The sequence below is a fragment of the Heptranchias perlo genome, chromosome 3, assembly GCF_035084215.1.
Source record: "Heptranchias perlo isolate sHepPer1 chromosome 3, sHepPer1.hap1, whole genome shotgun sequence".
Lineage (NCBI taxonomy): Eukaryota > Metazoa > Chordata > Chondrichthyes > Hexanchiformes > Hexanchidae > Heptranchias > Heptranchias perlo.
Window position 1 is genome coordinate 72,928,226 of NC_090327.1, and position 144,179 is coordinate 73,072,404.

General features: G+C 43.5%; 4 protein-coding genes and 2 non-coding genes across 10 annotated transcripts; 3 read left to right on the plus strand and 3 right to left on the minus strand.

Annotated features, from left to right (window-relative positions):
• Window positions 1-511: 511 nt before the first annotated feature.
• Window positions 512-28,836, plus strand: dnajc5b (DnaJ (Hsp40) homolog, subfamily C, member 5 beta). Its single transcript, XM_067975820.1, has 4 exons — window positions 512-618; window positions 12,488-12,701; window positions 18,012-18,186; window positions 28,742-28,836. Exons 1-4 carry the CDS (start codon window positions 512-514, stop codon window positions 28,834-28,836), a joined length of 591 nt encoding a protein of 196 aa, XP_067831921.1.
• Window positions 13,061-13,371, minus strand: LOC137306551 (metallothionein). Its single transcript, XM_067975831.1, has one exon. It carries the CDS (start codon window positions 13,325-13,327, stop codon window positions 13,121-13,123), a length of 207 nt encoding a protein of 68 aa, XP_067831932.1. The 5' UTR covers window positions 13,328-13,371; the 3' UTR covers window positions 13,061-13,120.
• Window positions 28,837-50,410: 21,574 nt separating the features above from the next.
• On the minus strand, window positions 50,411-50,483 carry trnar-acg (transfer RNA arginine (anticodon ACG)). The gene has a single exon. It is a non-coding gene; the product is annotated as a tRNA-Arg (tRNA).
• Window positions 50,484-61,184: 10,701 nt separating this feature from the next.
• On the plus strand, window positions 61,185-61,273 carry trnay-gua (transfer RNA tyrosine (anticodon GUA)). The gene is given in 2 exon segments: window positions 61,185-61,221; window positions 61,238-61,273. It is a non-coding gene; the product is annotated as a tRNA-Tyr (tRNA).
• Window positions 61,274-65,335: 4,062 nt separating this feature from the next.
• On the plus strand, window positions 65,336-115,742 carry trim55a (tripartite motif containing 55a). Of its 5 annotated transcripts, XM_067980218.1 has the most exons (11): window positions 65,336-65,879; window positions 74,945-75,117; window positions 85,823-86,000; window positions 89,599-89,694; window positions 91,368-91,601; window positions 93,243-93,265; window positions 93,380-93,504; window positions 95,856-96,073; window positions 107,799-108,089; window positions 114,731-114,794; window positions 115,045-115,742. In XM_067980218.1, the coding sequence occupies exons 1-11, from the start codon at window positions 65,712-65,714 to the stop codon at window positions 115,062-115,064; spliced, it is 1,590 nt and encodes a 529-aa protein (XP_067836319.1). In that variant the 5' UTR covers window positions 65,336-65,711; the 3' UTR covers window positions 115,065-115,742. The 5 variants fall into 5 exon arrangements, with proteins under 5 accessions (XP_067836319.1, XP_067836305.1, XP_067836326.1 ...); XM_067980204.1 differs by having other exon boundaries at window positions 65,340-65,879; window positions 114,731-115,742; XM_067980225.1 differs by lacking the exon at window positions 107,799-108,089 and having other exon boundaries at window positions 65,343-65,879.
• Window positions 115,743-115,803: 61 nt separating this feature from the next.
• LOC137306561 (corticoliberin) lies at window positions 115,804-116,295 on the minus strand. Its single transcript, XM_067975843.1, has one exon. It carries the CDS (start codon window positions 116,293-116,295, stop codon window positions 115,804-115,806), a length of 492 nt encoding a protein of 163 aa, XP_067831944.1.
• Between the last annotated feature and the right edge of the window lie 27,884 nt (window positions 116,296-144,179).

Here is a 144,179-nt window from a genome sequence, read left to right on the forward strand (position 1 = left end):
CTCCTGTCCAGCGATAGGGGAAGGGCCAGACAAATTGGTTTCTGTATATTTGTGAATAAAAGTGATGCTTATTTTTATTGTTGTTTGCTAGTGGTAGTTGTGAATATTGCATCCACGGCGTATAGCAACTGATAATTAATTCCCTGATCTACGAAAGAAAGACAAAAAGCACGCAGAGTATTTCACAAACGCAAAACAAGTTTTCAGGCTTTGCGTTTGTGGGCTTGCTGGAAGTTTTGCAGTCAATTTGACTTTTATTCAGGTTATTGTTCTAAATTGAAAGTGATGAGTTTGTGTTAAACAGTAAGGTAATTTGTATATAAAAACTTTCTACTTTGCATACTTCAGCCAGACAAATATGGATGCTATTGGCAAATTAGTCTAATAGTACATAAACAGCAATGTTTCATCCTTTTAATTTTTCTGCCATATGAAGTGTAGCTACATGAAATTGGCTTCATGAACTTAATTTTGTTTTTCAGAAGCCTGGTAAAAGCAGACTTGAGTTAAAATGGCTGAACAAAGACAACGTGCACTTTCTACATCTGGAGAAGCACTTTATCAAATTCTAGGCCTAGAGAAAGGAGCTTCACATGAGGAGATAAAAAAATCCTACAGGTACGTAGAGCCATGCAAGTTTCCAAGCAGTTCACCAAATCTCAAACCAAAGTACTATATAGGGATGAAAATACTGGGAACTAAATTTTAGATTGATGGTATCCTTGATCAGAACTGCCATGATCAAGCTGAAAAAGCCTCCCTTATAGACCAAGGACAAATCAGGATAGACAGAGGAGAGAACAATAGGTAATGGTTATGGGTTCAAATGGATAACTTTTACAAAGAGGCAACTACTTGGGGCAGTAGCATATTACATACATGTCAAATGTCAGTGTTTCCTGGTGACAGCATTTTGGGCGTCTGGTCAGTGTGCCAGCATTTGCTGACAAAAATCAGCATAAACTGGACCCCCTTCCACTCTCAGTGCTGCCTTCTCCTCCATTGATGCTTGTATCTGGGTGTGGCTGCTAATGCCCTCTCCTCTCTTCTTCTCTGCTAGTGCTGGATCTCGGTATACTATAGTCAGGAACTCCTGTTTCCCACCTACACAATACAAAGATCCAGCAATCCTTGCCTTAGCGCTAGCAGCTGTGCAGAGAGTGACTCTGGTCTGGTGCATTAGCAGCTTGATTCAGATAGGAGCAAGGAACATAGGAACAGGAGTAGGCCATTCAGCCCCTCGTACCTGCTCCGCCATTTGATAAGATCATGGCTGATCTGTGATCTAACTCCATTTACCTGCCTTTGGCCCATATCCCTTAATACCTTTGGTTGCCAAAAAGCTATCTATCTCAGATTTAAATTTAGCAATTGAGCTAGTATCAATTGCCGTTTGCGGAAGAGAGTTCCAAACTTCTACAACCCTTTGTGTGTAGAAATGTTTTCTAATCTCGCTCCTGAAAGGTCTGGCTCTAATTTTTAGACTGTGCCCCCTACTCCTAGAATCCCCAACCAGCGGAAATAGTTTCTCTCTATCCACCCTATCTGTTCCCCATTGCGGGGCAGAACTGAGCCAGAATGGAGAAGTGGATGGCAATGAAAGGGGGAACTGGATTGCAATTGAAGAGCAGAGAAATGGATGGTAATGAATGGGAGAGAGAAGGGCAGAGGTTAAGAGTGGGGGAAGAGGCGAGAAACTGGGCATTTTGGCATGAAGGAGAAAGGAGAGTACCAACATTAACTGAGAGGGAATGGGGAGGGATAGAGCCAGCATGAACTGAGGGGAAGGGCAGTGGCAGGGGCAGCATAAATTATGGTGGGAAGAGGAAAGAGTGCCAACTTGAACTGGACGAGTGCATGAAGAGTACCAGCTTAACGGATTTGGAGGGTAAGATGAATGCCAGGTTGAATTGATGGGGGAGAAGGAGAAGTGTTGATATCATCTGAGAGAGTTGGAGGAGAAGAGATTGAGGTGTTAGATGAGGTATAGTGTCTCCGTGAACTGGGTTTGCAGAGAGTAGAAGACTTTTGTGAACCGGAACAGTGAGGGGTAGATGTTGCAGCGTGACTGTTGAGGTCATTTTTGGGTATGTAATGGTCTGGTTGGTCTGCTGAAAATGCAAATTGTTTTTCCTTTCTTTAGGATTATAAATCCATTAATTATGAAAGTATAGAGTGGTTCAAATGAACCAAAATGCATATTCAAAATGAACCACCCATTTTGTGCCTTCAACATTTGAATTTCCCTTTTAGATTTTCATGAACTTATGTTTTTTCTAGTGCAAGTGAAGGACTGTCATTTCTCTTTTCATTTTAAGTTACAAAGCCCATGGAACTACTTGTATTCATATGTCAGGGCCGTTCTTAAGTTGATAGCTTTCTTGGGGGCTGTGGCTGCTTTTTCTAGTTCCTAGGTTGGCATGTAGGCTGTTAACAGATTTTAAAGTGAAGGAAAGAGATGTAAAATGCTGTAATATTTGAGAGACAGTGATTTTCTCAGTAGAGAATGGGCTTGGCTCATTTCAGATCAAATCTGAAGCATTGTCCTGAGTGTTTACTTCAAACTAATGTTCACTGGTTCTTTACTTCCTTCAACAGATAATAGGTTTTTATTTTTGTTGAGGATGAAATGCCTTTTATTTTTACGGTAATTTTTCATTTTTCCCTTTTACCCAGGTTTCCCACCTTTGCCCATGCATCATTCTCGGCTACCATCAGAAGCTGCCATGTTGTTTGGATGCTAGCAGCATGTATATGCTGGTGAAGTGGTCCCTAACCTTAAGGGAAGGTACCCTCGCCAGATACAAAGTCGTGAATCACACAGTTGATATTCTGTTCTCACGGCTGCTTGCTCAGACTGAGCTCACAGGTACGCAACATCTGTGTCCTGTGGCAATGAACTGAATTTCAAACCACACATCTGGTCAATCATTGCCTATGCCCAATTTTAGAACATTGCATGCCTTTACCTCATCCTGCTGCCGGATCCCTCATCTGCATCTTTGTCATCTCAAGTCTTAATTTCTCTAACACCTTCCTTGCTAACCTTCCCTGCACCAACCAACATAAACTCTAATTCTGCGAGAACTCTGTGGTCTATATCCTATCAAGCTCAAAGTCCACATACCCATCATTGCCGTCTTCACCAACCAATTTGCTTCCTGAATCCTGGCATAATGGGGGTTAAATTTGATAACCCCCAAATCCGGGCGTGGGGGACACGATGCGCGATTAACCTGCACCTGGTCGTTCCAATGCAGGCAGCACGTGAGATTCGTGCTGCCTGGTCATTTGCCTGATTCCAACGCAAGCAGCCAGGCCTAGCTGCGATGTTGAATGACTTCTCAACAATAGGAGGGCCTGATGTCGTGTGAGTGTCTTGCATCTCTTAAAGGCAGCCTACACTTCTTATTTGCAAAATATAAGATATGGGTCCACAAGGAGTGTAAACGGAGATCAGACATCACATGTGTAAAACACAGATGCAGGTCCCACCCTATGTTTACAAACTGATGAGTTATGTTAAAACGTTGAATGAAGGTTGCGCACCACTAAATCCCACGTCCTCCAATCTGTATGCCAGGCCTTACCAATCTGCCGATCTGAGTTTATACCAGGCCTGCGAGAGAGTGTGCACCAAGGTTATCTGCTGATGCACTAGAGGCCTTGGTGCAAGAGATGGACAGAAGGAGGGCCATCCTATATCAGCAGGGGGGTGCAAGAGGCCCTCCAAATGTATGCTCAAGAGGCAGTGGGAGGCAGTAGGGGACGCAGTCAATGCCAGGCGCATAACACCATGAACATGGATGCGGTGCGGGAAGAAGTTCAGTGCTTTGACACGAGTGGTCAAGGTGAGTGAGGTCAACTGTCAAGTGGTATCTCCTGCCAACTGCATCACTAGCCGCATCCACTGCTCCACACATTACACCCCCATCACCCACTCTCATCAAACTCTTTCAATCAGATACTTCCTCTCCCCCTCACACATTAGTGCTGCTGCAAGCCGGACACCCACAACTCAAAGGTCACACACACTGGCAGCTATTCAACCATGACAGGCACATCACCCAAACATTCTGCAGGACACTCACCGTCCCGCTTTCTTGCAGGAGAAGGGAGAAGGTGGTGCATAACAGGAGGTAGCAAGCGGCAGTGGCATTTAGCCCCTCGAGCCTGTTCCGCCATTCAATGAGATCATGGTTGATCTGTGACCTAACTCCATATACCAGTCTTAATCCCATATCCCTTAATACCCTTGGTTAACAAAAATCCAGCAATCTCAGATTTAAAATTAATAATTGAGCTAGCATCAACTGGCATTTGCAGAAGAGCATTCCAAACTTCTACCAACCTTTGCATGTAGAAGCATTTCCTAACTTCACTCCTGCAAGTCCTGGCTCTAAATTTTAGGCTTTGTCCCTTAGTCCTAGTACTGTAGGTCTCCTACTTGTATAGGAGACCTCCAAAAACAGGTACAAATGCATCAGCAGCCAGAAGCAATAATCTAGTAACAAACCTGTAAATCCTGCATAGTTCCTTTTAAATAACACTGGTGGGGGCGGAGGGGGGGGGTCTTCCAGGCCGTCTATGACATATTCAGCTGTTCGTGGTTAAGACAGTGCGTTGGCTGGAGTGTTGAGTGCCAAAATGGTATCTATCCCTTTAACTCAGAGTCGCACACTGATCTCACGCATAGTCTCCTTATTTTACATGGTACAGGCATTCATTACCTGCGCGTGCGCAAATGCCTTTACCAAGATGGCATCTGGCGCATGACTGCGTGCGTTCCGGACGCCATTTTGGGACCTTAAGAGGCCATGTAGCGCCTAAAAAACAGGTGCTACACGGCCCAATTTATAGCCCAAAATCTTAAATCCTTATTCGGGTATTCATATGTATCTAAGGCCTTTCTGTGCCCTCCACCCTAGTGCTCACCCTCCACTCTTCCGACTGCAGTCTACTGTGCATTTCTCCACACATCCCCCACCCGCAATCCAGGCCTCAAGCCCCTAGACTCTGCAGTTCCCTTCCTAAACCTCTTCACAATGCTATTTCTCTCCCCACCTTCAAATGCCTCCTCCAAATTTACTTCTTGACCATGCCTTTCGCCACCTCCCCTAAATTCTTTCTTGCTTCTTGTTTAGTGTCCAGTACTCCACCAATAAAATGTGTTGGAACATTTTGTTTCATGGAAAGCACTGTATAAATGTAAGTTGTTGTAATATAATGGAGCTTTTGTCAGCGGGAGCTGGGACAGGATTGTCACCAAAAGGTTAAGTGTAGTGGTACTGACTACTGCACTCTCACTATAGCAGATACCATATTACACCAATCCAAAGGGGGCTGGGAAAGGCAAATCTGCTTTATTACAGTGCTTGTAACAGCATCGTATTGTTTTCACAGTGCTGTGTTGGCTTTGGCACAGCAATGATTCCAATGTCTTGAGGCAAAATGGTGATAATACACTATCACTGTTTCTGTTTGCAACCATCTAGGCTTAAGCATCAGAACACCTGACATCCTTTTCATATTTGTAGTCAGATACAATCTATCTTGTAGCAGACGTCAACAGAACTGACGTAAGAAGATTTTTTTTCAAAGACAGCATAGTTTCCTCAAAGGTTCAAAAAAATGCAAGATAAAAATAATTATAGGGCAAAACTTATTATTTGGATACTTCCAGCTTAATTAAAATCCCAGAACCAGAGGAAAAAATATTTTAAAAAGCCAGCAGAAATAAAGCAGAAAATCATAGAATCATAGAAGTTACAACATGGAAACAGGCCCTTCGGCCCAACATGTCCATGTCGCCCAGTTTATACCACTAAGCTAGTCCCAATTGCCTGCACTTGGCCCATATCCCTCGATACCCATCTTCCCCATGTAACTGTCCAAATGCTTTTTAAAAGACAAAATTGTACCCGCCTCTACTACTGCCTCTGGCAGCTCGTTCCAGACACTCACCACCCTTTGAGTGAAAAAATTGCCCCTCTGGATCCTTTTGTATCTCTCCCCTCTCACCTTAAATCTGTGCCCCCTCGTTATAGACTCCCCTACCTTTGGGAAAAGATTTTGACTATCGACCTTATCTATGCCCCTCATTATTTTATAGACTTCTATAAGATCACCCCTTAACCTCCTACTCTCCAGGGAATAAAGTCCCAGTCTGTCTAACCTCTCCCTGTAAGTCAAACCATCAAGTCCCGGTAGCATCCTAGTAAATCTTTTCTGCACTCTTTCTAGTTTAATAATATCCTTTCTATAATAGGGTGACCAGAACTGTACACAGTACTCCAAGTGTGGCCTCACCAATGCCCTGTACAACTTCAACAAGACATCCCAACTCCTGTATTCAATGTTCTGACCAATGAAACCAAGCATGCTGAATGCCTTCTTCACCACCCTATCCACCTGTGACTCCACTTTCAAGGAGCTATGAATCTGTACTCCTAGATCTCTTTGTTCTATAACTCTCCCCAACGCCCTACCATTAACGGAGTAGGTCCTGGCCCGATTCGATCTACCAAAATGCATCACCTCACATTTATCTAAATTAAACTCCATCTGCCATTCATCGGCCCACTGGCCCAATTTATCAAGATCCCGTTGCAATCCTAGATAACCTTCTTCACTGTCCACAATGCCACCAATCTTGGTGTCATCTGCAAACTTACTAACCATGCCTCCTAAATTCTCATCCAAATCATTAATATAAATAACAAATAACAGCGGACCCAGCACCGATCCCTGAGGCACACCGCTGGACACAGGCATCCAGTTTGAAAAACAACCCTCGACAACCACCCTCTGTCTTCTGTCGTCAAGCCAATTTTGTATCCAATTGGCTACCTCACCTTGGATCCCATGAGATTTAACCTTATGTAACAACCTACCATGCGGTACCTTGTCAAATGCTTTGCTGAAGTCCATGTAGACCACGTCTACTGCACAGCCCATAAAATCTTAAATTCAATTGTTATTTCTGTTTAAGTGATTCAGTGAACATTTATTCATTAATACACTTCCCATTTGTGTTGTGATTCATTTCTTGTTCCTCACACCAGCTTGGTTTGTGTGCCTGCTTAGCACAACATGGCTGAGATCAGGTACTCAGTAGCAAGTGTAGATTGTGAATGAGAACTCATTTCCCATCACTCCATGATGCCAAATGTTGATGCATCATCTCACTGTGTCATCATATTTTCACAAGACAGAATCTATTATTTGATGTAAACTTCCTCCAATGCCTTAGTAGGTAAATCACTCTGTGACATAGTACTAAATCATACAGACCAGGAAAGGCACAAGTTCAATCGCTGATGTATGCTGAGTTTGTTTCTCTCAGCCAGGGGAGCAGCAATGGAAAAATCAGTCAGCGCTCCCACTCTTGATCCCTGTCTAATAACTCCTGTTGGAAAGTGTGCATGTGATTGAAAGTGGACAGCATCAGGGTCAGCTGGCAATCATTGTCTGGGCTCATACATGAAAAACGGCCACTAGGGCAAGGTACTGGAGGGTTGATAAAGACTATGGAACCATACCCCAACATACACTGGTATATAAATATAGTTATAATTAATTTTCCTGGTGCTTTGTAGATTATTTTGGTGTGGTGCCAAAAATTGCAAATTTTAGAATGTGTAATCCACAGTCAGCGAAAGGTAGTCTGTGTGGTGACTTGTTGTAGCTACCATTTGATTACAGTGACCAAGTAATATAAACCCTACTAATTTTGTATACATTAAGTGGCTGTTAGAATCATTGAATCAAACAGCAAAGAAGTAGGCCAGTTGGCCCATTGTGCCTGTGCCGACTCTTTGAAAGAACTATTCGATTAGTCCCACTCCCCTAAAAAATTTTCTTTTTCAAGTATTTATCCAATTCTCTTTTGAAAGTTACTATTAAATCTGCTTCCATCACCCTGTCAGGCAGTGCATTCCAGATCATAACGACTCGCTGCGTTAAGGAAAAATTCTCCTCATCTCCCCTCAACATACTTGATTTTGGATGGCTTAATTTATCAATGGCAGTTAAACAATGAAAAATAGTTGTGGGTGGGGGGGGGTTCTGGCTTGGCAGTAACTAGGTGGATTTATGACTCTAAGTAGGAAAATAGGGCTCCTATGGCTTAGATCAATGGTTTACATACCTTGAAATCCCTGGTCTATAATCCATAACAAAAGGTTAGGTGCTTTTCAAATCCATTGTCTGCATCGCATTTAAGGAATACAAATTGGAAGCCAAAACAAACCAATGATGTAAGCTTCAGCTGCTATCAAACTTGGTGTTGTAAAATTGTTTACAATTGTCAACCCCAGTCCATCACCGGCATCTCCACATCATATCAAATATGAATGAGAGACCAGCCAGGTTTGAGCACATACAGTGCAAAGATGAATACCTTTCCCAGAAAATTATTGCAATGGATACTGTAACAAACAGTGAGAAGAAAAAGGCTTGAAAAATGATGAACAGATACCATTTATCAGACTTTGTCAGACCAAGAGAAGACAACAGAACTGTCAACCTGGTTAAGTGGCAAGATATGACACAAAGCAGCCTCCTGTATTTAGAAATGTGATGGATGCCAATGACAACAATGCTGCAGATGATGGCAAATTTTCATGAAAATATCTGTTACTACTTTTAGGTACTTGCAAAGCAGTAGAAACTTATTGCAAAAATAACCCATGGCAATAACTGTTCCATGGAGAAAGGCAACAGATTCTACAACTTCACTTATGCTTATACTTTCTTGTGGCTTTTAAAAAAAAAGTCTTGCAACAGTATATTTGCTGCTTCTGTTACATAAATATTAATTTATCAGATGTAAATAAAACTTCATATTGCTAATAGATCTTATCTTTCTGATGCTTCCTAATTGACATCATGCATCTAATACCTTAAAATTATCTTTAATTAAGTTATCAAACAGGATGAATTGAGTTGTGTATCTGTTATAGGAACATAGGAAACATGACTTGAATTGTAAAATGGAGTTTACTTAACTAATTAATGCAATGAATTACTAATGTGTCACAGCTTTCAAATGACATGGGGACGAGCGCTGCTTGTGGAATATATGATTATCCACTCTGGAGAAATTGATCATACTGGTCACAACTGAAGGAACACTTATTATAAATATTAATTTCCTTTTCTCATAGAATCATAGAAAGTTGTGGCATAGAAGGAGGCCATTTGGCCCATCGTGTCCGTGCTGGCCGAAAAAGAGCTATCCAGCTTAATCCCACTTTCCAGCACTTGGTCCGTAGCTCTGTAGGTCACGGCACTTCAATTGCACATCCAAGTACATTTCAAATGAGTTGAGGGTTTCTGCCTCCACCACCCTTTCAGGCAGTGAGTTCCAGACCCCCACTACCCTCTGGGTGAAAAAGTTTCTCTTCAGCTTCCCTCTAATGCTTCTACCAATTACTTTAAATCTATGCCCCCTGGTCACTGACCCTCCTGCTAAGGGAAATAGGTCCTCCCTATCCACTCTATCTAGTCCCGTCATAATTTTATATACCTCAATTAAACCTCCCCTCAGCCTCCTTTGTTCCAAAAAAAACAACCCCTATCCAATCTTTTCTCATAGCTAAAATTCTCCAGCCCTGGCAACATCCTCGTAAATCTCCTCTGTACCCTCTCTAGTGCAATCACATCTTTCCTGTAATGTGATGACCACAACTATGCATAGTACTCAAGCTGTGGCCTAACCAATGTTTTATACAGTTCTAGCATAACCTCCCTGCTCTTATATTCTATGCCTTGGCTAATAAAGGAAAGTATCCTGTATGCCTTTTTAGCCACCTCATCTACCTGTCCTGCTACCTTCAGGGATCTGTGGACATGCACTCCTTTGTTCCTCTACACCTCTCAGTATCCTCCCATTTATTGTGTACTCCCTTGCCTTGTTTGCCCTCACCAAATGCATTACCTCACACTTCTCTGGATTGAATTCTACTTGCCACTTTTCTGCCCACCTGACCAGTCCATTGATATCTTCCTGCAGTCTACAGCTTTCCTCCTCACTATAAACCACATAGCCAACTTTTGTATCATCTGCCAACTTCTTGATCAAGCCCCCCCCATTCAAGTCCAAAATCATTAATATATACCACAAAAAGCAATGGACCTAGTACTGAGCCTTGCAGGACCCTACTGGAAACAGCCTTCCAGTCGCAAAAACACCCGTCAACCATTACCCTTTGCTTCCTGCCACTGAGCCAATTTTGGATCCAACTAGCCACTTTCCATTGGATCTCATGGGCTTTTACTTTTTTGACCAGTCTACCATGTGGGACCTTGTCAAAAGCCTTGCTAAAATCCTTGCACACTACATCAAACGCATTATCCCCATCGACCCAGCACCATGCCTGTAGCCAGGGAGGATCGGAAAATGATGGTCATAGCCTCCGCTCTTTCCTCCCTGGCTTCTCTTAGCATTTCATCCGGGCCTGGTGATTTAATTACTTTCAAAGATGCTAATCCTCTTAATACTTCCTCTTTCACTATGTTTATCCCATCCAATATTTCACACTCTTCCTCCTTAACTACAATCTCTGCATCGTCCCTCTCTTTTGTGAAGACAGACACAAAGTATTCATTAAGAACCATACCCATATCTTCCACCTCCACACATATGTTACTTTTTTGGTCTCTAATAGGTCCTACTCTTTCCTTAGTTATCCTCTTGCTTTTTATGTATTAATAAAATATTTTTGGGTTTTCCTTAATTTTACTTGCCAGTATTTTTTCATGCCCTCTCTTTTTTTTCCAAATATCCTTTTTAATTTAATCCCTGCACTTTCTATACTCCTCTAGGCTTTCTGCAGTATTGAGTGTCTGACATAAGCTTCCCTTTTTTGCCTTATCTTACCCTCAAGCTCCTTGTCATCCAGGGGGCTCCAGATTTGGCAGTGCCACCCTTTTTCTTTGTGGGAACATGTATACTCTGAACCCCTTGAATCTCCCCCTTGAATACCTCCCACTGATTTACCTTCAAGTAGCTGTTTCCAGTCCACTTTTGCTAAATCACTTCTCAGCTTAGTAAAATTGGTCTTTCCCCAATTTAGAACTTTTACTCCTGTTCTATCTTTGTCCTTTTCCATAACACATGAAAATCTATCAATCTCAGTCTTGGAAACTTCAACTGACCCAGCAAGCACAGCCTTTTCGGGAAGAGAATTCCAGATTTCCACTACCCTTTATGTGAAAAAGTGCTTCCTGCTTTTACTCCTGAATGGCCTAGCTCTATTTTTAAGATTGTATCCCCTTGTTCTCGATTCCACCAGCAGAGGAAATAGCTTCTCTGTATCTAATCCTTTTATCATTTAAAACACCTCAATTAGATTATCCCTCAACCTTCTCAACCCAAGGGAATACAAGCCAGGTTTATGCAATCTATCCTCATAATTTAACCTTTTAAGCCCTGGAATCATTCTGGCGAGTCTACGCTGTACCTGCTCCAAGCCCAATATATCCTTCCTAAGATGCGATGTCCAAAACGTAATGCAGTACTCCAGAAGGGGTCTGACCAAGGCTCTGTACAACTGAAGCATAACTTCCTCCCCTTTGTATTGCAGTCCCCTTGAGATAAAGACCAATATCCCATCAGCCTTTTTGATTACTTTTTGTACTTGTGCACTAGCTTTTAGTGATTTGTCATATCCCGCCAATCAGAGTACATTCCCTTTATCCTTACTGTCTGTCTCCTACCTCCCAACCAATTACCAACCTATGTCACAAAGTTACCTCCAATTCTGAGCGCTTTCATTTTTGGTAATCATCTCTTGTGCTGAACCCTATCAAATACCTCCTGAAAGTTTGTGAACTCCTCAAAAAAAATTAGCTAGATTATTCAGACATGACCTACCCTTCACAAATCCATGCTGACTCTCTTTGATCCGCTCATACTTATTCAAATGCTCAATCACTCTGTCCTCGATGATAGATTCCAGTAATTTCCCCACAAATTACATTAAATTAACAGATCTATAGTTTCCTGATTTCTCCCTCCCTCCTTTCTTAAGGAATGGAGTGACATTTGCAATTTTCCAATCCAAAGACACACTTCCTGAATCTAGAGAGCTTTGGAAAATTATAATTGGTTCTCTGAATTGTGTATTCGGGGTTTCCGCTGAAGTTACAGCATTCGATCAGGAGAAACCCCGAGGAGATTCTCAGCAATGTACAGGTTCACAGTTATGATTTTCCCAAATGTCTAGTTCCCATGGAGGGGTCAAGTGGGGGTCAAGTTTTTCTACACAGGGAGAAAGGGAAAAATTATTTATGGCTACATTCATACTAGCAACTAGCTTAATAGCAGTCAACTTGGCAGAAGTCTGTCCTCTTATAGTGTGTGGCATTGGCAAAATGTGCAAAATTACAAAAAAGATTTTGAATACTTTAAACTGCTAAGATACGCCCTGTTCAGCCAGTTTTTGGACACAGTTAAACCTCAATTACTCGTCACATTCCACAGAAAACTTGCTTTGAAACACCACCCAGACAAAAATCTTGACAACCCAGATGCGTCTGAAAAATTCAAAGAGATCAACAATGCTCATTCAATATTGTCGGATATAACAAAACGAAACATTTATGACAAATATGGCTCGCTGGGACTCTACGTAGCTGAACAGTTTGGTGAAGAGAATGTGAACACGTACTTCATGCTGTCTAGCTGGTGGGCGAAGGTAACTTTGTTTTTTTTTATCTTATTTATTTTAGTGTACAACAGTATTTTGTGGTGCTATAAGTTACATAAAAGCTGCAATCTGAAAATGTGCTTTCTACTGACACCTAGAGGATCAGAATTCAGAAAGAGGGAAACTGAAATTTTTATGATAAAGATTTAGTACTATCAATGTAACATGTTAGCAAGGTTCACTATTCTACATACAAGTTCAAAAGTTATACAGTGTCTTGCCTATCCTGAAATAGTTCTTCTATTTACTGCTACCAAACATAATACTTTCAAAAACAATTAATTCATTTTTCATTAGTTTATAAAAACACACATACTGATCAGGACACACATACTGAGAACATGCGGCTTGTTTAATACAGTACATATGGTCAATACTTTATATATTGTGATTGAAGGGCCAGTTGTTCAGGAGCAGCAGCTACATTTGTCGGAGGTTTTCCCTTTGCACACACAGCCATTGGCGCAGTTAGTGCATCCAGCAGGACAGCAAGAGCAGCAACTTTTCTGGCAGCGTCCAGCTTTGCTGGTGGGACATCGGCAGTCAGAGTACCTGCAGGTGTTTTCACAGGAGCAGGATCCATCCAGGCAGATACAGGCCTTAGAGTCAGACATTTCACTAACTTCCTCTTCAGTTTGGAGACGTCACCGAATCAGCGTTTCTATAAAAACAATCCTGCGTTATTTTAAATGACTCCAGATGGTTATTCTAATGGGAATTACCATAGGGGTTCTCCCACTCTCCTGCCATAATGTTGGCCGAAAATTGGCAGAAACTCTGAAGAAAGAGGGGGGCGGTTGGTGGGCAGATCGATCGAGGTGCAGGCCTGATGATCTCGGCAGAGGCTCAAGCCATTTTGATGGTCGGGCCACATTTGCATCTGATTTGCGAGCGGCAAGTGCTAAACCAGTGCTCCAAGGCAGCTCACGATTAGGGCGGGACAGTTGGGCTGTGGGCAGAAATTCCATCAAATCCTCCGCAAAGCCAAGCCGGACACTGGAGCTTGGGGGAGAAGCAATCTCAGGAGGGGGACTTGAAGGGAATGGTAGGGGTTGGGAAGGTTTTTGTGGGGCCAGGAGGATCATTCATAATCCTCCTGACCCCACAAAAATCAGTAGAAAGACAGAAACTTAAAATTTTTTGTGAGGCTTGCAGCACTCCTTTAAGGACTACTGGACCTAATACCAATGGGCAGAGCGTGCACCTCACATGCTCCAACCATTGGTACCTGAAAATTGTACTGGGGTCTTATGTACATCATACTTTAATGAGACGCTGCCCAGTTCCATGACTAATTGGAAATGGCAACATGCGGATCAGGAGCTGGAATGAGATGGTGAGTTCAGTTCTGCGATTTTCAGAATGCCACCACCCCATTCCCTCCGCCGGAGGCAATGAAAATCGTCCCCAGTGTAAATGGCCATTTTGCCATTTGTCCAGGGGTTTCCATCAAACTTACAATGGGAGAATTTCCTTAGAAATTCTACTGCCCAGTCTTTTTCCTCCTTCCACTATGGATGGCAGGGCTGAGATCAGAAAATCACTGCATAGAGAGCTATGAAAATGAACCTGCACCCAATAACTGTGTGCACATTCCGCAGGGGTACCGATGTCCTGTGCCATTGTGCAATTCCGAAATATTTAAAATATTTTATAACCTTCCCTGTATTGGGAGGGAAAACTGTATTCTACACATTGGAGCAGTTTGCATTACACACAAAACTACCAGCTCAGAACTTCCTTGCGTAACTGGGCACTTGCGGTGAACTTACGGCAGTAGAGCGGAGTAGGTCTGAGGAAGTTCACCCTGCTTGTCTTATTTCACACTTCCAGTTATGCAGAAGAGAAATAGAAGTTCAAAATATTCACCCAAAAATTGGCCTTTGCCTTGTGCTGCATTTACTTATTTTATTATAATATTTGTGAGAATACAACAAGACATACATCCCGGATTTATAGTTGGGCTATTTATTCCTGTTGGAAGATAGTAACCAGGAATGGTATCACCCCCTTCTACATTTTAAATAGTGCTAAAATCTAAGAGGTCCCTCAATCTACTTTATGCTCATCACACTAATTGTGAAGATTAGTGACAAGAATAACAGGTTGCTTTTGCCAATCATAAAAATTTAGGAGGAATAATTCATTTGCACCCATAAATGGGCCATAGGGAGCACAGGGAACAATCCCTGTGCATGAATAGACAGGCCCGAAGCGCACCTAATATTGGGCCTCGGACCTTATTACCATTGAACCGGTGATCTGTGGGACAGCTAATAGGCATCCCCAGGCAGCTCTTTGGAGAAGAAGCCTTGAAGATCGGCCTACTGCATCACTGGCAGCAGCCCTCAGTTAAGTCCATAAAGGAGACCGGGAGAGGGGTGCTATTGGGAGAGGGGGTGGCGTGTTTAACGCCTGTTTAAGGCGCAGGCCCTGGTCACCTATTTTTTCAACTATACCAATAAGGCGGGCGGCATTCACCTGACTCATAATGAGCATGCACTTTCTTCCTGCCATGTTGAAGTTGTGTTTGAGTGGGTGCAGATTGATTCTGGATTAACATCCTGCGCTTGAGTGGGTGCAGATTGATCTTGGAGTAACAGCCTGTGTGTGAGTGGGTGCAGATTGATCCTCGAGTAATAGCCCATGTTTGATTGGGTGCAGCTTGATCCTGAATTAACAGCTTGTGTTTGAATGGGTACAGTTTAATCCTGGATTAAGAGCCTGTGTTTGAGTGGGTGCAGTTTGATCCTGGAGTAACGACCTGTGTTTGAATGGGTGCAGATTGATTCTGGATTAACAGCCTCTGTTTGATTTGGTGCAATTTGATCTTGGAGTAACAGTGTATGTGTTTGAGTGGGTGCAGTTTGATCCTGGATTAACAGCCTCTGTTTGATTTGGTGCAATTTGATCTTGGAGTAACAGTGTATGTGTTTGAGTGGGTGCAGTTTGATCCTGGAGTAACAGCCTCTGTTTGATTTGGTGCAATTTGATCTTGGAGTAACAGTGTATGTGTTTGAGTGGGTGCAGTTTGATCCTGGAGTAACAGCCTGTGTTTGAGTGGGTGCAGTTTGATCCTGGAGTAACAGTGTATGTGTTTGAGTGGGTGCAGTTTGATCCTGGAATAACAGCCTGTGTTTGAGTGGGTGCAGTTTGATCCTGGAGTAACAGCCTGTGTTTGAGTGGGTGCAGTTTGATCCTGGAGTAACAGCCTGTGTTTGAGTGGGTGCAGTTTGATCCTGGAGTAACAGTGTATGTGTTTGAGTGGGTGCAGTTTGATCCTGGAGTAACAGCCTGTGTTTGAGTGGGTGCAGTTTGATCCTGGAGTAACAGCCTGTGTTTGAGTGGGTGCAGTTTGATCCTGGAGTAACAGCCTGTGTTTGAGTGGGTGCAGTGTTTACCCTGGGATGGGATGATCATTGAGTTGGAGGTTTAGGTGCCTGTTAAGCTCCCGAAAAATGGGCTCCATCGAATTTCTAGGACCTAATCTTCTCACTTACATTAGCCAGTACTCACTAAGGACCATATTTTCCTCTGTTCAAAACAAATATACAAAATGTGCATTCTTCTTATTTTAATTTGTTACTATGGAAATTGTGGGAATGATGTGCAGTTTTGAAAAAATATTCTGAGAATGCAATTTCGTTAGCAGCAATGAAAGGTATAAGCCAATCATAAGGGATCTGCAGCAATGATCTTTTAATGTGGATCCCTACAACCTGTCTATCATCCCATCTCTAGCCTCTCTGTCTTTTGAAGTTCCTTGAGCATGTCATCGCTGCCCAGCTTCGTGTCCATCTCTCCCAAAACTCCCTGTTTGAATCCCTCCAGTCCAATTTCCACCTATGTTGCAGCACTAAGTCTCTCTTGGCCAAAGTCACGAATGACATCCTTTGTGACTGTGACCATCATACATTATCATCCCTATCCTCCTTGACCTCTCCACAGCATATGACATGGTTGATCGAGCTGTCCTCCACCACCGTCTCTCCTCTGTTATCCAGCTCTGGGGGACTGCTGTTGCATGGTTCCACTCCTACCCATCCAAGGCAGCCAGAGCATCGCCTGCAATAGCTACCCTTGCTTTCCCTGCACCATCACCTCTCGAGCCCCCCAAAGATCTGTCCTTGGCTCCCTTCATTTCTTCATCTATATGCTGCCCCTCTCTGACATTATCCACAAGCATGGGGTTCGTTTTCATATATTTTTTTTTCGTTCATGGGATGTGGCCGTTGCTGGTGAGGCCAGGATTTATTGCCCATCCCTAATTGCACTTGAGAAAATGCTGATAACGGCCCAACCCTACCTCTTCGCCACTTCTCTCAACCCTATGACCACCTCACTACTGCAGGACTGCTTGTCTGATATCAAGTCATGGATGGGTCATAACTTCCTTTGGCTGAACATTGGAAAGAGTGAAGCCATCATTCTTCATGCCCACCAGAAACTCTGCTCCTTTACTACAGACTGCAAGATGGTAACCAATCTGAAGGATTTGAGCAGTGAGTGGTAGTACAGCACTAAAGTAACTTATAGAAAGCTAAAGACCTGGACTGATTTTTTATAAACAATGAGCCTGTGGCTAAATTAGCATTTCCTACAATTTTGTGCACCTGCTGGAATACCAAGCTTTTTGTTTGTTAAACCAATTGAAGGGTTATTTAATTACTTAAGAAGTGTGAAAGGAGCATTATTACTGGTGTGTTATTGCCCATTCTTCTGTTCAAATGGATTACAAATTTGACCACAATAGAATGACGACCACCCACTATTTTGATTGTAAAAGTATTGTCATTAACACTTTTTGAGAAAAAGGGAGCAAAGTATGCCCCTTGATGATTCTGGTTATGTTAGCATTAAAATAATTTATGTTAGATGCCACCTATGTGGGCAGTGAGGTGTAGTCAGGGATAGATTGGCTTCCCTGAAAGGGAGTAGGATTCTTTGGGATTCTCATATTCCCATATGGCCAGTCCACCCCTGGGTGTAGTCTAACTAAACACTTGAATCTGGAAGACTATGGTAGCATAGCTGATGCTATGTTTTTTTTAAAGAGAACCCAGTGCCTCGAATGACTAGTGAAGCAAGAAACTGGAGGTCGCACAGGAATGGCGTGCACAACATGGGCAATCACAAAGCCCGCTGTACACCCTTCCAACCACCAGAGCACTGCCAATGGAAAATCCAGCCCATAACTCTCAAAATCAGAGAGCTCAATAGTACAGCAGAACCAACTAAATTATATCTTCACTCCTGATTAGTTGCTTTTGTCTGATTTCTGATTTGCATTTTACCCAGGGCCTTTTTGTGTTCTGTGGGCTGATTACTGGCTGTTACTTCTGCTGCTGCCTCTGCTGCTGCTGTAACTGTTGCTTTGGTAAATGCAAACCCAAGCCCCCAGGAGGAGAAGAATACGAGTATTACGTCTCACCAGAGGACCTGGAAGAACAAATCCGCACAGACATGGAAAATGGTAAGTGTTTAAGGCAAGGTACTTTTTCTCCTTCAGCTTGAGCCTTCCACGCACGAGAAGCTCTTGGGTTAGTTCTGCAAGTGCTCAATTGACCAGAAAGTTTGTAAAATTTTGGCCCTCGATATTCCTCTCCCTAACGCCTTGGGAATGCTCAGTTCACTGGCGCAAAACGAGAGGAAAAAGAGGTGAGACCCGTGACACAAGGTCCCCACCCGCGGTATGCTGCCCTGAGATTTCGAGGGCTTCTCCCGGGAGGCAGAGACATGGCATGGAGTGCCTACGTCTACTACTGATGCAGGCATTCTAATTGCATGGCTATGAGGGGGAGGGGCCAAACAGCACCTCCTGTAACATTTTCCACTGGGAATGGGTGGTGAACACCCATTTTGAGGGCTGCCTGGTGAAGCTGCCACTAGCCAAAGGGTCTGAGAGGAGCACGCAGCAAAGGCCAGGATGCCTAAAAAGGTATGTGGTCTTTTCTTCTCAATGAGATTCATCAGATCCTTGGGGCTGGAGCCCTTCTGCCTGCAGCCAGAAGGCCCTTGTCTATTTCCTACTGAAGCATTCACTACCCTTTGTATGTAAACCCTGTTCTGATGATCATCAATAATTCTTTCTTCTGCTTCACCAGTAACAGATCGGGCTGTGTTAGTTTTTAGAGTACAGTCCTCATCTACGCTCACATGAATTATAATAATTAAGTGCCCAACGAGAATGTGAAGCAGGCTGGGCTGTGATGATCTAACAGTCGAATAGGCTGCTGACACACAAGGAACCCCAGATATGCAAATAACCACGTCCCTGGGATTTTGGATGGAGTCTCCAGGCTGGGGCAAGGGGAGGGGGTAGGTTCTGCTCCACTGCACTTACACCGGTGAAGTGGGCCGTCAGGAATTTCCAGGCCCATGTGTTAGATGGTGCAGTGGTGAGTATGCTGGCCTTACATCCCTGGGATTGGTCTAGAATCCAATCCAGTCTGGCACTGACTGCATTCAGAGCAACCCAATATTGCAAAGGGGGCCTCAGACAGGCCTTAGGCTCCTTATTTGAATATGCATAGGCCTAACGCCTGATTCAGGCGTGGGCCCTAGATACCTATTTTTTTGCCTACACCAATATGACGGGCAGCTTGCTCAACCTCTCTGCAGCCTTTGACACCGTCCTCCAATGCTTCTCCTCTGTCGTCGAGCTCAGTGGGACTGCCCTTGCTTGGTTTCACTCTTACCTATCCCGTCGTAGCCAGAGCATCTCCAGCAATGCCTTCCCTTCCCGCCCCTGCACTGTTACCTCTGGAGATCCCCAAAGATCATTCTGCCTCCTCTTCCTCAGCCACATGCTGCCTCTCGGCGACATCATCCGAAGATACAGGGGCATAAATTTCTCACCCAAGGACGCCGTTCATCAATGGCGCCCTCTTACTCCGCCGGCAAATCCAGGAAGCATGTTCGCGAATGCGCAAAACCTGGAAATCGCAAACTTGCTCCCATTGGTTCGCTGGCGGTTTGACAGTTCCAAATTAAAGGGCAGCACTACGCTACAATCAATGGAATCATTAACCATTCGTAAACTTGCCCAGCTGAAACGAAGATACTTATGCCACCAAAAGGTAAGCTGGAAAATACCAGCTCCAAACTACATTTTTAAAAGCTCGATGACTGTTAATGACTACGAAACAACAAAAAAATTTAATTTAAAAAATGTGGAATGTCATATTACTCTTATTTTAATATTTTTTGATCATTTTCTTCTTAACAGATTCTGTGGGCATGGCTTCCATCCCCACAGTCTCTATCAGATCCGAGTGAGCTTGCGCTGAAATCACAGCGCTGAACTTTAAAAAAAATTGAAGACGGAGCAAATGGACATTGGAGACCACGAGATAGGTTTTCTCATGGTGTTTGTCCGCAGGACGTGCGAACAACCTTGCCACGCCAGTCGAAGCAAGCTCCGGCCCACAGTGTCAGGTTCCACATGTCCCCTGATGATACCCAGCTCTACCTCTCCATGAACCCTCTCAACCCCTCCATTGCCTCTGTGTTGAAAGAATGCTTGTCCAACATCCAGGCTTAGATGAGCTGTGATATCCTCCAGTTAAACATTAGGATGACTGAAGCTGTCATCTTCAGCCCCCACCACAAACTTCGTACCCTAGCCACCAATTCCATCGCCCTCCCCTAATATTGTCTCAGGCTGAACCAGACTGTTCACAATCTCCGTGTCCTTTTCAACTCTGAACTGAGTTTCTGACCCCATATCACCTCTCCATCACAAAGACCACCTACATTTACCTCCGTAACATTGCCCATCTCCGACCCTTCCACAGCTCATCTGCTGCTAGAACCCCCAACCATGCCTTTGTCACCTCTAGACTCGACTATTCCAATGCTCTCCTGGTTGCCTCCCATCCTCCACCCTCTATAAACTGCAGTTCATTCAAAACTCTGCAGTCTGTATCCTATGCTGCATCAAGTCCCTCTCACCTGTCACTCCTGTCCTTGTTGTCCTACATTGGCTCCCAATCTCCCAATGCCTCCAGTTTGAAATTCTCATCCTCATATTTAAATCTCTTTAATGCCTTGCTCCACCCTAGCTCTGTAGCCAGGCCTACACTCCCCTCCTCAAAATGCTCCATTCCTCTGACTCTGGCCTCTTGTGCATCCATCCTCACTTCACCCCACCATTGGTGGCCAGGTCCCACGCTCTGAAATTTCTTCCCTAAACCTCTCCACCTCTCCACCTCCCTCTCTTCCTTTAAGACCGTCCTTAAAATCCACCATTTTGACCAAGCGTTTAGTCATCCCATCTAATATCTCCTTTGGCTTGATGTCAATTTCCGTCTGATTATGCCTCTGTGAAGTGCCTTGGGACCTTTTTCGACGTTAAGGTTGCTGTATAAATGCAAGCTGCTGTTAGAACATAAGAACATAAGAAATAGGAGCAGGAGTAGATACAGCCCCTCGAGCCTGCTCCACCATTGAATAAGATCATGGCTAATATTCGACCTCAACTCCACTTTCCCACCTGATCCCCATAGCCCTTGATTCTATCTACCTCAGCCTTGAATGTACTCAACGACTCAGCATCCACAGCCCTCTAGATAGAGAATTCCAAAGATTCACAATCCTCTGAGTGAAGAAATTCCTCCTCATCTCATTCTTAAATGGCCGACCCCTTATCCTGAGACTAAACCCCTCAGGGGAAACAACCTCTCAGCATCTACCCTGTCAAGCCCCCTCAGAATCTTATTTTGTCTCAATGAGATCACCTCTCATTCTAACCTCCAGAGAGTATAGGCCCATTCTACTCAAAGTTAAAGTTGTTGTTAAAGATAATGAAATTCTGCAGTGAATGTGATATGTGGGAATTCAAAGCATTTAGAATCTCCTCACCAGTGGATGCCTCGTGATAAACCCACTCTCCTGTTACTCATCGGTCACATCTTACTGTTGAATGGGAGACTGTCAGCTTATTTTTAGAAGTTAAGCTTTTGTACTTTATTTAGCTTCCATTTACAACTGGTTCATGGAATTACTCCTTAGGTTTTTTGAAGAATAGAAACGACTAACACTGCCAGGGCCAGAACTGTGAATGACAAGGTCTGATTTCTAGGAATGTAAAAAAGACTGTTTGGATAATTCTGTATAAAGGACAAGCATTGCTGACTTGTTGTTAACTAGCCATGTTTCTGGGCCTGGAAGAATCAGAAACATAGAAATAAGCTGGAATAGAGAAGATAAACGTCAAAGATCAGTGGTTTATTTAAGATAAATTGTGGACGGGCACCATATGCGTATGGCAACAGGAACACCATTAATTGTTTCATTTAAAATTAGTCTCTAATGTGTATTCTGTTTACAATATATTTAATTCTAAAAATCTTTAGAGATTTTAAATTAGGCAGCACCGAGCATTTTGTTCATTTTAGGCAAACTTCGTGCTGCAGATGCAGTGAAGGTACTTGGTGAAGGCACAAAAAGCAACCGGGAGGGGTGGGAAAAAAAAGTTTAAAATTCATTTAAACTTTTGAAACGATGTTCTAACAGTAGTATACTAACATAAAGTAAATGCACTGGGAAGAGGTAATTCACTGAAACATACTCGACCCCAATAGCTGAAAGGGAACAAAGTGGCTTGGTAGAGAAACAAATCACACAGCATAGACCACCAGGATAAATGAACTGTCACAACATCAATAAACCCATGGGCATCATCTGTACAGTGAGGGGGACATGCTGCTTTATGAAAGGTTTTGAAATACCTCAGTGCCACACTGCCGTTCTATTTTTAAATGTTGAAAAGAGATAACTATCACAGCATTTCCTTATAATCATCCTAAATTTCACTGGCATCAGAGGCCAATGAGCAGAGCTCCATGTACAAGTCTGAGTAAGTATGCACAGAGCTCTGCTTTCCCCCACTCAACAGCAACGAGAGTGAGTGGTGTAACTATGGCTGCCTTGTTTGCATGGCTTTTAAAGATGCCTCTGATCTTGCTGTCCTCAGTATGTAGAAGTGGGGCATTAGGATGAATAAGGCTATTGAGAATTTCTTTTGTTTATTCTTTCAGAATGATATTTGTGTCGATAGCTGACTATTTTTCTGAGTTGTATATTTTTTTCTTCAATTTTCTGGGTGTTTTTCCCCTTCACGTCCACTCTGGAAAGAGTGATTTGACTGAAGTACAATTTTACAGGAGCTGGCACTACCCCCCCCCGCCCCCCCCCCCATTCTCAGTATCTATTCTTCATATGTGAGCCTAAACAGTGTATTTCAGCAGGATATTCTAACATGGGGATATCACTGCCAAGCCCAACCATGTCATCACTCAACGTACAGCCAGTTTCCAGCAAGGGTTAGGGAACAGTGATCAGGAGCAGGAATTTCTTGTCAGAACAGATCAAACTTTGAACCTGGAAATTTGGTGGTCTGCATCTAATTGGATGGTGAATTTACTTGGTGAGCCACATGCGGGAGCCAAGTAATGTATTTTTAAAGAAGCACCATCTAAAGATAGTGACTACTGAGTGGAGCTTATCATATTCCTTCCACTGGAGACATGTATCATAGTGTGTAACTGATCATGTTTCACTTTCCTGAAAATCTACTTATATTTAAATTCTGTTTTCCTAATTCATTTTGTGTAGGTACCCTTTGAAAACAGTGCACTTGTTAATACTGACACAGCCCAATGCTACAATTGATTTTCATTTAATTTGAAACAGGTGGGCATTTCCAAAATAGGAAACAACATTCCATTCTACCATATGCAGTTCACTCAGCAGCTGATACCAGGGAATGTTTCTTCAGCTGCCTCTCTCTGCTATAATAATTTCTATCAATGATTTAGCAGTGGATCACCCCTTGAATACTTGCAGTACTATCTGCACTGTATATAATAATTCAAGTGCATAGTGAAAGCATGACTTTTCTTTTGATATACAATATATTTGGTAAATACTTGCAGCAGAAAGTAAGTCAAAGTTTATTTTCAAAGTTTTTTTTTGCAGACTGTGTAAAATACAACATTATAAGCCTAAGATAGATCAGCAGTGGCTGAAAAAGAAGAATTAATTGTAAACTTTCTGCAGGAAGTGATTCCACATGGAGTGTCTTTGGTAAAAGAGATGGATTTCCATTACGGTAAAACCTGGAGCCTACAGTTTGGAGTTATTTTTATCAAGGCAGCCTGGTGTGTGTTCAATGGCATGCATATACACTGTGCTGCAGATTGGTATGATGTAAGTTTGAGTCCAGGACCCTGCCTCACAGTGGATTCCTTATGGCAATCCAGGCTAGGGTGGGAGGCACTGTGAAGAAACAAGGCTTCTTTCTGACAAGTGGATACGAAAAATCTGATGACAAATCAACTCATGCAGCTCTTGTGGAAGGAAAATCGTGTTTTCAAGGGGTACCTACACAAAATGAATTAGGAAAACAGAATTTAAATACAAGTAGATTTTCAGGAGAGTGAAACATGATCAGTTACACACTACGATACATGTCTCCAGTGGAAGGCTGCAAATTAGGCGCACTGCCCTCCATGCCTGAATTCCAGTGTATTTCAGCAGGATATTCTGCCACATGAAGCTCTGCATCAGGGGAGCTAAATTGTACAATTTACCTTATCTGTAGCACAAAGCTGCAGTTTTGAAAATTGCTTCTTTTTGTGTTTTTGTCACACTCTGCTTTCTTGTCCATCAAATTCACCAAGGCCCATGCAAATTCTCCACCATCGATTCTGAAAATATTCAGCTACCATGCATTCTCCTTCCAATGTGTGGCTACTTAGCTCAGCTGTTTATAGAGTGCTACTAATAGCGGGAAGGATTTGGATGCAATCTCCATATGGGTCATGCAGACTTCAGAATGGCGTTAGTGTCCGACTACATATCAAAAGATTGCAGCTTCGACTCCTGCCTTATTTTCATTAGTATCGCACTGGTCTTTTCTAGCCCTGTACGTTCCTATATTCCTATTCTCCTTGAGGCTAGTTTGTAGTTTGAAAAATGCTTATTTTATTTATTTGCTTGAGGCCCATAGTTCTGTCTGCTGGTTGATCAGAAGGACTGGGTTTCCCTCAAACAATTTTGAAGCTCACAGTAAATAAATCAAAAATCGTTTCCTTAAACCTTTGTTTGCTTTAATGATATACATTTGTATACGCTTAAAATACTATGCACAGTTCTGGTCTCCATATTATAAAAAAGATATAGAGGCACTGGAGAAGGTGCAAAAAAGATTTACAAGGATGATACCTGAACCGAGAGGTTGGGCTCGATTTTTGGATGTCCGAGCCGGCGGGTTTGTGGCAGGGGGCTCCAACAATCGGGGATTGCCGGGGCGGGTCCAGAGCCTGGCTCCAAACCGCCCACTTCCGGGTTCCCCAGTGACGCGCTTAGATGCGCGCGCAGCCCTCACATGTGGGACTCTCGCCGGCAATTAAAGCCGGTGGGATCCCACTTAAAGCAATTAATGTGATAGTTCAGGTCGTTAGCAGACCTGATTTGTAGGATATTTTAGGAGGGGTGGGATTTTCAACTAAACCAGTAGAAATGGACGTGTTGCAGCCACCAGCCTGTGGCAGCTGCAAAGGTCCATTTGACAGGTGGTGGGGGGAGACCCTCACTCATTGCAGGAGGCCACTCTATCACTTTGGACAAAGTTTGGCCTCCACCACCCTCCTCTTAACAATAAAATCTCAACCTCAACCCCGGTGTGCAGACACATTTACCTACTTTGCGGACCCCCTCAAACGTACATCTTCCGGATGGGGGCCGCCGTAGCTGCAGTCATGACCTCCTAAGAGGATGAACAGCATCACCAGCCTCGCCGGCCATGGCGTCCACCTCCGACACGTGGAGCTCCACAACACAGTGCTGTGACACATCCACCTGCACAGCAGGAGGGAGGGCAACCACAGAGAGAGATGCGTCGCAGAAGGCAGTACACTTGCCACAGGGTCTACAGACCGAGGCTCAGCTTCCTGGACCTCTCTGAGCAGCAGTGCACACGGAGACTCAGAGTCACTCGACATGCAGTCGTGGACATCTGCAGCCTCCTTCATGCCGAGCTGCTCCCGGCTGGCCCGAGCACCATCTTCTTACCTGTCACTGTCAAAGCCACCACTGCCCTCAACAACTTCTCCTCAGCATCCTTTCAGTGTGCCACCGGGGAGATTGCCGGCATCGCTGTTGTCTGCACAAAAGAGCCCTGCAAATACACCTACACCCACTCTGCAGTAACACAATGGGTGGCATCAGGTGTGGGTCTTCATGGTGATCCTCAGGGCATTATTGCGCAAACCAGACAATATTTTCAAAGATGTGGCAATAGTGGTGATAACAATTTTTTATGACTTTTTGCAAAACAAAGGAAAATAAATCAAAAATATGACATTTTGTCTTACACCCTTGTGCATCCCCTTTGTGCTCACAAAACCTTTGCCTTACGTTTACGGGAACCCCTACGTGGTGCTACCCCTGTGGCTTCAGTAGAGGTAGTGGCAGGTTGCTCTTGTCCATGCCCTGACCGATGAGATGCTTTGCGTGGACGCCCTCTGGGTTTCAGTGCCCGTGAGGGCCCCTCCAAAGACTGCTCCACCTGCACCTGTGCAGGGGCAGACCCGGCCACCTGGAGAGGGGGCAGCATTGCGGGTACTGGTTGAGAGGAGGGCAATGGGTGAGACGTGGGAGCGCTTTGAGTGGCATCCCCACTTCCATGTCCCCTTTCACCATCATCCCTCTCCTGGCCCAGGCCCAAGTCACTCCTTCCACCCTGCTGGATGACAGTCTGGAGGACTTATGTGAAGCCTTGGAAGGTCAGTTGTAAGGTACCTGTCAGCCTGTTTAAGGTTGCAGAATGTTGCTCAGCCTGAATCCGAACGGCCGTTGTCAGGGCCTGAATGGACTCATTGTTGAACCGTGCTTGAAGCTCGATGGAGGCTAGCCTTTCCTCCATCGCAGACATTCCCGCACCTACCCGCGACACTATCTCAGAGATGCCTTCACGTCCCTGCGACACTATCTTGGAGATGCCCTCCTGTACCTGTGCCACCATTCCCCTCATGCAGGAGTTGGACTCCTCCATCCTCTGCGCGATTGTGGAGAGTGCGCGTGGCACCTGTTCCAGTACCTCGGCAATGTGCTGCTGCCCCTCGATCATTCTCCTTTTCAAGGCTGGCCCCCAGGGTTCAGCATCAGGGTCCAGCAGAGCCTGGAGAAGAGTGCTCCCACCGACGCGGACTCTCCACGGCTGCCCCTGCCACCAGGGTCTGCTCATGCTCACATGTGCGTGGTGACTCACCATGTGCAAGCCCAACTAAGTGAGGACGGGGATCCACCGAGGTGTATGTATCTGCGCTGGTGGATGGCTGGCTCAGATGTGACGATGGACCCTCAGAGGCCGGCAGATCCTCTGAGGCATCGCCCTCCGCAGTCACGGTGGTTGCAGATGGCCCTGTGGACAGATGTTGAGGTGCTGCAGATGCCAAGTGATGTTAAGATCGTTCGCTATCATGAGTGCTGAGTGTTAGATTTCTGTCACCAGCCGCTTGTGCAGTCCCAGTCTCGGCGTCCACCATGGACAGGCACTCCAGCGTCCGACTTATTTCGAGTGCCTGCTGCTCCGCATCTGTTAAGGCCACGTGGTGTGGCGGGCCCCCTCCGGTCCTTGCCCTCTCCCGGGCATTCTGGCATCTCTTCTCCTATCAAGGCAAAACACAGAGGCGTGATTGAGTGATGGTTGCATGGTGACCCGCTGCATGCATTGGTGTGGGTGGGGGAGAGTATGAGGGAGATGCATGGGAGGGTGCGTGTGAGACACAGCCTTGAGATTGTATGAGGATTGGGTTGCGTGATAGTGGTCGAATGGGAACTGGGGAGGTGAGTACGTGCAGGCAAGGTGAGGATGATAGTTGAGTGGCTGTGAGGAGTGGTGCGAGAGCGTTGTGGTGGCAGTGCAGAAGGAGTTGTGTGGTGGTGGAGGTGATGTGGAAGACGGAGTGTGCGAGAATGTGTAAGTATACTCACTGTGGCTGACCTGGTTAGGTCAATAAATCTCATCCTCCACTGCACCTAGGTTCTGGACACATTGCCGCTGCTGGTGATCTCCTCGGCCACCTCCAGCCAGGCCTTCTTAGTGGTGGAGGAAGGACACTTCCTCCCATCCGATGGGAAAAAAATGTCCCTCTTCCTCCTCACCCCATCGAGCAACATCTGGAGTGAGGAGTCAGAGAACCTTGCTTCTGGCCTGCTCCATGCTCCTAAATTGGTTCTTTGCTGCAAGAGGAGCACTGGAGGACTGCCCCTTTAAATCCTGCTGACAGCCTGTGATGCGGTTGCGCAGTGCGCCTGCTGCGCAGGTCTAGAACGGGAAACCCGGAAGCCAAGGTAAGTGCCTTCAATTAGACTGCGATCGCGTGCGGAGCACCCCGAATTCAATGGGCGCGTTACCCACGCGCCCAGTCGACTCCCCGCTGCCAACCCGCCTCCCTCCTAATATCGAGCCCGTTATCACTGTCATGAAGGACTGAACAGGCTGGGGCTCTTTTCTCTAGAAAAGAGAAGGCTGAGGGGTGACCTGATAGATGCCTTTAAAATTATGAAGGGGTTCGATAGGGTAGATGTAGAGAAGATGTTTCCACTTGTGGGGGAGTCCAAAACAAGGGGCCATAAATATAAGATAGTCACTAATAAATCCAATAAGGAATTCAGGAGAAACTTCTTTACTTAGATAGTGGTTAGAATGTGAAACTCGCTACTACACAGCGTTGTTGAGGTGAATAGCATAGATGCATTTAAAGGGAAGCTGAATAAGTACATGAGGGAGAAAGGAATAGTAAGTTATGTTGATAGGGTAAAATTAAATAAGGTGGGAGAAGGCTCATGTGGAGCATAAACACCGGCATAGACCTGTTGGGCCGAATGGTCTGTTTCTGTGCTGTCAATACTATGTAATACTATTATGTAATTGTTTTTTGGCTTCAGAACAGTATGTTGAGTTCTGTCCAAACAGCATTTTAATGCGCTGATTCCTTTTTGTTGCTTTGTTGTTGCAGATGGAGACACTCCGATCATGCTTCAGCCTACAAATGCAAATGAAAAAACTCAGCTTATTGGTGATGGCCGACGTTGCTACAACACAGATGGGTAGAGTTTGCGAGAGTAAGAAGTTGAGCTGAAATTCCAGGCAACCTTTACAATGTGGACATGCCATGGAAAGAGGTTGCATTTTTCATTTGGAAAATTAAGCCATCAACTACCGATCTTGACATTAATTAAAAGACCAACGTCAATTGTACCCATAACTGTAAAGCAGTTTGAAAACATATCTATAAGGAGAGTCCAATGTTGTGTTGCTCTAAACACTTCAAAATCAAATCCCTGGTTTTATGTTTTTTTTTCTCACTTAACCTCGTAGCATCATCTGGAAACAAGCATTCAATTATTTTAAACACTTCTGTGACTGTTGTGTTTAATATACTTTCCCCCCTCAAATATATTGTCAGATTTTTTATAGCATTTGACCAAATTGCACCTTTTTGGATAAGCAGGCCTATTTTATTAAATAGACTCCAACTAAAATTTGAGGCTGGGAATGAAAACGAACCCCCTCCTTTTCATTTTGCTCGCTATTCATCGCCCCAAAAGTAAAGTTAGAAATGAATCTTTCGCTACTGAACATTGTAGCAGTTCTGCTGCTTGCTACTGCATTCTTTGCGATTGGGATATTGGCATTGCACCTCTGAAAGTAATAGACTGACTGACCTGGTTACAACTGTAACACAAGGACTTAGTGATATATACAGGGAGGAGTAAGTCCAGCACTTCAATCGTTTATAGTTTGGAAGCTCTTTGTGAAGTACAAATAAGCTTTGCTAGAGGTTTTAGCAAGGTTCCTCAGGTCAAAAAAAAGTTTCATTAAAAGGATTTCAACACGTGCAGTATAGGCATTATTTGATGTGCCTTTGGAGCAGAGACTAATGTATTTCTGACCCTATCTCAACCGTAACCTCAGCTCATTCATCTACATTTCAGGTCTCTGATTACTTTCATAGCTTTCAAAGTATGCACATTTCTCAAATAACCTCTACTAATATGAATAAATTTCTATTTTTGAGTACAATAGGATTAGAGAAATGTTCAAAACCATAGAAAATGTTATAATTCCTTACATTCTTGGAGTAAATTTAGGAGCAAAACTGTAATTTTTTTTTGGTATTAACATCTTCGTTCAGTGCTCAGAGACTTAAAATGCACCTGCTTTTCACTCCTTCATGGATTAGATTTAAATATATTCATAATCTATTGAATTATCATACAATCCTACATCTCATAAAGAGATATTTCTGGGCTTACTTATCTCTTTTGATCACAACATATCTTGCTTTATAATTGATGGTTAAAAGGAGTCTTGAAGCAGATATTTAAGGAGTAATTTTCTGACTTGGTTTTCCTGGTGGGGAGCCTCACACTCCTGACCCCAAGAGCACATATCAGAAATTCCAGCATGCAATGTGTCCGATTTTACAACCACCTCAAGGATAAAGTTGTAGAATGACCTCTTTAGTGTAAAGCTTCCTGTCCTATGATGCAATGAAACTCTTCCAGTTGCACCCTATATTGAGGCAGTGATTCTGAGTGCTATTCGTCATTCTTGATGCCACTGGTACAGAAATTATGTCACAGTTCTGCACAAAAGCCTAAATTTTCCATGTACTACTGGCAGCAAGAAACCTCGCTCGCCACCAGCACATTCTGGAATTTCTGTCCATTGAAATTAAGCATTCAGAAAATTCAGCCTATGATGCCTGTTTCTGCATGAAAGCAGAATAACCATGGCAACCAAGTGCATTTCTCTCCCTTTAACATTTTGGATTGTTGGACAATTCTATTACTTCCTGTTTAAAAACATAAAAAGAATATTGTCTTCTATACCTTCTATCTTTCTCATGTAACTAAAGATTGTTAAAGAAACTAGATCTGTTAAATAGCAACATCAAATATGTTTTTTTTAATAAACTACTGGAAGGTTTTTTGAAGGCAAATAAATGATACAACTTGTTTGTAGATTTCATTTTTGAATATGAAACAGATTGATTTTGCACAAAGGGATGTTATCTTTGTCAATATTATTTTAAAAATGAACTGTTTAAAAATTAGCAATTGATTTGTGTAGTGTACTTGTTTTCCTTAAAATGTACTGTAAGTTGCTGTAGTTTATGCGTCGAGACATAATAGCCATCTGTGTGTGATGCTGCATGTATTTTGCATAACCTATCACTTGTAAAGACCAAAGCCCTGGTTAACCACATTCCTTCATTCAGTCCATTATGGGAATATTGTCTGCCATTGGAGTTAAATTAATTGTGAAGAAAGTGTGAATTTGAAGTTTTGGATATTTTAATACTAGAGCAATTCATATTGCAGGCAGCTTCAGGTGTTCTCTGTCGTAAGTTTCTATCTTTAGCCACTGTACTTACCTGGAACAGGCAGATACAGCATTCAGATTCCAAGATAATCTGGTTTCACCCTACCTTCCCAAACGTGAAATCAAGTGAAATTCTAGAATGTCTATGTAAGCTCACATCCTGCACTGTACTCAACTACTTTCCTTGGCACAGCATTTTCAAGGTTCCAGTGATCAGGAACTATTGCGTTCTATGCAGGCTTCAATCATCTCCATCAGTTCGGGCCCTTAAAACTCTCAATCCTGTTCCTAACCAGATATGAGGTGCCCTACAATTAATTGAGTCATTTCTGAGGCAATGATACGTGACTACTTAGGTAAATACCAAAGAAATGAAGTCATCACAAAGTAAAGTCATCACAAACAAATGAGATATAAGAAAACAATATTAATTTTCTGTCATGCAACATGAAAAATGTAAAGCACAGTTCTCAGAAATGCAAGCATACTACATAACTAAATATTTGTTAGTGGATAATAGTATGTTGTTACCATCTCATCCACTTCTTGCTTTGAATCTGGAGCATTAAAAAAGTGGGAGAGATTAGTGAGCTCTGTGAAAAAAGCATTCTAAGCTATATGCACTACACTCAAAACAGTTGAGGTTGACAAAGGACAAATCAACATTTCTTTTATCTTTGTATTTCATGTTTACCAAAAATTTTTCTTTCTGTTCTGTTTGACAAATGAATATAAACTCAAAACTGTGAGGAAAGAAAAAATACAGTATTTGAATGAGAAAACTACTTATGTATGGTTGCACTGGAACTAAACAAAATAAAAACTGGAGAAAGTGTTTGTAAAATGTCAGCAATCAGCAAAATGATTTAATATTTATGTTTTGTGTATACATTATCCTATGTGAAAGAATCAGTATGTTATTAAAAAGTGTACTGTTCTAAACAAAGGCCTACACTTGCTGAATGCTGATCTCCTTTTTCAATACATTGTAGAGTAGATTTTATGAATTTGCTTTCCCTGCTCAGATTTTCATGCAACAGGAGCACATATTGGGATTTGGATATGGAGGTCACTGGGCCCTGCAGGATTTTCTGACCCTTAACATTAATGGATGGAAAATTCTATAGATCCTGTTGACCTCCACCTCGAATTCCTAAAATGCGATCCTGAGGTACAAAGTTCTACAATGCAAATTTGTAAAATCTGCTTTTATGCCTCCTCTTATAAGTCATTTTTCACCACACACTGAGCAAACATTCCATTCTGCATGGAATGGGGAGTGGGGCTGGGCAATTGGGTGGAGATTCATATTGCTGGGCCCTTATCCATTTTGTTGACCTAATGTTTTCTCATACAAAATGTGTGAAGATTTTATTTTAATATTATGATATATGCTAATGTCTGCATGATGCACATAAGTACAATTTCCGATTTTCCTGCAGGGAATGCACTGTGAGCTCAGATCACCCATGTGAAATGGGTCAGCCTGGTTCAGGACTGGTAGGAAGTGACTCCTTCAAGGAGGACCAACTGTATTCTTTCCATGATGACTTCCTTAAAGTGGACTTAAAAGGGTATATTTTCCACTGAACATACGAAAATGATGGGCAAGAAAAGACCAACTGGTTCATCAAGCCTGCCCCACACTTGTAATGGCTGGAACATCATGACAAATGCACACTTCTGGTGTGCAAATTACCCTGTCACGAGCACGGCCTCGAAAATCTATCGTTCACGGTGGATTTCTGTAAGCCATATTTGGACAGTGTGGGTGATAAATTGGGCCGTGTAGTGCCTGTTGTTTCAGCGCCAGCTGCCACCTTGGTATAGGAGTTAGCACATGCGCAAATACCAAACACCGGAAGCATGTAAAGTAAGGAGAAAATGCATGCAATCAATGTGCAACGCTGATTTAAAGTAATAGACACTGTCTTAGAGTGCCTGGAGGACCCCCCCACCAGTGCTATTTAAAGGGACCATGCAGGATTTACAGGTTGGTTGCTGGTTTATTTCTTCTGGCTGCTGATGGAATAGGAAGTGTTTTTTGAAGCTCCCTCTACTTACTGAGGGTTCCTAGAGTACATTTGAGCGTGGTTTGGCAGGTACTGCCTTCCAGTTCGGAAAATTACAACCGTGGTTGAACAACATTCCTGGCAACCATGGGTTCCCGCTAGGCATTCAGCACGACTGGGAGAATGCAAAGAGGCCATGCATAGCAGGTCAAGCCGCGAGGAGAGTGCAGGGCACTGAGCAGGAGGCTGTATCCAATGAGGGCCTTCTGGGACCAATTCTCTGACCTCAACATGACAAGGAGGATTGAATCCGACACCTGAGGTTCACCAACGAAGCCGAGACTGAGATCTGTCAACTGGTACGGCCACAACTGCAGCCACAGAGCAGGGCGGGGACAGCATTGCCTGTGACTGTGAAGGTCACTGTGGCGCTAAATTTCTACGGCTCAGGATCATTTCTGGCTGATGGTCCACAGCGCCTCATGGATGCCCAGTTTTGAGCTGCTAGATCTGTTCTGAATCTATCCCATTTAGCACGGCGGTAGTGCCACACAACACGTTGGATGGTGTCCTCAGTGCAAAGATGGGACTTCATCTCCATGAGGACTGTGCGGTGGTCACTCCTACCAATACTGTCATGGACAGATGCATCTGCGACAGGTAGATTGGTGAGGACGAGGTCAAGTAAGTTTTTGCCTCGTGTTGATTCACTCACCACCTGCCGCAGGCCCAGTCCAGCAGCTATGTCCTTCAGGACTCGGCCAGCTCAGCCAGTAGGGTGATACCTGAGCCATTTAAGTCCCCCACCCAGAGTACATTCTGTGCCCTTGCTACCCTCAGTGCTTCCTCCAAGTAGTGTTCAACATGGAGGAGGATTGATTCATCGGCTGAGGGAGGGCGATAGGTAGTAATCAGCAGGAGGTTTCCCTGCCCATGTTTGACCTGATGCCATGAGATTTCATGGGGTCCGGAATCAATGTTGAGGACTCCCAGGGCCACTCCCTCCTGACTGTATATCACTGTACCACCACCTCTGGTGGGTCTGTCCTGCCGGTGGGACAGGACATACCCAGGGATGGTGATGGAAGAGTCTGGGACATTGTCTGAAAGGTATGATTCTGTGAGTATGGCTATGTCAGGCTGTTGCTTGACGAGTGTGTGGGACAGCTCTCCCAATTTTGGCACAAGTCCCCAGATGTTAGTGAGGAGGACTTTGCAGCGTCGACTTGGCTTGATTTGCCTTTGTCGTGTCCGGTGCCAACTGGTCCGTCCGGTTTTATTCTTATTGTGACTTTTTTTAGCGAGATTTTACAACTGAGTGGCTTGCTATGCCAATTCAGAATCAACCACATTGCTGTGGGTCTGGAGTCACATATAGGCCAGACCGGGTAAGGACGGCAGGTTTCCTTCCCTAAAGGGCATTAGTGAACCAGATGGGTTTTTACGACAATCCGGTAGTTTCATGGCCACCATTACTGATACTAGTATTTTAATTCCAGATTTTTATTTAATTAATTGAATTTTTAAAATTAATTGAATTTAAATTCCCCAGCTGTCATGGTGGGATTTAAACTCATAACTCCGGATTATTAGTCCGGGCCTCCGGATTACTAGTTCAGTAACATTACCCAATGCTACCGTTGAATTGTAGTCCAGCACAATCTGTAACCTCATGGCCCGGCATATTCCTCACTCTACCATTACCAATAAGCCAGGGGATCAACCCTGGTTCAATGAGGAGTGTAGAAGAGCATGCCAGGAGCAGCACCGGGTGTACCTAAAAATGAGGTGCCAACCTGATGAAGCTACAACTCAGGACTATATGCATGCTAAACAGCGGAAGCAACATGCTATAGACAGAGCTAAGCGATTCCACAACCAACGGATCAGATCAAAGCTCTGCGGTCCTGCCACATCCAATCGTGAATGGTGGTGGGCAATTAAACAACTAACGAGACGAGGAGGCTCTGTAAACATCCCCATCATCAACGATGGCGGAGTCCAGCACGTGAGTGCAAAAGACAAGACTGAAGCATTTGCAACCATCTTCAGCCAGAAGTGCCGAGTGGATGATCCATCTCGGCCTCCTCCCGATATCCCCACCATCACAGAAGCCAGTCTTCAGCCAATTCGATTCACTCCACATGATATCAAGAAACGGCTGAGTGCACTGGATACAGCAAAGGCTATGGGCCCCGACAACATCCCGGCTGTAGTGCTGAAGACTTGTGCTCCAGAACTAGCTGCACATCTAGCCAAGCTGTTCCAGTACAGCTACAACACTGGCATCTACCTGACAATGTGGAAAATTGCCCAGGTATGTCCTATCCACAAAAAGCAGGACAAATCCAATCCGGCCAATTACCGGACCATCAGTCTACTCTCAATCATCAGCAACGTGATGGAAGGTGTTGTCGACAGTGCTATCAAGCGACACTTACTCACCAATAACCTGCTCACTGATGCTCAGTGTGGGTTCCACCAGGACCACTCGGCTCCAGACCTCATTACAGCCTTGGTCCAAACATGGACAAAAGAGCTGAATTCCAGAGGTGAGGTGAGAGTGACTGCCCTTGACATCAAGGCAGCATTTGACCGAGTGTGGCACCAAGGAGCCCTAATAAAATTGAAGTCAATGGGAATCAGGGGGAAAACTCTCCAGTGGCTGGAGTTATACCTAGCACAAAGGAAGATGGTAGTGGTTGTTGGTGGCCATCATCTCAGCCCCAGGACATTGCTGCAAGAGTTCCTCAAGGCAGTGTCCTAGGCCCAACCATCTTCAGCTGCTTCATCAATGCCCTTCGCTCCATCATAAGGTCAGAAATGGGGATGTTCGCTGATGATTGCACAGTGTTCAGTTGCATTCGCAACCCCTCAGATAATGAAGCAGTCCGTGCCGGCATGCCGCAAGACCTGGACAACATCCAGGCTTGGGCTCATAAGTGGCAAGTAACATTCGCTCCAGACAAGTGTCAGGCAATGACCATCTCCAACAAGAGAGAGTCTAACTATCTCCCCTTGACATTCAACGGCATTACCATCGCCGAATCCCCCACCATCAACATCCTGGGGGTCACCATTGATCAGAAACTTAACTGGACCAGCCATATAAATACTGTGGCTACAAGAGCAGGTCAGAGGCTGGGTATTCTGTGGTGAGTAACTCACCTCCTGACTCCCCAAAGCCTTTCCACCATCTACAAGGCACAGGCCAGGAGTGTGATGGAATACTCTCCACTTGCCTGGATGAGTGCAGCTCCAACAACACTCAAGAAGCTCGACACCATCCAGGACAAAACAGCCCGCTTGATTGGCACCCCATCCACCACCCTAAACATTCACTCCCTTCACCACCGGCGCACAGTGGCTGCAGTGTGTACCACAGGATGCACTGCAGCAACTCGCCAAGGCTTCTTCGACAGCATCTCCCAAACCCGCGACCTCTACCACCTAGAAGGACAAGAGCAGCAGGCACATGGGAACAACACCACCTGCACGTTCCCCGCCAAGTAACACACCATCCCGACTTGGAAATATATCACTGTTCCTTCATCGTCGCTGGGTCAAAATCCTGGAACTCCCTTCCTAACAGCACTGTGGGAGAACCTTCACCACACGGACTGCAGCAGTTCAAGAAGGCGGCTCACCACCACCTTCTCAAGGGCAATTTGGGATGGGCAATAAATGCCAGCCTCACCAGCGACACCCACATCCCATGAACGAAAATTAAAAAAAATTTCAGGCCTCTGCTGTCGACGTACAACATCTCGCAGTATGCAGTGCACAGCTGCATAAGGGAGGTCACAGGCATACTGTACCACATGAGGAGCAGGTTCATCACCTTCCCTCTTGACAGAGACAAGCAGAACGAGCGAGCGTGGGGGTTCGCTCGCATTGCTGGCTTCCCCATGGTGAAGGTTGCCATTGACTGCACGCACATTAGCCTGTGTGCCCCACATATCAACTCGGCAGTCTTCGTCAACCGAAAGGGCTTCCTCTCCCTGAACGTGCAGCTAGTGTGCGACCACACACATCAAATCATGGAGGTCAATGCCCATTACCCTGGGAGCAATCACAACGCCTTAGTCATGCGGCAGTCCAACGTGCCAGCTATCTTTCACCCGGCTCGGCAAGTCAAAGGCTGGCTACTGGGCGACAAGGGCTATCCGCTCACGACGTGACTCATGACTTCGGTCAAGAACCCACGCACATGTCATGAGCGTACTGAGTGGGTGGGCAGATTCGTGGTGGTATGTTGCATGCTGCACAACCTCACCATCATGAGGGACCAGTCTTTGCCACCAATGATCAGAGAAGACCCTGAGCCAGAGGTGGAGGAGGAGGAGGTTGAGGAGGAAGAGGCTAAGGAGGAGGAGGGGGAGGAGCCAGAAGAGGAAGTGGAGGAAGACGCAAGGGTGCAACAGGGACCATGTGCCTTGTCACCTGATCCATGCCCACTATCAATGATATCAACTACATCCCCCAACTCACCAACAGTCCTACACTCCCCACCTTTCCGCTCTCACAAGACAATCAAATCAACCTCTATCTGATTGCACATTGGTTTCCCGTTCAGCTCATCGCACAAATAAAAAACACCACCAAATGCAAATTCAAAGTCACATTTATCAATGAATAAATGAAATTATGGGAACAGAACAGAACTATTCACCCTTGTGAATTGCCTTAGTGCCTGTTGTTTGTGAGCCTTTACCTATCCTAGTAAAGGATAGTAAAGGTGTTTCCCCAGTGGCTGGAGCACGGGTGGTGGGAGGCTGCTGGCCTTCAATGGAGGAGCATGCAGATGGCCTTGGAGGACGACCTCGAGCAGCTCTGAGCTGGGAGGGCCCGGCTTCAGACTGCACCAGCTCAGCATGGGCTGCAGCAGTGTGGCCTGGCTGGCCGATAGGCAACAACAAAGGCACTGGCAGATTGGCAGGGGTGGGAGCAGGAATGCTGTCGTCTTGAGAGAGGACAGCAGGTCTGACTGCCATGGCGCCACTGCCACTGTCCTGGGGCGGTGCCTCAGCAGTCCTGGTGATCAGCTGGAGAACGGATTGCTGGAGTGCTGTGACACCCTGGAAGCCCCGTTCCACAGTGGTCTCCAGAGCCACGATAGCAGCAGTCTGAGCCAAGATAGCAGCAGTCTGAGTTTCCATTGCAGCAGATTGAGCAGCAACCATAGCTTGCAGACCTTTGATGACATCAGTTTGTGCTGCAATGGAAGCCGCGACATCGGCCATCAGGCACTGTGTCATGGTGGGTTCCACAGGTGCGCTGATGGAGGTGACCACCCGTTCCAGGTTGGAAAGGATGGGCTGCAAGCTCTGCGCAAAGCCCTGTGCCAAGTTGGAGCTGCACTCCTCCATGCCCCTTCTCATTGTGTTCAAGCTTTCTGGCAGGCTTTCCAGTGCCCCAAGCATTTGGTGGTGTACGCCCATCAGCGTCTTCTGTAGTCTGGCCCATCGAAGTCCTCGTCTGACTCCTCTGCAGCAGAACTAGTGTGCAACCTTGCCCTCTGGTGAGCTGGCACCTGCGGTATCCATTCCCCCTGCCCTGGCACCTGCGCACTTGTGCCCGGTGTCTCACTACGTGCAGATCCCTCCTCTAAACTAGTTTCTAAACGTCACCCAGTTTTAGTCTCTGAGCTGGTGGAAGCAAGTGTCAGATCGAGTGACGGTGTGGCTTCAGTGTCCCCTTGCTCCTCCTCCTCGGACGGTGCTGCTACGTGTTCTTGGGTATCTACAATGACAAAGGGTTGAGTTGTGGAGCAGGGAGAGGAGCAAGTAAGACGTGTGTGCCGACAGCATCTGCAGCAAGTGAGTCAGAAAAGATTACGGGAGGAGGGAGATGTAGGAAACGAGAAGGAGCATTAAATATGCAGAGACCCCCTTCATTGGGACTTCCAGCATGGCATGTTGTCATGGCTGCAGCAATGGCCTGCCCAATGATCTGAAGCACTGTCTGTAGGGGGAGTGAGGACATGTAAGCATCCCCGTCCACCCTCAGGTCTCTCCTGTTATGCGCCACCTTCTCCTGCAAGACAGAGGACAGTGTGTCAGTGAGTATCCTGCAAGGTGTGTGGGTGATGTGCCTGTCGTGGTTGAATAGCTGCCAGTGTGTGTGACCTGTGAGTGGTGGTTGTGTGGCCTGCAAGTGTGGTACTGTGTATGGGTGAGATGCAGCATGCCGAGTGCAGCGTTGCATATGGATGGGCAGTGTTTGTTGGTGGATGGGTGATGGGATTGTGATGCGTGGAGCAGTGGTGCAGTTGGTAGGATATGCCACTTGACACTTGCATTCACTCACCTTGACCACTCATGTCAAATCATTGAACTTCTTTCGGCACTGCACCCATGTGCGTGGTGCCATGCTCCTTGCGTTCACTTCCTGCGCCACAGCCTGCCAATGCCTGCGGAGCTGCAGTCTGGAGGGTCTCCTGCCACCCTGTGGGTACATGTTGGCCCTCTTTTCATACACCCCTTCCACCAGGGCCTCCAGTATATCATCCGAGAAGCATGGGGCCCTCTCTCGCGCTGGTCCTGCCATCCTTCTGGTCATCTTTCCCTCCTCCTAGTGGACAGTGCATGTCCCATTTAAAATGTGCATCTGCACCTTTAAGAGGTGCAGGCTGCTGATGACATGCGCTGTGCACGCCCCATTTCCGACTTCCTCATTCTCCGTGCAGCCTCTCAGCAGCTCGGGTAGCGCTGGCTGCACGGAGATATCATGCAGCAGGCAGCTCGAAATTCACATGTCACCTGCGTAGGGGCCCGAAAATGGGCCCTATTGAATTTTTCCCCCTGTGTGTTTTGCATTTTTTTGACCAAATTTCAACATTTTTGACTAGTCCAATTAAAAATTAGAATATGTGAATTCCTTCAGGGTATCGTCTCTTTTTGTTTTATTTGTCGATGGTAGCCATGATGTGGAGATGCCGGTGATGGACTGGGGTTGACAATTGTAGACAATTTTACAACACCATTCACCTGAGGAAGGAGGAAGCCTCCGAAAGCTTGTGGAATTTAAAATAAATTTGTTGGACTATAACTTGGTGTTGTAAAATTGTTTACATTTGTTTTATTTAGAAGAGGAAAATGAAAGGATTGATGAAAGGCAGACTTAATTGCAGCAGAGTCAAACTTCCGACACTCAACCTACCCACACAGTTGTGTGTATAGATCCAGGCATCCCTACCTGCAAATGTCTGAGGAAGACTGCCTTCCAATACCGGTTCTGCTTCACTATGGAGGCAGTGGTAGAGTTGTGCCACCTACTAGAAGCTACAGATAACCATCAGATGATGGCACTGCCATGGACATTCAAGGTCAACACAGCCCTGAATTTTTACAGCTCAGGCTCATTCAAAATTACCAAAGGAGGTATTAGCAACATCAATGAATCTGCAACACACCGATGCATCAAACAGGTCACTGATGTGTTGTTCGCCAAGGCAAACACCTTCACTACTTCCGCACTGGAATGAGAGGACTTGCAACTTTTCCACTTTTCAGGATTCTCCAAAGAGGGATGATATGATATAAATATCTTACCGTTTGCTGATCCATGTACCCATTAGTATGGTCCATGTGCTCTGCAGTGCATGCTATCTTACAAACTCTCCCATGTTACTCAAAGTTATTATGTGAATAAAAGCCACAAAAAGTTATTTCCCTTTGTGGAGTATGCTGCTGTATGAAATTTAAGAAATATGGGTTGTCACGATGCACTCTGGGCTTTGTTCCATGGGAGCTGGCTGAAAATTACAAATCCTTTGATGCCCCTCTTTTGACATACAAAATTTATGAATGCAGCTGGAAGTTCCTTGCACTCAGCCCCAAGTGAAAATTCCAACTCAAGCCTCAGGATCCAGACAGAAGGGCAGGCCCATGTGAGTGAACCTTCTTGCAGGCATTTCTAACATCAAGTAACCAATTTATCAGTAAGTTTAGTGATTTTTTTTTCCATAAATATGTCATTTGTTATCTGTTATGTTATACTATTTTTAAGCTGTATACATTCACACAAGTATGAAGGAAAATTGCAGATGTAAACAGTGTGACAAAATTATTTGAGCAATTTGGTTGGTTTTGTGGTACTAGCTGGTTACTGAATGTTTGCTCTGAACAATAATTGAGGGATTAGATTGTTTGGTTTACTACTAATTACTTGTTGCTCATTGATATGTTTTGCTGCTTTGTGGTTCATTCACATTTATTCAATCAGATATTTGATTCTTAATTTAACAGATCATTATTTATTGCAGCCAATCACTCAATTTTTGCTGCATAGATGTGTGAAGCTTCAAAGTGTGAGGTTTTGAGATGCAATGCTCTGAGGTGTGATACAATTGAAGCGTAATGCCTCTGAGAGCAGGTGTGATGCCTTCAAAAGATGCGATGTAATGAACAAGAGCTAGATGCGAGAGTTTTAATTCAGTAGATTCATTGATCCATTGATCTTGTAAGAACCCTAGTTTTATTGGTAAACATACCACTCAGTCCACATCCTTCAATAGCTTAACTGGTAAAGTGGCGGACTATGTCAAGACAGTTAGGTTAAGCGTCAATTCTGGCTCAAAGGACTTCTTATTCTTTCCAATTTAATGCAGAAAATCTGCAATCCTTTCAATTGTACATGACACTGGCACATTTGTGTTTGTATTTTGTAGACAATGACAATTGTCACCACAATAGGATCTCCAGTAACAGTCAGACATTTAAGGAGAGGTGTACATTAACAAAATCAGAGAAAGTCATACTGATCTATCACATGTCTCAAAGGCCTATATCAGCAGATTACCTGATTATCCTCTCGGTCAGAGGAAGTGTGCAGCCTTTGGAGACCAAAAAGGAAGAAAAGCAGCAGGAAATATGACATTAAAAAATGAATGGGAGCCAAAAATAAATAAGTAAAGCCCTAATCTACATCTTCATCAGCACTAGAATTTATATTTCAAATGCTGTCCTCACTGGCCTTCCCTCCTCCAACCTTCACAAACTCCAGTTAATTCAGAACTTCAGAGTCCATGATCTCTCTCATACAATCTGTACCCATCGTCCCTGTCCTGGTCAAGTTCATTAGTTCCCTGTCCCCAGTGCATTGACTTCAAAGTGCTTGTCCTCATTTTCAAATCCCTCCAGTCTCACCGCCATATCTGAGCAATCCTCTCCAATCTGCGCCTTCCATCCCTGTGACTCCAGAATACTGCTCATTCCATGCTTGTTCAGCTTTGCTATCGGAGGCTAATCTTTCAGCTACTTTGACTTTGCTCTGTGGAACTCTCCCCAAATCATTTTGCTTTGCTACTTTTCTCTCTTCCTTCAAAAGCCTCTTAAAAACCAATCTCCTTGATTGTGTTTCTCCTCCTGCAAATCTTTCCTTTCTTCTTCCTAGTGCCCTCATCTGAATGCCCTAACAAAGCATTCTGAGATGCTCTTCTGCAGGAAGGGCCTTTATAAATGCAAATTGTTGCTCTGCAGCCCTCTCTGTGGCACTGCTGTGTCTTTCATTCATAACTGTCACAACCCTGCCACAGCTTCCCCTTTTCTATCTGCACGATTACCTCCAGTGTATCCCATGGTCATAAGAACATAAGAAATAGGAGCAGGAGTAGGCCATACAGCCCCTCATGCCTGCTCCGCCATTCAATCAGATCATGGCTGATTTTCAACCTCAACTCCAATTTCCTGCCTGATCCCCATATCTCTTGACTCCCCTAGAGTCCAAAAAATTATTTATCTCAGCCTTGAATATACTCAATGACTAAACATCCACAGCCCTCTGGGGTGGAGAATTCCAAAGATTCACAACCCACTGGGTAAAGAAATACCTCCTCATCTCAGGGGAAACAACCTCTCAGCCTCTACCCTGTCAAGCCCCCTCAGAATCTTATATGTTTCAATTAGATCACCTCTCATTCTTCTAAACTTCAGAGAGTATAGGCCCATTCTACTCAACCTCTCCTCATCCCAGGAATTAATCTAGTGAACCTTCATTGCACCGCCTCTCAGACAAGTATATCCTTCCTTAGATAAGGAGACCAAAACTATACACAGTACTCCAGTTGAGGTCTCACCAAAGCCCTGTCCAATTGTAGTAAGACTTCCTTACTCTTCTTCTCCAACCCCCTTGCAATAAAAGCCAACGTGCCATTTGCCTTCCTAATTGCTTGCTGTATCTGCATGCTAACATTTTGTATTTCTTGTACCAGGACACCCAAGTCTCTCTGGACACCAACATTTAATAGTTTCTCACCATTTAAAAAATATTCTGTTTTTCTATTCTTCCTACCAAAGTGAATAACCTCACATTTCCCCACATTATACTCCATCTGCCACCTTCATACCCACTAACTTAACCTGTCTATATCCCTTTGCAGACTCTTTGTGTCCTCCTCACAGCTTACTTTCCCACCTAGCTTTGTATCGTCAGCAAACTTGGATACACTACACTCGGTCCCTTCATCCAAGTCATTAATATAGATTGTAAATAGCTGAGGTAAAAGCAACGATCCTTGCAGAATCCCACCAGTTACAGCCTGCCAACCCAAAAATGACGCAAGTATCCCTACTCTCTATTATCTGTCCGTTAACCAATCCTCTATCCATGCTAATATGTTACCCCCAACCCCGTGAGACCTTATCTTGCATAACAACCTTTTATGTGGTACCTTATCGAATGCATTTTGAAAATCCAAATATACTGCATCCACTGGTTCCCCTTTACCTACCCTACTAGTTACACCCTCAAAAAACTCTAATAGATTTGTGAAACACGATTTCCCTTTCATAAAATCATATTGACTCTGCCTAATCATATATCATTTTTTTTTTATTCGTTCATGGGATGGAGGCATCGCTGGCGAGGCCAGCATTTATTGCCCATTCCTAATTGCCCTTGAGAAGGTGGCGGTGAGCTGCCTTCTTGAACCGCTGCAGTCCGTGTGGTGAAGGTTCTCCCACGGTGCTGTTAGGTAGGGAGTCCCAGGATTTTGACCCAGTGACGATGAAGGAACAGCGATATATTTCCAAGTTGGGATGGTGTGTTACTTGGCGGGAAATGTACACGCGGTGTTGTTCCCATGTGTCTGCTGCCCTTGTCCTTCTAGGTGGTGGAGGTCGCGGGTTTGGGAGGTGCTGTCGAAGAAGCCTTGGCGAGTTGCTGCAGTGCATCCTGTGGATGGTACACACTGCAGCCACAGTGCGCCGGTGGTGAAGGGAGTGAATGTTTAGGGTGGTAGATGGAGTGCCAATCAAGCGGGCTGCTTTGTCCTGGATGGTGTCGAGCTTCTTGAGTGTTGTTGGAGCTGCACTCATCCAAGCAAGTGGAGAGTATTCCATCACACTCCTGACTTGTGCCTTATCGATGGTGGAAAGGCTTTGGGGAGTCAGGAGGTGAGTCACTTGCCATAGAATACCCAGCCTCTGGCCTGCTCTTGTAGCCATAGTATTTAAATGGCTGGTCCAGTTACGTTTCTGGTCAATGGTGATCCCCAGGATGTTGATGGTGGGGGGATTCGGCGATGGTAATGCCATTGAATGTCAAGGGGAGGTGGTTAGACTCTCTCTTGTTGGAGATGGTCATTGCCTGGCACTTTTCTGGCGCGAATGTTACTTGCCACTTATGAGCTCAAGCCTGGATGTTGTCTAGGTCTTTCTGCATGCGGGCACGGACAGCTTCATTATCTGAGGGGTTGCGAATGGAACTGAACACTGTGCAATTATCAGCGAACATCTCCATTTCTGACCTTATGATGGAGGGAAGGTCATTGATGAAGCAGCTGAAGATGGTTGGGCCTAGGACACTGCCCTGCGGAACTCCTGCAGCAATGTCCTGGGGCTGAGATGATTGGCCTCCAACAACCACTAACATCTTTCTTTGTGCTAGGTATGACTCCAGCCACTGGAGAGTTTACTCCCTAATTCTCATTGACTTCAATTTTACTTGGGCTCCTTGGTGCCACACTCGGTGAAATGCTGCCTTGATGTCAAGGGCAGTCACTCTCACCTCACCTCTGGAGGATGACTGATTCGTCAGCTGAGGAAGAACAGTAGGTGGTAATCAGCAGATGGTTTCCTTGCCCATGTTTGACCTGATGCCATGAGATTTCATGGGGTCCGGAGTCAATGTTGAGGACTCCCAGGGCCACTCCCTCCTGACTGTATATCACTGTACCTCTGGTGGGTCTGTCCTGCCAGTGGGACAGGACATACCCAGGGATAGTGATGGAAGAGTATGGGACGTTGGCTGAAAGGTATGATTCTGTGAGTATTGCTATTTCAGGCTGTTGCTTGACTAGTCTGTGGGACAGCTCTCCCAATTTTGGCACAAGTCCCCAGATGTTAGGGAGGAGGACCTTGCAGGGTCGACTGGGCTTGGTTTGCATTTGTCGTGTCCGGTGCCTAGTGGTCCGATGCCGGGTGGTCCGTCCGGTTTTATTCTTATTGTGACTTTTTTTAGCGAGATTTTACAACTGAGTGGCTTGCTTGGCCATTTCAGAGGGCAATTAAGAATCAACCACATTGCTGTGGGTCTGGAGTCACATATAGGCCAGACCGGGTAAGGACAGCAGGTTTCCTTCCCTAAAGGACATTAGTGAACCAGATGGGTTTTTACAACAATCCGGTAGTTTCATGGCCACCATTACTGATACTAGTTTTTAAATTCCAGATTTTATTTAATTAATTGAATTCAAATTCCCCAGCTGCCATGGCAGGATTTAGAACTTATGACTCCGGATTATTAGTCCAGGCCTCTCGATTACTAGTCCAGTAACATAACACTATGCTACCCTACCCAACAATGTTCTAAATACCCTGTTACCACTTCCTTAACAATGGATTCCAGCATTTTCCCGATGACTGATGTCAGATTAACTGGCCTGTACTTCCCTGTTTTCTCTCTCCCTCCTTTCTTAAATAGCGGGGTTACATTTGCTACCTTCCAATCCACTGGAACTGTTCTAGAATCTAGGAAATTTTGGAAGATCATAACCAATGCATCCACTGTCTCTGCAGCCACCTCTTTTAGAACCCTCGGATGTAGGCCATCAGGTCCAGGGGATTTATTGGCTTTCAGCCCCGTTAGTTTCTCAAGTACTTTCTCTCTACTGATAATAATTACTTTAAGTTCCTCACTCTCATTAGCCCCTTGTTTCCCCACTATTTCTGAAATGCTTTTTGTGTCTTCTACTGTGAAGACAGATACAAAATAATTATTTAATGCATCTGCCATTTCCTCATTCCCCATTATAATTTCTCCCATCTCAACCTCAAGGGGACCAACATTTACTTTTGCTACTCTCTTCCATTTTACATACATGTAGAAGATCTTACAATCTGTTTTTATATTTCATAGAATCATAGAATCATAGAAGTTACAACATGGAAACAGGCCCTTCGGCCCAACATGTCCATGTCGCCCAGTTTATACCACTAAGCTAGTCCCAATTTCCTGCACTTGGCCCATATCCCTCTATACCCATCTTACCCATGTAACTGTCCAAATGCTTTTTAAAAGACAAAATTGTACCCGCCTCTACTACTGCCTCTGGCAGCTCGTTCCAGACACTCACCACCCTTTGAGTGAAAAAATTGCCCCTCTGGACCCTTTTGTATCTCTCCCCTCTCACCTTAAATCTATGCCCCCTCGTTATAGACTCCCCTACCTTTGGGAAAAGATTTTGACTATCTACCTTATCTATGCCCCTCATTATTTTATAGACTTCTATAAGATCACCCCTTAACCTCCTACTCTCCAGGGAAAAAAGTCCCAGTCTGTCTAACCTCTCCCTATAAGTCAAACCATCAAGTCCCGGTAGCATCCTAGTAAATCTTTTCTGCACTCTTTCTAGTTTAATAATATCCTTTCTATAATAGGGTGACCAGAACTGTACACAGTACTCCAAGTGTGGCCTCACCAATGCCCTGTACAACTTCAACAAGACATCCCAACTCCTGCATTCAATGTTCTGACCAATGAAACCAAGCATGCCGAATGCCTTCTTCACCACCCTATCCACCTGTGACTCCACTTTCAAGGAGCTATGAACCTGTACTTGCTAGTTTCTTGCTAGTTTACTTTCATATTCTATTTTCTCCCTTTTTATCAATTTTTTGGTCGTCCTTTGCTGGTTTCTAAAACTCTCCCAATCCTCAGGATTACTACTCTTCTTGGCAACATTATAGTCCTCCTCTTTTAATCTAATACTATCCTTAACTTCTTTAGTTAGCCACGGTCGGATCACTTTTCTTGTGGAGTTTTTATTTCTCAATGGAATGTAAATTTGTCGAGAATATTGAAATATTTCTTTAAATGTTTGCCATTGCTTTTCAACTGCCATACCCTTTAATTTAATTTCCCAATCTACCTTAGCTAACTTGCCCCTCATACCTATATAATTGGCTTTATTTAAGTTTAAGACTCTAGTTTTGGACTTAAGTACGTCACTCTCAAACTCAATGTGAAATTCTATCATTTTTTGATCACTGTTCCTCAGAGGATCCTTTACTGTGAGATTACTAATTAACCCTGACTCATTACGCAATACAAGATCGAAAATAGCCTGTTCCCTGGTTGGTTGACATATTGCTGTAGGGAACCGTCTCAAATACATTCCATGAACTCGTCCTCCAAACTACCTTTGCCAATTGATTTGCCCAATCTTTATGAAGATTAAAGTCCCCCATGATTATTGCATTACCTTTGTTACAAGCTCCTATTATTTCATAGGAAATATAGGAAACATAGGAACATAGGAACAGGAATAGGCCATTCAGCCCCTCGTGCCTGCTCCGCCACTTGATAAGATCATGGCCTTTGGCCCATATCCCTTAATACCTTTGATTGCCAAAAAGCTATCTATCTCAGGTTTAAATTTAGCAATTGAGCTAGTTTGCGGAAGAGAGTTCCAAACTTATACCATCCCTTGTGTGTAGAAATGTTTTCTAATCTCGCTCCTGAAAGGTCTGGCTCTAATTTTTAGACTGTGCCCCCTACTCCTAGAATCCCCAACCAGCGGAAATAGTTTCTCTCTATCCACCCTATCCGTTCCCCTTAATATCTTATAAACTTCGATCCGATTACCCCTTAACCTTCGAAACTCCAGAGAATACAACCCCAATTTGTGTAATCTCTCCTCGTAACTTAACCCTTGAAGTCCGGGTATCATTCTAGTAAACCTACGCTGCAATCCGTCCAAAGCCAATATGTCCTTCCGAAGGTGCGGTGCCCAGAACTGCTCACAGTACTCCAGGTGCGGTCTAACCAGGGTTTTGTATAGCTGCAGCATAACTTCTGCCCCCTTGTACTGCAGTCCTCTAGATATAAAGGCCAGCATTCCATTTGCCTTCTTGATTATTTTCTGCACCTGTTCATGACACTTCAATGATCTATGTACCTGAACCCCTAAGTCCCTTTGGACATCCACTGTTTTTAACTTTTTACCATTTAGAAAGGACCCTGTTCTATCCTTTCTTGATCCAAAGTGGATGACCTCACATTTGTCTACATTGAATTCCATTTGCCACAGTTTTGCCCATCCACCTAATCTATCAATATCGCTTTGTAATTTTATGTTTTCATCTACACTGCTTACAATGCCACCAATCTTTGTGTCATCGGCAAACTTAGATATGAGACTTTCTATGACTTCATCTAAGTCGTTAATAAATATTGTGAATAATTTAGGCCCCAAGACAGATCCCTGCGGGACTCCACTAGTCACATCCTGCCAATGTGAGTACCTACCCATTATCCCTACTCTCTGTCGCCTTTCGCTCAGCCAACTTCCTAACCAAGTCCGTACTTTTCCCTCGATTCCATGGGCTTCTAACTTAGCTAACAGTCTCTTATGTGGGACCTTATCAAATGCCTTCTGGAAGTCCATATAAATAACATCCATTGACATTCCCCTGTCCACTACTTTAGTTACCTCTTCAAAAAATTCAATCAGGTTTGTCAGGCATGACCTACCTTTCACAAATCCATGCTGGCTCTCTCTGATTAACTGAAAATTCTCGAGGTGTTCAGTCACCCAATCCTTAATTATAGACTCCAGCATTTTCCCCACAACAGATGTCAGGCTAACTGGTCTATAATTCCCTGGTTTCCCTCTCTCTCCTTTCTTAAAAAGCAGAGTGACATGTGCAATTTTCCAATCTAGAGGGACAGTTCCTGAGTCATGATTAATATTCTGTCCAATGGTACAGCTACTATTAGGGGGCTTATAAACTATTCCCACCAGTGTTTTCTGCCCCTTGTTATTTCTTATTTCCACCCATACTGATTCTACTTCCTGATCTTCTGAGCCAAGATCCTCTCTCACCACTGTCCTTATGTCATCCTTTATTATTAGGGCTACACCCCTCCTTTTCCATTTTGCCTATTTTTTCTAAACGTCATATACCCTGGAATATTTAGTTCCCGACCTTGGTCACTTTGCAACCATATGTCTGTAATGGATATTAGATCAAACCCATTTATCTCTATTTATGCAACTAATTCATCCATCTTGTTACGAATGCTCCATGCATTCAGATAAAGAGTTCTTAATTTTTTCCTGCTTTGTTGATGCTCTATTAGTGGCAAATTCTCTGTCCCTTCCTGCCCCACTCTGCTTATCTTTACCCAAATCATTACATTGCTCTGTTGCCTTGACTTTTCTCATTAGATTTCTAAATTTCCCCTCACCTGACCCCTCCCCCCCTTTTTAGTTTAAAGCCCTATCTACAGCCCTAGTTATTTGATTCGCCAGGAAGCTGGTCCCAGCTCGGCTTAAGTGGAGCCCATCCCAATGGAACAGCTCCCTCTTTCCCCAGTACTGTGCCAGTGCCCCATGAATCAGAACCCCTTCCTCCCACACCACTCTTTGGTCAATCCTTTATTCCCCCACAGACTATTTACATGTTGCCCGTTGGCACTATCATCTGGAGGCATGTATGCTGATGGCATGCAGCACTATCTCCTGCATTTAAGAATAGATTGGATAGGGTTAGGTGGTTGAAGGAAAGGAAAATAAAGGGATATGAGAACAGGGTGGGCATATGTGATTTGGACTACTGCTAAACGCCAACAGACTAGTTAGGCTCAATGACTTGTTTCTGTATTGCAATTTTAATGTACAGCAATTCATTAGTATCTAGGCAAACATACAGAACTAACAATCATATTGTTCTGAAACAATGCAGTGGCTTTCCATGTATTGCAGAAATAAGCAAATATTGGATGTTTAAATTCACTATAAATGCAATTTACTGCAGGGTATTTTTTTTTAAAAAGCAATGCGAGTCAGGCAGGAGTCGAACCTGCAATCTTCTGATCCGTAGTCAGACGCGTTATCCATTGCGCCACTGACCCCACACTTTTTAAACTGTCGTCTTACTATTGGTAACAGTAAAATCGATACAAACTGTCCACCTAATCCACCTCCCCATTCACTGTCCTGATATTAAACTACCGCTTCCTCCCGCTGGCGCCCGGTCACTTTAACAGCTGCTGCCCGCAGCTCATTACATTTCACATGTTGCCCTTTCACCGCATCCTCGAAAATACAACCAGACTGATGGGAGAAGTTGCTCCTCTGGCTGAAGTGACAAAATGTTCTTTCATTATGAGATGGCGTTAACAGTTGTCGAACTGCGTTGGACAGATATTATTAGAGGGTGGTTCAATATTTCAAATTTGATATCGGGACGACTTTTCAGCGAATCTTTATTTTTTTGTCCTGCACCATTAACAATCAAGTAGTTTTAAAGCTAACATAATCACAGACCTTTCCCAATTCTGGTTGCTGTATCTATTAGCAAACATGATTTGAGAAAGATGTCGGGCTTGCTTTTCGCAAAGTTTTTCAAGTAATTAGAAAATTAGAACTGCAAGAAGGCAGTGTGTCAAACGTCGTAAAGTTTTATTTCCATTGAATTATTACTCAGATATTGCTTGGTACAAGAACGTTGTGCACACTTGAATTGAAATGGGCAAAATTGCTGTTAAATCTTAACATGTTGTTTAGGCATTGTGCCTTTATCAGAATGTCCTTTGGAAACAATCTCGCTTTGGGATCACTCTTTTGTGCTCGGTTGGTAGCATTCAGACTTTCATTGATCTGAGCATTTCTAATAAGGGATTTTTTTTCTGCGTCTTCATTTTCAAAGAGTATTACTTCTTCCCACTTCACATCTCCCTGCAATGAACACATTCTGCTAACTTTGAGAGCAAGTGATGTGCTTTCCGATTTCTGCCACTGGAAATTGCATACAAGTTACTTTGTGTGATCTGCCTAAAATCTTCTCTCCTCTTGTTGACCCCAACCCCAACAAAAGGAAGAATCTATGGTTTGCCCTTCCTAGGGAATTTCAAGATGGCAAGCAGCCATACCTCCTGAAAGGCAGCTCCAGTGACAAGATCAGCAATATCCAAAATCTGGGGCTATTTCCAATGCAACAGAGATGGCTAAGAGGAGTTATAGAGGTGTTTAAAACTATGAAGCTTTTTGAAAGACAATTTCCTCTGCTTGAAGAGTCTGTGGCAAAGGGTATTCAATTTAAAATTATCTCTAAGGAAGTGATGAGTAAGATTAGGAGAAATTTCTTCACGTAGACTTGGAGATTGAAATACTTTGCCACGGGGGATAGTTGAGGCAGAGACCTTAGCATCGTTTGAGGGAAGAGTCGATAAATATTTGAATCAATGAAAGATACAGGGCTGTGGGGAGGAGGCAGAGCGGTGGGATTAGCTTTGGATTGTTTTAGCAAAGTGCCAGCACAGACATGATAGGCACCTTCTGTGCTGTAAACATCTGTGGGCAGAACTTTCAACTTTGGTGGTGTCCGTTATACACCCAGCCCGACTTCAACGGAAAGGAAGTCGGGCGGGGTGTGCAACGAGCAGCCGATCCGATATCACTTGTTTCACACCCCCGCTGAAGTTGAAAGCTCTGGCATATGGTTCTAAGTTTAAAGTCAAGACTTCAAGCGAACAATAATAGAGTCCTGAACCATCCAGTCCAACCTTGTCACAGACAGTCAGATACCTCAAATTCACGGGACTTTCTTCCCACTGGGCTCACTCCCATCTATTCTCAGTGTCATTTCTGTATAATCCTCACTCCCCTCTCTTAATATATCTTGTATAAACCTCTCTAACCCATTCTTGGTGTAAATCTTGTATAATCCCCTTTTGATATAAATCCCACATAATCTCTTCTAACCCATTCTTGGTGTAAATCTTGTATAATACCATCCTCTGCGTTGTCGCCGTGTAAACTCTGCTTTTCCCCTCTGCTCTGGGTATACATGTCCTCCAAATATTTCTTACAATTCGCATTGATGTGAAGCCTGCATAAACTGCTAGTGGTTGTCAGTGCATTATTCCATTTTTAAGTGTCACTCCTTCCAGGATGTCATTGAGAACATCGGTATTGTCAGAAAGTTTATTGCCCACAGGTGTATCACATATTCATTATTGAGCAGGGTCCTCTTCCCTCCATAAACTCCAACTCCCACTCGCCAATCACTCCTGTCCTCACGGATTGCTGCTGCCGCCCTGTTCCTCAACACTTTGAATTTAAAATCATTGTCCTCCTTCAAATTCCTCCATGGTCTCATGCCACCTTACCATCGCTACCTCATTGTGCCCCCTCCCACGCTAGCCTTCTGTACAGCTCTCCCACCATTTGGCTGGACTTCAGCTGCCCTGCCCCCATTTCCTGGAGGAGCTTAGGGAGGGAGGTACATAGGAAAACCAATAGCAGAGCCATATCATGACCTAGTACAAGGAGGTCAAGGACCACCTCAATCTCAAGAGGGTCCCAATGACACCCAGCAGCCAGCTACCTCACTTACTCCTTCCATTGTGGACACATTTGGATGTGGAGATGCCGGTGATGGACTGGGGTTGACAATTGTAAACAATTTTACAACACCAAGTTATAGTCCAGCAATTTTATTTTAAATTCACAAGCTTTCGGAGGCTACCTCCTTCCTCAGGTGAACGATGTGGATACATTTGGAAGAAGCACTAGAGTAGGTTCTCGATACCATACAATGTTATCAAAGTTGTGCCCCAGAGTAAAATTATTCCAATTTTGTCCAGAGTTTCTTTCTGCTTGTACAGAATAAAGTGGCAGCATGTGCAAGGGTGGGCTTCCACGGTCATTTAGCTGTTACACAACATGATATTGAAGATAGTGTCTTGACCCACGGCATAGAGCATGTTTGTGAAATGGGTGCATCAGGCACTTCGGCAACTGTCCCTTCGATGAGAACCTCACATATTGCTCCTCTTGGCTGCAAAGCTGTTTTTGCAGCCAGCACCAGAGGGCGTCATCCTCAGAGTTATTGTCAATTTTGTCTTCCGGTGCTGGCTGCAGATGGGTCTCCTCTTCCACTTCCTCACTGTTTAGGCCTCTTTCTTAATGGTTACATTGTGGAGCATCATACACCCAATGGTCGTACATCGAGGATCAGGGTCGTAGGATCAGGACAGTGAGGTTGAAGACCAGGAACGTCAGTTCCATATCATTCTGGGGGGGGGGGGGCTGGTCTGTGTTCTTAGATAGAAATCAGTATGCCCCCCCCACCCCGTTTCCTCAATACCAATCCTACCCGAATCCTGTTACTATTTAAAGTGACTCCAGGCACTGCATACTGTAGGCAGGAATTATCATGAGAGCAGTATACAGTGGACAGATTCACTTCAAATAGCAGCTTGACTTGGATGCAAGGGAACTGAAGGGAGAGAGAAGAGTGAGGGAGAGGACAGGTGAAAGCAAGGGGGAAAGAGAAAAGGCAAAAGTAAGCAGCAGGAGCAGAGCCTTAGGACTGGGGAAGAGGAACAGTGCCAGGAGTAACCAGGGAAGTAAAAGTACCAGGTTAAACTGGCAAATACTGCCACCTTAGGAACATAGGAACAGGAATAGGCCATTCAGCCCCTCGTGCCTGCTCCGCCATTTGATAAGATCATGGCTGATCTGTGATCGAACTCCATATACCTGCCTTTGGCCCATATCCCTTAATACCTTTGATTGCCAAAAAGCTATCTATCTCAGTTTAAATTTAGCAATTGAGCTAGTATCAATTGCCGTTTGCGGAAGAGAGTTCCAAACTTCTACAACCCTTTGTGTGTAGAAATGTTTTCTAATCTCGCTCCTGAAAGGTCTGGCTCTAATTTTTAGACTGTGCCCCCCACTCCTAGAATCCCCAACCAGCGGAAATAGTTTCTCTCCATCCACCCTATCTGTTCCCCTTAATATCTTATAAACTTCGATCAGATCACCCCTTAACCTTCAAAACTCTAGAGAATACAACCCCAATTTGTATAATCTCTCCTCGTAACTTAACCCTTGAAGTCCGGGTATCATTCTAGTAAACCTACGCTGGACTCCCTCCAAAGCCAATATGTCCTTCCGAAGGTGCGGTGCCCAGAACTACTCACAGTACTCCAGGTGCGGTCTAACCAGGGTTTTGTATAGCTGCAGCATAACTTCTGCCCCCTTGTACTCTAGTCCTCTAGATATAAAGGCCAGCATTCCATTTGCCTTCTTGATTATTTTCTGCACCTGTTCATGACACTTCAATGATCTATGTACCTGAACCCCTAAGTCCCTTTGGACATCCACTGTTTTTAACTTTTTACCATTTAGAAAGTACCCTGTTCTATCCTTTTTTGATCCAAAATGGATGAACTCACATTTGTCTACATTGAATTCCATTTGCCACAATTTTGCCCATCCACCTAATCTATCAATATCGCTTTGTAATTTTATGTTTTCATCTACATTGCTTACAATGCCACCAATCTTTGTATCATCGGCAAACTTAGATATGAGACTTTCTATGCCTTCATCTAAGTCGTTAATAAATATTGTGAATAATTTAGGCCCCAAGACAGATCCCTGCGGGACTCCACTAGTCACATCCTGCCAATGTGAGTACCTTCCCATTATCCCTACTCTCTGTCGCCTTTCGCTCAGCCAACTTCCTAACCAAGTCCGTATTTTTCCCTCGATTCCATTGGTTTCTATCTTAGCTAACAGTCTCTTATGTGGGACCTTATCAAATGCCTTCTGAAAGTCCATATAAATAATATCCATTGACATTCCCCTGTCCACTACTTTAGTCACCTCTTCAAAAAATTCAATCAGGTTTGTCAGGCACGACCTACCTTTCACAAATCCATGCTGGCTCTCTCTGATTAACTGAAAATTCTCGAGGTGTTCAGTCACCTTGAACTGGGAGAGAAGAAATGTCAGCTTGGATGGCAGTGTGTAAGGAGAATATTGATTTGAATTTGGGGGGAGAAGGAGACGAGCGCCAATATTAACTGGGAGGGTTGGAGGATGGAAGTCTAAGGTGGATTTACCTCTTCATTTGTCCTGGGGATTACTGATTTTTCAGGTGCAGTGAAAAGATCAGGTCTCTGCCCCTCATGTTCTATCCTGGGATTTCCTAGGAATCCCTGATGGGTGGTACTGGGCCTGCGCCTGAAATGGACCAGCGTAATCATGTACATGATATGGAACGGACGTTCCTAGTCTTTAACCTCACTTTCCTGATCCTACGATCCTGATCCTGATTGAACGATGTAACTCGATGTACGACCATTGGGTATCCCAGTTGAGGGGCACCTGAAGAAAGCTGGTGTTAGGGCTTGCACTGGGACCCCGATGGACTGGAGGGTCTGAAGTGGTCTGGGGGCAGCCTGAAGATGCAGAGGAGACTAGAGCTGTAAGTTTATGTAGATTTCCTCATCACCAGAACAATCTTTGGGGCCTTTTAGCGGCTGCTCTCCATTTAAATGTTAAAGGGACAAAAAAGCTATGCAGTTGATCATTTGCATAAATTTAGGTGCCTTATTTTGAAATGTTTTTTATTATGTTGCACAAGCAACATGGAAGCCACTATCCATGTTATGCTGCCACAGGTCTTGAAGGCCTTGGGACTGGGGAAGGGAGAGTACCAGGATTAGCAGAAAATATATCCCAGAAACTTTTAGCAACCCAGTTTACTTACCGTCAGCACACAAACAACAATTCCAAGCTTAAATGTCCAGGAATGTCTTGGTTGAGTTTTTTAAAATTTCAAAATATACTTTATTTCATAGAATTTAAGGATACACACAGTTTAATGTAAATATCACAATTTCAAACCAGTACAATTCAAACCAATACATTATACATCGTACACAGTGCAATCTCAATATTATAATTCAAGCACAATATATTCCTTATGATTCATGGTGTCCAATACAATACAACGTGGGGTGGTCTTACACCTTTCCCCACAGGGCCTTTGCGTAGGTCACACCTTGCTTCAGTGCGTCCCGCAGCACGTACTCCTGGACCTTGGAGTGTGCCAGTCGACAAGGTTTTCCTTTAGACAGTAAACTAGGTTTAATAATTAAAACATGCAGAAGAATAAAACATTTGACGCATGAAGTACACTCCTTCCTTAGACCATGTAAAATCTACAGGATCATGTCTGTCACTAATTGTATAGATCACACGTGAACTAATGTCAGTGGTTTATTTATGGTGTGTTATTTTTGAAGCAATGCTTTTTCTGACTTCAAAAATCTTGCAGCTCATCACCTGATGCACATGCAAATCCTAGTGATTACAACCTTTTAAAATGTGTGTCCCTGTGCTTTGTGACAGTTAATATTGTTTTTTATATAATGTGTATTTTTAAAGATTATTCTTATTAGGAAGAAGATGCTGCCAAAGTTACAGTAAAAGAGGAGGTAGTTGAGATACAGGATGGGCTAAAAATGGATAAAGAGGAGGTACTAGAAAAGCTGTACTTAAAGTAGATAAGTAATCCGGTCCAGATAGGATGCATCCTAGGTTGCTGAGGGAAGTAAGGGTGCAAATTGCGGAGGTACTGGTCATAATCTTCGAAACATCCTTAGATACAGGGGTGGTGCCAGAGGACTGGAGATTTGCAAATGTTACACCTTTGTTCAAAAAAGGATGTAAGGATAAACCCAGCAACTATAGGCCAGTCAGTTTAACCTCGGTAGTGGGGAAACTTTTAGAAACGATAATCTGGGACAAAATGAACAGTCACTTGGACAAGTGTGGATTAATTAAGGAAAGCTGGCATGGATTTGTTAAAGGCAAATCATGTTTAACCAACTTGATTGAGTTTTTTGATGAGGTAACAGATGAGGGCAATGTGGTTGATGTGATGTATATGGACTTCCAAATGGCGTTTGATAAAGTGCCGCATAATAGGCTTGTCATCAAAGTTGAAGCCCATAGAATAAAATGGGCAGTGGCAGCATGGATACGAAATTCGCTAAGTAACAGGAAGCAGACAGTAGTGGTGAACGGTTGTTTTTTGGACTGGAGGGAGGTGTACAGTGATGTTCCCCAGGGGTCGGTCCTAGGACCATTGCTTTTCTTGATATATATTAATGACTTGGACTTGGGTGTACAGGGCACAATTTCAAAATTTGCGGATGACACAAAATTTGGAAGGGTAGTGAACAGTGAGGAGGATAGTGATAGACTTCAAGAGGACATAGACAGGCTGGTGGAACGGGCGGACGCGTGGCAAATAAAATTTAACGCAGAAAAGTGGGAAGTGATACATTTTGGTAGGAAGAACGAGGAGAGGCAATATAAACTAAAGGGTACAATTCTAAAAGGGGTGCAGCAACAGAGCGATTTGGGGGTACATGGGCACAAATCATTGAAGGTGGCAGGGTAGGTTGAGAAAGCAGTTAAGAATGCATCTGGGATCCTGGGCTTTATAAATAGAGGCATAGAGTACAAAAGCAAGGAGGTTACAATGAACCTTTATAAAACTCTGGTTCGACCACAACTGGAGTATTGTGTCCAGTTCTGGGCACCGCACATTAGGAAGAATGTGAAGGCCTTAGAGAGGGTGCAGAAGAGATTTACTAAAATGATTCCAGGGATGAGAGACCTCGGTTACATGGATAGACTGGAGAAGCTGGGGTTGTTCTCCTTAGAGCAGAGAAGGCTGAGAAGAGATTTGATAGAGGTATTCAAAATCATGAAGAGGCAAGACAGAGTAGATAGGGAGAAACTGTTCCCATTGGCGGAAGGGTCAAGAACCAGAGGACATAGATTTAAGGTGATTGGCAAAAGAACCATGAGGAAAAACTTTTTTACACAGCGAGTGGTTATGATCTGGAATGCACTGCCTGAGTGGCTGATGGGGGCAGATTCAATCATGGCTTTCAAAAGGCAATTGGAAAAGTACTTGAAAATTTGCAGGGCTATGGGGATAGAGCGGGGGAATGGGACTCGCTGGATTGCTCTTGCAGAGAGCCGGCACAGACTCGATGGGTCGAATGGCCTCCTTCCGTGCTGTTATGACACTATGATTCTACAGTTAACAATCATATTGCCTCAAAGTAGCCATGATGTGGAGATGCTGGTGATGGACTGGGGTGGACAAATGTAAGGAGTCACATAACACCAGGTTATAGTCCAACAGCTTTATTTGAAATCACAAGCTTTCGGAGCTTTCCTCCTTCGTCACCTGACAAAATAAAGCTGTTGGACTATAACCTGGTGTTGTAAGACTCCTTACATTTGCCTCAAAGTAGTCAGTGGTTTTCCATGCATTGCAGAAATAATTCAATATTGAATATTTAAACTCCAAGGAACCTCAGAACAAGAATATGTATTTATATAAGTGGGATTTACTGCAGGGAATTATTAAAATTTTAAAAAGCAGTAAGAGTTAGGCAGGAGTTGACTCAGCAAGCTTCAGATCCGTAGTTGGACGCGTTATCCGTTGCACCACTGATCCCACAATCTTCACGTTGTCCTCTCACTGATTCATAGAATCATAGAATCATAGAAGTTACAACATGGAAACAGGCCCTTCGGCCCAACATGTCCATGTCGCCCAGTTTATACCACTAAGCTAGTCCCAATTGCCTGCACTTGGCCCATATCCCTCGATACCCATCTTCCCCATGTAACTGTCCAAATGCTTTTTAAAAGACAAAATTGTACCCGCCTCTACTACTGCCTCTGGCAGCTCGTTCCAGACACTCACCACCCTTTGAGTGAAAAAATTGCCCCTCTGGATCCTTTTGTATCTCTCCCCTCTCACCTTAAATCTGTGCCCCTCGTTATAGACTCCCCTACCTTTGGGAAAAGATTTTGACTATCGACCTTATCTATGCCCCTCATTATTTTATAGACTTCTATAAGATCACCCCTTAACCTCCTACTCTCCAGGGAAAAAAGTCCCAGTCTGTCTAACCTCTCCCTGTAAGTCAAACCATCAAGTCCCGGTAGCATCCTAGTAAATCTTTTCTGCACTCTTTCTAGTTTAATAATATCCTTTCTATAATAGGGTGACCAGAACTGTACACAGTACTCCAAGTGTGGCCTCACCAATGCCCTGTACAACTTCAACAAGACATCCCAACTCCTGCATTCAATGTTCTGATTGTAGCAGTAAAATCGATACACAGTTCCCCACTGACCTGATATTACACTAGTACATCCTCAAGTCGGAGCTCGCTCATTAACAGCCGCTGCGCGCAGCTCATTTCACTTCACATGTCGCCTTTTCACCGCCTCCTCGAAAATACAACCGCACTGAAGGCAAAAGCTGCCCAACCGGGAGCAGAAAGGAAATTTAAGGACGAGTGTCCGCGGTGGAAAACAGAGCTTGACTCCGGCTATCGGATAGCCCCTGATTCCAACCTGCAGCTGTAGGCAGATTAGTTCGGAGTAACAATTTGTGCTTCAGTGGGTGCAGGCGGATCCTGGAGTAACAGTTTGAATTTGAATGGGTGCAGGGTGCTCTCGGAGTATCGGTCTGTGTATGAAACGATGCAGGCTGATCCTGGAGTAACAATATGTGTGTGCGCATGCTAATCCCGGAGTATCAGTAGATGCGGATTGATCCGGCAGCAGCAGTCTTTGTTTGGGTGGGTGCAGCTTGATCCTGGATTAACGTCCTGTGTTTGAGTGGGTGTAGTTTGATCCTGGAGTAATAGACCATGTTTGAGTGGGTGTAAGTTGATCCTGGAGTAATAGACCATGTTTGAGTGGGTGTAAGTTGATCCTGTAGTAATAGATCATGTTTGAGTGGATGCAGCTTGATCCTGCAGTAATAGACCATGTTTGAGTGGGTGCCGCTTGATCCTGGAATAATAGACCATGTTTGAGTGGGTGCAGCTTGATCCTGGAGTAATAGACCATGTTTGAGTGGGTGCAGCTTGAACCTGGAGTAATAGACCATGTTTGAGTGGGTGTAAGTTGATCCTGGAGTAGTAGACCATGTTTGAGTGGGTGCAGCTTGATCTTGGAGTAATAGACCATGTTTGAGTGGGTGCAGCTTGATCTTGGAGTAATAGACCATGTTTGAGTGGGTGCAGGTTGATCCTGGAGTAATAGACCATGTCTGAGTGGGTGCAGGTTGATCCTGGAGTAATAAACCATGTTTGAGTGGGTGCAGCTTGATCCTGGAGTAAAAGACCATGATTGAGTGGGTGCAGCTTGATCCTGGAGTAATAGACCATGTTTGAGTGGGTGCAGGTTGATCCTGGAGTAATAAACCATGTTTGAGTGGGTGCAGCTTGATCCTGGAGTAAAAGACCATGTTTGAGTGGGTGCAGCTTGATCCTGGAGTAAAAGACCATGTTTGAGTGGGTGCAGCTTGATCCTGGAGTAATAGACCATGTTTGAGTGGGTGCAGCTTGATCCTGGATTAACATCACGTGTTTAAGTGGGTGCCGTGTTCACCCTGGATGATCTCCAGTTCATTTTCGTGCCAGAGCCTGTGTGCTGACCAGTTCCAAACCTAAATCATTATCAGGAGCTCAGAACAGTAAATGTTAAATATTATAAAGTTTTGCGCCTTGTACGGTGACATTGACGCTGTGCCGTAGCTCCTGCGCGGCCGTGTTGCGGTCACATTGCTCACATTAGGCTCGGTTTCTCTCCCGGTGCTGGCATCGCGCTCCCAGCCGGTACAAAGCCCACAATATCCTGGGAAATGTCTGCAGTTGCCAGCCGCTGTGTAACTTACTATAGAGCCGGGCGCAGCTTTTTTTTCAGGGCCTTCGATAGCTCAGCTGGTAGAGCGGAGGACTGTAGAGGCCGAGCCTGGGAAATCCTTAGGTCGCTGGTTCGATTCCGGCTCGAAGGACAATTTTTTTCCCCGATTTTCGCTGGAATCATTTAATTCTGATTTTTTTTCGGAAAATCGCGATAATTTTAAACCGAAATAAGTCTTTAACGGGAGGCATTGCTGAGTATTATCAGCATATTCGTTTATGTTACTGGATTAGCAGCCATGTTCACACGGCTCAGGGGCTATGTATACATGGGCTGTACACACGGGCTAGGTTCACACGGGCTATGTTTACACGGGCTGAGCGCACGGACTATACACAGGGGCAATGTTCACATAGGCTATGTACACACGGGCTATACACAGGAGCTGGGTGTTTTTCCGCAGAGTGGGGAATGCGTGTAAACTCCATGAACATCTACAGCGGAACAGGTCTTAAGCATAGTGTTAGAACCTGTTGAATGCTCACAAGACTGCCATAAAGGCCCTGGGCTCGAATGTGCAACAGGTTCATTTGTCCAACATTAATATGCTGCCATTTGGATGTAGAAAGCTCTGATGTAGGGATTCACTAATATCTTTCAGCTCTGTTTTCATGCAGATCAGTTAATATGCTTGAAGCCACAGCTTGAGTACTGCGTACAGTTCTGGTCACCACATTACAGGAAAGATGCACTAGAGAGGGTACAGAGGAGATTTATGAGGATGTTGCCAGGGCTAGAGAATTTTAGCTATGAAAAAAGATTGGATAGTCTGGAGTTGTTGTCTTTGGAACAAAGGAGGCTGAGGGGAGATTTAATTGAAGTATATAAAATTATGAAGGGCCTAGAGAGAGTGGATAGGGAGGACCTATTTCTCTTAGCAGAGGGGTCAGTGACCAGGGGGCATAGATTTAAAGTAATTGGTAGAAGGATTAGAGGGGAGCTGGGGAGAATTTTTTTCACCCAGAGGGATGTGGGTGTCTGGAACTCACTGCCTGAAAGGGTGATAGAGGCAGAAACCCTCAACTCATTTAAAAAGTACTTGGATGTACACTTGAAGTGCCGTAACCTACAGGGCTACGGACCTAGTGCAGGAAAGCGGGATTGAGCTGGATAGCTCTTTTTTGGCCGGCACGGACACGATGGGCCAAATGGCCTCCTTGTGTGCCGTAATTTTCTATGATTCTAAGATGATTCCATGCTGAATCAGAGCATAACTGGAGTAGGAATGGATTAAGCTACTCTCTCTCAGAGTGACACCAACCTGGCACACTCAATCCTCTGCTCAAATGACATTACATGCGCCAGAAAGCAGGTAGGAACATCTAGCCATCGCAGAGGCAGACAGGGCAGAACCAGTTGTAGGGACATCTCATGACTCAGTTTAGGAGGTACAGTGCCACCTAATCTCAAGTAGTATCCACTGAGATCCAACATTCAGCTTACTCCTTTCATTGTTGATGGGCAAGGCTCCCCACTGATAAGGCAAACTTGTCAAATTATTCACATGGTCTTCCACAGCTTGCGGCTACTCCATTCAAGTCCATAGTGAGGTCTCTGTTCATGATGATATTGTGTAGCGTGCTTTTGTCAACCTTCTCCAGGGTACACTGTAAGACACTCACTGAGCTGCTAATTGTTTTACTAATTTAATATTGTAAGACTCCCTTTAACTGGGCCAAGCATCTAAAATATTATTTTGCCACTCTAAATGTCTGCCTGGTTCACTATGTGCCTCATGGCATTGGCTCTTTGCTTGGTTACAGTAGTTGTGCAGAGGTGTCATTAGTCATGATTTCACCTGTAGTCCTTCTCATTCAAAATGCGTCTGATATTTAATTGCCCCAGAATGAAAACGGCCAAGAAATACGATTTACATCCAAGACAAATTTGAGGCATGAGATAGATTTGGCTTTGGGCTGCCATGGCAGCTCGTTGGTCGGGAAGGGTGGAAAATTGGCCAGCTGCTACGCTAAGCCGGGCAGCAGGTTGGGTGGGGAGGCAATCCCGTGGGGCGTCGAACGCACTGGCTCAACTATTCCAATGCTTTCCTGGCTGGCCTCATATCCTCCACCCTCCATAAACTTCAGATCATCCTAAACTCTACTGCTCGTATCCTATCCTGTTGCAGGTCCCACTCACCCATCACCCCTGTCCTTGCTGACCTACATTGGCTCCCAGTTTTTCAGTGGCTCCAATTTAAAATTATCATCGTCGTGTTTAAATCCCTTCATGGCCTTGCCCCTCTCTGTCTCTATAACTCTGGTCTTTTGTGCATCACCCCTCGCTGTGCCCCACCATTGGCGGCCGTGCCTTCAGCCACCTAAGTCCCATACACTGGAATTTCTTTCCTAAACCCCTCCGTCACTCCACCACCCTTCCCTCCTTGAAGATCCCCCTTAAAACCAACTTCACCCCTCCTAATATCTCTTCTTTGGCTCGGTGCCCATTTTTGACTGATTGCACCTCTGAAGTGCCTTGGGACATTTTCTAATATTAAAGATACTTTATAAATGCAAGTTGTTGTTGCATTTATCAGGTCATGGATGGCCTATTTATGAAAGCTGAGGTCTTCAATTTTGGTATGTATGACAGCAGCATAACAGGATGATGCAATTTTATAATGTGGCTGGATCCCCCAAAGTATAAGGGCTATTGATGGGCCCCATCTATTAACCTATTGAATTTCCTTAGCAGAAAAGGAATTCCACTCGCACAATGTTTAGCTGGTATGCGACCAGCAGCAATGAATCGCTCACGTGAATGCTCGCTTTGCTGGTAGCTATCATGATGCAAATTTCATATGGCAGTCGAGCCTGCCAGCTGTTTTTGGACATTAAGGTAGCTCATGTTTTGCTTACCAACCATGCAATCTTTAGCTATTCATTTATCTAGATGAACCCAGAAGAACTGATGAGCTGGGAACACGCTTGGCATATACCCACTTTGAATTTGAAAACTGGGTTACGTGGAAGACAAGTGATGCCTTTAATAGTTGGACCAAGTTTAACAAATTAATAAGGTGGTTTCCTGAACTCCATCCAGATGTAAACCCCAGGTCATTTGCACTCATTACCCAGCACTTCAACTTAATGTGATTGATTTGGGGACAAAACTAGTAGTGTGTAAATTTGTTTTGGGTGGTAGCTTCAATGAAAAGGAAAATCGGGCAGAGTGCAAAACGTGCTGCTATCGTCCATTTTGCAGTACCACCCAAGACAGATTTATACCTGTAGTTTTTGTTAAGTGGTTTCTACTTGCTTTGCAAACAAAATGTATTTGCATAGGAAAAAATTTGTGAATCAGATAAAATGGGGTTGTGCTGGCTCATGGCATGGGCTCACCTCTGCCACCAGCTCTGTGGGCAGGAATTCACCTTTGCTGAATTTTGTGATGGGAGTCACTTCCCCTAATTTGAATAGGCTGCAGACACAGGAAAAGCTTGCACAAGTCCTGGGCCTGTAGTACATTTGGGTGGGAGTACAGAATCCAGTGAGGCAGCTGCTCTTAAAGGTTGCAGCATGTCATAAAAGAGAAAATTGTGGTGGCAGAAAAGTGGACTTATTGTTCACAGTGACACATGGGTAACATTGGAAGGTCCTCACAAAATCAGGGCCAATGTCTTAGAAAGGATATTTTGCATGCCAGTTAATGATGCGTATTCTCTCCAACATATGTAAAAGTAACTTCAAATCAGCAGCCACATCTCATAAATAGATAATAACAAAACTTACTTATGATTTGAATTTTCACAAAATGATTCATCACAGTTAGACTATCCCTTTAATACAATGTAAAATTTAAATATATATTCATTTATCATTTTATATAAAAGCCAGAAGCATAAAGTTTTTAAATTTCATTCTTATTCTGAGACATTTCATCTTTTTACATTTGAACCAAAAGTGATAGTATAGTCTGCTTAATCAATATGATAAATACATACTACGCACAGTATCTCTCTGCTATTTAAAACTTTGGCTTGGCTCTAGGTTTGAGTGAGTCTGTGCAGAACTGTCAAGGCTGTCAGCTGTCAGCAGTCACTGTCATGAGACCAATATATTTTAATAAAACACAATTTGCATATTAGTTCACTGCCGTCTTGGGAGGCTGTGAATTTAGCAAAAGTTATTACGTGCAGTTCTATTTGACGTTGTTTGGTTCAATTCGGGTTAAAGAACATTTCTTTCTGTCCAGAGAAGCAGCTGTTTTGAGTGTGAGTGCTGACAGGTGTAAGTTTGGGGAGACAGAGAGAAGCAGCTCTGGCAGTCAGTCTCACTCAGTGTCAGTTTCATATAAGGACATGGCGATGCACAGCAAACATAGCAACGCCTGACGTACTGCTGCTAAAAACAACATCAAACCCACCAACCCAATCCAAGACAATGTCACCCATGCAGAAACATCAAGAAGCGTTCTAGTCAATCAGGTCAAAACCTCAGTCCAAGTCAGGAAGAAAGAAAAAAGCTGGAGGCGGTTTAATTTCTGAAATTAACTTTACGAGTTAGCTCTGATCTCGGAAACTTTCTGACATGACCACTTCCATGGACTACAACCTTTTCTCCAATGATCGCCAAACAATGGATAACCTGGAAAAGCAGCTGATTTGCCCGATCTGTTTAGAAATGTTCTCTAAACCAGTTGTTATTCTCCCATGTCAGCATAACCTGTGCCGGAAGTGCGCGAATGACATGTTTCAGGTAAGTTAACGACTATCGGGACAGTGTATAAATCAGTTTAATGAGAAAGCATTAAATTAACTAATGTGCAGAGCTGTGATCACAACGTGAGATTTTTACTGCTGATGTGAAGGAGAGAATGGCCCCCGAGATCAGACAGTGGATTTTTTTTATTTTTTCATGGGATGTGGGCCTCGCTGGCAAGACCAGCATTTATTGCCCATCCCTAATTGCCCTTGAGAAGGTGGTGGTGAGCCGCCTTCTTGAACCACTACAGTCCGTGTGGTGAAGGTTCTCCCACAGTGCTGTTAGGTAGGGAGTTCCAGGATTTTGACCCAGCGACGATGAAGGAACGGCGATATATTTCCAAATCAGGATGGTGTGGACTTGGAGGGGAATGTGCAGGTGGTGTTGTTCCCACATGCCTGCTGCCCTTGTCCTTCTAGGTGGTAGAGGTCGCGGGTTTGGGAGGTGCTGTCAAAGAAGCCATGGCGAGTTGCTGCTGTGCATCCTGTGGATGGTACACACTGCAGCCACGGTGCGCCAGTGGTGAAGGGAGTGAATGTTTAGGGTGGTTGATGGGGTGCCAATCAAGCGGGCTGCTTTGTTCTGGATGGTATCGAACTTCTTGAGTGTTGTTGGAGTTGCACTCGTCCAGGCAAGTGGAGAGTATTCCATCACACTCCTGACTTGTGCCTTGTCGATGGTGGAAAGGCTTTGGGGAGTCAGGAGGTGAGTCACTCGCCACAGAATACCCAGCCTCTGACCTGCTCTCGTAGCCACAGTATTTATGTGGCTGGTTCAGTTAAATTTCTGGTCATTGGTGACCCCCAGGATGTTGATGGTGGGGGATTCAGCAATGGTAATGTCAAGGGGAGGTGGTTAGACCCTCTCTTGTTGGAAATGGTCATTTCCTGGCACTTGTCTGGCGCGAATGTTACTTGCCACTTATGAGCCCAAGCCTGGATGTTGTCCAGGTCTTGCTGCATGGACTGCATCATTTTCTGAGGGGTTGTGAATGGAACTGAACACTGTGCAATCATCAGCAAACATCCCCATTTCTGACCTTATGATGGAGGGATGGTCATTGATGAAGCAGCTGAAGATGGTTGGGCCAAGGACACGGACCTGAGGAACTCCCGCAGCAAGTCCTGGGGCTGAGATGATTGGCCTTCAACAACCACTACCATCTTCCATTGTGCTAGGTATGACTCCAGCCACTGGAGAGTTTTCCCCCTGATTCCCATTGATTTCAATTTTACTAGGGCTCCTTGGTGCCACAAATGCTGCCTTGATGTCAAGGGCAGTCACTCTCACTTCACCTCTGGAATTCAGCTCTTTTGTCTATGTTTGGACCAAGGCTGAAATGAGGTCTGGAGCCGAGTGGTCCTGGCGGAACCCAAACTGAGCATCGTTGAGAAGTTATTGGTGAGTAAGTGCCGCTTGATAGCACTGTCGACGACACCTTCCATCACTTTGCTGATGATTGAGAGTGGACTGATGGGGCGGTAATTGGCCAGATTGGATTTGTCCTGCTTTTTGTGGACAGGACATACATGGGCAATTTTCCACATTGTCGGGTAGATGCCAATGTTGTAGCTGTACTGGAACAGCTTGGCTAGAGGCCAACAGATCATGGGCAATATTTATCCCAGCAAAGACTGGAGTGGGGGTGGGGTGTTACCCTGTGTTCTGTGCAAGTAAAAAAAAACTTTAGATTTTTTTTCCCTACTTAACTTTTTCCAAGGAATTCTATGGGAAAATAGCTCCCTTGTGAACACAGTTTAAGGAAGTTTGAAATTGGAATTGATGAGCAGGGGGGATGGGAAACTGTTTATTTTTTTTTAGCAAATCTTTATTAATAATCATGTAGGTTGAGAAAATATACTGTACTTCATCTGACCTTAATGCTGGGCACCATATTCCCTAAATCAAAAGCAAAATACTGCGGATGCTGGAAATCTGAAATAAAAACAGAAAATGCTGGACATACTCAGCAAGTCAGGCGGCGTCTGATGAAAGGACGTCAACCTGAAATGTTAACTCTGTTTCTTTCTCTACAGGTGCTGCCTGATTTGCTGAGTATTTCCAGCATTTTCTGTTTTATATACCATATTCCTTAACACAGGCCCAAAAATTCCTCAGAATGCAGTACCTGCCAGTATACTCCAGTGCTGACCCTGCCAGAGTTGCAGGGTCAGTGGGAGGCACAAGCACTATTACAGGTCAATCTCCGGTGCCCGTCTACCCCATTCAGACAGAAACACAAGTACCATCTGCCACTGGGGAGCAGGGATTGTCCAGACTTTCAGCCGGCTTCTCCTCAGTTCCTTCTGTAAGGAGGCCGAACTATTTTCTTTTCCATTTCCTGGGTGGGGGGGGGGCTTCAGGTCATTTCCTTGGCTTGGAGTCCACTGGTGGAGCCCACTCTTGCCCAGCTGGAGGCGGGTATGCCTCAACTTACTGTGCATACTCTAAAGATGCAAAATCCCAAACGAGCTAATGGAATGGGAATTCTCGACGTGGGGATTCCCTGCCCCTGGCTCGGCTCCCCAATAACATTTGTCCTGTAAGGAGTGGGTGGAGGTCCTGTCCCTTACAAGGCAAGTCGGAAACCTCCGTAAACAGTGGAGATCCAGCTGTGGCAGGTCTCCGCCAGTTTCCGGGGGTTCCGTTGGTCTTCCAATGTAACTGTGAAAAAAACCAGCGGAGCCTTCAAGGAATTTTGACCCCGCTGGGTCTTAAAAGCTTTTCAGAGCTGCCCACAGCAGACTTCACCTTTCTCAATAGTTGTTTTATGCTGAACCTATTTTAGCCATTAGACCTCAGGCAGGTTCAGTGGAACTCCTATACCCCTGGGCCCACCAGCTTCATTTCAGCTCACACACTTGATATGGAACAAACACAAACAAGGGGACATAGATTCAAGGTAAAAGGCGGGAGGTTTAGAGGGGATTTGAGAAAGAACCTTTTCACCCAGAGGGTGGTTGGAGTCTGGAACTCACTGCCTGAAAGGGTTGTGGAGGCAGGAACCCTCACAACATTCAAGAAGCATTTGGATGAGCACTTGAAATGCCATAGCATACAAGGCTACGGACCAAATGCTGGAATATGGGATTAGAGTAGACAGGGCTTGATGGCCGGCGCGGACACAATGGGCCGAAGGGCCTCTATCCGTGCTGTATAACTCTATGACTCTATGACTCTATTACAGTAACAACACTCTGCAGGTGTCAGGAAAAACTTTATTACTGAAATATTAGCTCCACATAAGTAACAGAAGCACCTACACAATTTTACATAAAAATTGCCAATGCTTGCCATATTGTTTTTATCGTATTTGCTCTCTCCTTCCCTCTTTGTCATTTTAAATTTAATTTTACTTTTATGTGACAAATATATCCTATTGCACCTAATCGAACCTTTATTTTCTTTTCTGCCTTTTTGCTCCCACTATCCATTTTGAAACTGAGTGTAACTTTATAAAAAAGGCACCATTTGTTTGGTCAAAATCTGTCTCCAAAGGTCGGTTTTCCAGCCAGTCAAAAAACAAAAAATTGACAGGGTCACATCATGGAGTCTAGTACTTACTACCATCTATAGCCCTAGAGTGTCCAGAGAGGTAAACTTGTCTATGGTGCTTGTAGGATTAATACACTGATCTTTTCCTTACCATATAATCTTTAATGTCGGCAATGTTATCAAATGAATGCTTAAAATGCTTGTATCAAATTTCTCTCTCCACTATTTTATTGGAGGCATTAAACCATTTAAAATAAATGGGTTAAAGCATGTATTAAATTAATGGAAAGAGGACTTTGAATAAGCACAGTAAGTACTCGTATAATAAACCTGCCAACAGTAATTTCTATTCATAACACATTTATGTTAATATGCATGATAGTTTTTTATTTGTTCTATATGGCACTCATAGGAGCTAATCTACCAAGCAGTAATGTCATGAATGTACCCATTCTCCTGCTCTTAGTATGTATAACAAAACTTACTTTCTTTCTATAAAAAAAAACCCGGAAAGAAATGAAAAGAGGATGGTGAAAATGAAGGAATGTTTGAAAGCCTGCACCAGGCCTAGAATTTGTTTAACAAGAGCCAGCTCAGGAACCTGCAGCTGTACATTTCTACTCCCTGCAGTTTGACCTGCAATTCCCTGACAGTTCATAGTGTGGGGACAGTTGGCACAGATATACTATCATGTATATCATTCTATCTGACTACTGTGGAGGCCAGCAGCATCAACTAAAATGGGTGTGTGCTGAACAGAAAATAGAGTTCTCTGCAGTGCCGCTGAGAGAGATATCTTTATATATTTATGAAAATGAAATTACTTAACACCTTTATTAATGATTATCCAATCTGAAATTATAGCTATGCAATAATCATGAGCGATTTTAACTTTCACATAGATTGGACAAATCAAATTGACAAAAATAGCCCTGAGGAGGAGTTCATAGAGTGTATTAGGGACTGTTTCTTAGACCGATATGTCGGGGAACCAACCAGGGAACAGGCTATTTTGGATCAGGTAATGGGTAACGAAACAGGATTAATTCATGATCTCAAAGTAAAGGATCCCTTGGGAAGCAGTGATCATAACACAATAGAATTTCACATCCAGTTTGAGAGTGAGGATCTTGGGTCTGAAACTACTGTATTAAACTTAAATAAGGGCAATTATAAAGGAATGAGGGCGGAATTGGCTAAAGTGGACTGGGTAAACAGATTAGATGGTATGATGGTGGATAAGCAGTGGCAAACATTTAAAAAGATATTTTATGACTCGCAACAAAAATATATCCCTGTTTGGAGGAAAGACTGCACAAAAAGGGTGAACCAACCATGGCTAAGGAAGTAAAGGATGGTATCAGGTTAAAAGTTAAACAACGTGGCAAAGATTACTGGTAAGCCCGAAGATTGGGAAAACTTTAAAAACCAGCAAAGGATGACTAAAACAATAATAAAGAGGAAGAAAATAAATTATGAGAGTAAACTAGCAAGAAATATAAAAACTGACAGTAAAAGCTTCTACAAGTATATAAAAAGGAAGAGGGTAGCTAAAGTAAACACTGGCCCCTTAGAGGATGAGACTGGGGAAATAATAATGGAAAACAAGGAAATGGCAGAGGAATTGAACAGATATTTTGTATTTGTCTTCACAGTAGAAGACACTAATAATGTACTAATAATAGTAGAAAATCAAGGGTCAAAGGGGAGGGAGGAACTAAAAACAATCACTATCACTAGATAAAAAGTACTAGATAAACTAATGGGTCTAAAGGCTGACAAGTCCCCTGGACCTGATGGCTTGCATCCGAGGATCTTAAAGGAAGTAGCTACAGAGATAGTGGATGCATTAGTTGTAATCTTCCAGAATTCACTAGATTCTGAAAAGGTCCCAGCGGATTGGAAAACCGCAAACGTTATACTCCTATTCAAGAGACAGAAAGCAGGTAACTAAAGATCAGGCAGCCTAACATCTGTCATTGGGAAAATGCTAGAATCCATTATTAAGGAAGTAGTAGCAGGACATTTGGAGACACATAATACAATCAAGGAGAGTCAACATGGTTTTGTGAAGGGGAAATCATGTCTGACAAATTTATTAGAGTTCTTTCAGGAAGTAATGGGCAGGGTGGATAAAGGGGAACCAATGGATGCAGTATATTTGGATTTCCAAAAGACATTCGATAAGGTGCCACATAAAAGATTCCTGCACAAGATAAGAGCTCATGGTGTTGGGGGTAATACACTGGCATGGATAGAGGATTGGCTAACTAACAGAAAACAAAGAGTCGGGATAAAAGGGTCATTTTCAAAATGGCAATCTGTAACTAGTGGGGTGCTGCAGGGCTCAGTGCTGGGGCCTCAACTATTTACAATATATATCAATGACTTGGATGAAGGAACAGAGTGGCTTGTGGCCATATTTGCTGATGATACAAAGATAGGTGGAAAAGCAAGTTGCGATGAGGACACAAAGTGTCTGCAAAGGGATATTGACAGGTTAAGCGAATGGGCAAAAACTTGGCAGATGGAATATAATGTGGGAAAATGTGAAGTCATCCATTTTGGGAGGAAAAATAAAAAAGCAACATATTATTTGAATGGAGAAATACTACAAAATGCTGTGGTATAGAGGGATCTGGGTGTCCTCGTACATGAAACACGAAAGGTCAACATACAGGTGCAGCAGGTAATCTGGAAGGCAAACGGAATATTGGTCTTTATTTCTAGGGGGATGGAGTATAAAAGCAGGGAAGTCATGCTACAACTGTACAGGGTGCTGGTGAGACCACACCTGGAGTACTGCGTACAGTTCTGGTGCCCTTATTTAAGGAAGGACATACTTGTATTGGAGGCAGTTCAGAGAAGGTTCACTAGGTTGATTCGGGTATGGAAGGGTTGTCTTATGAAGAAAGATTGAACAGGTTGGGTCTATACTCATTGGAGTTTAGAAGAATGAGAGGAGATCTTATTGAAACATACAAGATTGTGAGGGGACTCGATAGGGTAGATGCTGAGAGGATGTTACCCCCCCATGGGGGAATCTAAAACTAGGGGGCATAGTCTCAGAATAAGAGGTCGCCCGTTTAAGACGGAAATGAGGAGAAATTTCTTCTCTCAGAGGGTCGTGAATCTTTGGAATTCTTTACCCCAAAAAGTTGTGGAGGCTGAGTCATTGAATACATTCAAGGCTGAATTAGACAAATTTTTGATCAGCAAGGGAGTCAAAGGATATGGGGAAAGGGCGGGAAAGTGGTGTTGAGGTAAAAATCAGATCAGCCATGATCTCATTGAATGGCGGAGCAGGCTCGAGGGGCCAAATGGCCTACTCCTGCTCCTATCTCTTATGGTCTTATGGTCTATGTTTTATTAGTTAATTTATTTGACTTAATTCTAATTTAAATTAACAATTTTTTTTCCACCAAAATGCCTTCACTTCCTGTTTTAGCACCAGGATCAAATTGAAGAGTCACTTTCATCCTTGCACAAGACATTGGAAGGTGGTGGGGCAGTGTGAAAAAGTTCAATACCAGTTCCATCTCCAGCATCAGTGATGTCATGGAGCACAGTTTGTTAGCACTACACACATCCCATTGAGCATGTGACAACATCAGTGCCATCTGCAGTAGAGACCTTAGTTACACAGGCCATAAGCATAGTTGAAAAATTGATGGAGCAATTGTTAAACATTTGCCAAACTTCACATCTCAGAACTGTGCTAACTAGAGGAGTAGGAGCTGAGAATTCCTGCCATCTGCGGTCTCATGCCCATTTCATTGACATCATTTAGTATAGGAATTGATGTGTTATATTCAGTGCTACCAAATGTTGCAACCCAGGTAATAGTATATGTTCCAACATCTCTCAGCCCATCAAGAATATTTTCTTTCATTTCAATAGGTGCATCTTTCACTGCTGCTATTGAGGCTTTAGGGTCCAAACTCTGAGATGTGCTCATATCCAGATTCAACTTGCTTGGTAAACTGTTTCAGGCAACAGTGATGGAGGGATTCTGAAGCTTTCTGGATTACCACTATACCATGGCCACACAGATCAGTGGTCATTCACCGAGGGTATACATGCAACAGAAGGTTGGCACTGTCAGCAGCAGTTCTGAGCAATCACGTAGATGCAGGTGTGGGACTATGTGCATCTTCAATTATATCAATATCCTCCAGCATTTTTAGCCTGCCTCAACTTTCTTCTGTAGAGGAAATGGTATTTTGCAATGACACTGAGCAACAAGAATAACAGAGTGGTCAATATGCACTTTGACTTGAATGCCCTTCAGCTTGCCTACACCATCAAATACTTGAGTGAAGTCACTGCAAGTAGCATCCTATGATGTTGGTATATTGATGTTACATGCTGCTGAGGGTAGACTAATAATTTGTACTGTTTGAGCTGTATGTTGGCCAAGTAAATAAATACATTTTCCCTTCAAAACAAACACATCAACTGGAACTGCTTGCTTGCATGTGAGCAAAATTATATCCAGCACTGAAAGAGGTAGCTTTGTACCAAATGGAAATAACTGGGTCTGCATGTAGTGAGGCTTCATTTGAGATTCAGAACCAGCAACAATAGATTGGTAACTGGATTCTTCAATAATATTCTGTGGACACCCAGAAACAACAATAATTTAAATTGGTAGCTGTTGAAAATATACTACTGACATCGGTTCATTGTTGATTATTGAATTGATGATATACTGTTCTGATATGGTGAATAAATATTCTTGTGTTGTCCATTCCATCAAAGTAAATTCATATTGTATTTTGCTTGGGAGTGAAATGATCAGTGAAGGCTTCCTTATCACAGTCTGTATCATTTCCAGTATTAGACAGTGTGCTGAATATATCTTGCAAATGTTCTCCCCCATAATGCAAAAGCAAAGCTCTCCTAGCATAGTATCGGTCATATCAAAACCTGTGATGGCACACTCAAGCTATTTATCCATTGCTCTCACCTTGAAGGCACTGAAGTAGTGACATTGTTAGGTCAAAAGGGCATTAATTAAGGTAATCCCATGCCATATTACTAGTGGGACTGTATTGTTACTCAGACAGATATAGATAGATACCTGGGATACACTGAATCTATTGTTTATTGACTCATTCCAGACACATATGCAGCCTACAGCTAAGCAAAGTCTGTGTAACCTGCAGGAGTTAATTAATCGTACTAATACCTCCTGAGCTTACCCTTACTTCCTCCAGATTATCTACAAACCTTTTTAATTAGTATGCTTGAACAAGGAAAGTAACTCATTGGTTCATACAATGCCAGCACGGTCTTTGTTTGAACACAAAACTCTCAGATCGCTTTCTAGTGTCTGGATCAATACACCACAATGTTAACAGCAACCAAATGGTTGATGGTAACAAAAAAGCACAAGCAAAGAATTGTTGGTCTGGTATTCTTGTTTTTGTAAAACGTCTGCAAACCACATCATAGACAAAATATCAAATTACAGCAACAGATACAAAATGCAGAGTAAATTTTTTTTTAAAAAGTCTACGTAGAAATTGTATTTTAATTAAGTATTTTTCAATTATAATCAGGCATCCAATCCATACTGGTCAACCCGTGGCAGTTCTACTGTAGGGTCAGGGGGACGTTTCCGTTGTCCTTCCTGTCGACATGAGGTGATTCTGGACAGACACGGAGTCTATGGGCTACAAAGAAATCTGCTCGTTGAAAACATAATTGACTTATACAAGCAGGAGTCTATCAGGTAATGCTCCACCATTAATGTCAACTTGTTCTGTAAATCATCATTGAAACCTTGATACTTGAAGTTAAAAATAAGAATAATGCATTTTAAAAATAAATTTACTATTTCTATTTGGACTTTATGAACAAAGATTTCAATGAGCTACATGAGAGCTATGATCAATGGTATCTATTGATGTCCATTGCTTGAAACACGATGTGTGGTTCCATGTAAGGGATCTTAATTAACATACACAATTGGAATGAGAATGGTAACAGAAATTATCAGGTTAATGACAATATCTACTGAGGACGGTTCTGCTCCCTCACACTGTTGGACACAGTTATTATTTCAAGACAATCCCCCTTTGCCCTGATGAGGTTATTGAAAGTTGTTGATTAGCAAAAAATATGTTTTTTAAATCAACAAAAATGGCCAAAAGAACATTAGTATTAATCATATTTCTTGCTAACAGTTTGATTTTTAAAAATTTATTATGACAATGTGGTTCACAATCTTCTGAGATTAACTGTTTGTGATTCTAATATAATAATCATCTGATTGTGTTTCTAATATAATAATCAAAAAGTTGTTATTCAGCCCCAGTGAGTTTATGCATTAAGTATCTGAGCCATTCAGAACAGGTAAGATTCAGGATTGTTCTCCGGTGTGCGCTGCAATTACTAATCTCAGCTGAGATTCTACAGGTGTCCTTAGCACCCTGGGTTAGGTAAAGAAAAATTACCTATGGTCCTCGCTCCCGATGCCTGCTGGAAAGTACATGAGCTCCAGGAATAACAGATCAGGTTTGGGCTGCGATGTATTCCATATTGGAATAGACTGTTCAAATTCACTGTCAAGGCTCACGAATGAATAATGGTTGTTTGGGCAAGGACCAGTTGGCAACCAGAATCCATGGAACTGAATCCCAGCAAGAAGTCAATGCCTTCAGGAGCGGAGGAGGATGTAGAAAAATTGTCAAAAATTATTTTTAAATGGAAAGATTAACATTAGTGAGCATTAAGTATAAACACTTTTAGCAGCAGTTCTTGTGGGAATAAATAGAATGAAGATACCTGGAGTAATTTACAATGGGTACACATGTAACTGGACAGTTGTAGGCATATGTTTTTTCACTATCTATGAAAATGTTAACTAGCGCATTCTGTCTGCTCCAGTTCTTGGTTGCCAAGGTCTGTACTAGAACATGTGAACCAGCATGTTTCTCAAATTGTTATTTTGACAACCCCGTGCATATAATACTTGTCATTTCATATTTAATGTAACATGCGTACCTAAGGTGATTTCACCAGTAAGCCAAAACTTGTCAATCCTACAAAAGTAGCCTACATTTTAATGCCTAATGACGTGAAATGGTCATGTAGGTTGTGGATTATAAATGACAACATGGAAAGGATAACAATAGACTATATGACTTGAGTATTTTCAAAAGACTAGTCTTATTGTGATGAATTATTGTTCTTTTGCCAACCAGCCTAAAGTCCCTCACACACATTCCCACCCATATCCTCATCAAGCTATACTGACTTCCTGAGCCCCAGTGAATTAGTTTCAAGATCCTTGTCTTTGTCTTTAATTCCCTCTCGGTCTCACCCCACTCTATCTAGTAAAATCATCTCCAGCTGTATGTTTCAGCCCTGTTTCTCAGACTTTAGGCTACTACCCATTTCCTTTTCCTCCACTTCACCGTTGGAATCTGATCTTATATCCAATATGCCCTAGCTAGCAAAACTATTTTACCTCACTACTTCTCTACTTGCTTTCAAAAGCCACTCAAGAAGCTCTGTCATTTATTGTGCCTTCAATTCTCTCCCACCAAAATGCCTTCACTTCCTGTTTTAGCACCAGGATCAAATTGAAGAGTCACTTTCATCCTTGCACAAGACATTGGAAGGTGGTGGGGCAGTGTGAAAAAGTTCAATACCAGTTCCATCTCCAGCATCAGTGATGTCATGGAGCACAGTTTGTTAGCACTACACACATCCCATTGAGCATGTGACAACATCAGTGCCATCTGCAGTAGAGACCTTAGTTACACAGGCCATAAGCATAGTTGAAAAATTGATGGAGCAATTGTTAAACATTTGCCAAACTTCACATCTCAGAACTGTGCTAACTAGAGGAGTAGGAGCTGAGAATTCCTGCCATCTGCGGTCTCATGCCCATTTCATTGACATCATTTAGTATAGGAATTGATGTGTTATATTCAGTGCTACCAAATGTTGCAACCCAGGTAATAGTATATGTTCCAACATCTCTCAGCCCATCAAGAATATTTTCTTTCATTTCAATAGGTGCATCTTTCACTGCTGCTATTGAGGCTTTAGGGTCCAAACTCTGAGATGTGCTCATATCCAGATTCAACTTGCTTGGTAAACTGTTTCAGGCAACAGTGATGGAGGGATTCTGAAGCTTTCTGGATTACCACTATACCATGGCCACACAGATCAGTGGTCATTCACCGAGGGTATACATGCAACAGAAGGTTGGCACTGTCAGCAGCAGTTCTGAGCAATCACGTAGATGCAGATCCATCAGGGTTTTTTGTAGATGCAGGTAGGAGGACTTCTGCATCACATGCAGCTATGCAGCCAGCCACCAGCGCTATTCCCTCAACTAGAGAGGCACTTAGGCATAGGGCACATGCACAAACAACATAGAAAGTCCATAGTACACAAAGGGGAAACACAGTAGCAAAACATATTAAATAGATACATCACTATCACTGCACAACTGGGCAACACTATCATCTGGGCAATGAGACCCTCACATAAATGTCTCCCTGCCTGCGGTGGCTGGTCTGTTACTGGTTCTTGCTGAGGTGTATGTGGCAGTATTTGTGGTAATATAAGGCTTCAGATACCTCCCTAGTATGTGGCAAAATGGCTAACTCCTAAGATGTCCCTTTTGAGTGCCTGGAATGTTCCTGTGGCATAAAAGTTGACAGCATTAGTGACTTTCATTGTCATGGGCTATGAGATGTAGATGATTGACTATCCCTGTATGCTATACCTCAGTCACAGCATCCCCGGTGAGCCTGAAGAACCTTATGCACTGCTCCTCTACCATGCCAAGGTAGCTGACTGTATGGAGGTAGGCCCACTGCCTGGAGAAGTACCAGCTATGAGCTGTATACCTTCTATGCCTTCTCCTTTCCTCATCCTCATCTTGCTTTGCTCTGATATAATCACAAAGCATACATAGTGGGCATTAAAACTCACTTTATTAACATGATGAATTGATTTAAATCGATTTGGACTCGGGAATCAAAAGTACAGCAGGCACTTGGAGATAGGCACCAGGATATAACTTTAGAAAGGAAAACCAAGATGTACAAAGGACTGGGAAAGACAGATAGCACTAGATTAAGAAATAGTACAGTATGAGGTGGGATCAGACTAAGAGATAATATGAGAAGGTCTAAGATAGGTTTACAGTGCATGTGTGTAAACGCATGAAGCGTGTAAATAAGGTTGGTGAGCTGCAGGCGCAAATAGCCATATGGGAACATGATGTAGTGGCGATAACAGAGACTTGGCTCAAAAAAGGACAGGATTGGGTACTAAATATTCCTGGATACAAGGTGTTCAGGAAAGATAGGGAAGGAAAGAAAGGAGGGAGGGTGGCAGTATTGATTAAGGAGAATATTGCAGTGCTGGAGAGAAAGGATGTCCTTGAGGGGTCAAGGACAGAATCTATTTGGTTAGAGTTAAGAAACAACAGAGGCACCATTACACTACTGGGTGTATTCTATAGGCCACCAACTAGTGGGAAGGATATAGAGGAGCAAATTTGCAGGGAAATTACAGACAGGTGCAAGAACCATAGAGTAGTGATAATGGGGGACTTCAAATATCCTAATATAGACTGGGATAGTAATAGTGTAAAGGGCAAAAAGGGGGAGGAATTTCTGAAGTGTGCTCAGGAGAATTTTTTTGATCAGTACGTTTCCGGCCCAATGAGGAAGGAGGCATTGCTGGATCTGGTTCTGGGGAATGAGATGGGTCAAGTGGAGCAAGTGTCAGTGAGGGAACATTTAGGGAACAGTGATCATAGAACCATAAGGTTTAGATTAGTTATAGAAAAGTACAAGGAGCGATCTAGAATAAAAATACTTAATTGGAGGAGGGCCAATTTCAGTGGATTGAGAACGGATCTGGCCCGGGTAAATTGGAATCAAAGATGAGCAGGCAGAACTGTAATCGAACAATGGGCAGCCTTTAAAGAGGAGATGGTTCAGGTACATTCCCATGAGGGGGAAAGGTAGGGCAACCAAAGCCAGAGCTTCCTGGATGACAAAACAGATAGAGAGTAAGATGAAGCAAAAAAAGGTCATGTATGACAGATGTCAGGTTGATAATACAAGTGAGAACCAGGCTGAATATGGGAAGTACAGAGGAGAAGTGAAAAAGGAAATAAGAGGGGCAAAGACAGAGTATGAGAATAGACTGGCGGCCAACATAAAAGGGAATCCAAAAGTCTTCTATAGGCATATAAATAGTAAACGGGTAGTAAGAGAAGGGGTGGGGCTGATTAGGGACCAAAAAGGAGATTTACGCTTGGAGGCAAAGAGCATGGCTGAGATCCTGAATGAGCACTTTGCATCTCTACCAAGGAAGAAGATGCTGCCAAAGTCATAGTAAAAGAGGAGGTGGTTGAGATACTGGATGGGCTAAAAATTGATAAAGGTCCGAGAAAGGCTGACTGTACTTAAAGTAGATAAGTCACCTGGTTTGGATGGGATGCATCCTAGGTTGGTGAGGGAAGTAAGGGTGGAAATTGCAGAGATGCTGGCCATAATCTTCCAATCCTCCTTAGGTACGGGGGTGCTACCAGAGGACTGGAGAATTGAAATTGTTCAAAAAAGGGTGTAAGGATAAACCCAGCAACTACAGGCCAGTCAGTTTAACCTCGGTGGTGGGGAAGCTTTTAGAAACGATAATCCGGGATAAAATTAATAGTCACTTGGACAAGTGTGGATTAATAAGGGAAAGCCAGCATGGATTTGTTAAAGGCAAATCGTGTTTAACTAACTTGATTGAGTTTTTTGATGAGGTAACACGAGGGTTGATGAGGGTAATGCAGTTGATGTGTATATGGACTTTCAGAAGGTGTTTGATAAAATGCCACATAATAGGCTTGTCAGCAAAATTGAAGCCCATGGAATTAAAGGGGCAGTGGCAGCATGGCTCAGTGACAGGAAACAGAGAGTAGTGGTGAACGGTTATTTTTCGGACTGGAGAAGGTATACAGTGGTGTTCCCCAGGGGTTAGTACTAGGACCACTGCTTTTTTCGATATATGTTAATGACTTGGGCTTGGGTGTACAGGGCACAATTTCAAAATTTGCATTGACACAAAACTTGGAAGTGTAGTGAACAGTGAGGAGGATAGTAGCAGATGAAATTTTAACGCAGAGAAGTGCGAAGTGATGCATTTTGGCAAGAAAAACGAGGAGAGGCAATATAAACTAAATGGTACAATTCTAAAGGGGCTGTAGGAACAGAGAGACCTGGGGGTATATATACACAAATCTTTGAAGGTGGCAGGACAGGTAGAGAAAGCGGTTAAAAAAGCATATGAAATCCTGGGCTTTATAAATAGAGGCATAGAGTACAAAAGCAAGGAAGTTATATTGAACCTTTATACAACACTGATTTGGCTACAACTGGAATATTGTGTCCAATTCTGGGCACCGCACTTTAGGAAGGATGTGAAGGCATTAGAGAGGGTGCAGAAAAGATTTACTGGAATGGTTCCAGGGTTGAGGGACTTCAGTTACGTGGATAGACTGGAGAAGCTGGGGTTGTTCTCCTTAGAGCAGAGAAGGTTAAGAGGAGATTTGATAGAAATGTTCAAAATCATGAAGGGTTTAGATAAAATAAATAAAGAGAAACTGTTCCCATTGGCGGAAGGGTCGAGAACCAAAGGACACAGATTTAACGTGATTGGCAAAAGAACCAAAGGCGACATGAGGAAAAACTTTTTTATGCAGCGAGTAGTTATGATCTGGAATGCGCTGCCTGGAAGGGTGGTGGAAGCAGATTTATCGTGGCTTTCAAAAAGGAATTGGATAAATACTTGAAGGTAAAACATTTTCAGGGATATGGGGAAAGAGCGGAGGAATGGGACTAACTGAATTGCTCCTACAAAGAGCTGGCACGGGCTCGATGGGCCGAGTGGCCTCCTTCTGTGCTGTAACCATTCTATGATTCCATGATTCTATTCTACAATTTCAAAATTGGGGGTGTAGTTAATACAAAGGGTGAATGCGTCAAAATGTAAGAAGACAGTAATAAACTTGTAGAATGGGTGTGTAATCGGCAAATTAATTTTAATATAGATAAGTGTGAGGTGGTGCATTTTGAAAGGAAGAAAAAGGAAGATACATACTGCTTGGACATAAGGGGGTGATTTTAACCCCCAAGAGCGGGTGGGTCAGGTGTGGATGGGAGTTGACAATAGTTGATTTTTGGGTCATAACTGCAAAATTTTCAGACTTTGCATTCTCAGTGGGATGTCGGAACTTTAACCACCCACGTTAAACCCGGAAATAAAGCCGGGTTGCGGTCGCGACCCAAAAAACAACTATTTTCAATCCCACCTGCCCCCAATCCACCCATTCTAGGGGGTTAAAATCACCCCCTATGAGTCTAAATGGGATAGAGGAGCAGAGGGATCTCATGGTACAGATACACAAATCACTAAAAGTAGCGACGCAGGTTAATAGGCTATAAAAAAGGCAAAACCAAGCACTGGGGTTTATTTCTCGAGGAAAAGATTAGAAAAACAGAGAAGTTATGTTAAACTTGTATAGAACCTTGGTTAGATTACACTTGGAGAACTATGCACAATTCTGGATCTCCATATTATAAAAAAGATATAAAGGTATCGGAGAAGATGCAAAAAAGATTCACAAGGATGATACCAGATCTGAGAGGATATACTTATCAGGAAAGGCTGAACAGGCTAGGCTCTTTCTCTAGAAAAGAGAAGGTTGAGGGGTGATCTGATAGAGATCTCTAAGATAATGAAAGGGTTTGATAGGGTAGTAGAGAAAATATTTCCACTTCTGGGGGAAGTCCACAACTCGAGGTCATAAATATAAAATAGTCGCTAATAAATCCAGTAGGGTATTCAGGAGAAACTTCTTTACCCAAAGAGTGGTAAGAATATGGAATGCGCTACCACAAGGCAAATAGCATAGATGCATTTAAAGGGAAGCTAGATAAGCACATGAGAGAGAAAGGAATAGAAGGATATGCTGATGGGGTTAGATGAAATACGGAGGGAGGAGGCTCACATGGAGCATAAACGGCGGCATAGACCAGTTGGGCCGAATGGCCTGTTTCTGTGCTGTAGACTCGATGTATCTTGATATAAATCACAATTTTTGACTTTGCCTCCTGTGTACTTTTATTTTGTATAGAGGCAACAACACATTCAGGTAGTGGACATAGACAGTCAAAGTGTGGAGCTATTTCTTCTCGATATTGCTACCAGTTTCACTCTTCTTGCAGTACTATTTCATTCTTTACTGCCTCAGTTGACTTCAAAGCATCTATTTTTAATAATTTTTTACATAGCTATTTTACTTTTAGTGTAATGTGTAAAATAAAATAAAATGTTTTATTCAAAACTAAAACAATGATGAAAATTGGAGGAGCAGACGTTAAACATTTGCCAGTCCTTACATCTTAGAACTGTTGGAAATTTCTGTCACCTACAGACTAACACCCATTTAGCCTGCAGACGTATTATACTCATTGCTATCCGTGTTTTGCATTCTAGATGAGAGTGTACCCTCCAACATCTCTCAGCCCAGTGAGAATGTTTTCTTACATTACAACTAGAGCTTTAAGCTGAGCATCATAATGGTACTGGGTTAAAAATTCTGTTTCATAGATTTGAATGTGATCCTGTAGAATATAACTCAAAGGGTTTTCAGAGTACATTATTATAGATGCTCCACTTGCTTGAAGTTCTTATACTGAACTGCTTGTGGAGCAATACGAGCAGCGGAATCTTCCCCTTCCCACTCCCACCAACCGAGCCCAGCCCAGCCCAGCCCAAGCAAAATCCCTGGTGTAATGGTACCAGAGCCATAAGGGGGGGACAGTTTATTTAAGACCAACTTACCTCAGAAACGTGTGCCACTGGCATGAGCTCAGCTTATGATACTGACGTTTTAAATGTGTGACAGATTTACTAAAAATAATTGGTTTGCTACCAGTTTTATTTAGGATCTATTTTTATATGTTGCTGTTAGCATCTCTCGTCAGCACAATGTGTATGACATGCTAATGTAAGCTAGACAAGGTGCTAATTTGGGCATCTGTCATACTGCTTAAGCTCTTCTACATTTCCTTTTTTCAGCCAGTTCACATTATTTCAGCATCACTGTTCTCTCTGATAAAGTTTTGGTTAGAGGCAGTTTACTAATTTTTCAGGAATAGTGCTGGCTTCACACTCAGGTAGTCACAGCCAGGTTTGATTTCCAAAGCTGCCTTGATATTCAGATTTCCCTGCAGCACTTGTGATGTAAATGTACTGATTGTAGTTGGATGCTCTTACCTCAGTGTCTGCGGCATTTTTTTGAGTGCAAATAGCGTACTCTTGAGCTGTTTATGATGTGCTTTCAAGCCTCTGTATATAAAACATTCTCTCAAGTTTCTGTAGGCAACATAAGGCTCACTCAGCTTTGGTGGGCTCTGAGGGTACCCATTGACTCTAGGAACGTGCCTTAGTGAACCGGGTGAATGGTCTTGAGCGCCGGATGTGTGAGGTGTCGAACGAAATGAGTCAATATGTTTCTAGATTTCTAGAGACCTTGCAACGAGTGTGCTGCTCACCCATGTATAACAGGGATTTGCTGCTCTGGCCTTTGGGAATTTGAATCTCAGATATGTGTTTGTATTGGTTGGCTAGTATTAGTTCTAAAGGGTTTTTTTTGCCTTTTGGATATATTTCCCTGTCTGGCTCTTGTTACATTATTTCCTGCTGCTGTTTAGCACCGTGTTTTTGATTGCAAAACCACTTCCCCCCAATTCTATTCCCACAACAATGTTTCTGACAGCTGCTATTTCATGCAGCAAGCAGATTGCTCAGCATGAGATTCATTTGGACAGTACTATAGCACTCCTGGATTTGGAGGAGGAAAAGGAATTTCTGTGGAGGGGTGAAAGACAGGTGTGACAGCACTTGAGGCATTTAGCACCCATTCATCCTTGACCTGGGACTCACGTGTTCAGACCTAGGTACACCCACCTGGGTATGTCAAGGGAGATCTGCTTTTGTTGTTTACGTTTTATGAGGGAGGTAGTTACCAAGCTATGCTTTCTTCTTGAGCCTGACTTCCACCACAGGGACAGCTCTTCCTCTGGCTGTAAAGGTGACCTCAGCATTCAAGTTCTACGCTATTGGATCTTCCTAATTCACCACTGGCTTAACATTTGCCAAATCAATCAATCTTCTGTACATCAATGTATCAAACAAGTAATGGAAGCTTGTTTGTCAGGGGAAGCACTTTCATCACTTTCCCCATGGAAAGGAGACAACAGCAGGAGCACGTTTTCCAGGTGGCAGATTTTCGAAAAACACAGGGTGTCATCAACAACCCAAACATGGTCATCCAATCCACCAACAACCCACGGCTTACATGAATAGGAAAGGCTTCCATTCCATAGTGTATAGGCCACAAGAACTGAATTATTCAAATCAATGTGTCATAACTTATTATCAGCCACCATGCCTTCAAAGGTAGGTAAGAAAATTACTTTGTGCAGCCAGGAGGAGTAGGAGTGTTCCTCCGGGCCCCACAAAAATAATATGGCCTGTTGCCATTATATATTTGTGTTCCAGGCACTGAGCTTCACCTTCCGGGAGCCATATCAGAAATTTAGGCACATGGTCCCTTCAATTTTACGATCATTAATTTTAATGGATGGAAAATCATAGGGAGCGCATGATCGAATTAATAATATGCACTCCTGATGGGTAACACTTCACACGGAAAGTGTGAATTCTAACAATGACACTTTATCTACTTAGCAGAAAATTACCTTTGCCATACAGTTTATATGGAAACACAGGTATTAATAAGGGCAATTTGTGCCTTTTAAAAAATTACACACTTAACCAGTATATAGTTAAGGGGAGCAGACAATATAGGGTCTGTGATTTTCTATCCATTGATTTCAATGTACAGCCAGGGATTTCCCGCTGGAAGTGCGGATTTAGAAAATCTTCCCTTAATAAAAGGTCCCCATTCCATTTTTTGATTTATTTTATTTTCTCCCCTACTGTTAGTTCTTCTTATGTTATGCACTGTTCCCAAACATAGAAATGGGAAAGTATCTTTATCCTGGGCACAAACAATGCTACTCTTTATCCAGTCAGAAGGAGGTACATAAAAGTGAAGTAATTTATCCATAATTTTTTCCCACTTTTTCCATCCGAAATGGGTTTGCTCTATGCTTCTGTACATTGGAAAAGTGGGGCAATTCCCTAAATGACAAGTTCCATCAGGAAAGGTGCCAAGGAGAGTCCAGATAATTTTTCATTGGAAATGGGATGAAATGGCAGGTTGGGTCATCTTGGGATTTGTGCACCATCTAGTGACTAGATAAGGACAGATCAATAAAGTGACCAGTCAGCATTGTGCATTGTATTTATTATGACAAATCAAAGAGTTCGAATTCATTCAGTTTTGTTTGCAGACCTGAAAAGAAGAGTGAGCAACCCATGTGTGAAGAACATGATGATGAACGAATCAATATTTATTGTCTGACATGTGAAGTGCCAACGTGCTCCATGTGTAAAGTGTTTGGCGCTCATAAAGACTGTGAGGTGGCTCCACTCAATAATATTTATAAAAGGCAAAAGGTAGGTCTCATTTTCTCTCTTCTGCAGTTTTAAGAAAATGTTTTTTCCTGCCTCTCTTTTGAACAGTCCAAATGCATTTCCTTTCAAGGGATAGGAAAACAAACAGTTCCCAGGACTTTTTCAATGTCATTTATGTCACTAGGAAGAGCAGCCTGGAGTTACTCACGCCTATACACAGGTTTTCAATTTAACGCTTGTCCTCCATAAGATGACGATGCTGTCCTGCTTTCATTTGTACACCAGGCTGGTTATTTTTAAGAGAAATAAGCAACACAAGCCTAAATGTTTGAAGTGCTTCTGTTTGGAGCTACAGCCTGCACATGATCATAGGATTGTTACTGCCCATTACCACAGTACTGCCTATCTGTTGATGAGTTAATGATCCATTATATATATATATATATGTACAAAAGGAGTGGCCTTACCTGATGGTAGAGACAGCAAGAAAATGTCCAAAACCCATGGTTGGGTCACTATTATATATCAGCCATGAAATTCTTTGTTAATGCCTCAACCAAGTCATTGTTTGCTCACAAAGACTAACAACAATTCCACTAAAGGTTTATAATTTTTGTTTTGCCTTAGTCATCCCAAAGTCATTGGTTAGAGGTAAACAAACATAAATTCAATCACAATAGGGAAGAATTTTTACAAAAGTCTTTCGTCTACAAGTAATTAGGTGCTGTCCACTCTATTATGCTATGATAAAAGCTGCAAAGTGTCAAAATTTTTGGTGATATATTCCAATAATTAACATAATCAGCCCTCTGAAGAAGTGTATAATCTGAGATTGACACAGGCATAGATGGCTCACTGTTCTATACATTGATTAAAATCTGCATTTTATCACTTTCTAAAAATAAATTAATTACTGCTGCTGTCCCTGATGTAGTGAACATATATTTAAGTTTTGCACAGTTCTCGGTTACCAGTACCAACATAGATACAATGAGATATTTTCCTCATAGTGTAAGTCATTATCAAAATGGTGAAATGGTTAAGCTAGTGAGGAAATCTAAGGGCATATTGTATGAATGTGCACTCGGTCATCATAAATATCGGGATATTGCAGGCAGTAGGTCAGAACATACAAAAATTTCCTTTTAATAACGTGTTTTCCTTGCGTTTGAGTGAGTGAATCACTGGATTTATGAATTTTGACATTTCTCAAATAGTCACCGTATTGACTATTTGCTTAACAATTGCTAAACCGATCATCAGGGTAGGTATGTGCCGATTGCCTAGTTTCTGATGAACATGATTAGCAAATTCGTGAGCCCCGAATCTGACAGGAGGAACCCCAAATGTGTCCACTGGGTTGATGCACAGGTGATATTCATGAACTGAAATGGATGAACCGAAACAATCATTTCTAACTATAACTTAAATGTCTTCTGCTTATTAACAAGTTGTTCCTAGTCAGGAACTTTTAAGTTTAATATCACTACTGACACATAGGGCTCGATTTTTGGACGTCCAAGCCAGCGGGTTTGTGGCGGGGGGGGCTCTGAAAATTGGGGATTACCGGGGCGGGTCCGGAGCCCTGCTCCAACCTGCCCACTTCCGGGTTCCCCAGTGACGCACTTAGATGCGCGCGCAGCCCCCGCGTGCGGGACTCCCACCGGCAATTAAAGCCGGTGGGATCCCACTTAAGGCAATTAATGTGATAGTTCAGGTCGTTAGCAGACCTGATTTGTAGGATATTTTAGGAGGGGTGGGATTTCATCTCAACTGAGCGTGTTTCCCCTACTTACCTCCTAACAATAAAATTCACAAACTTGGAACCTCAACCCTGGTGTGCAGACACATTTACCTACCTTGTGGACCCCCTCAAACTTACATCTTCTGGATGGGGGCCGCCATAGCTGCAGTCATGACCTCCTTGAAGGATGAACAGCATCACCAGCCTCGCCAGCCATGCCGTCCACCTCTGACACGTGGAGCTCCACAACACAGTGCTGTGACACATCCACCTGCACAGCAGGAGGGAGGGCAATGGCAGAGAGAGATGCGTCGCAGAAGGCAGTACCCTCGCCACAGGGTCTACAGACTCAGCTTCCTGGACCTCTCTGAATAGCAGTGCACACGGAGGCTCAGAGTCACTCGACATGTAGTCGTGGACATCTGCAGCCTCCTTCATGCCGAGCTGCTCCCGGCTGGCCCAAGCACCATCTTCTTACCTGTCACTGTCAAAGTCACCACTGCCCTCAACAACTTCTCCTCCGCATCCTTCCAGGGTGCCACTGGGGACATCGCCAATGTCTCTCAGTCATCTGCACAAAAGAGCCCTGCAAATACACCTACACCCACTCTACAGTGACACAATGGGTGTCATCAGTTGTGGGTCTTCATGGTGATCCTCAGGAAAGGGCATTATTGCACAAACCAGACAAGATTTGCAAAGACGTGGCAGTAGTGGAGACAATATAATATGTAATGTGAGTTGATCAGAAATCAAATAGAAGTAAAAACCATGACAAACCCTCAAACACCCTTGTGCATCCCCTTCATGCTCGCAACACGTTTGCCTTATGCTTCCTACTGCACATATGTGATGCATGCCCTGTGGTTGCAGCACAGGTAGTGGCAGGTTGGGTGAGGCTGACCGTGAAAGAGATGCATGAGAGGGTGAGTATGAGACAGAGCCATGAGATTGTATGAGGATTGGGTTGAGTGGTAGTGGCGGGATGAGTACTGCAAGGTGAGTAAGTGCAGGTAAGATGAGGATGAGCTTTGAGTGGGTGTGAGGAGTGATGTGATAGAGTAGTGTTGGCAGTGCAGAAGGAGATGTGGGGTGGGGGCGGTGATGTGACAGACGGAGTGTAGGGGAATGAGTAAGTATACTCACTTCGGCTGACCTAGTTAGGTCATTGGAGCGCCTCCTGCACTGTATGCAGGCGCATGATATGTTGGTGGTGCAGGTGACCTCCTCTGCCACCTCGAGCCAGGCCTGCGTGGTGGCAGAGGCAGGCCACTTCCTCCCGTGCGCCGGGGAGAAGATCTCTGTCCTCCTCCTCCTCCTCACCCCATCCAGTAAGACCTGAAGTGAGGCATCATTAAACCTGGGAGCAGCCTTCCCCCTGGGCTGCTCCATGCTGTAATTTTGGCTCCTTTCTGCAGCATCAGTCAGTGGAGGACTGCCCCTTTAAATAGGGCTCCTCCAGCTGACAGCCTATGATGCGGCTGTGCAGTCTGCCCGTTGCACAGCTTTCCAGCGCGAAACCCGTTACCCACGCGCCCAGTCAACCTCCCGCTGCCAACCCGCCTCCCTCCTAATATCGAGCCCATAATATTCCTGTTCTGGTGCCAGTCTATAATTATTTATGTATCAGCCTCAAATTTAGTATCTGTACAAACAAGAAAATGAGACTGTGTTTTCTTTCTATACTGCCATATGTCCTGTTACAATGTCTGAAACAAATCTTATTTGTAATATTGAGAATGTTTCTGTCAATCAAGCAATTTTAGTAAATTTTGGCTGTACCATGCAATTTTTTTTGTTACAATTTCATTGAAAACTGCAGTAAAATCTGACATTGGTGGGCCTTCTAATTCTTGCTTAGCTAATTTAGAATTTTCTGTTTTATTTTGTGTGCAGTCTGAGTTCAGTGATGGGATTGCGATTCTAGTAGCAAGCAACGACCGAATTCAGACAGTAATCACACAGATGGAAGAGACATGTAGAAACATTGAGGTATTTCCGATCTTTGTAATGCTGTATCACAAATAAAAACAACTACAATGCAAATGTGCCAGAAATGTTGCAAAGCTACATTATTTTATTTCCACCAAATATATTTATTTTAGAAATTAAACTCCTATTTTTGTTCCATTCTCCTAGGCCACAGGTCAGCTGTTTCCCAGAGACCTGTTACCAGGCCTCCAACAATGCTGCTCTGAACTGACTGTTAGAACATGCAAAAGTTATCTCAGTATGAATTTCCCATCAATTCTCTTCCCCTCTTTACGGGGAAAGGGCAACCCCACCACACTATGGCATGTGTGTTGGTGCTCCAGCATGCTACATCCCCAGATTTTCTGCTTATGTCATAAGAAAAAAATTATCCCTGATTTTTTTTTTCCCTTAGTGATAGATGTAATATATTGATACAATAGGAAAGAAGATGTAATGCTTGAAGCCATCCTGTGCAAATATTAGCAGCCAAATTCTTAAGGCTTTGTTTGTAAGAAATGTCTTTGTCCGCTTAACAAAGTCATTAACCTGTTTAAAATAAAAAAGCTAACACTTCTGTTAAAATAGCAGACAAAGGGATAATATTCACACAGTATAATTTCAAGGCCCTAAAAGCCAGGGGACTTTTGTACTTTGCTTTTCTGTCAGTGGATGAAGCTACTGCAGTATTTACAAACATACGAACATACGAATTAAGAGCAGGAGTAGGCCATTCGACCGCTCAAGCTTGCTCTGCCATTTGATAAGATCATGGCTGATCTGATTGTGACCCCACCCCTACTTTCCCGTCTACCTACTAGAACCTTTGACTCCCTTGTTAATCAGGAATCTATCTAACTCAGCCTTAAAAATATTCAATGACTCTACCTCCATCGCTCTCTGGGGAAGGGAGTTCCATAGACTCACGACCCTCTGAGAGAAAAAAATTCTCCTCATCTCCGTCTTAAATGGGAGACCCCTTATTTTTAATCTGTGGCCCCTAGTTCTAGTCTCTCCCACAAGGGGAAACATTCTCTCAGCATCTACCCCTTCTAGTCCTCTCAGCATCTACCCCTTCTAGTCCTCTCAGCATCTTATACGTTTCAATAAGATCACCTCTCATTCTTCTAAACTCCAGTGTATACAGGCCCAACTTGTCCAACCTTTCCTCATAAGATAACCCCCTCATCCCAAGAATCAGTCGAGTGAACCTCCTCTGAACCGCCTCTGAAGCAATTATGTCCTTTCTTAAATAAGGAGACCAAAACTGCACACAGTATTCTAGATGTGGTCTCACCAATGTCCTGTACAACTGTAGCAAAACATCTCTACTTTTATATTCCATTTCCCTTGCAATAAATGACAACACTCCATTTGCGTTCCTAATCACTTGCTGTACCTGCATACTAACTTTTTGTGATTCATATACTAGGACACCCAGATCCCTCTGTATCTCAGAGTTCTGCAGTCTCTCTCCATTTAAATATACTGTTTTTTTTTCCTCCTGCCAAAGTGGACAAGTTCACATTTTCCCACATTATACTCCATCTGCCAAATTTTTGCCCACTCACTTAACCTATCTATATCCCTTTGCAGACTCCTTATGTCCTCTTCACAACTTACTTTCCCACCTACCTTTGTATCATTTGAAAAATTGAATCTTGTGAAAAGTGACCACTGCCTAAATGTTGCAGGATAACAGTAGGAGCCAAAAGGAACTGATGTGTGAAAAGTTTGACGGTCTGTATGCAATGCTGGAGGAAAGGAAAAAAGACATGTTGCAAAACATCACAATGGAACAGGAAGAAAAGACACAGCATATTCACTCGTTGGTTAGGAAATACGGAGAGCACCTCGAGGGGGTATCCAAGATCATTGAGGCTGGATTGCAGTGTATGGAGGAGCCTGAAATTGCGGTCTTTCTACAGGTATTGAACTGTCCCTCCATTAATCAATGTAACTCAGGCAATAGTGCATACCTCATGAATGATACCACACCATACATTATTTTGACACAAAGTATTAAGCACTGTCCCTCCATTTATTATTACTGATAATAATTAAGCTTTCTGGTTTTTGGTGTTTATTTTTCCTCAAATTTGAGATTGTTACAAAAAAAAGTAACATTGCCATTTTAAAATGTTTCTCTACCTGTCCTGATGGTAATCTTGGACATCCACACTAGTGTAAAAACAGCTTCTGATCTAAAAAGGAAGACAAGAGCGGCTCTGAGGAAATATTGTTCATGTGTAGTCAGGCAAGTGTGATGGTGCACATGGCGCTTCATATGTAGCTCAAAATAAATGTGTTGTCATGGCTCAAAGTGGTGCATGTTTTACAAACAGAAAGGGCATAATTTTTACTTGGAGCCGGGTACCCCTCACGTCTGCAGATACTCGCGTGGGGAACCCAGAAGCGAATTGAGTGTGTCGCAATCTGTGATCACAATTCAATTGAAGGTGTGTATTTGAGCTTCCAGGTTTCCCATGCACCAGGCAGCCAGATTGACGGGGGTGAGTGGGGGGGAGAGGGGAGGGATGGGGGGGTGGGGGAGAGGTGGGGAGACGTGAACGACATCTGGGGGGTGGATCAACCAGCATTGGACATTGGGGGGGTCAGCCAGCAACGGACATCAGGGGGGGATCAGCCAGCAACGGACATCGGGGAGTCAGCCAGCATCGGACATTGGGGGGGGGGGGGGGGGGTGGGGGGAGTGGGGGGTCAGCCAGCATCGGTCATCGGGGAGGTTGGGGGGAGTGGGGGGTCAGCCAGCATCGGTCATCGGGTCGGGGGGGGTGGGGGGAGTGGGGGGTCAGCCAGCATCGGTCATCGGGGGGGGGGGGGGGGTGACTAGCATCAGTGGCAGGGGAGTTGGCCAATCGTTGGGATTCTGCCGGCCAGGCGAGCTTGTTGGGCCTGGGTGAAGCACTCCTGCTCCTCCGGTCCCACAAGCAGAGCAATAAAGGCACTCACCTCATGGATCAGGCCCTTCTCGCCTGCTTTCACCTGATGTGAATCGGAAGTGATGCGAAATCCGAACAAGTAAGGTTAAATTCATTTTAATTGTCCAATACTCAAAATATTAAGTACCTCAAGTATCTCAATGAGGTACATTGCCCCTTTTAAGTATTGCCCCGCCGGCTTTAAGTGGGGGCGGGACTTCCTGGTGTCTGCAGTCCACACGCATACAAACCTGCCTGGGTTAAACCCAGAAGCGAGTTGGAGCCGAGATGCCGTCCTGCTCCAAAAAGCTGTTATTTTAACACCCCCCACCCGTTCTTGGGGTTAAAATGTACCCCAAAATGTCAACTTTAAAATAATGCTGTGGCATACAGGGATATAGCAGATAGAAACATAGATGAACAATGGATTCATTTAAATTCCTCTCTCCATTATATTAGCAGCGTTGATGCCACCACTAAAACAGCCAGGAAGAAATTTCAGACAAAAGATAACCAATCACTCTCTAGCATTCCACATGATAAGACCATCTTTTTAAATGATGAATCAAATGCTTCTTACTTTGACGTGTATTTTGATAGTTTAATAAAATGTATTTTCCTTTACAGAATGCAAAACCTCTTATTAAAAGGTTAGTACCCAGCTTCACAGGCCTGATATTTAATAATGTTCTTATAATGATATGGATTGTCATCATACAACACATTTACAATGCAGATATATAATTACTGTATAACTTTTTTAGGATTTCAGAAGCATCAAAAATATCACACATGGAAAAGATAGAACGTGGCTTTGAGAATATGGATCACTTTTCAGCAGAATTTACAAAGGAAGAAAGGCTTCTCAGAGAGATCGACTTCCAGAAATGTAAGCACATGTTTCACAACCATTTTAGATCATTTACTTTTTGTGGTAAAGAATAGGCAAAAGCTTAGACAGCCATTCTGAAGTGTATTTTGTGCTCATTAAGATGAAGGTTGTCGGTACTGGGGAACGATCAGTTAATAAATACACTTTTTCATGTAGGAATGGAACTGTTCTGAAATAAAACTAGAAAATGCTGGTAGATCAGGTCACAACAGGTTGATCAGTATCTAATCCTTCAACAGAACACTGTGGAGTACATTTTCATCTTCACCACATGGATGTTAATCTGACAGAGTGGATCCCCCACCCATTATAGAATCCCCCCCCCCATTGCATTGAAACCAGTGGAATGATATCAGGTGAATTCTATAATGGGTGGGTGATCTGCTCCACCAGATAACTGGCCAGGCAGTGAAGACAAAAATTGACCCTGTTTTTTCAGATGTTGATTGACTTGTTGATTATTTTACATTTTTATTACAGATTTCCAGTATAGGGTGAATGCACTGTCCTGCTCTCCCAGCAATGAGCCAAGCTCGAAGGGAGTGCAGGTTGGCGATAGTGCTGCAACCTGTGTTCCCTTCATGGACAGCTCTCTGCTGGTAGTAACTGAGGTGTTAAATTGACCATTATATGTAATTTTTTCTTTTTATGGCATGACTGTTTTCACAGAAGTTTTTTTTTGGTTGTGGTGAATTTTGTAGAGTATGTCAGTGTTAAGGAAGAGAACATTTGCACACTTTTTTAGGCAGTGGCAACACAATCACTTTCAAGTTAAGTGTAGCACAAGCTAAAGTTCCTTTCACGCTAGTCCAACAAAGTGCCTTGACCCCAACCTCATTTTCCATTTCCCACACTGACCATCTTTATAGACTTTCTAGGTGAGGTTGCGAATTTATTGCAAATCAGTGCTGGGCAGTTTTATATTGTGGAAAAACACTGACTAGAAATAAAGCCGAGACTGCCAAAGTCACTTCACATTAGACACTTACAGTCACCCAAGGTCTTGTCAGGCAATGCTGAATTGAAGCCCAGGTCTCAGAGCTGATAGGACAGCTAATGAAGAAAATGGTGTTTCTTATATTGCCTCTATGATAGTTGATAATTGTCTCTATAATAGTTGAACATTTTCAGGTTAGGTTGATAGGTTTTTATTGAAACAATCAATTTCAATTTGCTTTAGAGTATGCAATGCACCCCACAGGAATGAAAATCCAGCAATCCCAAGAATAAAATTCTCGTTCAAAATACGCATTAGTACTTTACTAAGCAACACTCATTTGCATAGTTTGTTAGGTTATTTGATCCACACTGGGAGAAACGCACCCTGTGAATCATTGGTTGACAAAGAAATGGCCATTTTTAGTTTTCCAGCAAAATATAATTAAAGAATGTGGAGTAGAGTGAGTCAAGCTCAGAAATAGGTCAATACAAAGCACAAGAAATAAAAACAAAGAGTGGAAATCTTAGATAATTGAAATAAAACAGAAAATGCTTCAAATGCCCAGTCACCACCTGAAAAAGAACATTCCGGAGAACTCTCCACCACCCAAAACAGTAATTTAGCATTCTCTTTAAGATGTATCATTGGACTGATGCAAAAGCTACTAAATGTTTAGAGACAGTACAATGGGCCTGACATTCCATGGACTTTTGCTTTCAGCAGGCATAGGTCCCACTGGGCCTATCAGATAGTGTACTGGGCTGAATTCCCAGGGCATCCTGGGAAATCCCTCAGACACACTCCAAAAATGCAGCATCAACTTAACAGGGGAAGGCCTGAGAAGCACCCTCCCCACCCCATCTTGCCCCGGAACACATTTTGGAATGGAAGATACGAGTGGCGGTAACCCGGTGGATTTGGGTCCCACCCCAGATTGCAGCCCCTGCCGGAATTGCACTGCTTAACTTCCCTCCCTAGCCTCTGGAAGTTTGGGCACGATGTCTTGTAGTCATAGGGGAAAATTCCTCTGTATGATGTGGGTAACAAAATTATAAATCATTTATAAAGAACATGTTTACGATTTTGCTGGACAGAACACACAATGGAAATCTTCCACCATAATCTCAGACTTGCTCATTGTTTACTCAGTTCTAAGCTGATTTTATATTATGCTGAGTGTCATGTTAGTGCCACCTGCTCCTGGTGTGTGAGTCTTGTGCAGCTGATGGCAACACTAATGTAGACTTGCTGGATTCGCTGAGGCCACTGCCAGGAAGACCCATCAATTTTGCGTTGGCGTTGCCGCCAGCCGACTGACATTCATGCATCTGAAGCTGACAGCACTAGCACGGTTACACTATGTAAAAACAGCTCTACATAAGAACTTATACTCTTTAAACTTCCACAGTTGAAGAGGAGACAGATGAAATGGAAGAAGAAGGGGAAGAAGTGGAAGCAGAAGAAACTGAAGAGATTCACACTGAAGTGGGGCAGTCCCAAAAACAGGAAGATACTGCCAGAGCTATGTCACCAACTATATCTCCAGCAGAGCCAATACCCACAAACACAGCTACATTGGCATCAGAAGAAGAAAATGTTTCTTTGCCAGCAGATGCTGTTCAGCAGGTAATGCTGATATTCAAGTATTGATGTTAACAACTAGTGACAAAAATCAAAACCTTCCAGATCCATAGGCTGTTTTCATTGGAAAGGATTTTTTTTTAGAGATAGATGGATGCTTTCTTTCACTGGTAAAAATGCAATATTTTAATAGCTTTCAGTGAAATTAGTCTTCCTTTACATCAAAATTCCTCAGAGAAAAGGGGATAGGAACATAGGAACATAGGAGTAGGCCATTCAACCCCTCGAGCATGATCTTATTGAATGGCGGAGCAGGCTCGAGGGGCCGTATGGCCTACTCCTGCTCCTATTTCTTATGTTCGTATGTTCTGCCATTCTATTAGATCTTGGCTGATCTGTATCTTAACTCCATCCACCCGCCTTGGCTCAGTAGTCCTTAATACCATTGCCTAACAAAAATCTATCAATCTCAGTTTTGAATTTTTCAATTGACCTAGCCTGAGCAGCTTTTTGGGGGAGAGAGTTCCAGATTTCCACTACCCTTTGTGTGAAGAAGTGCTTTCTGACATCACCCCTGAGCGGCCTAGCTCTAATTTAAGGTTAAGGACTCTCCCACCAGAGGAAATAGTTCCTCTCTATCTACTCTAATAAATCCTTTAATCATCTTAAACACTTCAATTAGATCACCCCTTAATCTTGTTTATTCAAAGGAATACAAGCCTAGTCTATGCAACCTGTCTTTCTAATTTAACCCTTTTAGCCCTGGTATCATTCTGGTGAATTTGCGCTGCACCCCCTGCTACACTATTTACGTGCCACCTAACTTAGTGTCATCAGCAAACTTAGATATATGGCTCTCTATTCCTTCATTCAAGTCATTTATAAATATAGTGAAAAGTTATGGCCCTAGTACTGATCCCTGGGGGACACCACTAGTCACATCCTGCCAATTTGAGTACATACCCATTATCCCTACTCTCTGTTTCCTACCTCCTAACCAATTCCCTATCCAAGCCAATAGGTTGCCTCCAATTCCCATGTGCTGTCATTTTTATTAACAGTTTCTTATGTTGAACGTCTTCTGGAAGTCCATATTATAACATCCATAGACACTCCCTTATCTACCACGTTAATTGCCTCCTCAAAACATTCAATTAGATTTGTTAGACATGACTTACCCTTTACAAATCCATGTTGGCTCTCTCTAATTAGCTTGTATTTGTCCAAATGCTCAGTCATTTAATAACAGATTCTAGTAATTTCCCCACAACTGACATTAGACTTATAGGTCTATAATTTCTTAGTTTATCTCTCTTACCCTTCTTAAATAGTGGAGTGGCATTAACAATTCTCCAATCCAAGGGGACAATTCCTGAATTGAGAGAGTTTTGGAAGATCCGGACTGAAGCATCAACAATATCCTCACCTACTTATTTTAATACCCTCGGGTGGAAACCATTGGGGTCCTGGAGATTTGTCTGTCTTTAATAACATTAGTTTCTCCAGCACCATGCTTTTACTTATATTGAATCTAGTTAGTTCCTCCCCATGATTTATTTTTATTGTTCCTTGTATCTCTGGTATTTTATCCTCATTCTCTACTATGAAGACCGATACAAAGTAACTATTTAGTAAGTCTGCCATTTCCTGATTTCCAATTATATCATAGGCAATGACCAAGGACAAAATGGAGTCCTCCACTCTAAACCCTGTTCATTCCTGATTCTTACAATGTTATGGTAAGCAATCCAGAGCTATGAAAACCTCGCAAAGATGGAAACCTCTTGGACGGTCTATTTTTCATATTCCGAGATGCCCCATCCTATGGTGATTTACAAGGCTCAGTGACGTTGTGACTTTAAATAGAAGGGCCTTAATGTTTCAACCTAGTGGTCTGCCCAGTACAAGAGTTTTTATTCTCTAGGAAGAACCTTGTATATGCTTGGCATAAGGCCTGAAATTCTACTATTGGCGCAATTGAGGTTCTTTTGCTGCAGTGTTGAAGGAGAGCCAGCCAGTGAACTGAGTGCCCTAAGTTTTCTAACCTTATTTGAATAACTATTCATAGCTGCTAAAACTTTAGCCCTGTGCAGGGACTAAGTCCAATGGAAAAAGCAGAAAATTCAGATAGCAAGCACAAATTAAATGCTTGTGTGCCCTTAAAGGTAAGTGGCTGTATATGGGGACAAATATTTATTTCAGCCTTCATCAGGATTCAAAATCAATTTCAAATATTTTTCAGTCAAGGCTGGGAGGATGGGAGATGGGGCAGGCATAGCAAACCCAAGGTAGAAACACGAAACAGATTCTGTAAGTAAGTGACAGACTGGCACAGAACTCAACTCCCCGTTTGACTGATAGCTAGATGGACATGCAGGTACATGAGGCAGTTGTGAGTAAGGTTGGCCAATTTGGTACTACAGCAACCCCCCCCCAGAGAATAGCAGGACACCATTGCTGCAACAAGCGGTAACCAAGCTCAATGCTGTGTATTTACCTGCAGACCCGAGGACAGGTGCCAAAAAAGACAGCATGTTTCAAGAAATCTGGCAAAGAAAGGGTATGCAGCAGCATCACCGATCTTGTGCATGGCACAAAGATTGCATGCCACAAAGTGTCACTTGTTCCACATGAACTCCTTATCCATGCCAAGCCCTCATACAACATTACAGCTTCTTCTTTACATCTCATTCATAGCCACTCCTCAGGAGGGCGCACCTTTGAGATGCAATGTAGAATTGAAAATCTTGTCACAATCAAATATATCATGGTCATCAAGCTATCCTAGAACAAACTAGTTGCATGATGCATAGTTACTTACCGACATCCAGGATGGCCACATGTGCTCCTTCAACTCCTAACCTCTCAAGGTGACTTTTCTGCTGGTACAACCAGAAGCCACTTTAAGGGCACAATCCCAACCTGCAGAAAGTCCTCCCTGGTCAAGCAAAGGTGCTGAAGCACATCTCAGCTGATGTGCTGAAGGAACTCTGGCAGAATCCATGGATTCAGCTGTGTGGGGAATGGTGAGTCTGGACAACCCACCTCAGGTATAATTAGACTTCCCTCTGATGAATCCTCTGGAAATCTTCTTTCTCCTCTAGCTATCTGAGGGCAAGAGGAATTTGAAACGGAATGTTCAATGCTCCAACGGGGCTGTTGCAAATCACAGTGAAACTCCCCTGACGGTAAAAAGAGAAAAGCAATGCTCATAAATAATAGGAAACCAAAAAGGCAATTTAAACAAAAATCACCAAATTACTGGATAGATAGCTTAACAGAGTACCTTCTCTTGGCTGTGTGCCTGTTGTGAGTGTGTATAGCAATGATGTCACACTATCAGCAGCAAGCAGTGGGAAATATGGGGCTACATCAAAATCTGTCAAATTATCCCTTCTAAAGAGGTTACCACCCTGGAGCAGCTCAATCCTCTTGCTCTCCCAGCACTGTCTGGTTGGAAAAACAGTGCATATATAGCACAATGCTTCAGCCTTGATTTCCCTTCCTTGCCACCATGCTCGGAGTGCATGGCCCCGATATTAGCGGGGAGGAGGGATGGCAGCTGGGGGGGGGTGGTGTGGTGATTGGGCGCATGGGTAATCCGCCATCTGAAAGCTGCGCAGTGGGCGGACTGCGCACCCGCATCACCAACTGTCAGCTGGAGGAGCTCTATTTAAAGGGGCAGTCCTTCAATGGCTGCTCCTGGAGCAAACGCCCAAATAACAAAATGGAGCAGCACGAGGGCAAGGCTGCTCCAAGATTCAGCCTCATTCCAGGTGCTACTGGATGGGGTGAGGAGGAGGGATGTCTCTTACCTGGCAAATGGGAGGAAGTGGCCTGCCTCTGCCACCAAGAAGACCTGGCTCGAGGTGGCAGAGGAGATCACCAGCAGCAGCAACATCTCCCGCACCTGAATCAAGTGCCAGAAGCGCTTCAGTGACCTAACTAGATCAGCCAAAGTGAGTACACTTATTGATTCTCCTACAATCCATCTTCCACATCACCATCCCCAACCCCAACTCATTCTGCACTGCCAACACTACTCTATCACATCACTCCCACACCCACTTAAGGCTCATCCTCAACTTACCTGCACTTCCTCAGCAATTCCTCACCTTCCCATTACTCATCCCACCACTACTACTCAACCCAATCTTCATACAATGTCATGGCTCTGTCTCATACTCACCCTCTGATGCATTTCTTTCACGGTCAGTCAACCCAAACCAATGCATTCATCAGTTGGCCACGTCACCATCACTCACTCACGCATCTGTACTTTCTTCCCTTATACGAGAAGAGAGCCCAGAATGCACGGGAGAGGGCGAGGAATGGAGGGGGGCCTCAACAAATCGTCGCCCTCACAGACGTGGAGCAGGAGGTGCTGGAGCTGAGCCAAACCCTCGAGTACCTGTCTGTCGGGGACGACGAGACTGGCACCTGACAAACGTCTGGTGACATAACTTTAACATTCAGCACACACAATATGAATTGATATTAACATGTCTTGCCATCTTCAGCACCTCAGTATGCTCATCGCAACATGACACATCTGTGATCATGCTTAATATTGCATTCTGTTCTCTTACAGGACTTTCAGTGACCACTGTGACGGCAGAGGGCAATTCCTCAGAGGACCTGCCGGCCTCTGAGGGTGCACCGTCACATCTGAGCGAGCCATCCACCAGCGCAGATACTCACACCTCGGTGGGTCCTAGGCCTCAGTTAGTGGGTTGGCGCCTGGTGAGTTACCACACACATATGAGCATGAGCAGACACTGGTGGCAGAGGCAGCTGCGGAGAGTCCGCCTCGGTAGGCGCACTCCTCTCCAGGCTCTGCTCAGCTGGACGCAGATGCTGAATCCTGGGGACCATCCTTTAAAAGGAGAATGATCGAGGGACAGCAGCACATTTGCGAGGTACTGGAACAGGTGCCATGCACACTCCCCACAATAGCGCAGAGGATGGAGGAGTCCAACTCCTGCATGACTAGAATGGTGGCACAGGTACAGAAGGGAATTTTTGAGATTGTGTCACAGGGACGTGAGCAACTCCCTGAGATACTGTCACAGGGACGTGAGGGCATCTCCCAGATAGTGTCACAGGGACGTGAGCAACTCCCTGAGATACTGTCACAGGGACGTGAGGGCATCTCCCAGATAGTGTCACAGGGACGTGAGCAACTCTTTGAGATACTGTCACAGGTAAGTGCAGGAATGTCTGCGATGGAGAGAAGGCTAGCCTATATTGTGCTTCAAGCACAGCTCACAAATGAGTCCATTCAGGCCCTGACAACAGCTTTTTGGACTCACAGTGTACAACATTCTGCCGCCTTAAACAGGCAGGCAGATACACTAGCACTGGCCTTTCAAGGCTTCACACATGTCCTCCAAACTGTCGTCCAGCAGAGTAGTAGGAGTGGTGTGGGCCTGGCCCAGGAGAGGGAAGATGGCGAAAGGGGACATGGAAATGGGGACGCCACTCAAAGCGCTCCCACGTCTCACCCGTTGCCCCACCTCTCAACCAGTACCCGCAATGCTGCCTCCACTCCAGGTGGCCAAGTCTGCCCCTGCACAGGTGCAGGTGGAGCAGTCTTTGGAGGGGCCCTCACGGGCACTGAAACCCAGAGGGCGTAGGCCCAAAACATCTAATCGGTCAGGGCAAGAACAAGAGCAACCTGCCACTACCTCTGCTGCAGCCACAGGGGAAGCACCACGTAGAAGTAGTCGGAAGAGAAAGGCAAAGGTTTTGTAACCACGAAGGGGACGCACAAGGGTGTTTGACGGTTGGTCATGTTTTTTATTTATATTTGCTTTTTGTTAAACTCACATTAAATATTATTATTGTCACTACTACTGCCACCTCTTGGCCATTCTTGACTGGCTTCTGTAATAAGGCCCTTTCATGAGGTTCACCATGAACGGCGACACTTGATGCCACCCATTGGGTCACTCTACAGTGGGTGAACGTGTAGTTGCAGGACTGTTTTGTGCAGGGGTGGATGAGTGGGGGGGTAGCTGGTGTTGGCGCTGCTCTGTCCAGGTGGTATGCGGACTGGACTCTTCACACTGTCTGATGCTAGGAGAACCATTCACATATCAGTGACACCCTGGCCTCATGAGCAGCCAGGTTCTGCCCTTGGGTTGCTCCTGCTCCTCCTCCTCCACCTCCTCCTCCTCCTCAATGCGGATGGCAGATGTGGATGGGGCCTTCTCAAGCAGCACCCCTCTCTGTTGTGCCATGTTATGCAGGGTACAACACACAACTATAATGCGTCCCACTCTGTCTGGTGCGTATTGAAGTTCTCCCCCAGAATGATCAAGGCACCTAAATTGCATCTTGAGCAGCCCTATAGCATGCTCAATTGTAGACCTGGTGGCGATGTGGCTGTCGTTATATCGACGCTGTTGCTCGGTGATGGGGTTCCTCAGAGGTGTCTTGAGCCACATGTGCAGGGGTTATCCTTTGTCCCCGAGGAGCCAGCCCTTAAGGACGTTCGGTGCACGGAAGAGGGGCGGGATGTTGGATTCCCGGAGGATGAAGGAATCGTAGCAGGTGCCAGGGAATCTGGCGCACACATGAAGGAATCTTTTGCGGTGGTCACAAACGAGCTGAGTGTTGATGGAGTGATACCCCTTCCTGTTGATGAACAGTCCTGGCTCGTGTGGAGGTGCTCGGATTGCTATATGGGTGCAATCGATTATACTCTGCACCCGTGGGAAGCCAGCCACAGAATGGAATCGCACTGCCTTCTCCATCTGGCTGAGGTCATCCATGGGGAAGCTGACCTACTGCGAGGCCTTGCGAAACAAGCCGTTGGTGATCTGCCTAATGCACTTGTGCGCAGACGACTGAGAGATCCCGGCGATGTCCCCGGTGGCCACCCTGGAACAATCCGGAGGCGAAGAAGTTGAGGGCAGTGGTGACTTTGACAGTGACGGGTAAGGAGATGCTGCTCGACCCAGCCAGGAGCAGCTCGGCATGAAGGAGGCTGCAGATGTCTGCGACTACCTGGCGACTGAATCTGAGCCTCCGTATGCACTGCTCCTCAGAGAGGTCCAGAAAGCTGAGCCTCGGTTTGTAGACTCTGTGGCGAGGGTAGTGCCTCCTGCGACGTGGCTCTCTCTGTTGTTGTCCTCTGTGCTCTTGTGCAGGTGCCTGTGGCGCAGCACTGTGTTTTGGAACTCCACGTGGCAGAGGTGGACGCCGTGCCTGGCGAGGCTGGTGATGTTGCTCGTCCTCGGATGAAGTGGTGAATGCAGCCATGGCGCTCCCCCATCCTGACGGTGTGAGTTTGAGGTGGTCCGCAAGGTAGTTAAATATGTTTGAACAGCAGAATTTTGACTGCAAAGTAAGAATTTTGAATGAAAACACAAAGGTCTTGCAGACAAAACTTTGTCTGAAGTGATAGAGTGCCCTGCTGCAATAAATGACATTTTCTCCCCATCTGCCAAATAAGCATTTGCACCTCCCACTGGCTGCTGGTTGAAACATGTCTGTTGCCCACAGCACGGGAAACACGCGGAGGATGCTTCAAAATCGCACCCCTGCCAAAATGTGAAGACAATTAAGTAGTTCAAGTATTTAAACTACCTCAACAACTATGGGACTTCCGCATTCGGGAGGCGCGCGCGCACCCGGACGCGTCAATGGGGAACCCGGAAGTCTGCAGGTTGGAGCCGGGCTCCGAACCCACTTGGGATTTCTGCGATTTGCAGAGCCCCCCGCCCCCAACGCACCTGCTACTTCACTCGAAAATCGAGTCTCATGTGTCACTTGCACAGGGGAGTGGAATTTTTACCCAATATAATCTAAGGTCATATTTTTGTTGAAAAAGGGAAAGTCAGAGGGCAGCTGCCATTTGCCCTTGGAGCAACATAAGAGATGCAGCCTGCAGCAGGTCCATCACGGTACTTTGTTTCCATGTGACAAGGTCAACAATCCCATCCCAAGAAGCTCCTAGAGCAATTCAACAGCCAGCCACCTCACGCATACCTGCCACTCAGGTAGCAACCAGCCGAAGCACTAGGCTAAGTTTAAAGGTCATACATCACTTGCACTAAGGAGAAAAGGTATGGGTTTTGGTTAAAGTTAAGGTTGCACTAAAATTGATATAAATGCAGATTTTGGCAAGTTTTCAAAGTGGCTTTGATGAGGTGGCATGAAGGGGTGCCATGTGATTGATGTGCACAGAGAAGTGTCTATAAATGATGGTATTTTTGTAATGGCAGAGGGTAACCAGGATCTTCCAGGACCCACCCAAACATTTGCCTTTCTGGATCAAGGAGATTGGGCACTATGAGTGGCCTTAAAATGAAATCATTGTATTAGCTGCCAGAAGAGTGAACATTCACTTTTATGATTTGCTGCTGCTAATCACAAATGAACTAGATGTTGAGAGTGTGCAATCTTTTCTTGTCGACGTAGGTGATAGGTTTGATCAAGAGAGCACAAATGGCCATGTGGTGGCAATCTATGACTCCTGGGACTTTGGGGAATCCTGCCACTCTAAAATTGTAGTGCCCAGTCATACTGTCTCTGGTTGTCTATGGGAAGGTAATGAACTAGCAAACAAGGCATCTGTCACCTGCTTTGTGCGTCTTGTGCACATCCGATTGGCTAAAATTACTGATGTCCCCTCTGCCAGCCTGGAATAACCTGTAGCATAAATGTTCAGGGTGGTTGTGACCTTCACAGCTGCTGGGAGTGCGGTGCCAACACTTTGGCCGAGTTGCAACTATGGCATAAGACATTGATGGCTTCCTTTGTAAAGTGGTTCCTCCACAGCACTTTTCCTGGGTCAGCTAGTGATAAGAATGTGTTGGTCTTTATATTCTGGAGTGGGGGTACTAGCAGGTGAATGCCATACACCTCTTGTGGAGCCTGGCCAGCATAGCCTCCTTTCGCTGCTCCTTTTCCTCCAAAGCAGCAAGATAAAAGGGTATTCCTAATGGGCTCTGTAGGGTTGAGGGGGGCAAAAATAGGAACTCCACAGCAAATGACACAAAGTTGTTGTCAGCATTGAGAAAAACAAAAAAAGAATTATGAAAAACAGCTGAGAAACAAACTTTTTATGAATAGTTTCATAAAAGTTGCCCGAGCCCTTCAAATCCACTACCGATCATTGCTGATTAGCTTTGCTTAGTTTTCTACGTTGTCGTGTATATCCTTCGGACTGCTGACTTTGAAATTGGGAGGAGTTTGTCCCTCCTCCCACCTACATGCAGCAGCTTCTATTCGGTTGGTGATTTTGCACTCAAGAGTCAGCTCTGCAACCTCTTAACAGCTTTTGGTTCAGTTCACTTCTTCGGAAACACTTTTTCCCTCTGGCCAATAACCAGTGCAGCATTTGGTGCATTATGCAGTATTTCTACTTTTCATATATTTTACTGTAAAATGCACCAAATAAAGGGTCAGAATTGATACTTTCTGGGGAAGGATGCCCTGAGACCCATCTAGATGGTATCTGATATATTGTGCAGCAAACAGAGTCTGGAACAAGCTTCACCCCCTGAAAAAAAATCATTTTTGATACTTTGTTTTGTACAATTTATAGCACTTTACAATATACCCTCTTTTCAAATTACCACTAAATCTTACATCAAAATGAAGTGTCAAAAATGAAAATTATCTAGGGAAGCACATCCCAAATGCCCAAAGTGTACAGTATATCCACTTCTAAAATTGCTATTACACCATTGACTGCCAATGCCCATGAAATCACCTCCAGTGTTCGGGAGAGAAGGGGGGAAACTTGTGGAAATAATCTACAGCTGTTAAGGGTAAAGTTAACAACCTGGGCAGCAGCAGTAATCTCTAAGCATCTAATGTCAGAAAACTGGTGAAGAAATGAATGATTCCACACCATATTCCTTTTGTTTGAATTTGTTCTGCCAAAGTTATGCCAGTGTTTTATTACCATTAACAAGAACTGACCATAGGATTACAAAAAAAAATAATAAAATAACAAGATAGACATTTTATTCCTAATTCTTTTAAATATATATTTCCTTAAGGGAGAGCTTTAGCTTAGCTACAAGTAAATGAATGGTAATCAATTAATTGTGTCCCAGATACCATTTTTTAACAATTAGATTGTTAATCTAGCACCTCCCAAACCCACGACCTCTACCACCTAGAAGGATAAGGGCAGCAGGTGCATGGGAACAACACCACCTGCACGTTCCCCTCCAAGTCACACACCATCCTGATTTGGAAATATATTGCCGTTCCTTCATGGGATTATGTATGAATTCCATTTCAGCAATTACACAGTGGTATAGTTGTGATCTAGGCACATTATGTGTTAGCAAAATTAAAGCCCGTGGGATTAAAGGGACAGTGGCAGTGTGGATACAAAATTGGCTGAGGGACAGAAAGCAGAGAGTAGTGGTGAACAGTTGCTTTTCAGACTGGAGGGAAGTATAGAGTGGTATTCCCTGGGGGTCAGTATTAGGACCACTGCTTTTTTGATATATATTAATGACCTGGACTTGGGTATAGTGGGTGTAATTTCAAAGTTTGCAGATGACAAGAAACTCAGAAATGTGGAGGATAGTAACAGACTTCAAGAGGACATAAACAGACTGGTGAAATGGCAGATGAAATTTAACGCAGATAAGTGTGAAATGATGCATTTTGGTCGGAAGAATGAGGAGAGGCAATATAAACTAAATGGTAGAATTTTAAAGGGGGTGCAGGAACAGAGAGAGCTGGGGGCGTATGTACACAAATCTTTGAAGGTGGTAGGACAAGTTGAGAAGGCTGTTAAAAAAGCATACGGGATCCTTGACTTTATTAATAGAGGCATAGAGTGCAAAGCAAGAAAGCTAAGCTAAACCTTTATAAAACACTGGTTAGGCCTCAGCTGGAGTATTGTATTCAATTCTGGGCACTACACTTTAGGGAGGATGTCAAGGCCTTAGATAGGGTGCAGAAGAGATTTACCAGAATGGTACCATGGATGAGGGACTTCAGTTATGTGGAGAGACTGGAGAAGCTGGAGTTGTTCTCCTTAGAACAGGGAAGATTAAGGGGAGATTTGATAGAGGTGTTCAAAATCATGAACAGTTTTGACAGAGTAAATAAGGAGAAACTGTTTCCAGTCGCAGAAGGTTCGGTTACCAGAGGACACAGATTTAAGGTGATCGGTTAAAGAGCCAGGGGCAACATGAGGAAATTTTTTTTACGCAGCGTGTTGTAATGATCTGGAATGCACTGCCTGAAAGAGTGGTGGAAGCAGATTCAATAGTAACTTTCAAAAGGGAATTTTATAAATACTTGAAGGGAAACTATTTACAGGCTGTGGGGAAAGAGCTGGGGAATGGGACAAAATGGATAGCTCTTTCAAAGAGCCGACACAGGCACAATGGGCCGAATGACCTCCTCCTGTGCTGTACCTACAATGATACTATGTTCCCTTCTTATCATTGATGTCATTTTGTAAATCACAGCCATTTTTTGAGAATTTGCTGCTTTGGTTGATGCACAGTTGAAAATGAGGGAAAAAAGACAACTCATGATTGGTGGGTAAACATAAGATGCAAGCACGCTCTAAAGGGGCCTTCTTAGTAAAAGTATTTTAAAAATAGGGTACTTGGACTCAACAATGTGTAAGTACTTACCACTAATATTCCCCTTAAAATAACTAAAGATAGTAAATAAACCATTTATTACAAATTAGAATTTAATTCTAAGTTGCATTTCATTATTACACACAGATAAATGGATACTGTCTATTCTCTGTTTTATTCTGTTTATCCTTATAAAGGCCATGGTAGAGCTAAGTGAGGCTCATGATGCTCTGGAGTCTGAAACTCAGTTGCTATCAACAGCAACAACTACAGATCCTTTGTTTTACCCAGCTTGTCACAAAGCTCATACATTGGACAAGGTCAGCCCCAATTTGAACCTAATGAGCAACAGTTCAGGCGGTAGTAACAGTCAGATCGGGTCAACAGAGTCCGTTGAGAAAGATGTAAAGAAACCCGCAGCCGAACACAGTCCAGCTGCATTGGAAGTGGATGTTAATGAAGCTAGTTCAGCCACAGCTCTATCGCAGGTCAGTGAAGATTTAAATGTTTGCACAAAAAATTCTACGCTTACTTGTAGAGCAGCTTGACCATAGTATCATGCACCTCACTGTCATGCTCAATCATTCATCTAAATGAGTTTTGTGCATGGTGACAGAAGACTGCATTTTTTTGCTTGTTGCCAATTAGGAATTTATTGGTAAGGCAGATAGAAAACTCTCCGATGTGTTTCCTGAGGATAACCGCATCACATGGTGTGGTACTCAGCCATACAAATCAAGAAGACCACAAATTCAACCCTTGGTTTGTGCTAAATTAGCTGATGTCCTTTTAAGGCTGCAGGATTGGGGAGGGCAAAAGTCGACTGGTGTTCCTGTTCCTGATGACTACCTAGTGGCTCCAGTTGAAAAGTGCACACAGATGTTTGTCAGGTGAGGGAAAGATCAGGTTGGGCTGTGATGGCCCCCATGGTTAAATAAGCTGCTGACAATTAAGCCTAGGTTTTCTGATCATCATTGCGCAGGAGTAACTGAGTTGATGTTAAAATAATGCTGGTCAGAAAATGTAGGTTTTGCTGTCTAGGCTCACATTGGGAGCGAGAACACTTGGGCAAGGAAGTGGAGGGATGAGGGTGCCCATTAAGCTTCACGAATCACTATCTTCAGTAAGGGAGGAGGAGGAAATTTGGGGGGAAATCTCCCTGTTACTCTTCCCTTGATAACACTGTGAAAGATATCAACCTAAACAGATCAGTAAAGACAAAAGCTATTCTACCTTCAAAAAAACAACTGCAGTCTACTACGTGCTATCTTCATTTACTTGCACAATATGCTTCACTAAGTATAACAGTGTTTGCATTATTTAATGTAATTGCCTTCTCACCACTCTGCACAGTTGCGCATTAACTAAAGTCTTTAAAGGATAAGTTATGAACAAAAGTGCAGACCCAGTGTGTCTTATTTTCTCACAGGGTCTAGCGCTCTTCATTTCAGTTTTGGTTTTGATGATCGTACTTCGCCACCTTTGGAATCAGATTCAGTACATGATTTTTTCTTTACTGGGTAGGAGGAATATTTTTAAATATGGTATCTTAAAGGCAAAAAGTAGTTTCTCGTACTCTCCTCCTGCTTAAAGAACTATAACCAGTATATTTTAATATTACTACATCAAAAAGACATTTATGAAGCTTGGAGTAAAAAAAAGTTCCTCCACTGTTAGCGACCTAAGTCACACTTCCTCCAGCTATGAGAATGGGACTGTCCAGGCTGTCCCCTTTTCTATTGTTGCTTTCAATGTTGCGTTACGATTAACTAACAGAAACTCTGTGTCACAGGGTCTGATTGATGCTAGCAGTTTTTTCTTCCCAACCTTGAAATCATAAGATAATGAGAGGAGATGAGAATTAATTTATGACTGTCTGGATTTGAAATCTACTTCTCCATTGCTAAAGCTGCCTGGCTGTTGAACAGCTGCAGTACATAATATTATGATACTTGTTTAATTGCAAAGATTCAGGGTTTAAGTTGTCATTCGCTGACAATTGCTGCTTTTTAATTTCTTGCTAAATACTTTTCTTTCTATATTTGCCAAACCATTACTGAGGGACTTGGAAATTTTGCAGATGGCATGCTAATGAATAATTTAACTGCTGAGGTTTAACTAATTTAATTTCCCCATAAATTAACTGAGTCTAAAAGATTCTGTTGCTGAAGCTTAAACCCTGATAATAAACCATCATTCCAATTTGCATTTGTGAGAGTGAGAAACTACTTTTCTGTGGTACATAAAGCAATCCCAAAAATTAATGAGTGAGTGGTGGAATAAAGTCCTAAAGATCTTTTCTGGATGAAAAAGTGTTTTCTTTTTGAAAAAATGCTTCATTTTATAATCAGTGTTACTCATGAGATTCACATGAATTAGAAACTTTTCTCACATGAGTATGAGTCACAAATTTGTCCATTAATTTTGATAAATATAGAACTTTTCAAAAAAATAATGTTTATAAATCATACTAAAAACTGGTTTCCAAGAAAACACGCTGAAAGCACGATAGGGTGAAGGTTAACAGCAAGCTTTTATTCTTTCTCTTCATGCTTGAAAAACTTTCTACAGGTAACTCTTTTTCTATTATTTTAGGGTAAGACTTCTTCTATTTTCTTCCTATCTGCCCTTTATCTCTGCATGCCTGCAGCTGAGGTGGTTAGGTGGGTAAATGGGCAAGTTCCTCCCAGGCCTTTTCCTGTGATGCTCTAAACATACTCATAAAAGATGTACGAGAGCAGCCTACGAATAAGTCTTCCTGGGTGCATTTATATCACAAATTTAGCGCAGATGTGACACGTTTTCATCTTCACGCCAATGCTAAACCGCTGCAGTGTGGTACGGTCCGACCTGACACCGATGCAAAATTAAGTGAGATTCACTCCTCCAGGAAGTCTCGCTGTGCTTTTCTCATGTTAGCTTGAGTTCTGATTCTCGTTGCAGGCTGCATTTACACTACAACTGTAGTGTCATTGCAAAGTGAAACTGTTTTGTAACTGCACTGCAGTTCTCATGTTAATGCACCCTCAGATTGTTCTTCACTTTCTGTGGGGAAGTGCCTGTCCTTCAACTTGACACTTCCTCACAGACCAAGTATGTGGGGATCATTGATATAAACTCACCTCTCTGTGGGTAGCGGGTTAGTGTTCCAACATGCTGCACCATCATATTGTCTTCCATCCTGTGGGTAATTTACCTGAAAAGTTTTATTTGGGGGATAGAGTTGTACAGTGGGTTAGATGCTGACTTTACACCTCTAGTTGCTACTTTCAGTAGAGTATACTATCAATAAAAAAACTCTTTTCCTGATCCATAAAGCCTTTAGGACTTTGGTATTTTGGATGTACTGAGATAATAAGTTAAGTGTTTTAGAGATTGGTTGTTTGCTTAAAGAGCTACTGTGCTTCATCTTTTTTGTCAAATACAACTTTACCTGAATAATTCTAATAAATCTTTCAGGATAATTACAAGAAGTTGCTGGACCCCATTTAGACATTGAAATGTTTGATATTCTGAAATTTGAAGATTGTGTGCATTTTCCTCTTGTTTTATATGACAAAAGTTTTCTATCAATGTATGTTGACAAACATTGACTTGTTCTTTGTAAATTCTCTAACACAAGGGATTTAAAGGAGCCATAAGTATGTTGATGTTGAAAATTTCACTTTGATCCTGACCAAGTGTGACAAAATGTATGAGAAATTCACAGTAAAGCAATCAAATGGCAACCTAGCATGGCAACCTAGCATGTTAGTGGAGAATGCCAAAATATTAGTCAATTATCCACCTCTGCTGCACAATTATATAACAATGCTTGTCTGAGATATACTTTGACAGAGGCAATGTTAATTATAGCAAGATTGTGTAAATTGCCTGATTATAGCATGTTTGTGTCACTGAAGTATAATTCACAGTTTGATTCTAAATTGAATAATAGCTCAATAACAGTGTCTTTAACATGGATGTATAATATTATGTGACCTCATGACAAGTTTGATTTTTCATCCCAATGAACACCACCATATCCTGGTCAACATCTTGAACTGCAAATATCGATGCATCTTCATTAAGTATTATCAGGAGCTCCATTCCCTATTCTGAGCTTTGTGCTTTTGAATCCACTGTGGACGGTTCAACTGCCTGAGCCAATGATGTATCTCTGCAGTGCTTCTTCTTATTACTGCCAAAAATCGGAGGCACAAGACACTGTGCTAACAAATAATCACAAATTGATAGCAAAAATTGATTTTTCCGCAGACAGATGTCCATTTCCAAGTCTGAATCACGGGGATATGCTAGAGTAAAAGCGGTAGGAGGCGCCAGTTAACATAATGGCACAAAGCTGGGGAGATGACTCAGAAAAAAATGTTTAAGAAAATGCACTATCAGTAAGAGAAAACATGATCACAAGAGCTGAGAATTGCGAACAGATCAGTCAAAGGGCAACTAAATTCCAGCCGTGAAGTAACTTCTTTCATTACACCTTGAAAACACTTCAATATCTAAAGTTTAGATATTTTGTTACATCAGAACTGTAAACTCCCAGCTGCAGAGGCAGCTCCAATAAGCAGAACATAATCTAGTTTGTATCTTATTTTACCCAGCATCCTGCATTGGATTATCTGAGAAGCACACATGGAGTAGAAGATACCTGTTATTATTCTTCGCTTCCAGTGGTTCAGCATTCAGTCTTTGACACCAACAAAGATTTTCCAATTGTTTCATTTTTCTTTGTTCAATTTTTCTCCTTTTTTTCCTGATGGTTTTCTTCCCTCCTCTCCTCTCCTGAAGATGGTGATTTCTTTGGGAGCATGATTCCATGGGGGTTAGGGGTACTCTAGCACCTCACTATCAAAAGTCTTCATAATTTTTAAAACCTTTATTAAATATGCTCTTAGCTATCGCTGCTGCAATGGAAATAGTCCCAGTATCTCAAGTCTCTGCTCCTAAATATGGTTTTCCTATCCTTGGTGTCATCCTGGTGAATCTATGAAATGTGCTCTCTATGGCTTTCATGTCTTTTCTGTAATGGGACACCCATAACTGCACACAATACTCTATTTGTGAACTAACCAATGCTTTCCATAAATTCATCATTACTTATTTACTCTTGTACTCTACGCCCTTATTTATAAAACCCAAATTTCTATTGGCCTTTTTTATTGCCTTATACACCTGCACTCACACTATCAGATAATAACTCCCTCCGTCTCTCTGTTCATCCACATCCTTTAGTGTCTTTCTATTAAATATATACTTCCATTTCTGTGTTTTTTCTCCCACAATGTATTACCTCACACTTATCCACATTAACTTGCATCTACCACCTGTCTGCCAATTCCACTCACATGTCTATGTCTTCCTGGAGTCTTTTACAGTCCTCACTGTTTGCCAAACCTCCTTTTCTGTGCTTAGCTAATTTTGAGATTGTGTTCCCTGTGCCCAAATCCCAATCATCTATATGTACCAAGAACAAAAGTGAACCCAACATTGACACCTGGAGTGCAACTCTTCCAACCCTTCTCTAGTTGGAGTGAGCAACACCCATTTGCCCTAACTCTTTGTTTTCTGCCCATTTGACAATGTTCTATCCATGCTATTACATTTCATCTTGTGCTATACTCCTGAATTTTTCTAACATGCCTCTTATGAGATACCTTATTGAATGCCATCTGAAAATTCATCTACTACATCCCCATTATCTATACAATCAATGACTTCTTAAAAAGCTCTATTAAAGTTGTCAAACACCACTTCCCTTTAACTGCCTGGATATCCTTGATTAACCCATGTATTTCTAAATGCGGACTAATTTTTATCTCAAATGATGAATCAATACCTCTTTTCCTAACCCAAGGGCTCTGAGGTCAATTGTCCATACCACACTTTTTCCTCTGCTGGCTGAGATCAACTAAGGCAGCACAAAGGTCGGATTGAATATTAATCCCCCTGGTCTGTGCGCTCAGCTACTCGCTGGAAAAACCCGGAGCCACAAAGGGAGTACCAAAGCGTTGCTGGTGAAGTTACAAAACGTAGATGGGTGAAATTGTGTGGCGTTATAATCGCATAGGAATACCTTGACGTGTTCACATGAAGTCTTCCTGATCGGTATTTTGAATGAGTTAATATTTTGTGAAAATAATGGGCAAAGGAATTCCATAGGAGCAGTATACTAATCTCGCACAGTGCGACTTCACCGTAAGATAACGTGTGTCCATTAAAAAAGGTGAGAAAGTCTCTCCATTTTAAGCCTATATCTGAATACGAATGATATAAATTCCCAATCTATAATTGCTAAAGTATTGGCCCTTTGGAAAGTAGAGCACCCGGTGATAAACCTCAGGTAATATGCAGAATCCTGGATTCCAGTTTTCAAAGATGCCGTCAATGTTGACTGGAGTAAGTTAGTTGGAGGAAGAGGGGAGAACAGGAACAAACACAGGAGTTCTTGCGAAGTGGGAACGTACCACAGAGGAATGGGCTGTAGCGGTTCTGAAACTCAACTCTGTTACTTGTCGAGGTGTCTACAGATTACAGGGAAGGCGCTGACATCTTTGAAAGATGTGCAAAACGGTACAGAATTGGAAGTAGAATTCGAAAAAAAAGTACGTTTTAATTCTATATTTTTTTCTAAGAAAATCGTGGTAGGGATTAACTGCAGGATTTTTGTAGTGAGTAATGTTAAGTTCGCCCCGGAACGTTTAATCTTAAGGAGAGGGATATTTGGATAGTCTACTTTATGACACAAAAACGTTGTTAACACACAAGATCTGGGTTAGCTCTGAGATTGCGAGGGGGGCATTCTTTTCTCAAGGGCAGGTACATGGATATACGTGTGAATCAAACATATACAAAACATCCCCCGTATCTAATGTGCCTTGCTCATATACTGGTTTGCACGTTATCCACAGTTGTCGGTATAGACTGTGTTTCGCGTTGAATGAGCCTGTACTGGTCTGTCCGATTGAAAGGGAATGTGAGTGAGGCGGTGGGAGAGACGCTGGGAAGAGTTATTATATGAATTGCAATGCTTGGCAGTTGTTGAAGGAAACAGTCCCGCCTCCGGGGGAGCTTTTAGTGTCACGTCTGAAAGTAACTAAGCGTCTTTGTATTTTCTTCTTCCCTCCAGACTGGTTCTGAAAATTCTGCTCCAGTCCAAACTGAAGATCAAAGCGGCGGTGAAGCAAAGAGCGGTGAGGCAGCTCGCCACGTGTTCTCCTTCTCCTGGTTAAACTCACTGACTAAATAGAAAAGTCAAAAATACACCCAATAAAGTCAAAGAGAAGCATCTTAGCCCTTCCAAAATAATAGCAATAATTGTAAAAAATAATCTGACCTCTGGACTTGTACTGAACTTTTGAAACTGTTGATCTTTGTAGATTTGAGGATTGTTTATTTCACCCTGTCTCCTTACTGAAACTGCCTGGGTTAATTTCATTACAGACGGCGTAGTTCAGAGATGAAGGAGCTGCAAACGATTAAACATTTTGATGGACTGATGGGAATTTCTGATAAAGTTTCGGATCATTTCCAGTGAACTGTGACGACCGCAAATGTTAACTCTTTTAACTCTTTTAATGTTAACCCTTAACTCGGATCCCGCCATTAGTGAGGCGGCGATGTGAGCGGGGAAATTGCTTATAACAAAAAAAGTATAACATGCGAGTGACGGTTTGTATTTTCAATAAAAAGTGTTCTGTGTGCTTTGATATTTCAAATGAACGCACTGCGGCGTCTTCTTGTGACCAGTAGGCGGCTTGAGTGGATCTTGCGTTCTCATTTCATTGATAAAAAACCCCACGTTGCTTCTCCCACACAACTAAAATACAAAACTTCAGCGCAAGAATTTACGAAACGGTCACTCGACAACACGCGATGTTTATTTCTTCTGACATTTTAGAAAATGAACAGTATTGGTTAACGATACTGCCCCCACAATAAAGCATAACGCGAGCGTCACTTTGCAGCTTTTATTAAAAATATAAATATTAGACATTCTCTTACACAAGAAAAATGATTGGGCACCGATGTGTTTATTATCTAGAATTCTACAATGTAAATCGATCGCCAAATACAGTGTTAACTTGGATGAAATGTACAGCTTTATAGTTTAACGCTATAAAAATAAACGGGTAATGTCAGAGCAGCGCTATGGTGTGTTTTTTTGTGTGTGATAGATGTCAGATCTTTGGCGACTGCTATCTATTTTCCGATTAGCTCCATTATTTTCCTGTTGCTGTGTGCTTGTTGAGCTAGTTGCTCAGCTCTAGCCATCTCTAGAACTTCTCTTAGAAGATGAAATGTTAGATCCAGAGAAATGGGAGGGTCGTCCAGCCTTTTTCCTCGTTCTATCATCTCATCCACTTCATCCTGGTATCTGCTGTCAACTTCGCCCAAGTCTCCAACTTTGTCTTGTAGAAGGCGCTTGAGCTGGACCAGTTGCATTGAGAGAGCTCCGTCGGAAAAGGCCATTTCTCGCGGGTTTGGAGCAACGGGAGAAGGATCCTTGTAGGTTTTACCCAGATGCATAAGGTATTCATCTCCAATGCGAATCCAAAGCGGTAAAACTGACTGTTGGAATTGCGGATCCGGACCGTTTTTAGTTGCTGCGGAGCTCTGAAAGGCTCTACAGTCATCGCTGGGTAGAAACGCAACCAGAAGGATACAAGTGCAAAGCAACATGAGGATCTTCATGGCAGAGAGCTGGGAATCTGAAAGACAAAACCATATTAAAATTGCACTAAATTCTTGCTAACTATATAATTTATGTAACTATTAAGAAGAATGCATACCATAACATTTTGTTCGAGTAGTTATTTAACAACCGATCATGGAAGGGACACAAAAATCACTTGACGCAGGCAATGGAACGGTAAGCCAGAGGTCAAATAAATTACATTAACTACTTGAGTTTTCACCGTCCGGCGTTAAAACATTCCAAAATAGGAGTGACGCTTGACTTCTCAATCTCTGTCTGCTCTTGGCATTTTACTTTTGACTATCACATCAGTAAATGAAATCATTGCTATCAAATTAAAAAGGATTAATGGTCACTGCAACGACTTATTTCCGTCTGATGTTATATGTATACAAACTTAAAGATAAGATGAGCAGGGCATGCTGCATACCACACATACTGCATGACCAAGGCTTCGTCTGACTTTACATCTAAAGCTTAGTTTTTTCATAATTTATCTGAATCAGTTGCATCTAGAACTGTAAAAATATATTTCATTTCATATTCAAAAACACAACCTTCTTTGTAATCCAATGTAAGTTGTAAGAAACTAAACAGGGCGTGTTCAATCTTGGTGACACAAAACGAATCTAATTTATAGAATAATAATAAAATACTCAGGATGCTGGAAATCTGAAATAAAAACAGAAAATGCTGCAAACACTTGGCAGTTTGACCTGCTGCGTGTTTCTAACATAGAATGTCATTCAAGTTATCTCTTCACATAACGCGTGCTTTTTAGTTATTCTCTAATACCGACATCTGAGGTAATCGACCCAGTCCTGTAACATTAAAACAGAGTAAGATTCAATACGGGGAGCAGATACCAATTTCAAATTACTTTTCTTTAAAAAAACAGTTACAACTGTGGAAAGAAAAAGTGAGTGAATAAGAAATATATACCTGAACGAGATCTGATGGATCTGGGTAGTCCTGCAGCCTTGCTCCCTCCAGATGAGATTGCAAAGTGATGGGAAGTTATTTGGGGTACGAACTGGCTGCTGCACTTTTATACTTCCTTCTGAGCTTTGGGAGTCACGTCTGCAGCCTGGTTGGTGACGCAAAGCATTGGAGTGGCGTCCGGCGCACTCATGAATGAAAAGTGAGGAGGAGGAGGCCATCGACTCCTATCCCCCCACCCCCACTCACACACACACACACACAGGAATCGCACTGCAACAGCAGGCAACGGTGGCGCCAAGCTCCCGAAAAATCGGTGGCTGTGAAGCCGGACGCCGCTCCTTTGTAACGAGCGGCCCCAGTCTCTCGTAAGACAGGTTGACCCAGCTTCTTCCTGTTTTTTTTTTCAATGCAGTCTCTGAAAGTGGCAGCACTGGCAATTCATGGGTATCATGCTGACAGTGAGCAGCGTTAAAGCCAACGTGAAGTGTGCTGTCTAGAATGTCTCACATTTAAAAGGGTTTTGAGGTTTTATTAAGGGATTAAGGGTGATCACTGGGACCGGGAATTATTGAAATTGGAACCAATGGCGAAATAGGGTTGTACTGGAATTGAAGTTTGATCGGAAATAGGACTGGAGTTTTACTGTGTTGAGAGCTGGCGGATTATTGGGGTTGTATTACTTTGAGATGGGTGTGGGATTGGAGTTGTTTGGGACCGAGGTATGATTGGGATTGGAATTGAAATTGAGGATAAGAGCTATCCGAAGTGCTGAAACATAAACCCCAGCCACACATCCTTGACGAAAATTCATTTTGAAGGCGCGCGTCGTTATTTCCTTCCTTTCGATTGATCCCGAAGCCACTTGGTTCCATATTTCACGCGTTTTAAGAAAATATTTGCATCGAGACAATCACACGACCAGGGGAGTTAGGCTGCAGCTGAAGGTTTTGTACAGAATGGAATTTATATTTTTAATCAAATTTACATCCCAAAACAAGGAATCTCTTGTCATTTTTTGTGCATCAGTATGTACCTGCACGGGTTATTATATTGTTTAAAGCAGAGGAAACCTGCCTCCGACGACCACCTCTGACAATGACAGCAAGTGGTCTCCTCACGCAGTTTGAGATGAGAGTGACTTGTGCCAGTTTGGCGGAGGTTCTCTCAAAGATTTAATTGAACTCTGCTTCACTGATACAACCGTGTAAGAAATCATCATCTGCATATTTTCGAATCCTAAGGTATCTCCTTTTTAGCACCGAGCAAAATCCAGGACAATAGTCCTGTTTGATCAGTTGGGCTGTGAATCTGGCTGACATGCAGTCCTGTAGGTATTATTTTGAAGCGTGAATCTATCGGAATGTTCTTGTATTCCAAACACCCTATAGTATCGGGGAGTGAAGTGTTGCATATAACACTTGGAACATGGTTATAGAGACAAGATTTGGAGCTTAAATCTGGTTCCGTATCATGAAAACACCCGGGTTTATATCACGTGAGAGTTTTATGATTTTTTTTCGGTAACTTTTTCCTGTTTATGATTTTTATTATTTTCCAGTACATAGTTTTATATAGAACAATTTACATATTTCCTATTAATAATTGACAAGTTGCTGCCGAATCTTTCCTTTGTTGCATATATCTGATACACTTTCTAATGGCCTCCAGAAAAGACGAGTTGTTCTCTGTCTTGTAATCAATGATGAGGGAAGTGCTATTCACAACTGGAAGAGTACGAGGGTTGTATGGTAGCAATGCGCATTGGAGCCATGGATTTCTGGTACGGGTCACGCCAGATGAGAGTCAGATGGAAGCTGTGGGAGTTCCCTGTTAGGGGGAGAGAAAATTGAATGGGATGTTGTCAGCAGGTTGCAACTGTGCGCCTCATGGTAACTGCTCAAAGAGTGCAATGGCAGAGGTCTAAAATAAAGTCCTCCAGAAAGTTGGGACTTGGAATTATATGAGAAGTCTGTGCCCTTCATTGGAAGGTATCCTCAACAAAACAAAGAAAAAAAACTACACAAGGCTAACCTGGACCTCCTGGTATGTGGAGGTCCTGCATGGTTACTGCCACTGCTGTAGACCTCACAACACCTGCTCCCAAATAGATCATTATCCGAACAGAATGTTGGACGATCTCTGCAGAATATATGTTACAAGCTCATGGAATAACTGTGTAGGAGTCCACCACCCAGAACTGTGCAGTCATGGGTGGGTGGTTGTCTGCACTGCAGTCTGCCATTGAGTGCGTGGCAACACAAATGGCAGTGGAGACCTCAGGGACACAGGTTATAGGCAGAGTGGAAAGCATCTGTCATGAATACTTACACTGCTGCTTTCGTGGTCTTGCTGTGCATACTGCAAGAAGCAGCTTTTGCTAGCCTCAACTTACTTGGAGAAAGGATACAGACAGCTGGTGATTTGTGGAACATATAGGTGTTCAATGTTTTGTTGCAGGCAACTAGTGATTATGTTGAGAGGATACCTACAGCAGGAGCGTGAGTGTAATAGTCAAAGATCAGGCAGAATTGGCTCTCATGAGTAACTACATTTGGGCCATTAAGCACCTCTGTACAAGTGACAGTAGATGTGCCAGAAAGCACGCAGGACCAGAGAGCTGGAACATGTAGCTGATTCAGGTGTTGGGAGCCACAGCACATCCTGGCCTTGTGCCACTGCAATCCCAGCAGACCAGCAGGCTGCTAGCATTCCAATAGAAATGTTTCCATTTTATGCTGGTGCTGTTGGTCCATTTGGACTGAAATGGTTATCCCAGCAAAATAAGGCATCTGTTACCTCCATGATAGACCTGTGCACAGAAAATACTGGATATGTCACTAGTGCTTGCCTAGAATGACCCTGAGAATGTGATGAATTTCACCACCACTGGTACCATACTGATAATAGATTAAGACAGGTCTTCCTTCTGCAAATGGCACAAGTTTCTTCACAGCCTCCCATCTTAGTCACAGTCTGCTAGGTTACTGCGCCTCAGTCATTCCCAGGTAGCTCTCCCTTGGATGCTACCCCCTCCCCCCATGCAACAGGTATTAGTGGAAGCTGATTATTTATCTTCTGCACAAACTTAACTCACAGGCAGCCCTCTGTCATCTTCCTGATCCCTCTCAACCAAGTGCAGTGGAAATGACCACTGAATCCAGTCCCCACTGTGTCTTTGACGCAAAGTTAGTTACTCTCCTGATTAGCTGGGACCAAAGCAAAGCAGTTTGTTGTGGATGCTGCAATGTTGCTTGTGACTCAGCATTCTCGACACGTTCCACATGCAAAGATTGTATGAACTGTGAAACAGAAATTAAACCAACGTCTACAGCGCTACCACAGAGGTTCAAAGCTATGTTGCTGAATAGAGACTTCGGGGTTGATTTTGACCTTTGGGCAACTGACTGACAGAGAGTGCCCATACCACGGAGAAGAGGAGACCAGCCTCATCAACATCAGGCCAGTTTGAGGCCTCCCAACATCGGGCCACCAGCAAGGTTGCGATCGAGAGGGTGGGACAAATAGCATAGATGCCTTTAAGGGGAAATTGGATAAATACATCAGGCACAAAGGAATAGAAGGATCGGCTGATAGGGTTGGATGAAGTAGGGTTGCAGGAGGTTCATGTGGCACAGACCAGTTGGACTGAATGGCCTGTTTCTGTGCTGTAAATTCTATGTAATACCTTATCTGGGTCTCTTGGGCTACATTGGCCATGGAACTGGTCAGAGTGTGCACAGCCAATTGTGTGAAAATGAACTCCTTTGTGCTTGAAGTCTTTTTGTAATGTGTGTGCGATAAAGCTGGCTAAAATATGTGCTCTCAGCATTCAATAAATTACTTACCCCTAACTCAAAGAAGCACAATAATATCTGGGCTTTAGACCTTATAAGGAGATGTAATGGTTCAATAATGCAGATTTTTTTTTAGTCTTCAAGTGATTAGTGTACCCAAGGAGAATTTGTTTTCAGAGCCATAAGAAAACATATTTTTGCAATCTGTCTGAAAGTTTACAGAACACTAACATTGATAATAAATAAATGGAAGTAAAGTTACTGTAAACAAAATGTAAAAGACTGCAGATGCTGGAAACCTGGAACAAAAAATGGTGGAAACACTCAGCAGGTCCGTTAGCATCTGTGGAGAGGTCAGACAAGTTATTGTTTCAGGTGTGTAACCTTCTTGAAAACTGAAAAGTAAGAGTTGGACAGGCATATTAATACAATCAAGAAAAAAGGAGGGGAAATATATATATAAAAACCTAACAAACCCAGAGAGGAATCATGTGTGGAATGGTCATTTCAGTGATGGGCATCTGGATTAAAACACTATAGAAAGAAGGAGGATATGCTGTTTGTCTGTAATATCCTGTTTTTTTTCTTTAATGTTGTAATGCTTTTGGCCATCACTTTACTAAGATGATCTGTTACACCACTACACATATGATTCCTCTCTGGGTTTATTGTTTTTCCCCCCTCCCTTTTTTCTGATTGCACCAAGGCAGTCTCTTATTTTTTTCAACTTTGAAGAAGAGGCTACATCCAAAACGTTAACTTTTCTATTCTCTCCAGTAAAATTACTGTGATCATTTTACAGTGCAACTGTGGGAAAAATCAATTTTGGACAGATAAATTGCATTAAAACAGTGATCCTGGCTGCAACAGTCAAAATGAGGAATTTATAGAAACATTACACTTCAGTTTGTTGTGATATGATGTCATTTTGTAAAGCAGCTGGTTTTGTGTATTCTAATGAAACCAGAAAACAGAGTAATAATAATGTCACGAGTTTCTCTGGATTGCATTAATTTCACAATTAGGATGACCACATAAATTTTTAAAACATATATGACAGCCTCTTTTATCCTGCACTTGGCTGTAAGGCAACTAATTCAATGTTAAACAAATATTTTATATTCATATATTACCACTCCTAATGTGGATAATATTAAAATACAGCACTTCTATGAATGTTAACATAGTTGTTTTTTTACATTTTTCCCCTATAATTTCTTTTGGTGACTGGCTTGTAAAACACAAAGCACATAGAGTTAATGAGTTACTCAAGTAGTACCATCTAAATGAACTAAAATGACTGGACAAGTGTCAGCTTGGCTCTGTTCATAACACTCTCATCTTTAAGTCAGAAGGTTGTGGGTTCAAGTACAAGCTCCACTAAGGATTTGAGCATACAATCTAGGCTGGCACATTGGTGTAGTACTGAGGGAGTGCTGCATTGTCAGAGGTGCTGCCTTTCAGATGAGATGTTAAACTAAGGCCCCAACTACCTTGCACTGGTTGACATAAAAGATTCCATGGCACAGTTTGAAAAGCAAGGAGTTTTTTAGTGTCCTGTCCATCGTTCCTCCCTTACACATCCCACCAAAAGCAGATTATCTGATCATTTCTTCATTTGCTGTTTATGCGACCTTGCTGTGTGCAAAAATGTCTGCTGCATTTGCCTGGCTAACAACAGTGGTTATACTTCAAAATCTGTTGGCTGCTTTGAGACATGCTGAGTATGTGAAGGTGCTATATAATGCACATTTTCTTAGATTACTGGAAGGGGAAAGTGTGGTAGTGGCAATAATTAAATTAGAAACCTGACCCTGGATGAAGCATGGTGAAATATCTTCCCTTCAACACTTTATTCCACCATTGACCACTCATGTCCCATCTCATGCTCCATATCCTTGTTTAACTCAATTTTTGTTCCACTCCAATGAATGTACCTACAATTAATAGCAAAGATTACCTGTTATTTCTATAGGGAGTGAAGAACTTTTCCGACACAAAATAGAGAATCCATATATTTTTGTATATCTCAGTTGATATTTTAGTAAACAATTTTACAACACCAAGTTATAGTCCAGCAATTTTATTTTAAATTCACAAGCTTTCGGAGATTTTCTCCTTCCTCAGGCAAATGTTTCAAGATCTCCTTGAAGCCTACGCATTTATACATATTGAACAATAATAAATGGTGTTTACAGACTGCCCCTGCAACTGCCCGTTGCCAAGGCAATCACCGTGTTCAGACAGAGAGGTGTTACCTGCAGAACCTCCGAATACACATTCAATAAAAAAACAAACAGGGAAAAAAAAAAGAGAAAAAAAAACACAGAGAGAGGCAGAAACATCCGGAAGGCAGAGAGAGCCAGCAAATGACCCATTATATTAAAAACAGATAACATTTGTTCGCTGGTGGGGTAACGTGTAGCGTGACATGAACCCAAGATCCCGGTTGAGGCCGTCCTCATGGGTGCGGAACTTGGCTATCAATTTCTGCTCGACGATTTTGCGTTGTCGTGTGTCTCGAAGGCCGCCTTGGAGTACGCTTACCCGAAGGTCGGTGGATGAATGTCCATGACTGCTGAAGTGTTCCCCGACTGGGAGGGAACCCTCCTGTTTGGCGATTGTTGCGCGGTGTCCGTTCATCCGTTGTCGCAGCGTCTGCATGGTCTCGCCAATGTACCATGCTCTGGGGCATCCTTTCCTGCAACGTATGAGGTAGACAACGTTGGCTGAGTCACAGGAGTATGAACCATGCACCTGGTGGGTGGTGTCATCTCGTGTGATGGTGGTATCTGTGTCGATGATCTGGCATGTCTTGCAGAGGTTACCGTGGCAGGGTTGTGTGGCGTCGTGGACGCTGTTCTCTTGAAAGCTAGGTAGTTTGCTGCGAACGATGGTCTGTTTGAGGTTGGGTGGCTGTTTAAAGGCGAGTAGTGGAGGTGTGGGGATGGCCATAGCGAGGTGTTTGTCCTCATTGATGACATGTTGAAGGCTGCGGAGAACATGGCGTAGTTTCTCCGCTCCGGGGAAGTACTGGACGACAAAGGGTACTCTGTTGGTTGCGTCCCGTGTTAGTCTCCTGAGGAGGTCTATGCGATTTTTTGCTGTGGCCCGTCGGAACTGTCGATCGATGAGTCGAGCGTCATATCCCGTTCTTACTAGGGCGTCTTTCAGCGTCTGTAGGTGTCCATCGCGTTCCTCCTCGTCTGAGCAGACCCTGTGTATTCGCAGGGCCTGTCCATAGGGGATGGCCTCTTTGACGTGGTTAGGGTGGAAGCTGGAAAAGTGGAGCATCGTGAGGTTGTCCGTGGGCTTGCGGTAGAGTGAGGTGCTGAGGTGCCCGTCTTTGATGGAGATTCGTGTGTCCAAGAAAGAAACTGATTCTGAGGAGTAGTCCATGGTGAGCTTGATGGTGGGATGGAACTTGTTGATGTTATCGTGTAGTCTCTTTAGTGATTCCTTGCCGTGGGTCCATAGAAAGAAAATGTCGTCGATGTATCTGGTGTATAGTGTTGGTTGGAGGTCTTGTGCAGTGAAGAAGTCCTGCTCGAACTTGTGCATGAAAATGTTGGCGTATTGGGGTGCGAATTTGGTCCCCATGGCTGTTCCGTGTGTTTGGGTAAAGAACTGGTTATCGAAGGTGAAGACATTGTGATCCAGGATGAAGCGGATGAGTTGTAGGATGGCTTCCGGAGATTGGCTGTTGTTGGTGTTGAGTATTGATGCTGTCGCAGCGATGCCGTCATCGTGGGGGATACTGGTGTATAGTGCCGAGACGTCCATCGTGGTGAGAAGTGTTCCTGGTTCAACTGGTCCGTGGGTACTGAGTTTTTGTAGGAAGTCTGTAGTGTCACGACAGAAGCTGGGGGTTCCCTGTACGATGGGTTTCAGGATGCCCTCGATGTATCCAGAGAGGTTCTCACACAGGGTTCCGTTGCCTGATACGATGGGACGTCCGGGTGTGTTGGCTTTGTGTATCTTTGGGAGGCAGTAGAAGTCTCCCACGCGGGGATTACGTGGGATGAGAATGCGTAGGATGCTTTGAAGGTCTGGATCGAAGGTCTTGATCAGTTTGTTGAGCTGGTGGGTGTGTTCTTTGGTCGGATCTGCGGGTAACCGTCTGTAGTGTTCCTGGTTGTCCAGTTGTCGGTATGCTTCTTTGCAATAGTCTGTTCTGTTCTGTATGACTATGGCTCCTCCTTTGTCCGCTGGTTTGATGACGATGTTGCGGTTGGTCTTGAGAGCGTTGATGGCGTTGCGTTGTGCTCGGGTGACATTCTGGACTGTCTTCTGAGTGCGGCTGATGAATCTGGCATTGACGCATTTCCTGACAGCTTGAGCATACATGTCCAGCTGAGGGCAGCGACCCTCCGGAGAAGTCCAGTTTGACTCTTTCCTCTTCGGTTGCTGTACCGCGGATCCCTCTGTCTGCTGTTCCGGATCGTCGATTGTCTCATTGGGTTCGCTGCTGAAATCTTGGGGTTTGTGGTAGAATTCCCGGAGCCTCATTCTCCTGATGAATTCCTCTGTGTCCGCCGCGAGACTAGTGGGGTCCATTTTGGTAGTGGGGCAGAAATTGAGCCCTCGGCTGAGAACTTCGATTTCGTCTGGTTGAAGGGTGTGGTCGGATAAATTGACAATAGACTTCCCTGTGGTTGCAACCGTGGTACCAGGGGAAGCTTGGTCGTTGCTGGTGGTGATGCCGAGTTTCTCAAGCTTCCTGCTCTTGGTTTTCATGTAGGCAGCGTAGTTCCGTTGCCTCGTCTGTTTGGCGGTATAACGTAGCTGGTCTGCTGTGTCCTGAGTACAGGTTGAGAGTATGGACTCTATCTTGGTTTCGAGGTTGTGGCGTCTGCTGTAGAGTTGGTGTATGAGATGGTTGCGGAGTGTGCGAGAGGTACGGCGGCAGAGTCTCTCAGCGTAATCCGAGTTGTATGTGGACTTGAGTGGGTTCGTGATCTGGAGTCCTTTCGGGATCTTGTCTGCTTTCTTGCAGCTCTGTAAAAACTTGATGTCTGTGTCTAAATGCGCGATCTTCTTGGATATCCTTTCCACTGTGAGCCGGCAGTTTGTGGTGTCGATGGTAGTCATGATGTGGAGATGCCGGTGATGGACTGGGGTTGACAATTGTAAACAATTTTACAACACCAAGTTATAGTCCAGCAATTTTATTTTAAATTCACAAGCTTTCGGAGATTTTCTCCTTCCTCAGGCAAATGTTTCAAGATCTCCTTGAAGCCTACGCATTTATACATATTGAACAATAATAAATGGTGTTTACAGACTGCCCCTGCAACTGCCCGTTGCCAAGGCAATCACCGTGTTCAGACAGAGAGGTGTTACCTGCAGAACCTCCGAATACACATTCAATAAAAAAACAAACAGGGAAAAAAAAAGAGAAAAAAAAACACAGAGAGAGGCAGAAACATCCGGAAGGCAGAGAGAGCCAGCAAATGACCCATTATATTAAAAACAGATAACATTTGTTCGCTGGTGGGGTAACGTGTAGCGTGACATGAACCCAAGATCCCGGTTGAGGCCGTCCTCATGGGTGCGGAACTTGGCTATCAATTTCTGCTCGACGATTTTGCGTTGTCGTGTGTCTCGAAGGCCGCCTTGGAGTACGCTTACCCGAAGGTCGGTGGATGAATGTCCATGACTGCTGAAGTGTTCCCCGACTGGGAGGGAACCCTCCTGTTTGGCGATTGTTGCGCGGTGTCCGTTCATCCGTTGTCGCAGCGTCTGCATGGTCTCGCCAATGTACCATGCTCTGGGGCATCCTTTCCTGCAACGTATGAGGTAGACAACGTTGGCTGAGTCACAGGAGTATGAACCATGCACCTGGTGGGTGGTGTCATCTCGTGTGATGGTGGTATCTGTGTCGATGATCTGGCATGTCTTGCAGAGGTTACCGTGGCAGGGTTGTGTGGCGTCGTGGACGCTGTTCTCTTGAAAGCTAGGTAGTTTGCTGCGAACGATGGTCTGTTTGAGGTTGGGTGGCTGTTTAAAGGCGAGTAGTGGAGGTGTGGGGATGGCCATAGCGAGGTGTTTGTCCTCATTGATGACATGTTGAAGGCTGCGGAGAACATGGCGTAGTTTCTCCGCTCCGGGGAAGTACTGGACGACGAAGGGTACTCTGTTGGTTGCGTCCCGTGTTAGTCTCCTGAGGAGGTCTATGCGATTTTTTGCTGTGGCCCGTCGGAACTGTCGATCGATGAGTCGAGCGTCATATCCCGTTCTTACTAGGGCGTCTTTCAGCGTCTGTAGGTGTCCATCGCGTTCCTCCTCGTCTGAGCAGACCCTGTGTATTCGCAGGGCCTGTCCTTAGGGGATGGCCTCTTTGACGTGGTTAGGGTGGAAGCTGGAAAAGTGGAGCATCGTGAGGTTGTCCGTGGGCTTGCGGTAGAGTGAGGTGCTGAGGTGCCCGTCTTTGATGGAGATTCGTGTGTCCAAGAAAGAAACTGATTCTGAGGAGTAGTCCATGGTGAGCTTGATGGTGGGATGGAACTTGTTGATGTTATCGTGTAGTCTCTTTAGTGATTCCTTGCCGTGGGTCCATAGAAAGAAAATGTCGTCGATGTATCTGGTGTATAGTGTTGGTTGGAGGTCTTGTGCAGTGAAGAAGTCCTGCTCGAACTTGTGCATGAAAATGTTGGCGTATTGGGGTGCGAATTTGGTCCCCATGGCTGTTCCGTGTGTTTGGGTAAAGAACTGGTTATCGAAGGTGAAGACATTGTGATCCAGGATGAAGCGGATGAGTTGTAGGATGGCTTCCGGAGATTGGCTGTTGTTGGTGTTGAGTATTGATGCTGTCGCAGCGATGCCGTCATCGTGGGGGATACTGGTGTATAGTGCCGAGACGTCCATCGTGGTGAGAAGTGTTCCTGGTTCAACTGGTCCGTGGGTACTGAGTTTTTGTAGGAAGTCTGTAGTGTCACGACAGAAGCTGGGGGTTCCCTGTACGATGGGTTTCAGGATGCCCTCGATGTATCCAGAGAGGTTCTCACACAGAGTTCCGTTGCCTGATACGATGGGACGTCCGGGTGTGTTGGCTTTGTGTATCTTTGGGAGGCAGTAGAAGTCTCCCACGCGGGGATTACGTGGGATGAGAATGCGTAGGATGCTTTGAAGGTCTGGATCGAAGGTCTTGATCAGTTTGTTGAGCTGGTGGGTGTGTTCTTTGGTCGGATCTGCGGGTAACCGTCTGTAGTGTTCCTGGTTGTCCAGTTGTCGGTATGCTTCTTTGCAATAGTCTGTTCTGTTCTGTATGACTATGGCTCCTCCTTTGTCCGCTGGTTTGATGACGATGTTGCGGTTGGTCTTGAGAGCGTTGATGGCGTTGCGTTGTGCTCGGGTGACATTCTGGACTGTCTTCTGAGTGCGGCTGATGAATCTGGCATTGACGCATTTCCTGACAGCTTGAGCATACATGTCCAGCTGAGGGCAGCGACCCTCCGGAGGAGTCCAGTTTGACTCTTTCCTCTTCGGTTGCTGTACCGCGGATCCCTCTGTCTGCTGTTCCGGATCGTCGATTGTCTCATTGGGTTCGCTGCTGAAATCTTGGGGTTTGTGGTAGAATTCCCGGAGCCTCATTCTCCTGATGAATTCCTCTGTGTCCGCCGCGAGACTAGTGGGGTCCATTTTGGTAGTGGGGCAGAAATTGAGCCCTCGGCTGAGAACTTCGATTTCGTCTGGTTGAAGGGTGTGGTCGGATAAATTGACAATAGACTTCCCTGTGGTTGCAACCGTGGTACCAGGGGAAGCTTGGTCGTTGCTGGTGGTGATGCCGAGTTTCTCAAGCTTCCTGCTCTTGGTTTTCATGTAGGCAGCGTAGTTCCGTTGCCTCGTCTGTTTGGCGGTATAACGTAGCTGGTCTGCTGTGTCCTGAGTACAGGTTGAGAGTATGGACTCTATCTTGGTTTCGAGGTTGTGGCGTCTGCTGTAGAGTTGGTGTATGAGATGGTTGCGGAGTGTGCGAGAGGTACGGCGGCAGAGTCTCTCAGCGTAATCCGAGTTGTATGTGGACTTGAGTGGGTTCGTGATCTGGAGTCCTTTCGGGATCTTGTCTGCTTTCTTGCAGCTCTGTAAAAACTTGATGTCTGTGTCTAAATGCGCGATCTTCTTGGATATCCTTTCCACTGTGAGCCGGCAGTTTGTGGTGTCGATGGTAGTCATGATGTGGAGATGCCGGTGATGGACTGGGGTTGACAATTGTAAACAATTTTACAACACCAAGTTATAGTCCAGCAATTTTATTTTAAATTCACAAGCTTTCGGAGATTTTCTCCTTCCTCAGGCAAATGTTTCAAGATCTCCTTGAAGCCTACGCATTTATACATATTGAACAATAATAAATGGTGTTTACAGACTGCCCCTGCAACTGCCCGTTGCCAAGGCAATCACCGTGTTCAGACAGAGAGGTGTTACCTGCAGAACCTCCGAATACACATTCAATAAAAAAACAAACAGGGAAAAAAAAAGAGAAAAAAAAAACACAGAGAGAGGCAGAAACATCCGGAAGGCAGAGAGAGCCAGCAAATGACCCATTATATTAAAAACAGATAACATTTGTTCGCTGGTGGGGTAACGTGTAGCGTGACATGAACCCAAGATCCCGGTTGAGGCCGTCCTCATGGGTGCGGAACTTGGCTATCAATTTCTGCTCGACGATTTTGCGTTGTCGTGTGTCTCGAAGGCCGCCTTGGAGTACGCTTACCCGAAGGTCGGTGGATGAATGTCCATGACTGCTGAAGTGTTCCCCGACTGGGAGGGAACCCTCCTGTTTGGCGATTGTTGCGCGGTGTCCGTTCATCCGTTGTCGCAGCGTCTGCATGGTCTCGCCAATGTACCATGCTCTGGGGCATCCTTTCCTGCAACGTATGAGGTAGACAACGTTGGCTGAGTCACAGGAGTATGAACCATGCACCTGGTGGGTGGTGTCATCTCGTGTGATGGTGGTATCTGTGTCGATGATCTGGCATGTCTTGCAGAGGTTACCGTGGCAGGGTTGTGTGGCGTCGTGGACGCTGTTCTCTTGAAAGCTAGGTAGTTTGCTGCGAACGATGGTCTGTTTGAGGTTGGGTGGCTGTTTAAAGGCGAGTAGTGGAGGTGTGGGGATGGCCATAGCGAGGTGTTTGTCCTCATTGATGACATGTTGAAGGCTGCGGAGAACATGGCGTAGTTTCTCCGCTCCGGGGAAGTACTGGACGACAAAGGGTACTCTGTTGGTTGCGTCCCGTGTTAGTCTCCTGAGGAGGTCTATGCGATTTTTTGCTGTGGCCCGTCGGAACTGTCGATCGATGAGTCGAGCGTCATATCCCGTTCTTACTAGGGCGTCTTTCAGCGTCTGTAGGTGTCCATCGCGTTCCTCCTCGTCTGAGCAGACCCTGTGTATTCGCAGGGCCTGTCCATAGGGGATGGCCTCTTTGACGTGGTTAGGGTGGAAGCTGGAAAAGTGGAGCATCGTGAGGTTGTCCGTGGGCTTGCGGTAGAGTGAGGTGCTGAGGTGCCCGTCTTTGATGGAGATTCGTGTGTCCAAGAAAGAAACTGATTCTGAGGAGTAGTCCATGGTGAGCTTGATGGTGGGATGGAACTTGTTGATGTTATCGTGTAGTCTCTTTAGTGATTCCTTGCCGTGGGTCCATAGAAAGAAAATGTCGTCGATGTATCTGGTGTATAGTGTTGGTTGGAGGTCTTGTGCAGTGAAGAAGTCCTGCTCGAACTTGTGCATGAAAATGTTGGCGTATTGGGGTGCGAATTTGGTCCCCATGGCTGTTCCGTGTGTTTGGGTAAAGAACTGGTTATCGAAGGTGAAGACATTGTGATCCAGGATGAAGCGGATGAGTTGTAGGATGGCTTCCGGAGATTGGCTGTTGTTGGTGTTGAGTATTGATGCTGTCGCAGCGATGCCGTCATCGTGGGGGATACTGGTGTATAGTGCCGAGACGTCCATCGTGGTGAGAAGTGTTCCTGGTTCAACTGGTCCGTGGGTACTGAGTTTTTGTAGGAAGTCTGTAGTGTCACGACAGAAGCTGGGGGTTCCCTGTACGATGGGTTTCAGGATGCCCTCGATGTATCCAGAGAGGTTCTCACACAGGGTTCCGTTGCCTGATACGATGGGACGTCCGGGTGTGTTGGCTTTGTGTATCTTTGGGAGGCAGTAGAAGTCTCCCACGCGGGGATTACGTGGGATGAGAATGCGTAGGATGCTTTGAAGGTCTGGATCGAAGGTCTTGATCAGTTTGTTGAGCTGGTGGGTGTGTTCTTTGGTCGGATCTGCGGGTAACCGTCTGTAGTGTTCCTGGTTGTCCAGTTGTCGGTATGCTTCTTTGCAATAGTCTGTTCTGTTCTGTATGACTATGGCTCCTCCTTTGTCCGCTGGTTTGATGACGATGTTGCGGTTGGTCTTGAGAGCGTTGATGGCGTTGCGTTGTGCTCGGGTGACATTCTGGACTGTCTTCTGAGTGCGGCTGATGAATCTGGCATTGACGCATTTCCTGACAGCTTGAGCATACATGTCCAGCTGAGGGCAGCGACCCTCCGGAGGAGTCCAGTTTGACTCTTTCCTCTTCGGTTGCTGTACCGCGGATCCCTCTGTCTGCTGTTCCGGATCGTCGATTGTCTCATTGGGTTCGCTGCTGAAATCTTGGGGTTTGTGGTAGAATTCCCGGAGCCTCATTCTCCTGATGAATTCCTCTGTGTCCGCCGCGAGACTAGTGGGGTCCATTTTGGTAGTGGGGCAGAAATTGAGCCCTCGGCTGAGAACTTCGATTTCGTCTGGTTGAAGGGTGTGGTCGGATAAATTGACAATAGACTTCCCTGTGGTTGCAACCGTGGTACCAGGGGAAGCTTGGTCGTTGCTGGTGGTGATGCCGAGTTTCTCAAGCTTCCTGCTCTTGGTTTTCATGTAGGCAGCGTAGTTCCGTTGCCTCGTCTGTTTGGCGGTATAACGTAGCTGGTCTGCTGTGTCCTGAGTACAGGTTGAGAGTATGGACTCTATCTTGGTTTCGAGGTTGTGGCGTCTGCTGTAGAGTTGGTGTATGAGATGGTTGCGGAGTGTGCGAGAGGTACGGCGGCAGAGTCTCTCAGCGTAATCCGAGTTGTATGTGGACTTGAGTGGGTTCGTGATCTGGAGTCCTTTCGGGATCTTGTCTGCTTTCTTGCAGCTCTGTAAAAACTTGATGTCTGTGTCTAAATGCGCGATCTTCTTGGATATCCTTTCCACTGTGAGCCGGCAGTTTGTGGTGTCGATGGTAGTCATGATGTGGAGATGCCGGTGATGGACTGGGGTTGACAATTGTAAACAATTTTACAACACCAAGTTATAGTCCAGCAATTTTATTTTAAATTCACAAGCTTTCGGAGATTTTCTCCTTCCTCAGGCAAATGTTTCAAGATCTCCTTGAAGCCTACGCATTTATACATATTGAACAATAATAAATGGTGTTTACAGACTGCCCCTGCAACTGCCCGTTGCCAAGGCAATCACCGTGTTCAGACAGAGAGGTGTTACCTGCAGAACCTCCGAATACACATTCAATAAAAAAACAAACAGGGAAAAAAAAAGAGAAAAAAAAACACAGAGAGAGGCAGAAACATCCGGAAGGCAGAGAGAGCCAGCAAATGACCCATTATATTAAAAACAGATAACATTTGTTCGCTGGTGGGGTAACGTGTAGCGTGACATGAACCCAAGATCCCGGTTGAGGCCGTCCTCATGGGTGCGGAACTTGGCTATCAATTTCTGCTCGACGATTTTGCGTTGTAGTAATAATTAGTAATTAGTAATAATCACTGTCAGACTTAAAACAAGTTTATTTAATTTACATTTGCCTCCTGCATTTTCCATTGTTATGCACCTTTTCTGGCCAAGAGGAGAGGCTATGGATCTGTTCCAGGCTTTTTTGCAGCTTGACTATATTTAGCTGCAAGGAAGTGTGTAAACATTTTCTGGGTGATTGGCTGTCCAATGTTTACTCATGTCACTTGTGGAATGACCCAGGTTTGGTCATTGTGCAAAGAATTCTAAATGTAAACCTGCAATACAGCATGTCTGCAGGTGGATCTACATGCAATGGGGGAATGGACCCATCTCTGGCATGTCTTTCAATGTAGCCAAGTGCAGTGCGATGCATTTGGACCATGGTAATTCCAGGCAATTATACACCATGCAAGGTTGCCTGTTCAAGGCTGCTGAGTGGGTGGAGGACCTGAGTTTGTTGAAGGACCATAATCTGTGTTGTGAGGATGTTGCCAAATTGAATAGGGTGTGTAACTAGGACAATTAAATATGAAATGAGAAGTACAATTTGTATCTTTTACAAGGCCTTTGTTCAGCTGTATCTAGAATACTGTGCCCAGTTTTAGTCCCCTCACATGCACGATATCTAGGCCCTGGAAAAGGACCAGAGGAGGACCACTTGATTGATACCTAGTTAAGAGCCCTTAGTTATCATGATAGGCTTAGAGGGCTGCGGATTTTTACTTTGGAAAATTATAGTCTTCGAGGAGAGATCACAGTATCATAGTAGGTACAGCACAGGAGGAGGCCATTTGGCCCATCGTGCCTGTGCTGGCTCTTTAAAAGAACTATCCAATGAGTTCCATTCCCCCGCTTTTTCCCCATAACCCTGTAAATTTTTTCCCTTCAAGTACTTGTCCAATTCCCTTTTGAAAGTTACTACTGAATTTGCTTCCACCACCCTTTCAGGTGGTACATTCCAGATCATTACAACTCGCTGCGTAAAAGAACGTTTCTTCATGTCGCCTCTGGCTCTTTTGCCGATCACCTTAAATCTGTGTATTCTGGTTACCGACACTTCTGCCACCGGAAACAGTTTCTCATTATTTACCTTGTCAAAACCCCTCATGATCTTAAACACCTGTATCAAATCTCCCCTTAACCTTCTCTGTTCTAAGAAAAAAAAACAGCTTCTCCAGTCTATCCACATAACTGAAGTCCCTCATCCCTGGTACCATTCTAGTAAATCTCTTCCACACCCTCTCTAAGACCTTGACATCATTCCTAAAGTGTGGTGCCCAAAATTGAACACAATACTCCAGCTGAGGCCTAACCAGTGTTTTATAAATGTTTAGCATAACTTCCTTGCTTTTGTACTCTGTGCCTCTGTTAATAAAGCCCAGGATTCCATAAGTTTTTTTAACAGCCTTCCCAACTTGCCCTGTCACCGTCAAAGATTTGTGTACACACACCTCCAGGTCTCCCTGTTCCTGCATCCCCTTTAAAATTGTACCATTTAGTTCATATTGCCTCTCCTTATTCTACCTACCAAAATGTATCACTTCACACTTCTCTGCATTATTCGTTCATGGAATGTGGGCGTCGCTGACAAGACCAGCATTTATTGCCCATCCCTAATTGCCCTTGAGAAGGTGGTGGTGAGCCGCCTTCTTGAACCGCTGCAGTCCGTGTGGTGAAGGTTCTCCCACAGTGCTGTTAGGTAGGGAGTTCCAGGATTTTGACCCATTAAAACGATGAAGGAACGGCAATACATTTCCAAGTCGGGATGGTGTGTTACTTGGAGGGGAACGTGCAGGTGATGTTGTTCCCATGTGCCTGCTGCCTTTGTCCTTCTAGGTGGTAGAGATCACGGGTTTGGGAGGTGCTGTTGAAGAAGTCTTGACGAGTTGCTGCAGTGCATCCTGTAGATGGTACTCACTGCAGCCACTGTACGCCAGTGGTGGAGGGAGTGAATGTTTAGGGTGGTGGACGGGGTGCCAATCAAGCGGGCTGCTTTGTCCTGGATGGTGTCAAGCTTCTTGAGTGCACTCATCCAGGCAAGTGGAGAGTATTCCATCACACTCCTGACTTGTGCCTTGTAGATGGTGGAAAGGCTTTGGGGAGTCAGGAGGTGAGTCACTCGCCACAGAATACCCAGCCTCTGACCTGCTCTTGTAGCCACAGTATTTATATGGCTGGTCCAGATAAGTTTCTGGTCAATGGTGACCCCCAGGATGTTGATGGTGGGGATTTCGGCGATGGTAATGCTGTTCAATGTCAAGGGGAGGTGGTTAGACTCTCTCTTGTTGGAGATGGTCATTGCCTGGCACTTGAGTGGCACAAATGTTACTTGGCACTTATCAGCCCAAGCCTGGATGTTGCCCAGGTCTTGCTGCATGCGGGCACAGACTGCTTCATTATCTGAGGGGTTGCGAATGGAACTGAACACTGTGCAATCGTCAGCGAACATCCCCTTTTCTGACCTTATGATCTGCCATGTGTCTGCCCATTTCACCAGGCGGTCTTTGTCCTCCTGAAGTCTGTTACTATCTTCCACATTGCTTACTACATTTTCGAGTTTTGTGTCACCTGCAAACTTTGAAATTATACCCTCTATACCAAAGTCGAGATCATTAATATATATGTCAAAAAGAGCAGTGGTCCTAATACTGATCCCTGGGTAACACCACTGTATACTTCCCTCCAGTCTGATAAACAACCACTCACCACTATTCTCTTAGACAATTTTGTATCGACGCTGCCACTGTCCCTTTGATCCCATGGGCTTTAATTTTGTTAACAAGTCTATTATGTGGTACTTTATCACATGCCTTTAGGAATTCAATATACACGACATCAACTGCACTACCCTCATCAACCCTCTCTATTACTTCATCAAAGAACTCAATCAAGTTAGTCAAACACAATTTTCCTTTAACAAATCCATACTGACTTTCATTTAGTAGCTCATACTTTTCCAAGTGCCAATTAATTTTGTCCTGGATTATTGTCTCTAGAAGTTTCCCCGCCTCCAACATTAGGCTGACTGGCCTGTAACTGCTGGGTTTATCCCTCTCCCCTTTTTTTTCAGGGCTATAACATTTGCAATCCTCCAGTCCCCATATCTAAGGAAGATTGGAAGATTGTGGCCAGATCCTCTGCAATTTCCACCCTTACTTCACTCAGTCTGGACTGGGTGATTTTTCTACTTTGAGTACTGCCAATCTTTTAAGAATTTCCTCTTTATCTATTTTTATCCTATCCAATATCACTACTACCTCCTCCTTTACTGCTACAATGGCAGCATCCTCTTCTCTAATGAAGACGGATGGGAAGTATTCATTTAGTACCTCAGCCATGCCTTCTGCCTCTACCAAAAGATCTTTTTTGTCCCTAATCGGTCCCACCCTTCCTTTGACTACCTTTTTACTATTAAATATTTATAAAAGACTTTTAGGTTCCCTTTTATGTTAGCCACTAATATATTCTCATATTCTCTCTTTGTCCTTCTTATTCCCTTTTTTAGATCTCGTCTGAACTTTCTGTATTCAGCCTGGTTCTCTATTGCCTTATGAACTTTACATTCATCATAAGCCTCCTTTTTCTGTTTCATTTTAATCTCTATATCTTAAGTCATCGAAGGAGCTCTAGCTTTGGATGCCCTTCCTTTCCCCCTCATGGGAATCTGTCTACTCTGTACCCAAAAAAACTCCTCCTCGAAGGCCTCCCGTTGTCCAATTACTGTTTCTTCTGCCAATTTTTGATTCCAATCTACCCTTTTTAACTCACTGAAATTAGCCCTCCTCCAGTTAAATATTTTCACATTTGATTGTTCCTTGTCCTTTTCCAGAACTATTCTAAACCTAATGATATTATGATCACTGTCCCCCAAATGCTCCCCCACTGGAATATGATTGATGTCTTTAAAATAGGGGAGTTTTCCCTGGTGTCCTGGCCAATAATTATATCTCAACTAACATCACCAAAACTGATTATCTGGTCATTACCACATTGCTGTTTGTGGGACCTTGCTTTGTGCAAACTGGCTGCCACGTTTCCAACATTACAACAGTGATTACACTTCTAAAATACTTTGGGACGTCCTGAGGTTGTGAAAAGGGCTATATAACGCACATCTTTCTTTTTTAAAATAAAGAGAGGTTAGTTTCCATCCAAGTGGACAGATTATTTTAGCTGGGTAGTTGGGGAAGGTGGGCTGGGACATCACTATTGATTATTAAAGCATAGAGTTAATTTAGATGCCAGAAAGTACTTATTTTTGCAGAAATTTGGTGACATTTGGAATAGGTTGCATATGTTCAGTGAGTGTGGCTTCGCTGCATTGCTTCAAAAGGGAGCTGGGTGAGTTCCTATGAATGGAAGGCATCGTAGGTTATGGAAGGTAGGCAGGTTAATTTGAATTAGTGATATCAGTGACAGTGATCTCCTAGAACTTGCTTGATTATCTTCGAGGGTTGGCGAGAAATGTAGGTTTTTTGCCTCTCTTGATAGATTGCATGACTTGGGGGTGGGGGTGGATTGATGATGTGTGTAGGCTTCACCATGGTCTTTTCCTGCCATTTTATGTTCATCACATATGATTAATTTTAATTTTCCCCCCAAATTCTGCAAAGTGGACATGTCTTGGTATCTGGAAAATATAAATAAAAACAGCCACTGTGTTATTAATGTTGAAGTAGTGACTGCTCCTTTTATTTGTTATTTGGTCACATGTGAGTTATGGGATAGATTTTCTACCCATTGACTTTGAACAGGAAATTTGAAGAAACATGTCATCTAATTGAAGTGGCATTTCAGGATTTATCTGTAGGATCCTTTCTTAATTCAATGTGTGTGACTGATCCCTTGAATTTTAGCACACCTTTTAAATTTGTTTAAGAACATCATGCACAATGACGAAACACTTAATGATTCATGAATTTAACTGCGCACTTGTGTGAGCTATCAATCCCCTGGGAAGTACAGGTTCTTAAGTGATGTAGAGAAATGAATGTAAGAAAGAAATATATGTTCTTGCTCCCACTTTGGTAAATGGTAAAGTGTGGAACTGAATCATACAGAGTATGAAGTTCCGAGCTTCCATGCCCAGTCTGTGTTGAGTTAGATGATCTTAGCAGGAGTAGCAGTAGGGTACAACAATGGGTTTCAACATGCTAGGCAAGGAAGGGAACAAAATCACACCAGAATTCCAGCTCCTGATCGCTCTTCAGTGTCTCTTGCTACCACATTTGGGATATGTGGAACACAGGGACAAAATGGAATGAGTTTGGTCTGTGTTGCCGCCATGGTAGATTGCTCCTTGCCCTGACATTCACTGTCTTGGTTCACACATGTAGAATTGCCAGTTAGGTGAGATACCAATGCTGTTGCCCCTGCTGAGCAGCACCATCAGGAGAAAACTGGAGGGAGAGAAAAACAGATCTTTACAATGTGTCTTTCTGTTTACTATTCTGTCAACATTAACATAACATTATCTTCAAAATAGATGAATATTTCTGTTGAAAATTCATGCCACATCCTGTCTACACCCTTTGTATTCTGTCCTATTATCTGAATAAGTTGAATTGAACTCCTGTAAAGTGAATTGCGGGACAGGTTGGATGTCTTTTCCTGACCGTCATTTTTGTATGTTCGTATAAATACTCCATTGCCTACATTTTGTCCAGTTTATTACATTCTCCATAACATATAACACAACTTACTTAAAAGGATCAACAAAGTCACAGCAAATAGAAGTAATAATCACATGGAGAAAATAATTCACATTTCAGATCACAGTTAAACAATGTATGTAATTGTTTAATGGAATATTCTACAATTGCACAGATTTTTTTCATAAATGAATACCGATAAGTGAATAAAACATGGAAGCAGATTGTTCATGTAACAGGAATTAAAGGGGGGATTCCACAATCTGGTGCTTCCAGCTGGGAGGGAGCACAGCCCAGGAAATTGCAAACACACAGCCTGTGATTTTCCTTCCATTGATTTTAATTTAAGGTGGAGCTGTGGAACACACAGTTCATTCCATGAGTTAGGAAGAGATAATTTTTTGTGCAGTGTTAATTTCATAAACACAAGAGCTGCTGCAGCTACACTTCAACATTCTGTATCTGTCCAAATAGTCTCTATAGGATGCCAACAATGAATCTTTAAAAACCTTCTCTAAGCTGTGAAACTATCATCCTGACAATAGGGTACACTTTCAGACATTGGAAAATTGGGAGCCCTGCAAATCGGGTGCAGGAACATCTGTGGCTGATTCTCCAATCTACGATCCCATTGAGTAGGACTTCATACCAGGAGTGGAGTCTGTGAACATTTACCCCAGTGTCATCACCCACCACCCTGCCTCATGTACACAGAAGTTGGACTGTAGAGTTAGTTATCATTTTTTTGAACCAGGGTTGCTGGAACATGTATCAAGCTGTGGGATATTTTTTATTAGTAGTACTCAATAATAGAATTTTTACTTTGAGCAATCATATGTATATAAATAACATAATAAAATATTTATTAAAAATGTTTCAAATGAACGTAAGGACGTTTTTTATAGCTTGTTCTGTTGTACATTCTGATCATACAACCCTTGTACAATTAAAAAATGAAGAGAATATTTATTGGTTTTCTTGTTTTGTATTTTTAAAATATTTTCTCCATGGGAACAGTAATAGGGAGACGACACTTTAACAATCTATGTGATGTCATTTTGCAGAACATTCAGCCCATTGCCCTCCTTGGCTGGATGTCTCACTCATCACTTGCAACCATGGTTATGATTGCTATATGTTGTGCAGTATACATTCGTTTAATAGTCAGAAGTCTGAAAGAGACAAAAATGTTGTATTTGTCTTGGTTTCTCTGGTGAGTGTAGATGGTCCTGAAAAAACTGCAATTAGGCAGTTTTCCTGAGCTGCCTATTGAGCATCATCATCCATTTAGGCAAGGATGGATTTCGAGTCTGATGCTATACCTTGAAGGAATTTACTACTGACTGACTAGTTCAGAGTTCTAGCATTTGCAGATTTGTTTCTTTTTCATTTAAAAACATTATTAGGGGAACTTTCTTTTAATAGTCCAAGGGAGCTGAATTGCCATCATTAATCCAGGGTGCTTCCCCTCCTTAGCCCCATGCTTGCTGACATCATCAGTCTGGCTCTATCGTTTGGAACAACAACTATATCTTTCAAATCTGCCATCATCACCCTTTCCTCAAAAAACCTACATTGACCTCTTCATTCTCTCCAACCATGGCCCCTTAAATGCTATCTGCTTCAACTACTCCATGTGGCAGTGAGTTCCACATTCTCACCATTCTCTTTGCAGAGAAATTCTTCCTAAATTCTTTATTTGATCTGTTAGTGGTTACCTTATATTCATGCCCCGTTGTTCAGGAATCACCCACAAGCGAAAACAGTTTCTCCACATCCACACCATTGAACCCCTTCATAATTCTATCAGGTCTCTTCATAGTTTTCTCTTTCCCAGAGAAAAGATCCCCAGCCTGCTCAATCTGTCCTGATAGTTGCATCCATTTAATTCTCGTAATATCTTCGTAAATCTTTGAAGCACTTTCTCCAGTGCTTCAATATCCTTTTTGTAGTATAGAGACCAGAACTGTGCACGGTACTCCAAGTGTGATCTAACTAAATTTATATAATTAACATTGTCTCCCTGTGTTTGTATTCTATTCCTCTAGAAATGAACCCCAGTACTTTGCACTCTTTACGGCCTTTTCAACTTGTGTTGCTACTTTTAGTGATTTATGTGTCTGTATTCCAAGATCTCTTTGCTCTTCTACACCATTTAGTTTCTTACCTTTCAAGGAATAAGTGGCCTCCTTATTCCTCCAACCAAAATGAACCACTTCATACTTTGCTATATTGAATTTCATTTGCCATTTATCCACCCACTCTACAAGCCTGTTTATGTTGTCTTGTATTTTGGTGCAATCCTCCACATTATTAGCTATAGCCCCTAATTTGGTAATGTCATCAATTTCTGAGTCCAAATCAATTATATAAATGGTGAATAACAGTGGTCCCAGCACAAATCCCTGTGGGATGCCACTTCCTTTCTGCCAGTCTGAGAAACTTTCCTTAACTCCTATCTTCTTTTCCATTTTGTGGCCACCTTTGCCATGAGTCTCCTGTGTGGCACCTTATCAAAGGCCTTCTGAAAGTCCATATATACCACATCTGCTGCATTTCCCTGGTCTATTCTTTTGGTTATTTCTTCAAATAATTCAATAAGTTCAGTTAAACATGACCTTCCTTTTAGACATCCATGTTGACTATTTTTTATTTTAATCTCTATCTCTGGGTTTTTTGTAATCTGATCTTTTAGCAAAGATTCGAGTATCATTCCTACCACTGACATTAAGTTAACTGGTCTATAGTTTGCTGCATTAGTTCTATCTGCTTCAAGATATGCAACTACCCCAGGTAATTGCGTAGGCCTTATTTTATCTGTTTTCAGCTTCTCTCGCACAAAGATGTCATTAGCCCCTGCTGATTACTGAGCACTAGCAAGAAGCAGTAGTTTTAACTAGACAAAATAATTAACTAATTCAAAGTATTCACTACTCATATATATCCAGGCCACATTTTCTCAAAGTTGTGCTGCAGAGTCGTAAGCGCTCCTGAGTGGTGTTTCTTAAACAGTGGAGGGACAGTAAACAACAGAAATGAGTAAAAGTGAAGCACTTTTCTGTTTTCTGTTCTTTCCAGTTTGCTGCTTTGTTTTGTAATAATTTAAATTATAAATTTATTTTGAGTTTCAAAAAAATATTAAAACAAAACTGTTCTAAACTCAGAAAAGGCGTAAATCCATAATAAGAACTGATGTTACTTTGTAAATTTTTCTCTCCTTCAATTCTCCTTTCCTTGGCTGAGAAGACGTCTGGACTGTATGCTGCCAACTCTATCGATTCCCAGTTGTGGCCAGTAGGAGGTGCATGAGAACAATCTGTATTAGTTCACCTGTGATTTTTTTCTTTCCCTTTCAGTGTGAATGTGTATTCCCCTTGATTTCCCTGATTAGGAGCTCATCATGTGGAATTGTAGATGTGAACCTGAATCCTACTGCTCTGCAGGAATATTCACTGATACTGGACAGAAACAGCAGTTGGTGTTTTAGGAATATTCCATCATTACAACACAAACACAAGAACTGAGGAAAAGTGGAAAATACCAATGTGCTTGTGCAACATTTAAACAGAAGATGTTTATAAATGTTGTAGCACTTGAAATATTATCTATTTTCCAGTATCCCTTATGGTAAATAATTGCATAATAATAATTACATTGGTTCTTTACCTATGCCAGAGAAATTCAAGCAGATCACAACATTGATTCCCTTAACTCTTAACTATGCAAAGAAATGTTTTCTAAACTGCCAACAAACTATAATGTTTTAATTTCTTTTAGCCTCTGATATTCTACATTATAATGTTTTTAACAGTGTAATTTGATGCTTAAGTCCTGGATTGAGGGTGACCCAACATTTCTGGTACAAGTATGAAATGATTCCTTTTTCTTGCAATCTGGGAATTTATTGTTAATGTACAATTGCAAAAATATAATTAAGGGTTAAATAGAGACTAATGAATGCCTGGGAGCAATGATGCCAGTAACTATGCCAAGAGGGTGCAGAGCTCAAAATCAATGGACTTGAGCAACGGCTGGGGACACTCTGTAGCACACATGAGGAGGCAGGGTTTCTAAAATATATGTCCCAAATGATATTCAACCCTCAGGTAGAAAGAAAGAATGTAGCATAGGAGGTGCAGTGGGTGACTATCAATTGAGAAAGGTAGGTGAGACAGAAAGGGCAGGTATAGGAATCCCCAGTGAGTCTGGAATTGTCTAACAGGTATAGAGTGCTGGAAGTCTGTGACACGGATAAGGTTGATGAAACAAGGAATAACAGAGACCTGAATCAAAGAAGGGGAGGATTGGGTACTTAATATTCCTGGCTACCAGGTATTCAGGAAAGATAAGGAAGGAAAGGAGGGGGGTGGCAGTATTGATCAAAGAAACTATTATAGCACTGGACGGGGATGATGTAGTTGAGGGGTCAAAGACAGAATCTATTGGTTAGAATTAAGGAACAATAGAGGAGCTATTATGCCACTGGATGTATACTATAGACCACCAAATAATGGGAAGGATATAGAGAAGCAAATCTGCAGGCAATTTACAGAAAGATGCAAGAACTGTAGAGTAGTGATAATGGGGGACTTCAATTATCCCAATATAGTTTGGGACAGTAAAGGCAAAGAGGGGGAGGAATTCCTGAAATGTGTACCAGAGAACTTTCTTGAACAGTGTGTTTCTAGCCCAACGAGGAAGGAAGTAGTGCTGGATCTAGTTCTGGGAAATGAAGTGGTGCAAGTAGAGCATGTTTCAGTGGTGGAGTATTTGGGAGACACTGATCATAATATCACTAGAATAGTTATGGAAGAGGACAAGGAACAATCAAATGTGAAAATAGTTAACTGGAGGAGGACTATTTTCAGTGAGTTAAAAAGGGATCTTTCCCAGGTAGATTGGAGTTAAAAATTGGCAGAAAAAACTGTAATTGAACAATGGGAGGCCTTTGAGGAGGAGTTGGTTCGGGTACAAAGTAGACTGATTCCCACGAGGGGGCAAGGCAGGGCATCTAAACCTAGAGCTCCCTGGATGACAAAAGATCTAGAAATTAAAATGAAACAGAAAAAGGAGGCTTATGACAAATGTAAAGTTCATAATACAGTAGAGAACCAGGCTGAATACAGAAAGTAGAGAGGAGATCTAAAAAAGGAATAAAAGGGTCAAAGAGAGAATATGAGAATAGATTAGCAGCTAACATTAAAGGGAACCCAAAAGCCTTCTATAAATAGTAAAATGGTAGTCAAAGAAAGGGTGGGACTGATTGGCAACAAAAAAGATCTTCTTGTGGAGGCAGAAGGCATGGCTGAGGTACTAAATGAATACTTTGCATCCGTCTTCAATAGAGAAGAGGATGCTGCCTTTGTAACAGTAAAGGAGGAGGTCATAGCAATATTGGATAGGATAAAAATAGATAAAGAGGAAGTACTTAAAAGATTGGCAGTACTCAAAGGAGAAAAGTCATCCAGTCCAGATGGGATGCATCCTACGTTATTGAGTGAAGTAAAGGTGGAAATTGCAGAGGCTCTGGCCACAATCTTCCAATCCTCCTTAGATATGGGGTCGGTGCCAGAGGGCTGGAGGTTTGCAAATGTTATACTCCTGTTCAAAAAGGGGAGAGGGATAAACCTGGCAATTAGAGGCCAGTCAGCATAATGTCGGTAGTGGAGAAACTTTTAGAGATAATAATCCAGGACAAAATTAATTGACACTTGGAAAAGTATAGGCTAATA

Coding starts and splice junctions, on each gene's coding strand:
- LOC137306561 (XM_067975843.1), bottom strand. CDS start 116,295: ATGAAGATCCTCATGTTGCTTTGCACTTGTATCCTTCTGGTTGCGTTT.
- LOC137306551 (XM_067975831.1), bottom strand. CDS start 13,327: ATGTCTGACTCTAAGGCCTGTATCTGCCTGGATGGATCCTGCTCCTGT.
- dnajc5b (XM_067975820.1), top strand. CDS start 512: ATGGCTGAACAAAGACAACGTGCACTTTCTACATCTGGAGAAGCACTT. Junction 619..12,487: donor GAGATAAAAAAATCCTACAG/GTACGTAGAGCC, acceptor CACATTCCACAG/AAAACTTGCTTTGAAACACC. Junction 12,702..18,011: donor TGTCTAGCTGGTGGGCGAAG/GTAACTTTGTTT, acceptor CATTTTACCCAG/GGCCTTTTTGTGTTCTGTGG.
- trim55a (XM_067980204.1), top strand. CDS start 65,712: ATGACCACTTCCATGGACTACAACCTTTTCTCCAATGATCGCCAAACA. Junction 65,880..74,944: donor GCGCGAATGACATGTTTCAG/GTAAGTTAACGA, acceptor AATTATAATCAG/GCATCCAATCCATACTGGTC. Junction 93,505..95,855: donor AGAGATCGACTTCCAGAAAT/GTAAGCACATGT, acceptor AAACTTCCACAG/TTGAAGAGGAGACAGATGAA.